We start from the raw sequence: 112483 nt of genomic DNA, 5'->3' as shown, positions 1-112483 counted from the left end.
TCATTAGAGTATTAGCAGACTAACACTTTATTTTTATGGTCTTCCAAAAGACATATTGACTATAAGTAACTTTTCAAGTGTCGTAATAGTCTACTAATACTCTAATGAGAGTTAGTTGACATGTAGTTGCAAAGATACTTACACTTAAGGTGTTTTTTCAGACATGTAGCTTGTTTGCTTTTTCTCCTTGGTTCATTTTTATCAAGGAAATATATCAAAATATCAAAAATACGATAATAAAACCTGACCATTCGTTTGAAAGTGAGACTATTTGGTTTAACTTGATCTCTCATGCATTTAGTTTCCTCCATAAAAATCGTAATGAACAGTGGAGAATTGTGAGAAACTCATCACAGGTGTGCAGGTTTTTCTGTCATTCTCACAGTGGCATTATTAAAACAGCAGACATGGGGAGCTAGTGTAAATGTCAGTGGCTATTTTAAAGTCTTTTCCACCAGCCAGGGCCCATTTCTCAGACCGGCAATGGACTCTGCGCGATCTTTACTGAGTACGCTTTAACGTTGATAGTCTCTCACCCCTCGCTTTCTCTTCTTTTCCTCTCTCCCTCTGAGAGGTAATAATTCATTTCCTGCGCGAGTGAGCCGCTCACTGATTTGAAAGGGCAAGCGGAGCCCAATGCAGAAAATGGAAGGGCGAAGACACCCGTCGTCCCGGCACAAACTCACACTGAGATATTTTTTCTCCTCCTTGCGCTCCTTCCATATGCAAGCAGAGCTGCTCTAAAATACATTCCAGTTTGTTTTATTGTAAATAAAATTGCAACAATGAGATAATTTTACAAAGTTACCACCAGTTAATGTTCCTCTGAACAGAAATTCAATTGTAGATTTACGTTCTCTACACTAGAGGCTGATGGATAATTTCAGTTTAACTGAAAGTAGCAGGTTCTGAAGTGTAAATATATCTCACACACACTTTTCACAAGGTTCCACAGGTTAAATATATATATATATATATATATATATATATATATATATATATATATATATATATATATTGAACACTGATTATCTCTTCATCACGGCACCTGTTAGTAGGTGGGATATATTAGGCAGCAAGTAAACATTTTGTCCTCAAAGTTGGAAAAATGGACAAGAGTAAGAATTTGAGAGATCTTGTCAAGGGCCAATTTGTGATGGCTATATGACTGGGTCAGAGCATCTCCAAAACATCAGCTCTTCTGGGGTGTTCCTGGTCTGCAGTGGTCAGTATCTATCAAAAGTGGTCCAAGGAAGGAACAGTGGTGAACCGGCGACAGGGTCATGGACGGCCAAGGCTCATTGATGCAAGTGGGGAGTGAAGGCTGAGTACAATTAAGGGACTCAAACACTACTAAAAGAGGTTCAAACATTCACTGATGCTCCAGAAGGAAACACGATGCATTAAGAGCTGGGGGTGAAAACCTTTGAATGGGATGAAGAGGTCAAATTTTTTTTTATTTTGTTTAAATATACTTTTTTATTTTATTTAGAACTGCCCTTCGGAAGCAACAGAAGATAATTGCATGTTTCCCAGAAGACAAATTAAGTACAATTTAGTTTACCTTGATCTTCAAATAAATTTTTGTTTTGAAGATTTCTTCAAAGTTTTTTTTGTTCTTTATGTAAAAATTTTTTATGTAAAATATCATATTCAGGACAGTACTAAATAAAAAAAGAACATGCATTGTGTATGATCTCTTTTATTTAGTTAAAATTATTCACATTTTCACAGATTCTGCAAGCGGTTCACATACTTTTTTGTTGCAACTAGTTTTGGAGGAGAAATATATACGGTGGCCGAGAGAGCTCAACGTGCTGCAAATGAAGAAAACACATGCAAATAGAAAAAACACCAGCAAATAAAGAAAACTTCTTCTTCAGTTTGACAACACATGCGCTGCAAAGTTCACAACACATGCAAATACAAAAACGCGCTGCAAACACTCACAACACATGCAAATAGAGAATCGCGCTGCAAAAAGTCCACAACGCATGCAAATACAAAAACGCGCTGCAAAAAGTCCACAACGCAGGCAAATACAAAAACGCGCTGCAAAAAGTCCACAACACATGCAAATAGAGAAACGCTGCAAATACTCACAAAACATGCAAATAGAGAAACGCTGCAAATACTCACAACACATGCAAATAGAGAAACGCTGCAAATACTCACAACACATGCAAATAGAGAAACGCTGCAAATACTCACAACACATGCAAATAGAGAAACGCGCAGCAAAAAGTCCACAACACATGCAAATAGAGAAACGCGCAGCAAAAAGTCCACAACACATGCAAATACGCGCTGCAAATAACACATTCCAGGCCCGGCGAACTGGCCCTTTCTGCGATGATCTGAATGATGATGATGATGATTAGGCTACTTTTAGAGTTATATTAATATTTTAATTTGCACTACAATAATTTATAGTGCATCACATAACTGACGCGCTGTAATAAGATTAGCTAACTCCTTATAAAAAATAATAATAATAATAATAAACATGAACACAACTTGTTTAACACCTATCTGTTCTCATTTATTTTAACTACGGGCCACAAGGGAAATATTAATAAAAATAAATACACTCTAAAAAAAAAAAGGTTCTATATGGCACCAAAAATAGTTCTTGGCTCGTAATCATAGGGGAACCTTTTTTAGTGCTATATAGCACCATTTTTGGTGCTTCAGTGGTTCTTCAGCGGTTCTTCAGAGGTTCTTCACCGGTTCTTCAGAGGTTCTTCACCGGTTCTTTGCCTAAGGTGCTATATAGCACCTCCGAAGAACCACTGAAGCACCAAAATTGGTGCTATATAGCACTAAAAAAGGTTCCCTTATGATTACGAGACTTTTTTTTTAGAGTGTATAATTTATTATTAATAATTTATTAATAATATTTTTTAGCACAAAATAATACCCCGAATCATTTGTCCTGGCAGACCACAATGAAAGTGTTATAAGGGAACACCAACAATTGACATACATTAGTCTTCAGTGGGGTGCACCTGAAAGGTGTTTGTTTGTTTATTTTAACATTCTGATCGTATGTGCATTATGAGCAGGCCTATTTGCAGCTGCGTTTTTGTATTTGCATGTTGTGAACTTTTGTAGAGCGTTTCTCTATTTGCATGTGTTGTGAGTATTTGCAGCATTTTTCTATTTGCATGTGTTGTGGACTTTTTGCAGCGCGTTTCTCTATTTGCATGTGTTGTGAGTGTTTGCAGCGTTTCTCTATTTGCATGTGTTGTGAGTGTTTGCAGCGTTTCTCTATTTGCATGTGTTGTGAGTGTTTGCAGCGTTTCTCTATTTGCATGTGTTGTGAGTGTTTGCAGCGTTTCTCTATTTGCATGTGTTGTGAGTGTGCAGCGTTTCTCTATTTGCATGTGTTGTGAGTGTTTGCAGCGTTTCTCTATTTGCATGTGTTGTGAGTGTTTGCAGCGTTTCTCTATTTGCATGTGTTGTGAGTGTTTGCAGCGTTTCTCTATTTGCATGTGTTGTGAGTGTTTGCAGCGTTTCTCTATTTGCATGTGTTGTGAGTGTTTGCAGCGCGTTTTTGTATTTGCATCTGTAGAAATAGCCTGCTAGAACCGTTATCACTTTATATGAAACAACACAAAACTCTGATCTATTTAACTAAAAGATTATGCTACGCAATTAACACAATTCAATTATGTCAATTAAGTCAAAGATCCAAGCATTTTACTAAAAAAATAAGCCTATGACTGAATGTGCCGGCAAATAATAACAAGTAATAAAACAATATCTAGGGTCAGATTTTCTAAACAGGGCAAATTAGCGTGAGATCGCAATTCCAAAAAAGGAATAAGAGTGGAAAGTTCTGCATGTGATCTACTGACGACACGCAAATTAAAGAACACAGCCGAATCTTACTTCCATAATGACCAATACAATCTTACAAGGAGCAGTCTGCGTCTGATTTAAGACATGCTTTTTTTGTGTGGTAAATAAGGTTGCAAATACCAGTAAATTGACAAGCGCAAACCTTAGTAAATCACCTTACATGATTCCTTTCTCCTCCCATAAATTTTGCGTCTGAAAGGGAAACTCCTACAAATGCATGCAATAAGGTCAGCCGTAAAAGTCCACGCCTTTTCAGTGCTAATTTACCACTGCGTGTCTTTAGTAAATCCTGACAGTAGCTTTTTAACGCCAAAAGAGGGTTTGTGCTGGCGCAAGCAAATCTGGCCCTTAGACTTGTATTCATCTAAATGATCTTAAAATGCATGGCAAACCTAGACTTATGCATATCAAATGCAAACCTAGACTTCTAGAGTTACAAAAATTGTCTCAGTATTTTAAGCAAAACAATGGAGGTGAATAATAAATATCTGGGTATTACCAAGCTAAGTTAATATTACTTAAAATTCCACGTGAAAAATGCTTAAAAATTATAGTGCATGATTTTTGCAATCCACTTATTAAGCAGTTTTCAGTGATTATTTTACTCTGAGTGTTTCTTCAGCTATGAGCACTTAACACCTGGTTCTCACACCATCAAGTTTGAATGAATCACCGAGAGATTCATGAAAGTCATGAAAATTCCCACCACAGTGTCATTTCCACTGCATCTCAAATTATATCATATTTAATATCATTCTTTGATGGATATGACATTTTCAATAATTTTTTAATAAAATGACTGAAAGCTAAGGCACAATTTGATTACGTACGATAGAAACATTCCATTCAATGATATTTAACTTGATTTTTCTATTTTCTTCACATATTTTATGAATATTATATTCTATCTCTAGAAGAAAAAAAGTATTAAAGGGAAATTGTTTGGTGTGGTGAAAATGATGCCATAATAATAATAATAATAATAAATATAGCTGCAAGCAGCAATACCGGGGCCAAGCGCAAAGAAGAAGACAAGACATGCCAAAAATGCTGGCAATGTCAGATCAACGGCAGCAATGAGCAATTAAAGACCTATTAAGGTGATTTTAGGCAAAATCACTGTAAAATGATAAATACAGTCAATAATAATGATTTAATGATTTATCACTTTCAACCAATAGGTGGCACATTTACGAAATTGATGTGGTGTGGTCAGAATAAGGGAACAATGACACATGCAAAGATTGGTGTCAATATATCAAAGCAGAGTGTCAATATAGTGTCAATATGTCATTGCAGAGATATAGCCTCAAGAGGCCTTTTCATTATAAGTATGGACCACATGGCGGTGCTGTTTTGAAACTGTTTAAGCAGCTTAAAGGCATGGTGCTGATGGCCAATTTCAAGTTTCGTAATGATACACCAATTCATTTGTGAAGCATAGCATTTTATATCATAAAACTGCATTGTAGTCAATGGGAATTTCATGTTTTGTTCTATTATAGCGCCACCAAGTGGCACAATCCTATCGTTTTTTTTATGTGTCCTTGGAATGAGCCCATACATGTCTGTGTCAATTTTGGTGAAAATATCTTGTTTAGTTTTGGAGTTATATACATTTATATGAAAAAATACATGAAAAATGACACCTGACTTTGATTGGATTTTACACCCCCTTACTATCAATATTTTGACATTTGGGCATTAACGTATAGCTATCGACCTATGTTTTCGAACTTCTGATGCTGGTTTCGTCTCGATCGGACTAGCGGTTTCGAAGATATCAGCTAATGTTTTTAAAGTGCTAAATTACAACGCTGCACAAATAATACGCCGAAACCTGGCAAGTCTGGTATCGTTGGACTCGGCGAGGATTCAGGAGACAAAAAAAGTTACTCTCATGAAAATAAGTCATCTCACCTAAAGTTATAAGCATTTGAAAAAAAAAAATTCTCCACTAGGTGGCGCTGTTTCGAAACTTCTTGGGCTCATTCAGGGCACCGTGTTGATGACCCAAACCGAGTTTCGTAACAATCCGTTCATGTGTTCATAAAATACAGCATTTTAGCACATAATTCAAAATGGCCGGCAGCCAAAATGGCCGATATGGTAAAATTGAATATCAGACGACTCGGCATGCCGTCCTGAATGTAACGAGACCACTTTTATGATTTTTGTACAAACAGTTCAGAAGTTATAAGCAAAAATAGCCATTTTTCGTATCTCCGGACCAGTACGTGGCGCTGTGCCGAAACACTGCATGTCGCCTCATGTCATGCTTGTGATTAGATGTACCAAGTTTGGTTTGAATACGATAAAGCGTTGCGGAGATATTGCCTTAAGTGTGTTTTTGCAACCGCTACGTAAAATTTGTTTGCGCGTTTATCGCAAATGATTTGACGAATCAACTTGATTTGCAAGATTTTTTGTCAGCATGGTCTGAAGATGATCTGGTTCAATTTTCGTGCAAATCGGACAAACCATCTAGGACGAGTTTGCAAAAGTAGGTTTTTTGGAAAATTAAAAATGGCGGGAAAATTTTTATGACGGAAAATGATATCATAGGGTGCAATTGAATCGGCATGAGCCAATGAATGTATTATGACCAGTTTCATTAAACTAAGCTAATTTAATCAAAAGTTATTAGCATTTTTGTAAATTTTGTTATAACCTTTGACCACAAGGTGGCACTGCCCCAAAACTTTTTGAGTACCTTCAAAGCATGGTGCGGAAGACACATACCAAGTTTCGTAACGATAGACTAATGAGTATGTAAAATATAGCATTTTAGCACATAATTCAAAATGGCCGACAGCCAAAATGGCCGATATGGTAAAATTGAATATCAGACGACTTGGCATGCCGTCCTGAATCTAACGGGACCAATTTTATGATTTTTGGACAAACGGTTCAAAAGTTATAAGCAAAAACAGCCATTTTTTGTATCTCCGGACCAGTAGGTGGCGCTGCGCCGAAACACTGCATGTTGCCTCATGTCATGCTTGTGATGACATGTACGAGTTCGCAAAAGTAAGTTTTTCGGTTAAATAAAAATGGTGGGAAAATAATTATGACGGGAAATAACGTCATAGAGTGTATTCGAATCGTCTTGAGCCAAGGATATAGAAGAAAAAAGAATTTTGTTTCTAGCCCTTATGGTTCAAAAGTTATTAGCATAAAATGAGTACAATTTTGGACTGATGGTGGCGCTAGAGGGATTGACTTAGAGACTCCAAATTTGCTATGGTGACATTTCAGACTGTTCTTTATTAGTGTGCCAAATTTCACAAGTTTTTACCATACGGTTCTATGGGCTGCCATAGACTTCGTGGCGGAAGAAGAATCGGAGGAATAATAATAATAGAGAAACGTTTTAAAGGCAGCTTTAATGTGATCATTATATAACAAAAAGAAAAAAGCTGAACTCTTTATCAGAAGCTGCGCAAAAGAGATATTCCACATGACACATAAGGAATATCTAGAACAATTGTGAATCCACCCAGAAATGATCATCCTTAAAAATGGCAGCAGAAGAAGAGGCCTTTCATTACTAAATGCCAAAGTTAGTCCTCCATGGCAAAGATACGGTGTCCAATGATACAAAAACAGCACAGACAAATATGATCGGCTCAACATGTGATAGGTTCAACAGTCTGGAGGAACACAAAACGGTCAGATGAAATGAACTTTTGGACCTCCACGTTGTTAGGCAAAACCCTGGTAGCACATCACACGGAGAACACAATCCTTAGAATGATTCATGGTGGTTGCAGCATCAAGTTTTGGGTAGGCTTCTCTGCGGCACGGATTAGAAAACTCATAAAGTTCGAAGTAAAAATGGATGGAGCTACGTACAGTAGAATCCCCGAGGACAACGTGCAGCAATCCACAAAAGCACTGAAATTTGGAAGACGATTCATCTTCCAACAGGGCAATGACCTAAAACATACCGCAACAGAGCTTGAGCAATATTGCTCTGAAAGAATGAGCAAAAATTCCATTATCAGGATGTGCAATACCGACTTGGAGGCTACGGAGGCTGACAACTGTAATCCTGCCAGAGGTGATCCAACCAGGTTCAATCTCTGGGGGAGTGAATACTTCTATATTCAAATGCAGTTATAGTTAAATAAACCATCCAAGATGCAGTTTATTTATAGTTGTAATTACCACAAGCATTGATGACCTCTTAGGACAATGTTGTTAATGCATAACCCTGTGTACTCTTCTGAAGTTTTTTAATAAAAATAAAGCTACAATGTTGCTGTTACAGCACTTACAGACTGTTCCTTAAACGTATATACACCTTGTCTAAGAGGTGTGTGATCTCATTTTCATACATCATATTAATGGTAAACATTCAAGGTATGCTCTTCCATGATTCAGGAAAACTCTTAAGTTTTATTAGACGCAATTTGTCTTTGAGCTCAAAGGCTGAGAACAGCAAAAACCTCCTCAAGCAGTTCAGCTGAGATGTTTAAAAACACTTATGCAAAAGAGAAGAGACCCGAGCCTGCATTCATTACTCAAAACCTTGTTCAAGTGTTGCGTTCTGAGATTTCAAAACAGCCTTCACTTGCGAGAGATCATCTTAAGTGGCGCTTCAGCTGGAGGGCTGCCAGCGATTAACATTCCTACTTAACCTGCGCTGTTTTTTTGCCTTTGTCGTAGAATGAAAAATCAAAGTTCAGATTTAAGTTCCATCAGATATACACAACCTTGCAAAAAAACTAAAAAAAAAAAAATTAACTCATCACTTTACAATACGGTTCATTAGTTAACATTAGTTAACTACATTAGTTAACATGAACTAATAATGAACTGCACTTATAAAGCATTTATTTATCTTTGTTAATGTTAATTTCACCATTTACTAATACATTATTCAAATCTTGTTAACATTAGTTAATGCACTGTGAACTAACAGCTGGAATTTTATTAACTAATGTTAACAAAGATTAACTAATGCTGAACAGAGGTGTTGTTCATGGTTAGTTCATGTTAACTAATACAACCTTATTGTAAAGTGTTACCGTATTAGTAAAGACTTTTACCTTGTTGCAAAGTCTATTTCAAATAAATGCTGTTCTTTTGAACTTTCTATTCATTAAGGAATCCTAAAAAAAATATATCATGGCTGGCTTCCACAAAAATATTAAGCAGCAAAACTGTTTTCAACATTGATAGGAAATTAGAAGAAGGCTGAAAATTCAGCTTCTATCACATAAATAAATTACTTTAAAAGGTGCTCTATGTAAGTTTTTGACTGTGCTAAAGCATAAAAATACCAAAATATGTTTGCAGATATTTAGGAAACATGCTGAGTTGACATACTCATTTCTCTGAAAAGCAATGCTACAGCCAGTTATTCTGCTTTGAAATGTGCGTTCCGTGTAGGAATGTCTATTCTTTTTTGGTCTGTGCGAAAACGCACATTGCCAGTTTACCCAATAGTATCTCGACACCCCGGGAAATACCGCGTATTGCTGCCATGGAAGCCAGTGAACAAACTGGGTCAGAGATAGCAGATTCTACCCGACCTAAAAAGCCTCGGCATCCATCTAAAAATCTCTATGAATTGAAACATGTTAAAACTCGGATAAATCAACTCATCAACTAACAGTATGCAAGTCTCCTCGCCTTCCATTGTCCTCAAAATGGCAACCTGTGTGAGCGTTGAGTCTGAGGAGGAGGGGGCGGGGCAAACAATATTTTGAAATTGGACTGCAGTACCCATTTCAACCACTAGCTGTCATTCTTACATACAGCACCTTTAAAGTATAATAAGAGAAAACTTAAAATTGTAATAACCTTTTACATTATTACTGTTTTTACTGTATAATGAAATGTGGAAAATAATAATACAATTCAACTATTACCCAACATTGTTTGTTTGTATGAGAAGAGAGGGTTAGGATAAACAGTCACGACGCAAACCTGGGAGCACCCCAGCTCTGATGCGTTAAAAGTACTACCGGTGCACCACGGCACTAAGCAAGTTTTTAATATATTCTCCGTAATCGAGAAACATACATAGGTCCCCAAGTTTTGCCCTTTTGCGGGATTACTAACTGTCCAACTGAAGGACGGAGGTGGGCAAAGTAGAAATGATCCGACAGAGAGTCGATTAACTGTTGCTCCAGGTCCAGAAGCTCCACTCCTTGATAAGACGCAAGGACCGCCTCCACAACTGATTGGTTCTCGGCTCGTGACATGGTGCAAGTGGAGTAGACAACCACTCCTCCAGGACGCACTGCTGCTAGTGCCGAACTGAGAAAAAATAAAAACCACAACCAACCCTTATTAACTTTAAAGAGAGATCATAAAGTAGGGCACAATGAGAAAAGAGGTGATGCTGCAATGTATATTTTGAGAAAATTAAAGTGTTTTTTGACATCGGATGCATGTAAACCTCCAAAACAAATTAAGAAACTTTGAAACGGCATAATAGGGACACTTTAAGTTCTTTAACCCCTTAACCGTCACTGTCCTGCTGGCGGGACACCTGGCGCTCTTTTTTTGATCACCTTTTTTTTCGTAATTATCATAAATTAGGTATCATTCGAAAGCTTACGAACTCAAAATTCAAACCGTTTTGAAATCAGACGTTGCATTACCATGGAAACGGTACTTTGAATTCTTCTACCGGGCTCCTCCCCCTAATGGGTGGTGTCATGTTTCATATCAAAATCTAAAAACTTTTCTAATCTTGACAAAACACATTGGTCCGAGTTCGAGGTCCGAGTCTCAAGGTTCCATATTTGATGACTATTTAAAATTTACAGGAAAATTCGAACGATCAGTGGATAAAATTAATGAAAATGAAAATATTGAATTAAAAGATCAATCAAAAGGTGAATAAATACTATAATATTATATAAATAATACTAAAATAACACTGAAGGTAGAATTATCTAAGCTGTTTTATTTTCCTTTTATGAGGTCTGCAATATTTGCAACGCTGTTACGATTTTGTCATTTTCTAGCAATAAACTAAAATATGAAAAATAGAAAAAAAAATTAACATTTTATTTATTATTTTTCATATTAATATTATCAATATTCATATTACAACATTTATTATTTGCAAAAATTGTGAACATGCAATGAGATTCTTTAACAACATTCTTCCTGCCATGGTGTGGGAAGGTTGCAAATGTTATCACTTCTTTAGTGTCACAGTTTTAAAGAATTGTCCATTTTTTGTACAAAGCAGGAAACCATGCAAGGGTCATGCATCACACTTCGTACACATCAAAACATTGTTTTCAGTCATTAAATTTAGTTTACAATAAAAAAAAAATGGCTTTTTAATCCGTTCATGTCAAAACTATGCCTTCATTGTTGTACGATTTCATTTTTTGTACGGCAGTCAAGTTAAGTTCATAGAACTGTGCTCAAATGAAATAGAAAAACAATGAAGCATCTTTGTTTAGCACTGTCTACTTGCCGACATGAGTGTGCCGTGTGTGGGAGTTCCCGTGATATTTACCAGAGCAGCTCCTTCTGTAAGACTGGTAGTCGAGTTCTCTCCTTCAGCCACATTTCCCCTTGGTGGGTATCAGGGGTATAAAGCCAACTCCGGTCATTAGAGCACGGGGCATCTACAAGCACCTGACACACAGGGACGGAGCAAGGCACACAGACAAACACACATCAGAGAACAGGTTTTAACTCCGCAGGGAGGAAAAAACAGTGTACGAGACTGAAGGGGAATATTTCATATTCACCTGGGGGATGGTGAAACATAACACAAAGAGGAAAGCAGAAGGACAGCAGGGACCTGCCGGTATCGGCCTCATTAGCTCTTTAAAAGAACCAACACACTCACACCGTCCTCTGTGAGACCAGCTGAGCAAATGAGAAAGTGGCTGAAGCAGAGAGTGAGGTATAGTGGAAACACCACACACACACCTGGGGCCAATAATCTCAAAACGCACCTGAGCTAGAATCTTCTACAGTGGTTAAACAAACAACTAACGCAAGCAGCACGAATCTCCCCAAAAGATTCAGATGAAGATAAGACAGGACTGAATGAAAAATCCCAGCCATCCGTTCTCCAAACCTCTCTCTTTTTCTCCCTCTCTCTTCGGAAATCCAGCAGCCCCATACCCACCAAACCCCTCGTTTCTTGCTCTAACTAAGCTCATCTTTCTCAGCTTCCTTTGAGACTACTCTCTCCTCATTAGAACTAGCTGAAACTGCCTTGTCAAGCTGACAGTTGAGCCCCACTGTTTTTCTCCCTGCCAGCTTTGTATTAGAGCCTCTTAATTCCCTCTCTTAGCTATGCTGCCTGTCTGGCTAAAAGAATGCCGGGGGGCACTCTGGAGGCCGACGTCACTAAAGGACATGATGGTGTAGAAAGACCCCCGTGGGCCTGAAAATGTGATCTAGGAACGGCGGCATGTTTAAGAGGAAGAGTCAAACCTGTTACCCTCATCGGAGTGCCAGCACTGATAGTGATTCGATCATGGGCGTCAGAGACATATTCATATGACATTTCGGGACAGGAGGTTTCATTATCACGGTTTGAATGTGTACCTGTCCCCTCCATCGAGGGTCCCGGGGACCTTGAGCATCTGTCCAATGTGAATGGAGGTCAGTGAGAGTAAAACAACAACACTGCCACCTTCTGGTTGAATCGCTGTATCACAGCATGTAATTATACATACAATTCCCAGCAGTTTCCAGCTGAAATGAAAACTAATGGCAGTAAAACACCAACAACTTTTATTCCTTTACCTCAAAACACTTTTAATATGTTGCATAATTCATACACTAATCCGTTTTGAAGTTTGCATCACATAATCAGCTCCATATGTATAGCTTTTCTAACATAAGCAAACTTGCTCAGTAGCTCTAGATGCAGACACGAGTCACAATAAAAGAGCTCAGAGACTTGTAGAAGCAAGCTTAAATGGCATGGGTTTGATGTAGGTGTTACGTTATTTTCAAACGCAATAGAGAGCCTTTTAGCGCAACTCACAGGACATTTAATTTCTGAACTGCGGTGACACGTACAACATCCAACATAATAAATCAATGCCAGATTCACGTTCATCTGTTTCAGATAAAGCTGAACTTTTAGCGCCAGCCACTGGACATTTCACTTCGAAAGTGACGTGAAACACGCAAGAAGTGGTGTAATATTTCGTATGAATGTCGCCACAGGGATGTTTTCTTTATCAGTGAGCCTCTGTTGAAAAAAAAATAACTTCTGCTAGCATCGCAGCCACCCTGAGCCGTTTTCATTTAAAACCATCACGACACCTCCTGTCGCATTGTGTATTCGTTTACCTTTCTGCTCAGTGGCCCGACTCTTCTCTCACCGCCAGAAGAGGATAATACTCAGTCAGCAGTATCTGGGAACCTTAAAAGCTCCATATTCACAGCTTGATTGGCATGTTTGGCCTGGAGGGCTGCTTGTGACCTGCCTAGTGTCTCGTCACCCCATGAAGAGTGGGAAAAAAATGCGCACATATGCAGCTTTGCCTTCAAATGACTGAGTGTGCAGAAAACCTCTATTCCACCTTGCAGCTTTCTGGTTGCTTTGAGATGGAAAGTAAGGGCTTGCACTAAGTGTTACGCCAACTGTAATAAATGAGGGAGTTTGGAGGCAGCATCGGTACTCATGTGAGAGTGTCACTCTGACATTCACAAATAGGCAGATTTTTTTTCCCCCAAACACTTGGATGGATGACATTCAGGGGAGGTTAATTCAGTGCATTTAGCTTCTGCAGTAAACCGAATCTGACAAATGTTAGGTAATGTTTTCTCCTATGAAGAAGTCATTTGATGATTCATTCTGGGTAAATATCAGTGCTTAAAATAGCTAAATGACGGCTTAAAGGTTGTAGTTTTAATTGCTGTGGCAGATGAGCAGAGGTGAGTGTGGTACCTTGTCGTAAGCCCCTGGCTGCAAGCTCCCAATGCTCCGGCCGTCCAGGTGAGTCACTGAAAGCAAATGTCGGAGTGTAGGAGGAAAATATGATTCGAGAGTCTTCAGCAGCCAATCATGTCTGTGCTTATCCAGCTCATTACAGTGCAAGAGACCTGGGAGTTAACAAAAAAAATCGAATTGTAGGGTACAACAAGAAGTCTTTTACATTTAAAGGGGTCATTTAAATAAACATTTTAAATTATAAGTTCTATGTACTACATAAATGTGCTGTAAGTTTCAGTACTGAACAACCAAGTCAAAGAAATGGAATACATACACTACTGTTCAAAAGTCTGCGGTTGGGTGAGATTTAAACGATTAAGATTTAAAGATTTAGAAAGAAGTCTTATTGCTCACCAAGGCTGCATTTATTTGATCAAAAATACAGTAAAAAGTAATATTGTAAAATACTATTTCAAGTTAAAATAACTTTTTTCTATTTTAATATTAATTTTTAAAATGTAATTTTAAGCAGCCATTAATCCAGTCTTCAGTGTCACACGATCCTTCATAATCAATCCTTCAGAATGCTGATTTGGTGCTCAAGAAACATTTATCATCATCACAGCTGAAAACTATGGAAGTTTGTTTCCGCAACAGAATAAAACATTTAAAAAGATAATTGCAACCTTTTTATCTCGCAATTGCGTGTTTTTATATCTTGCAATTCTGAGAAAAAAAGAGAATATGAAAAGAGAGATACAAACACGCAATCGTGAGTTATAAAGTCCGAATTGCGTGTTATAGCTCCGGTTTCACAGACAAGGCTTAAGCTAGTCCCAGATTAAAATGTTAAAATGAACATTAATTAAATGTTTAGATAAAATTCAAATAGATTTAGATTAAAAACAGATTTTTTTCTAAGGCACGTTTATAAAAGCTACTTAAATGTCCTATTTGAACTGAGGCCTAATCCTGGTTTAGTCTAAGCCCTGTCTGTGAAACCAGGCCATAAAGTCAGAATTGTGAGATATTAAGTCAGAATTGCATGTTATGAAGTCAGATTTGCGTGTTATAGTCAGAATTATGTTATAAAGTCAGAAATGTGAGATATAAAGCATAGACTGTAAAAAAAATATGGACGTAATGTCCATGAAGTCACCCGTAGGATTTTGAAGAGCAGTTTTGAAGCGTAAAGTAGGGTTGTGCTGGCCATTGCCATCTTGGCAGCGCGTCACTCCCGGTTAATAGAAAATGGGCAAAGAGGCGGGACGTGGGTGGAGCTGAGGTGACGCGATGACTAACTAATTCTGACGGGGCGGCAGTGGCTCAGTGGTTCATGTAGGTTGTCTACAAACCGGAAGTTTGGTGGTTCGATCCCCGGTTCCACCTGACCAAGTGTCGAGGTGTCCATGAGCAAGACACCTAACCCCAGCTGCTCCCGACGAGCTGGATGGCACCTTGCATGGCTGACACCGCCGTCGGTGTGTAAATGGGTGAATGTGAGGCAATGTGTAAAGCGCTTTGGATGGCCATTGGTCTGTTAAAAGCGCTATATAAATGCAGTCCATTTACCATTTACTAACAGACAGCAGATAAATGGCTATCCACCTGTCACTCAAAGTGGCCACGCCCTTAATTATGCAGAACTTTAAGGCTTTATATAATGTAAACTAATGAGTTATAAAAAAAAAAAAATCACCCCCCTCACAGTTGTCATGAAGGGCAAAATTAGCCGTATAGACCAAAACCACAATTTGTGGCTGTAAAGTTGGGCATTTTAACATGGGGCTCAATGAGATTCTGCTCCCTTCTGGAGCCTTTCTCTAGCAGCCAGTCGATGAAATGCAGTTTAAGTCACTTCCGTATTGGCATCAAGAGAAACTGCGGGAGTTTGCCGCTTGATATAAAGTCAGAATTGTGAGATATAAAGTAAGAATTGTGAGATATAAAGTCAGAATTGCGTGATATAAAGTCAGAATAGCGAGATATAAAGTCAGAATAGCGAGATATAAAGTCAGAATTGTGAGATATAAAGTCAGAATTGCGTGATATAAAGTCAGAATTGCGAGATATAAAGTCAGAATTGTGTGAGATATAAAGTCAGAATTGCGAGATATGAAGTCAGAAATGTGAGATATAAATTATAAATTAAAAAACAATTACCTTTTATATTTTTTTATTCTGTGGTGGAAACAAGTTTCCATAGAAAACAGTTGTGCTTTTCAATATTTTTGTGTAAACTGTGACACTGACTATTCTACTGACTGTAAGTAACTTTGCAAGTACATGCCAACTTATTCTACTAACCATAACCCTAATCGTCAACTAACACTCTAATTATGAGCGTTAGTTGCAAATTAAGGAAAATTTGCTTACATGTAGATGCAGTTACGTCTAGTTAGTAGAATGAATAAAGTGGAACCTAAAATTGTATAAATTATTCCACTAGACTACACTTCTCTCATTTCTCTGTTCAAATCCTCACTTATGTCTCTCTCTTTAAAACTTTCCCCCATTTGTTTTTCACTCCTAATTCCTGTTGACATCCTTTACTTCAAGAATGATTATAAATTAAGAAAGGCAAAAGACCAGACCCCCCCCCCCCCCCTTTTAGCATTTTGAATTATCTGTCAATGCTTTTAAAATGTCAAGAACATAAAAAAAAATCAGTTAATGCAATATAATTACTTATTACACAGCTCTGTGGAATACTTGATTCTGATTGGTCAATCGCGCATTCCAGAGGTATGTTATGCCGTGTTCCAGGCAACCTGTGACCCGTGTTTTTCCAACCTTCTACCCGTGAAAGTGCACTGGACCGTCAGTCAAACCTGTGACTTCCCACCCGTGTACTAGATCGATGTACTCCCAGTTACGAGCTCTGACGTCACATAGCCTGCAAAACAACAATGGCAGCCCCTACGAATGCAGTGTATATGAAAGTAGTACATTAAAAACCAAATGGTTTATTAAAATAAGGTATTGCTCTAAAGTTATTTATCCGCAAATGTTATGCATTATCAGCAGCTTTTCTAGCGTTAGCTAGTTTTCAGTCCATTGAGTGCAAAAATAAATTAATACCAAATACAAAAAATACACAAAAAACAAAGTATAACAGCTTCTCTTGCCTTATGCGCCATTTTTCTCCTCCGTTTCCCTCAAATAAGCAATGAGTAAGCACCTTTGGCGATAGAGATGATTGTAAATGAGCATAAACCCCGTACGGTTCACCTTCTTTGTTTACATCTAGCTACCACTCAGGCAGTTTGTCGTGACTTTGCCTGGAACGCAACAAAGTCGTGAGTCGTGGTTTGAAGTCGTAACTTACGGGCTCAAAAAACCTGGCTGGAGCGCAGCATTATTCCCAGATAACAACCACCAAAGTGAATAACACACCGCTCATCCGGTACTACGAGTTATCTTGACTGGTACTACTTATATGCTTAACGCTGTCAGGTGTTGACTGTCTGGCGCCATCTTGTGAATGAAAAACACTTGTAACCAGCACGGGTTACAAAGGAAGACTTCAAGGGTTTCACTTTACTTTATAAAATTTGAAATATGGATATTTTTCTTACACAAACGCATCGATTCGCTTCAGAAGGCCTTTATTAACCCTCCAAAGCCGTGTGGAGCACGTTATTTGACAGACAGCTGCATTTTTTATGGACTTCAAAAACAGAGCTACAACTACTGCTATTATAAAGCTTGGATTAGTCAGGACTTTTTTAATATAACTCCGATTGTATTCGTCTGAATGAAGAATGTCATATACACCTAGGATGACTTGAGGGTGAGTAAATCATGGGCTAATTTCTACTATCCCTTTCAGCATTAATTTCAACGTGTATGGTAAAAACACAACTTTTCAGCAATAAATAAAGGCTTAAAATAGTTTGGAACTGTTTACGCGGAATCTTTTCATAAGAGCTAATAAAATATTTAAACTCAAGACAATATTTCTTGTCTAATTTACTTGAGACAAGTAGCCGTGTAATAAGCGGGATAATGTACATCCAGCCGGTTGTTATCGCAGAATAAACCCCTTCAGAGTGACGCAAGACCCCAACACGAATCACTCTGTCGGGGTTTATTCTGCGATAACAACCGGTTAGATGTACATTATCCCTTACATAACACTACACTACTGATCAAATGTTTAATACACGTTGGTGTATTAAACGAAGTTTTTAAAAATAAGTGAATATACAGTACTTATATTCAACAGCACAACTGTTTTCAACATTGATAATAAAAATAAAGGTTTCTTGAGCAGCAAATCAGCATATTAGAATCATTTCTGAAGGATCGTTAGACACTGAAGAATGGAGTATTGTTGAAAACTCCTCACAGGAATAAATTACATTTTAATACATAAAAAAAAAAAAAAGAATTTACTTTTGAACAGTTGGATTCCGGAATCCACTGTCGTTTCAATATATACCCTTTTTGAGTGATTTATAATCAAGTTATTAATCAATGTTCATCCTTCTAAATATTAAATTATTAGAATGAATTCTTCAAGCTTATGTTAAAGCATTTACTTTATTTTTTTTATCTTCAATATATAGAATAATGATGAATATTGTATGAACATTTTTACTGAGATAAAGTATATTTTATCAGTATGCTGTGAGAAGGTTTCCGGATCAGAGCTAGAGATTGACCAACTTGGACCTTGAAGAAGCTGTGTGTGTGTTTTTCTGGTATTCTTTTATCACAGGACATGACGCAGGGGATGTGAAATTACCATCTGACGAGACAAACTGGACATCCTGATAATAAATGGAGGTTTTCTAAGTTTATCTATGACTTAACTAATCAGAATCATTCAACCTGACATGATGACATAGTTTAGTGACCTGTGTTAGAGTGTAATTGCTGCTGTATTAAGAGTGTACGCAGAACGGCTTCCAAACTCATTGCTGGGTGTTGATGCTGACTTATGCTGATGAAACTGAAAACTATTCTTCAGTAAAATTTTCTTCAATTGACTTCATCTCTGGCTTTGGTCCTCAGGTTTGAACAGTAAATTCCCCTATTCTTTAAATTGTAATAATATTTTACATTACTGCTTTTTACTGTATATTTGATCAACACAATGCAGCATTGGTGTGAACATAAGATATTTAAAAAAACCTTACAACCCCAAACTTTTGAAATGATACTACAACCCCAAATCAGAAAAAGTTGGGACAGTATGGAAACGCAAAAAAAAAAAAAAAAAAGGAAGTGATTTCTAAATTTACTTTGACTTGCATTTCATTGCAGACAATATGAACACAAAATATTTCATGTTTTGTCTGGTCAACTTCATGTCATTTGTAAATATGCATCCTTTCCTGTCATTCAGACCTGCAACACATTTAAAAAAAAGTTGGGACAGGAGCAATTTATGGCTAGTAATGAGGTAAAATGGTTAAATAATGATCTGATTTGAAACAGGGATGAAACAGGATGTCAACAGGTGATTGTAATTATGATTTGGTACAAAAGCAGCATCCAAGAAAGGTCTATTATTGAAATGTTTAAAAACAATGTTCCTCAAAGAAAGATAGGAAGAGATTTGGATATTTCACATTCAACAGTGCATAACATAATTAAAAGATTCAAGGAATCTGGAGGAATTTCAGTGCGTAAAGGACAAGGGCGCAAGCCTAAGCTGAACAACCGTGATCTCCGATCCCTCAGGTGGCACTACATCAAGAATCGTCATTCATCTATAAGCGATATCATCACATGAGCTCAGGACTACTTTGGCAAACCTTTGTCAAGTACCACAATACGTAGTTACATCCACAAATGCCAGTTAAAACTGTACTGTGCCAAAAGGAAGCCCTATGTTAACAGTGTCCAGAAGCGCCGTCAACTTCTCTGGGCTCGGAGGCATCTGGGATGGACCATCACACAGTGGAAACGTGTACTGTGGTCAGATGAATCAGTATTTCAGGTATTCTTTGGGAGGAATGGACGCCGTGTGCTCCGGACCAAAGAAGAAAAGGATCATCCAGACTGTTACCAGCAACAAGTCCAAAAGCCAGGGTCTGTCATGGTATGGGGTTGTGTCAGTGCCCTTGGCAAAGGTAACTTGCACTTCTGTGAAGGCACCATTAATGCTGAAAAGTACATAGAGATTTTGGAGCATAATATGCTGCCTTCAAGAAGACATCTTTTCCAGGGACGTCCATGCATATTTCAACAAGACAATGCAAAACCACATTCTGCACACATTACAAAGTCCTGGCTGCGGAGGAAGAGGGTACGGGTACTTGACTGGCCTGCCTGCAGTCCCGACCTGTCTCCAATAGAGAATGTGTGTTTTGAAGTGCAAAATGCGACAACGAAGACCCTGTACTGTTGCCCACCTTAAGACTTGTTTGCAGGAAGAATGGGACAAAATTACACCTCAAACACTTCATCACTTGGTGTCTTCAGTCCCTAAACGTCTTTTAAGTGTTGTGAAAAGGAATGGCAACATTACAAAGTGGTAAATGCTTTACTGTCCCAACTTTTTTTTAAACGTGTTGCAGGTCTGAATGACAGGAAAGGATGCATATTTACAAATTACATGAAGTTGACCAGACAAAACATGTATTTTGTATAATATTTTGTGTTCATATTGTCTGCAATGAAACACAAGTCAAAGTAAATTTAGAAATCACTTCTTTTTTTTTTTTTTTGCGTTTTCCATACTGTCCCAACTTTTTCTGATTTGGGGTTGTAGATGGTGTATCATTAGGTACACTCCAGATCATTTCACATTTACAGTGCATCCCGAAAATATCCAACCACCTTAACCATATTAACCATATTAACTGCGGGACCTTATATAGACAGGTGTGTGCCTTTCCAAATCATGTCCAATCAAATGAATTTAGCACAGGTGGACTCCAATCAAGTTGTAGAAACATCTCAAGGGTGATCAGTGGAAACAGGATGCACCTGAGCTCAATTTTGAGTGTCATGGCAAAGGCTGTAAATACTTAAGTATATGTTTATTTATTTATTTTATTTATAAATTTGCAAAGATTTCAAACAAACTTCTTTCGTGTTGTCATTATGGGGTATTGTTTGTAGAATTTAGAGGAAAATAATTAATTTAATCTATTTTTGGAATAAAGGCCTGTACACACCGGGACGAATATTGCGCGCTTATCGCCAGCGTTTTTCTTGACGTTTTTCGGCGCGTCTTGAGTGTTCACACCCAAGCGATTTCTACTGGCGATGCGCCGAGTGAACGTGCACATTCAGTCGATGGCGCTCCCGGAACACAAGGTGGTGCTGCGGCACTTTACGCTTCTCACACTCGCTTGTCACACAGAAAAAGAAGAGAGACAGTATTTACGTGCTTGCCAAAACCATAGACATATTATGTCTATGGCCAAAACCATTCACACACACTTTTTGCTAACTGGCAAGCAGCATTAACAGCTCATCTTCTTCTTTGTCTACTTACTACTTCTTCGTCGTATCAATGTGTGCTCGGCAAGACCGTTTTGTGCTTGAGCGCCACCAAGTCGTGTTTTACTGTCACTTCAGCAGCTCCAGGCACGTGAACAAAAGCTCATTGGTCAGCCAGTTTTTAACGCGCCGCGTCAAAAAAAAAACGAACCCAAGACGTTTTTTTTTAAAATGATGCTTTTACGCCTGGCGTTTTGCGCGTTGGTGTGCACACTCACATTGGCGCCCTTTGTTTGGTCACGAAGCGCTAAACGTCGGCGCTAAACGCGCGCCAAAATCATCCCGGTGTGAACAGGCCTTTAGGCTGTAACATAACAAAATGTGGAAAAAGTGAAGTGCTGTGAAAACTTTCCAGATGCACTGTACTAGTCATTGCCCTGGCCATGACTATAGACTAGGGTTGAAACTTACCAGGAGTAGCTGTCTGTAATATGGCCAGACTTTTCCCCCCAGGAGCTGCACAGAGATCAAGCACATGTTCTCCTTCCTTCACATTCAAAGTCAGTACTGGGAAAAGAGAGGCCGCATTTAGAAGGTAGTACTGTTTTAACCATCCTGGGTGGTGGCCTTGGGTGGGAATATGCACTGGATCCCGATTAATAAAACACTGCAGGGGGATTTGCGTCGTATGGGACTGGGATTCAGGATGTGTCTGTGGAAGGAGGTTTGTGTATCCAAGCGCTGTGAGACACTGCTTGAGGTTTGTAAGGTCACTGAAGCGATTAAGCAGGACACCGTATTGCCATGAGAGTGGATTTAGAAGCACATCCCTAAAGACATCAAACGTTTATGTGGGTTTAGTTCAGAGATTGTTTAATATAATACACTTCTGTAAATCAGGTAAAATCATTAAGCTAATATTTACACACAAAAGTACTGTGGAAATATTGTGGTTTGGTAACACTTTACAATAAAATGGTCATATGCATGTTAGTTCACAGTGCATTAACTAATGTTAACAATACAACTTTTGATTTTAATAACGTATTAGTAAATGTTGGGGATCATCAAAGGTTAATACATGCTTTAGAAGTATTGTTGTTTGTTAACAAATGAAAGCTTATTGTGAAGTGTCACCCATGGTTTTTGAATGCAAAACCATAATACCCTTTAGTTTGTGAAAGCATGATGATAAAAATGAAGGATGAAAACATTATGCTACAGAATTATTCTTTTGAAAACTCCTATTGCCCACCTTGCAGTAAGCCACTGCTCTCCAAGCTCTTCACTGTACTGTTCATCAAAATGATTCAGTACAGTCTTACAGACTTGCCTCTGAGGTTTAGATTTACACTGTGCTGCAAGCTGGTGAGGTGAAAACGTATTTAAATAAATTTTAATAATTACCAATATTTAAAAAAAAAAAAAAAAAATTGTAATATAAACCATAGACTTAATTTATTTACCCTCGTGTTTAGTCCGCTCACCGTATTAGTGCTGTGACCATGAGACGATGCGATCAGAATACACTTAAAATACTTTAGAACAAGAAGACGACTGCTTGAAAATCCCTTAATACAGCATAATTTCGGAGACAACATCGATATTGGCATACCGGTATTTTAAAGTATACATTGTCCGTCTTCTTACTTTGTTCCCCCAGAAACGTGGATTATGATATTAGTTCCGTGTTTCTGTGTTCTTTTCGTGTGTAGCCTGCATCTAACGTTAAGCATTGTAGCACTGCTAATACTCTTCTGAGGGAACAAAAGCCCCAACAAACCCAACAACAGTTGAAACTAAGTGTTGTGAAATAACGTCCTTACACTTTATTTGATTACACTGCATTCAGGGATCCCTTTTTGCATGTAATTATACAAATTAATTAACAACATTGGTACTTACTGTGGATTGGTTTAGGGTTATACATAATTTACTGTTATTATTTAGTAAGTACTAGACTACATGTAAGATGTGTAATGGACACTGTAAAATAAAGTGTTAAATTAGCCTACATGTTAAAGTGTAATTAAATCTACTGAGTAAAAGGCCTAATCAACATCTAGGCTTACTTTAGACTTAGGGTTTGATTTAGGGTTAGTTACTTGTAATTGTGTAAAATGTAATGTTAGCTAGGACACTGTATAAAATAAAGTGTTATCTATAAATAAAATTAAAAATTGTTAAAGGTTTGCAGTTTCACTCAAAACGAAGAAGCCTTTTTTGGTGTTCTTTGCTCATTTCAATTTTGCAATCAAAGATAAAAAGGAGAGAATTTAAAAGTAGGCCTACTAGAGAACAGTGCAAGTGCAAGCCTAGTAAAATTATGTGAAAACGATACGTATGCTGTAATTTTAACAATGTACTTCAATGCTATATGGATTTTGGAGTGTACTGGCCAAATAATGGAGGAAGACCTGAAAGATGTGTGATGGCGTTCAATGGAGATAGCATACAAGGTTTAAGCTAGTCCCAGACTAAAATGCATGTTTGAGCCATTTTAACTGAAATTTAAGCAACTTGCACTGATATATCTTAAGGCACATTTATAAAAGACACTTAAATGCCCTAATTGAACTAAAACCTAATCCTGGCTTAATCTCTGATGTCTGTGAGACCAGGCCATATGTTAACATTTTAAACCTAGTTTAACCACTTTAAAAAATCTGTATATGAACTATCAAAGGTGATTTCAAACCTTTTACATTGTTTCACATTCTGATCGCACTACAGCATTTTGCCAAATAATCTTCAAATTACTAAATATAGGCCTACTAATTTACAACTATAACAGAATTTCCCTTTGAATTTTAATATAATCCTTGCAAAATAAATTAAACTACAATAGGCATCTTTCTTTCTTTGTTGCCATGAATCACACAGTAAGCATCTCCACAGTTCAGCTCTTTTAATAGTTTTAATGAACAAAACCATGGTGTAGTTACGGCATACACCAGCAGAGGGTGCTGCTAACAGTTGTGCAAAAATGTGTATGTGCATTGTGAAACAGTTGTAATGACACAGAGATGTGTTAAGTGAGAGTGAACATAAAGGAACGCACTTACGCTCTCTCTCTCTCTCTTTTAAATTTGTCACCCATATTAAATGTAAACTGGTTACAAAAGGCGCAGGTACTTAAAGCAAAGCAAACTGGATGATGGACAGAATTTCTCATCAACCAAATATTAGTATGTGGGGTAAAATACAAAACAAAAACACATCCAACAAAAATGTCAATTATAAAATTCGCAATAGCATAAAATAAATATGAAAGCAGCGTATACAGTATATGACATACATTAAAATCTATATTTAATTTATATGGATTGTTACACCAAGTGCAACGCTTCATCGCCTTTTAGAAGACGACAAATGTTTTCCTCCCTGATAAAGCATGATGCACCATATGTGAGAAAAATGCTGTTTCAAACTCAATGAGCTTGTACAAAACCTTAAAATGTTTCAAATCACATGTAAAAAGTTCACTTTCTCAAGATCTCTTAATCTGTTGCTGGTGCTATTTGAGAGTATGAATGTCGTTCTCAAAATTAAGACAACGTAGTGTATAAACTTATAGATGATGCTGAAAAGAAAAAAAAAGATATTTTCTGATATTTTAAAGGCAAACTGTGTCAATTCATTGATATGCACAAGAGCTTAATATATGCACATGGACCATAAGAACATGTTTGTACAATTTCAGGTACACAAATTTAAACTCTTTTATATATTTACATATTTTTCAATTCTCTTAAAAAATAGGTCTGTAATGTGTTTTCCCACAAAAAATCTCGATCGAGTTGCAAATGTCTGTTAATACTGATTTTAAGTACTTTGATAAAACTAAACAAACGTCTCTACAGAAATCAAAATATTCAACCGTTCTAAATGTAAGAACATTCTAAGATTATGTCATACAGTGAATGTCCATGTCCCTTCATCTCATAAACACTGGCCAGGAAACAGCTTCTGATGGTCATCAGTCATTAGTTGCTCGAGTTCATGTGATCCATCTGGGTATGCCGATTGGGTATCAGTTCCTCTCTTATGGGCTACATTGCCCGTGCTTGAAGATAAGAACAAAACAATACTTTGATTGGTTGGGACTCTTAAGAATTGTGAACCACGAGGGGGGGGGGGGGAGCAGAGGTAGTGTTAGGAAATTACATCATGAGTATCGCTGTTCGGCCTCTGCCTAATTGCTACAGGTGGAAGAGGTTTGCCAAAGAAATCTGCCAATAAAAGAGAGTCATGGAAAAAGAAAATTAGGTCAGCAATGTCCATTTTTTACAATCAAGGATCAACTATTTACTACTGACTACAAGGTTAACGCTACATAAAGAAATTCCTAGATCAAAATGTCACTGCCTGCTCAAAAGAGGATATAGAACATGATATGCAGAATTCAAAATGTTTCCTGCAAGCGTCAGGAAAATAAATAACACACATTAATCACAGTGCAGGAAGCAAGTTGTTAAGGAGATTATGCTAGTAGCATTTATTAGGTACAATATCAAGGTGGATGGTTGTGGTATTTCTGTTGGCTGATGACAGATGACTGTACAGGAAGGATGTGGCTGAGGCTTGCTGTGTGGATGGAGAGAAAACAGCTTTAAAGAGAGAACTATGGGAGACGCTTACATGGTTAGGAAACAGAATGAGGAAAAAAAAGAATGTTAGTGATGTGCAGGCTGGTCGACATGCCGGAGATGGAACAGATGCAATGGACCAACAATTACCAGAATGCCTTGAATCTCCAAGAGGCTCAAGCTTGGGAAGCCTAGAAACTTTAGGAGTAGCCCATCCAACTAAAACCAAGAAAAAAGTCAAATGATTAGCTGTTAAAAGGGAAACAAAAGGGACAACTTAGGACAAATCGGTGGTTATTTGACCATGAAAATGAATGCTTAGCAAATGATAGAAGAAAGACTTTCTCTGACTTCACCACTGCAATGTTTTTTTTTTCTTAATCAAAATGTCATAACTCAATCTTCCAGTGACATGACAGACTTCTCTCTGGTAACATGCTGGACTTAAAGGGATAGAAATTCTGTAATTTACTCACCCTCGAGTTTCCAATTTATTTGTTCTGCTGAACACAAAGGAAGATATTTGGAAGAATGTTTGTAACCAAGCAGATCTCGGCAGCCACTGACTACCATAGTGGGGAGAAAAATACTATGGTAGTCAATGGCTGCCGATATCTGCTTGATTACAAACATTCTTCCAAATATCTTCCTTTGTGTTCAGCAGAACAAAGAAATTAATTAAATTCGGTAAATAATGACAGAATTTTCATTTTTAAAGGGTTACTTCAGCGATTTAGCATTAAGCTTTGTATCAGTAGAAACCCGGTAGTATATTTGAATTATCGTACTTTCCCCCCTCATGTCCCCCTGAGACAAGAGAATTGTGCGCTTTATTTCTGGAAAAAATCTTCAGATGACGCAAATATCGTCATTTTGCGTCATCTGAGGATTTTTTGGCCAGAGACTATAGACTACAGCCAGTATTAGGAGTTAGTTCCGCATGTTATCAACCCGCCGCTGCTGCTCGAATCAGGCATTCATAACGGAGCAGTGCGGAGCAAAGTGAGTGTTTCAACTTTTCAATGAATTCCTATGAAAGTTAAGCTTCCATAGCAGAGGTGGGCAAACTTTTTAGACCAGAGGGCCACATCAAGTTTTGCAAATCAAGTGAAGGGCCGTATACTAAATCCTTGATAAAATAACTTTTAATGGAAGTATGCATGGAAAATATATTTTCTGACAGAAACATTTGTCACATTAAACAACAACGTAACACTTGGTAATGGTAACAACTGGTGCACTAATATGCATTAATTCATGCTTAAACAATGCACAGATGATCATGAGGTTAAGCGCTCTTACCCGTATAAAGTTGACAAGCTTCACAACCACTTTGACAACATTTTCTAGCTTCAACACACTTTTACACAAGGCTTCCTGATGTATTATGCAGTGAAGAAAAATCAGTTCTTCTGAGTTTGGGCTTTCGTCTTTTACTTTGTCTTGTAACCTTTTTAGCAGTCCAAGATTTTTACCGGTTAGATTTGGCGATCCATCTGTTGTGACGCTTGTCAGCTTTCTCCACAGCAGGTTATTTTTTTCCAAGCAGGCGGGCACACTTTCATACAGATCTACGCCCCTGGTCGTTCCCATCATTGATTCCATCCCGAGGAGTTCCTCTGTTATTTCTAAATTTTCGTTTATTCCTCTGACAAAAATCAAAAGTTGGGCAGTGTCTGTGATGTCGGTACTTTCATCCAGTGCGATAGAAAAAAGACTGAATCGGTCACGCGCCTGGTAATTGTTCTCAGCGATAAACTCATTTTCTCGAACTGACTTTTAGAAGCAGGACAAAGTATGTCAGCAGTCTCCACCATACAGTCTTTCACAAATTCCCCATCCGAAAAAGGCTTGCTGTGCTTTGCAATTTTATGTGCCAGTACATAACTAGCTTTCGTTACAGATTCTTGAATAGAGCACTGTTTTGTAAATGTATTTTGCTGGGCTTTTAAGTTTGTAGAGAGTTGTAAAGCCTTGTTTGCCTTTTCTGCAGATGACAGGTTTGCAGCATAATTTGAATGTTTGCTTGAAAAATGCCGACTGAGGTTGTACTCTTTAAAAACGGCTATACTTTCTTGGCATATTAGACATACCGCCTTCTGTCCGACACTGGTGAAGAAGTATTTTGCAGTCCATTCTTCATTGAACACGCGACATTCTGAGTCCACTTTTCTTTTTTTCGCCACACTCATTATTTCGTCCGAGTTATTACCGACACCATTCATTCATACAGTAGAGTTAGTATGTAGTAGTTAGTACCTAACTGCGTGCTATACTGCCATCTAGTGGCGTTCGCCTGTATTGCATCAAATTAGTAATTCTGAACCAAAACCGTTACTCGTGTGTAATATTTTTAAACCCCCCCGCGGGCCGGATGAAAGTCTTCGGCGGGCCGTAGTTTGCCCCCCTCTGTTCCATAGGCATGATCTGAAAACGCACCAGACTGGACACGTGCCGAGAATGACTGCCGCGCTTACCTCAGCGCTGCTCAGCTCTTCGCTCTCATGATGAATGAAATCTGACTCCTGCTGCGTTTGCGCAGTGACTTTTGTTCGGCTCACTCACACTTTATTGAAAAAACACGTTCAGTTTTTAATTGTAGTGTTTATTCTCTAACTGAACAAAATTATTTTATTACTATGAATATCAAAACGACGGTGGGAGCGGTGCCGCGGTGGACAAGTGATATAACCAGCGAAGCAAGTGCATTCTGGGAGTTGTCTTTCATCCACATGAGACAAAAATACATTTTCTGTCTTTTCTCGGTCTAGAAGGCACCAAATTCAAAAATAATTTCACATTTCTACTACATAAATGACCCAGTTTAAATACACATTCATCTTCCCAGCGCTGAAGTACCCCTTTAAGTGAACTATCCCTTTAAACCTAGCCTCTTCTTACAATCAATCAAAAACCGACTCTACATTTTTACCCTTTTCAATAATCCATTTTTCTCTGATGTATGCCACAATACAGAAAAAAAGCTATGTTGTAAAGTGACTGCTCTTTATTTTCTAGTATGCCATTAAAACTATTATTTCTATAAAAAAACATTACTTGCGTTATGTATTGGATAAAAAAAAATATTTTTTAAATTAACCTAAAACATGCTGCAACTTATATAATGCAAGGATAAAAACAACGGTTCAAAAACAAAGATTTGTGCCGAATGCAAAACGTAGATTTGTGCGGAATGAGAGAGGTACATGACCTTGAGTTATAGTGCATACCGGTAGTTTCAGTTTTGCTTTAAATAAATCTCTTTAGGCTAGGCATTTATTTAAAAAAAAATTCCAGTGTAATTTTTGTAGTTTTTTTTTTTTTTATCCTTATATTTTTCATTCCTGTTCTGTTCTGAATACCATGAACATTGTGGAGTGAAGGGAACCAAAAATATGATTATAGCAATTTTAATGTTTGTAAACATTTGGTTTTATTTTATCAGTGTTTTACATTATTTCTCAATGCAATAAAAAAGTGACCAATGCAACTTATCTGTGTTTTTTTTCTCTCAACAATGCAATTTTGACCTGGTGCGACTTATAGCCGGGTGTGAATTATTCCACTCCCTTCCTCTGTTGCTAGTTTTCTGACATGCATGTGCACTATATGAATGAATGAATGAATGAATGAGGCATTTATATAGCGCTTTCATATGTACTACTGTACACCCAAAGCGCTATACAACTACGTCAGGGGTCTCTCCTCAACCACCACCAGTGTGCAGCATCCACTTGGATGATGCGACGGCAGCCACAGTACAATGGCGCCAGTGCGCTCACCACACACCAGCTCTTGGTGGAGAGGAGAGAGGGTGATTATTAGGAGGCCATGATTGGTAAGGGCCAATGGAGGGAATTTGGCCAGGACACCGGGGTTACACCCCTATTCTTTTACGGGAAGTGCCATGGGATTTTTAATGACCACAGAGAGTAAGGACCTCGGTTTAATGTCTATTCCGAAGGACGGATATGAAGTATTGTTTCAATAAACAGATTTGAAGAAGTTCTACTGTGAATGCTTGCGTCCAGGATCTCGGATTGTTGTTTAGCAAATGGAAATGCTTGAATTATAAGAATATAACAGTAAAATGTAAGGTATGTATGTACTGTATGTCTTGGTGAAAACCTCTCAACCGCAATGAACAGAACAAGCACTTTGCATGGCACTTTGCTTTGGTCAAAGTACTTGGCATGGCAACCTGGCCACGTGAAAATGTATTCTTGTGGCATTCTTTGAAATGTTTAATATAAAGTGCTCCTATGCTTGCGATGTACACTTTTTCCCCCCGCTGCAGCTCACCCCCTGGTCTCAGCCATTTGTTCAAATGTTTTTTTTTCCAATTGCAAAGAGACATCACTGACAAAGGTTCTTAGTGCAAAAACCATCGTAAACTGAATTTTTCGGTTATTCATATCCGAGAAACTAGTGTAAAAGAGGCCTTCTTACCTGGTAGAAGAGGAGGGGTGGGGCTTTTGGCTGCTGCTTCTTCCACTCTAAGAGGGTCAACTCTATGCTTGCGTTTCAATCGTAATTTCCTAGTTTTCTTTTTGGTCTGGTCCACTGCTCCTGATTAAAGGTGACAGAGACATTGAAAACACTTCATCCACTCCAAGAAACAGCAGACGCAAATACGTTCTTCATGTGTCATAATAGCAAAAGCTTCTATTTAAAATGAACTGACAATGCAAAAATAAACCTTTCTTCATTTATTACTCTCAGCATAATGGAGACTTTTGAGGAATTAGAGGTCCAACCTGATTCTGTACTCTCCGGGGTCTGTCTCTCGCTCTCTTCATCCTCATCCTCTTCCTCCTCCTCATCCTCTTGAAAGGCTGTTTGTTCTTGCACACTGCTCTGCTTGCCCTCTTCTCTGTGTCTTTGCATCTCGTGCTCTTTGTTTAGTTTGTCTTCAAACTGGGATTTTTGTATAAATCAGTATTTTGTATTTATTTTTGCATCTTAAGGATTTCATCCAACTTGTGTATTAAAAGAAACAATGTGACAACTAACCTCAGTAATAACATTGTTTATTGGCTGGAATGGGTTGGGCATGTTGACCTCATCTAGCTCATCCTCTTTCAGTGTCCTTCCTTCTCGCTCTGCCTCCTCTTTCTCCTGCCGGTCTCTGTTAGTGCAAAACATCATCAAACTATTGTTTGCATTTTGAACACTTTAGAGTCATAATGAAACACACGTAGGAGACATATTTTCTTCATTATTGTGAATTACATTGGAGTGTAACGTTTAAAAAAAAAAAAAATTGCGGTCAGAGGCTGCAAACATTATCAACAGCCATTTAAAAATGGGTGTTCCCCAGGGTTCTGTCCTAGGCACCCTTTTATTCTCCCTTTTACACACACAGTTCTGCAGCCTTACGCAGTTTGAACTCAATTTGTGCTGTAAATGCAGTTTTGATGGACCTAAAAGCAATGAGACGGCAGATGGTGGTGTTTAGTATGATGATCTCTTTTCAAATAAAAGCAAGAATGTAGGGTGAGGACATGGTTCTATCAATTGGCTGTCAATTGGATTTTGAGGTGTTGCACTCAAATGAATAGCCGCTTTTCCACTGTCAGGCTAATGCGAACCAGGGCTAACAGTAGCCTCGGACTTTAAGCTGTGAGGCCAAAATCAAGCTGCATTTCCACTGCCGGGCCAGTAGCCCTGCAGTACTACCCTAAAATCCACCCTTAACACACCTCCACAGAACAACGTCACACAACCCCACCATCACAGGGAAGCAGACTGAAAACTATTCCCGATAGTAGTCTAACTAGATCGGGAGTGATAAAACATGCTGAATTAAACTGCATATATCTTTTTTACATAAAAAAAGAACACATACTTATTCAGTACCACCTGCTTCCATTTATTTGCGATCACAGCAATGCACAAAACATATTTCTTTATAAAGAATGAGCATTTCTATACATTTTCCACGAAAGTATGCGATCTGGGGATGCTTGAGAAATGTCTCCCATCTCCCTATACTGTTATCCCTTCAGTCAGAGCAACAGAGGGAGCTCACAGACAGAAAACAGGAGTTATGAGTTATATGATTTAACTGGAGTATATGTAATTTATGACATCCGCAGATGCAGAAGTCTGGTATCAACAAAGGAACAGGGAAGAGACAGATGAAACATGAAACCAAAGAAACACAATTATAATCCTTTATGCTTTATCTTAGTTCTTCAAGCAGTCTCAGGTATTTTCTATAGTCATATATGCATTTATATTAAGGCAATGGTTAACATAAGTAGCTTTTAGCATCACATATAAATATATTTCTGCCTCATACTGTGATCAGAATCCCCATCAGATCGCAATCGGAAGTCATTTCACACACTCGCTGGTGTCTTAAAGTGAGTTTTGAGCTGAAATTTTTTATAAATGTCTAACATTTTTAGGTTAGCTGCTAGCCTGATATGAAAACATGGAAACTAGCAGTGGTGTTGACTCTCAAACTCTAACAACTACTCAAGACCCTATTGCCCTGCTTTAAACCAAGGAATACAGTGGGCCAAAAAACCCTGGCCGTTGGCAGCCCAGACGAGGCACAATCAAGCCGTGTAAGTTACAGTGGAAACGCAACTGGCCCTGGCACACACTAGCACGCTCGCTTTTGACCTGAAAAAGTCTGGCATGTCACCAGAGAGAAGTCTGTCAGTTGCATGGAAGATTGAGTTTAGATTAAACATTACGACAACAAAACTAAAAAAAACATATACATGGATGAATCATTCACAATTAAAATCTATAAAATGCATTTACTAAACAGGGAACATTTTCATTTCATGCAGTTACTCTGCAGTAAAACAAAGAAAAACACAGTCAGACTAACTAAGAGTACATATTTGAATATAAAAGCAAATAAAACCAGTTTAGTATGAACTCATTTCAGAACTCAACTATATTGTTTCAAACTATTCCTATTGACTATGCCGACTAGGCATATCTGGAAAAGAGAAATGACAATCTGTGTGAAAAGTCACTGACCTCTCCTCTCTGATCCGCCGGACTCTCTCTGCTCTTTCCTTCTTGTCTTGCTCTTCCTGAGCCTTTTGCTCTGCTGTATCTTTTTGCACACGCTCTGAAATTGCCTCGTAGTCCTTGGCAATGTTATTCAGGAGCCAGTTAAGGCCATTCTTGATGGATTTGTCAACCTTCTTGCCATAACCCAACACAGCAGAACAGGGCTCCTAAGATAAGAGGAAACCACATTTAGTTCAGTTTTATATGATTGTTTTGCAGCATTTCTTTCAAGTCATTTGATGAATTAAAAATTAATTTCAAGTCATTATTTCCACATTAGTTACAAACTCAAACTGGTCTCTGATTAATATAAACTCTTTAAATATTAACTCACAATCTGACAGAGGCATTTATTCTCGTTGACAAGCTTCTCTAATGACAAGGTCTCGATGATATCTGCTTCAGCCAATGCCCCATCTTGGTCCTGTTTATTAGCCAGTCTGAAAGTCAATCAAAAGAATATATGCTGGTCACTAGGTGTACATGTTACTAGGTAAGCTGTCACAAACAAATGGCTTGAGGTCTGCACTTGAGATGGACTGAATAATTAGCCTTGTGTTATAGAGCACTCTTGACTTATTAGCACACTTAACAGGCTATATTTAGTCAAGGACTTCATCTGCTGCTCCCTCAGTTACTGCAGCTTGTCCAACGCTCCAACAGATATACAGATGATGTATTGCACACCGCCATGTTCCACTTGGCAGGAATTATGTGAGAATGCTCTTCACTGATTACAGCTCGACATTCATCAAACCCTCCAGGCTCATCAGCAAACTCAAGGTCTTAGCCTTGAACACCTTCCTCTTTCTGACAGGCAGACATGGGAGGTGAAGGAGGGCCGGATGCATTTAAAAATGGGTGTTCACCAGGGTTCTGTTCTGAGCTATCTTCTATTCTCCAATTTACACACAAAGCTGGGTCTGATCAACAAAAGCTACGAGATAGTAAAGAATCGACATGGTGGTGTTGGTATAATTACCAAATACCAGCAAGAACAAGAAGCCATTCAAAGGATTCACTTGAACCACACATGCTGACAGCTTGTTTAAGATCACATCAATACCTATATTATCTCAGGCACTAAGGGAAATTGAGGATGGGCCCCCAGGTGCCGAGATCTTTCATTGAAATCATTCTGACAGGTAGTAGAACTGCCTGTTAGAGGAGCTGGGCCATGCAAAAGTGTAGAGGCGTGTACAGGGTGGTGTTGTAAGCTGAATGTATCAATGAGGATGTGCTTCCCAAAATGCAATCTTCATAAGGCAGATTAGTACTTAAGCAAAAAAAAAAAAGATTTAAGACCCCAGCCACCTGGACAAAGGCCTTTTTCATTTCCCCCCAGTATATCAAAACACTTAATGTGGTATGTGAATGTGGGATATTTTACTTTTCACCTTTCGCCCTAGGCAAAGTGGAATTTTGCACAATATCAGCATAAATTCCTATTATTTACTGGTGTAAATGCATTAAAGTAACTTGCATTTATCATTGAAAACCAGCAATAATTACTTTCTTTTTGAATACGTAATGCGATACATAAATGTCACATTCAGAGTCAGACACACCCTGACTCTTGGCAGCTGTGATGCCTGATAATTGGATTAAACTGGCCCAGGTTTCTTTATTATTATTTTTTTAGATTATTTGGGCAGCACACCTTTATAGCTTTATTGAGTGATTGCCAATAAAGGTTATTACACAACAAACCAATTAGAAGACATTTTATAGATGTTTATACACAGATCTTTGAAGGGCACTGTGTATTTTCTTTGATTTTCTGTATATTGTGCTGCTATACATGTGTTCTATATTAATTTTGTCTACTGCCAGTGACTTATGTTTTGATTCTATTGACAGCCATTTAATCTTCCATATTTGATGATCTCTACCTATACCGGTCATTAGGGTCACATTCAACCACAAACACAGTCTGAAAACTCACACTAATACAGGTTTGCCTGCAATACGAGGGTGCCGGAGAACCTCGGCCATTGTGTCCCTGGTTTCGTGGATCCTCTGGACATCACTGGAGTCCACAACAAACACCACTCCATAAGACTCAGAGTAGTAGTTTTTCCAAATGCCACGGATACGTTTACCGCCACCCAGGTCAAAGATTGTGACCTCAAACTTCCCCTGCTTCAGGTCCACCTTTGAGAAGCCCACTGTAGGTGCTACATCTAAAGGACTTTCTATGACAGAAATATACACATTATGAGAATGATTCTGGATCTTGAAAACAAAAAAACATAAAAAAATACTCAAGAAGATATTACGGTGAAGATTTACCTCCCTGGATTCCTCTGACTGTAGCAGTTTTTCCAGCATTGTCAAGTCCGACCATTACTAATGTCACCTTCCTGCAAAAACACAAATACAGCATCACTTCATTATGCGTCACCCACAAACCTCCCAAGTTCAAGACAGCCCTTCTAACAAGAAATATTTTTCTGTAAAATGCTTTAAAAAACCTGTGCCAAGTGCTTAGAAAATATTTGAAAAACTTGGTAACACTTTATTTTACAATAATTCTTAAATCTCAACGTTTTTGGGGAGTTGCACCACATGCCATTTTAGTTGAACTAACCTTGTCTAAAAGATTAACTAAAGCGCTACTGGGGTCTTTTCTATTATATAATTGTCCTGTAGTGCCATTGAAGCTAGATCTGTCTCTGTCAAAAAGAGAACACTAGTGTGCTATTTATGAAGGTTATATCTCTGACACAAAACATATCTGCAGACCCTGTTGATCTTCTCCTTGATTCCTTTAACTCAAAAGTCAAGAATGTTATTGATGACATTGCTCCTGTGAAAGTCGGGAAAAAGACAGCAGACCTAAAGCACCTTGGAGAAACACAACAGCAGCTCAAACTTCAAAGTATGAAAGGAAAATGCTTAAAAGCTGAGCGCATGTGGCGGAAGACAAAACTTGTAGTCCATTATAACATCTAAAGACAGCCTTCATGCTTTCAATGTGGAACTAGGCAGACTTCTTCTTATAAACATTATAAACATCAACTTAATCAACACCCGCACTCTTTTCGCTACTGTAGAGAGACTAACAAACCCCAAGTCACATTCCCAGTTAATTGCACTCCGAAAGCAAATGCATTGAGTTTGCTACCTTTTTTTCTGAGAAGATCAATAATATCAGAAAGGTGATCAGCATATCCTCGTGTGGTGCTGAGGTCAGACAGACTCGACCACAACTTCAGAAATTAGACACTATGTCCGATTTTGAGGCAATCGAAGGTAAAATCTTGGAAGAAACTGTACAGCATCTTAAAACATCGACCTGCACCCTTGACACATTCCCCAGTCCCCACTTCTTTTTTTCCAAAACTGTGTTTAACTGTTCAGAAGCTGATCTCCTAGAAGTGTAAATGCCTCATTTATTTCTGGGAGTCCCTTAAAACCGCAGTTGTTAATCTCCTCCTGAAAAATATAAGACCCTGTTAAGCAACTATCAGTGGTGTAAAGTAACGAATTACAAATACTCTCGTTACTGTAATTGAGTAGTTTTTCTCAGGAATTGTACTTTATTAAGTAGTTTAAAAACAGTGTACTTTTACTTGAGTACATTTTAAGTGCTGTATCGGTACTTTAACTGCGCTATTTTCCCAAAACCTGCAGTCACTACATTATGTTTATTTTTGTCCTGTCAATGTGATTGGCCAAGGCGAATAATAAGTCCTGTCTCCATGCGTCACGCGTGTGACTCCCGTAGTATCAACCATAGCGCAGGGAGTCGCGACCAGCCTAGAGTGAGAGGCACGCGCGCTTTATGAAAGGGGGTTGTTGCTTGTTACTGTATCATGACTTAAATCGTGAAATTGCTCTGTGAGCCAACATATATCTTCATCTCAGCGTAGTTTACAACTGAGCGAGGAGAGAACGCGTCCAAAGTTAAGTGTTTCTTAAAGGGGCGGTACACTTCATTACAAATCATATATAAAACTCCCAAAATATACATACCAGCATAATAAAATCAAAAGACAATCCAATGAAAATCAAAAAAATATATTTTTATATAATAAGAGAATCAGAGTTTTTACTAATAAAGAAAAGATTTTGAGTGAAAATTATAATGTTGATTTTACACTCATTACAAGTGCATATTTTAATGTAATGTGTTCTCACATGGCGATTCAAAATTGTAGTCCATGTATATAGCAAATAACTTTCATAAAACATCAGATTTATATTTAAATCAGGTTTATGTTTTAAATTACAAGCAAAAATAATCAGTGGTGAAAATTGTGAGTCAGTCGATTCTGATTTCTGAAGTGTAGCCTATTCTTTTAACAGAGAAAACATCCATTGAAATTAAAGCAGTACCATGAATGCGTCTTGAAAAGAAAGAACTGCTTTTTTAACATAAAATTGTTAATGTACAACGCTTTGCAACATTTTTAAATTAACCGCAAGAAAACCTCTACAGAATGGTTGTCATAAATGTTACCAGATTATTGGTTGCTTTCTCAAATATTGCATGGCTGTATTTTTAGTGCTAACAGTCAGAAATAAAACTTGGAGAAATATTGAAATACTGTTGATCTCATGTTTTTTTGTTCTTACTGAGAATCATCCATAAAAGAGTAAGCTACATTTTTAATTTGCAGGGTATAAAGAGGAATAACATTCATAGCATAATACTCACTACTCTTGAGTACTTTTACAAGGGCTACTTTTTACTCCTACTTTGAGTAGTATTTAGGACAGGTACTTTTACTCTACTTGCACAAAATGTTTTGACAAGTAACAGTACTTTTACTTGAGTATGCTTTTTCAGTACTCTTTCCACCACTGCCAACTATAGACCAATCTCAAATCTCCTTTCATGGCCAAGATAATTGAAAAAAGTTGTATTCAATTAGCTGAACAAATTCTTAACCTCGAATGGATACTTGGACAATTTTAAATCTGGTTTCTGACCGCATCATAGTACAGACACAACACTATCTTTACTACTACTATTATCAGTACTACTTGATCTCAGTGCTGAATTCGACACTGTCGATCACATAGGCCTACTTCTTGACAGGCTAGAAAACTGGGTCAGGCTTTCTGGGATAGTCTTCAAATGGTTCAGGTCATCCTTAGAAGGGAGGGGTTACTATGTGAACATATGTGACCATAAGTCTGAGTGGACATCCATGACATGCAGACTCCCACAAGGCTCAATTTTTGCTCTACCCCTTTTCAACGTGTAAGCCGGATCAGGGTTTACAGTCCCGAATCGTACTGTACTGTACTGTACTGAACTATACCACTCCGTAGAAACGAGCCATTAGAAATACCAAGGGTTCACTCAAAGCATGGCGAGTTTGCTTTTAGTTATAATGCCAGTTGCAGCTGGAACCAGCTTCCAGAAGAGATCAGATGTGTACCAACAGTAGCCACATTCAAATACAGAATCAAAACATCTGTTTAGCTGTGCTTTTACTGAAGGAGCACTGTGCCACTGTACATCCGACTGATTATCTGGTGATCATCTTTTTATTAATTTTTACTGTTTTAATTATCCTTGTATTTAACATTTTATTTATTTGGTTAGGGCTGTGTGGGTGGAAGATGTTGAGAGAGATAAGGGTTCGCACTAGGGATGAAACGGTATGGAAATTTCACATCATGATTATAGTGACCCAAATTATCACGGTTATCAATATTATCACGGTTTAGTTAAAATGTGATGAAAGTGTTCAAAAAGAACAGATGCACACACTTAAAACATCTCAACAAGTAAATCAAGCAGCTCTATGCACTTTTTTAAGCTAGATTCTGTGGTATTTCCTTCCTTATAATGGCCGTCGTCAATAGCAACGCATAAATAATAATAATTTGGTGTAAATATAATCTCTAATATTATCTCTGTAAATATATTCTCAAGCAATATTCTCATCAGTGTTCAGCAATGATGCATTTAAATCTAGCATATTTTGTGTAAGAGCCAAAACAGTATCCTAGTGAAATAATGCATATCCATATTTCCATATGATTTGACAGTTTATTTTATTAAATATCAAAATGTGTGCATCATACCGGACACCTAGATGAACACTTTACAGTCAGTTTTATGACTGTCATTCCCTTCAAATGCTATTGAAGTTTGAAACGTGTATAATGTTACCAATGTTGTATGTAACTTTAGAGACGGTCCCTAAATTCGCCAGCGTTATGCCAGTCATATCAGATGCGCTGTGGCTCTGCTGTGTTTGTTTGAAACTATTTTCGCTGCTGAAATAGAACAAAAACAGTCAACCACTGTATGATGAGTGAATATCCTGCGTACATCGCACATTTATCTCTGCTTTGAGTGCAGATTTCAGCGAGTGAGAGCGCTCTGAACAAAACTCCGGCTAATCTGAACGCCTCTGATTATTAGACATTGCATTCATAAACTTAATAGAAACACGTGTGAGTGGTTATAATGCGCAGAGTGATTATAACAGATGGCTTTTGAGAAGACTATGATAAGTTCAACCGCCAAAGTGGCTAATGTGCAGGCGAAACAACGTTACACCCACAAATGGCGGTTGTTAATGTCAAGCCCTGATTTTTATCCCTTAAATGTCACCCCAGTCTTGACTGAATTTGTTTGTTCGCTTCACGTTATTAATTGCCAGACGTAGTTTTGGTATTGAGGTCAAAGTCCACTTGCCTTGCGTTCGCAGATTTGAGGTGTTTCCCCTATTACATCGACTTTCTTCTGGCATGTTCTGCAGACAGGGTGACCTTCGATTAAGTTTTCCTCAGGACTTTTGTAAAAGCCAAAATATAACCACACCTCAGATTTGGTCCTTTTAGAAGTCTGAAAAATCTCCCGGCGCTGTCACTGCCTTCTGCCATTTCTTCTCATTCAAAAAACAGCGGTGCGCTGCGCCAGACTGACGCTGACTGGACAAGATTTACAGCGAGTTTTCACAAGCGTGATAATCACACGCAGTTTTAATGATAATTAAATTTTAAACGATATTACTAACCGTCACTAAATTTTATTGTGGTTTATCGTGAAACCGGTAATCGTTTCATCCCTAATTCGCACTCAGATGTGCGTGAAGAGACGCCAGGCCTGGGATCACAGTTTGGTGCAAATAAATATGTGTAGCAACGGGTGTATAAGTAGGCATCCCATTAAGGGTGAAAAAGTCCCTGGCAGTGCATTTTGGGGTTTTATGCAGTCATGGGGGCACTGAAGCTATTTCAGGCAAGTAGTGCATTGGTGTACACACACACCCCGCGGGAGTTAAGAGACACTAGAAGAGACTGGTCTATTGTAAAATCATGAACCTGACTCTTGATTTCTTCCAATCCAAAAAGGGGTACCCCCAAACTTTAATTAATAATACTAATTAATCATTTTAATCATGTTTATAAATAAACATGCTTTCATTGTTATATTTTTCTTACGCATATGTTGTGATTATTTTAATTTCTTGTAAAGCACTTTGAATTACCATTGTGAATGAAATGTGCTTTATAAATTAACTTGCATTGCCTGTCATTTGTCTGTTTCTTAAGGTTTTGTTCTGCATGGTCACAACACATTAGTTTTATTAGTATTTTATAAGTAAATATTATTAAGAAATTCTTTTTTTATTAATTTAAGATTAAGCTAACTCACTTAATAAAGTTTTCTTTTCAAGAATGTCATTGTTTTAATGAAGCTTTTTCATTTTTATATCAGGACTAACCCTTTTTTTATTATTTATGTCCCAAAAAAATATCAAGATAAATTGTATACAGAAAACAAAAGCATGCTAAACACAGAAGAGGTGCATTCAAGTCATTGGAAAATTCATAAAGGCAACTTTAAACTTTTTGACATTAAAAAACTAAACAAAAAAAACTTGACATTAAGTTATGAATTCACCCACAGCTGTGAGCTAAGACAAGCTAAGCCTGTACGTAAATGCATCATCCCATGACTGGCAAAAGCACACAAGGATAAATAGGATGATTCAGCATACCACAAACAAAAACACAAAGTAAATAATGTGGCCTTTTCCGACACTAATGACGTCAAAAATATAAATTCAATGATAAGCTGTCAGGGGCTGTAGAGTCACAGCTGTTTAAACTACAAGGCTTCCAGTGGAGGCTTAAGAGGCATAAAAAGACATCTGTGGAGTAACACAAATATCCTGAAGTGACATGGGATTTCTGCTCACCATCATCACCCAATGCTTAATTCTGAAGAAATGCCAGACGAACACATGGGCCACGCGGCATAAGCAAACCTTACAGCCAACACTGATGCACAGAGGAAAGCTAAAGTCCTTAGCTACCAAACACACACACAAACAGATACTTAACTGCGGCACTTGCGCCGCAGGGACATCAAGCGCACTATCCAGGTGACAGTTCTCTGCAACCAGGAGGCCTTCATCAGACTGGGAATAGATCAAGATGACAGCTACCTTTCCCTTGACTTCGGTTGTTTTTGTCGCTACACACTCTCTCTCTCTCTCTCTCTCTCTCTCTCTCTCTCTCTCTCTCTCTCTCTCTCTCTCTCTCTCTCTCTCTCTCTCTCTCTCTCTCTCTCTCTCTCTCTCTCTCTCTCTCTCTCTCTCGCTCTCTCTCTCTCTCTCTCTCTCTCTCGTCTCTCCTGGCCTCTGGTCAGCTCTGTATCTGAGGGATTAGCTGGGGATTTCTACTTAGCCCAACAAGATGAGTGGCAGGGTGCTGAAGGACACACTACATTCAGCCAATGAAATTAAGAAAATAACTTGGACAGTTAGTTGTCAGTGGAGAGTAAGAGTCTCTAAAACATCACTGGCAAGTTTGGGGCCAGACATCTCCACTTTAATCAGACTGATTCTTAGGTATGATCAACCATTTTACCCAGATTTAGGTTTATCAAGCATATTGTTTTAGGCACAGCAGGTAATGTGAGTAATCAGGTATTTATCATTTGGATTTAAGCCTATGCCTGATTGTGAGTCATGTTCAAACATGTATAGTGACTAGTGAGAGGTGCATGTAGGGACTCTCACCAACATACAGCATCTCTATGAAAGTGGACTAAAATACTTAGACAGAAAATGACACCAGGATGAAACAGGGTTTCAAGCATCAAAAAAATAAATGTGTAAATCCTGTACATTAGAATGTGTCCCATTTATTTATTTATTTTCTAAGCAAAAAATAATGACTATCATACATTTTTTCCCCATGATTTACAGAAGACACACACTAAAATGTCATTCAGTGTAACAGTATTTATGAATCAGAAAATCTTATTAGGAATATTTAAAACAGGAATCATTTGATGACATATTAAAAGGATCACGGTGCAGCCCTCAAATACTAATTCATTGTAATTTTTTTCATTATACCTTGCCACTATCCTTTTAACCACTAGGCTTTACCCATTTGTCAGCAAGAGGTTTTTGTAAGGAAGTGAAAATCATTTAAAATATAACAAAATTTTGTATGATCACATAGCCTATTCTTTTATATATTTTAATAATTACAGGTCAGAATAAGTATATTGTTTAATTTTTACACACACACACACTAATATATATATATATATATATATATATATATATATATATATATATATATATATATATATATATATATATATATATATATATATATATATATTACGCTGCATGACCATGGTTTGTTACTCTGAATGACATTTTGCCAAAAAGAGAGATAATATTGCCATTGTTTAGTATTAGTCTGGATCATTAAATTAGTTTTAATAATATTCCTGATTAAATGACGGCATCTTTTAATAAGCATTTTATTCTACTGTTCTGATGCTCCTGCCATGCTTAGCTTGTCACTTTGTTTCTGACTGCTCGGCTCCAAAAGTGACTCCTTGCAGGTATATTTATGAATACTTTTTGTTTGCCAACATAAACAATGTTATCAGGATGGGTTTTTTGGGTGGAGAATCCCCTCAATGTTCCCTTTTGAACTTGTGACATACCATAGATAGGGGAAACTCTCTGTTCAAAAATATTGGTAAGCTATTATTCTGACAATTGCAATCCTGAATACCTCTCACATTTCCTTGCTAAAGGCCTGTTGACACCAAGTATGATAACTATAATGATAATTATAAAGATATAGTTTTTAAAAAAACAATCATTCTAAGATATAGGTTAGTTTAAAAAAACAATCATTACAAATATAAAAGAACAGTAGAGTCCACACCACAACAATAACGATAACAGCAGAGAAATTATATCGTGGAATCACTTTCAGAGCAATTTTTTATTTCCAGTTAATGAACGATAAAAACACTGACAGCCCATCAGAATGCATTCCGCTTTAAAGAGCTCCAACATTTAATGCATCAGACAACAAAACCATGCTTAGAATGAACAGTGTTACAGTGTGAACAGTGTGGGTGCTGATATATTTACCATTATTATAATTATCATAATAGTTATTGTTCTTGGTGTGAATGGGTTTTAAGAGTGTCGCCCTAGCTACTGGGACAGCATTTACTTTTTGGCTTTTTGGTAATTTACAGTGTCTTTTAACTCTCTCTGTTTGTGGGCCTCTAAAATTAATTTCACTGAATGACATGTGTTTTTGTAACTCAGGCTACCACACGATGAAAAGGTGGAATTATCAAATATTCAAGAGCAATGAATTCACATTTCTGCAGCACCACACGGTCTTCAGGGTGCATTTTGATGATGTCACAGACTGTCAAATGACCATCTGTTTTTTTTAGGATTTCAGAATGGCTTATTGATGCCCTTACACTGAATGATCTCTTGCAAACTGCATTGTTGGGACAAAAGTCCCCATGTTATTTAAATACTTATAAAATAATAAAATAAGACCTAGGCCTAGTCATTTTAATACAACACAGCCAACACTTATTTGAATTGTTACATGTTTTAACTTGGTATTTTATATGTTTATTTAAAGATCAAAAGTCAGAACCATTACACTAATGACAATTTTACACTTTGGAACATTATTTCCCCCATATGTTGACATGTTATTTTGACAAGTTATTTGAAATATTAAAGTAGACACTGTACTTGCATTGAACATGCTTTTTTATATAAAATGACTTCTGTAAATTTAATTTGATGCAGACACGAAAATTGTGACGTCTCGTCAGATTGCGCTTTCCAATGCAATACAAAATAATAGTAACAATAGTACTTGGTGCATCTTCACTTTCGTCAGCCATGTTGAATTTGTGTTGCCATAAATAAAAACAGAATGACATACAGTATAAAGAAGACAGTCACATAGTTAAGAGGAGTTAAAAACCACCCACGGGAATTTTGAGTGTGGCTTACGTGTCCAAATACAAATTGGGAACACTGTACCAAAATAGATAACATACAGATTATAAGAATTGACAGATGTGCTCAGTAAAATAAAATTATCTCTCTGACTTAGGCAATGGATCAAAGTTGTAGACACTCACCTTGCAGGTTCTCTCCATCGTTTCAACCAGTTGCAGCAGTTCGCCATCAGATTGAACATTTCACCCCAAGTGCTCGAACTGGGATTTATTATTTCATGACAGCCGTTTTGGAAGATGACTAAAGTTCCTGGCTAATTTCTTTCCTTTGTTTTTTTAATCAAACCGTTATCTGCTAGCACCCTTGTATCTGACTATCTGGGACTCGTGATTTGAGTAAAGACATTTTGTTGTGTCATTCTAACAGTGAATAAGGGTCAAATAAACTTAAGATGTCAAATTAGGATACATTGTCTAAATATTAAACCGTCATTCACAAAACTGACCAGAGTTTAGTTTCATTTTGCTCACTGCCCGAATCAATGCACCCTCACTGAAGGCTAACCAGTTAGCTACTGCATACGATCCATGAAAACTATTGAATTACATTATTATGTCTTTAGAATGACAACCTAATTAGACAATAACTATACATACTGTTTTAAAGACGTCCCAGTGAATGCTTTACTATCCCCTTTTAGCCCTTTGTCGCTAACAAATGTAATGGGATAACGTAACTGTTAGCTTGCTAGCAGTCCGCTTTGTTGACCAAGCTGAATCTGGCTGCTATGGCTGCAGCCACGATCTCGTCGAGGGTCGGGGTTGCCAAGTGTTAAAACATTTTTGATATATTGTAAACTATGAAAGCAAATAAGTAAATATAAACTTTGTTAGCTTTCAACACGTGTTTGTACTCGTAAAGCTTATAATATTTACGGAGAAACCCTTATGATACCGAGTCGATCACAGTGGTCGAAAAATATCAGTCTGGAAAAAGTTGACTTGGCAACACTATACTTGCCTACGAGTAACGTTATCTAAAAAGTAAACAGCGCCTCCCGTGGACGGAATCGTAGCAAACTTTAGATAATTTTCACCACATAACATACACGGGTAAATATATCGTGGTGGCACAATTCTGTCTTCGAGTCGAGACAAAAGAATATCTGCCGTTTTCTCTGGGCACGTGTAATGAACCCTGACTATTTACAACAAACCAACAAACTTAAATCCCCTTAAAATGTGTTTATTAATTAGGAAAAAAGCTCTCAATATATAAACCCAGTCACCTAATCCAATCATATACAATTTAAACTCTTCACACATTTACAGAAGATACAAAACAAACAAAAGAATAAATAAGACTGTTACTGCTCAGAAATGGAACAGCTTTAAACATGCCTCTGTTTGAGACACAAATTAGTCCTCCCCTTACGATTTTCTTGAGTTTAAAGAAAAGTCATTTAGAATGTATCATGACAATGATCAGTGAGGCTTTGTGGCACATGTACACTCCTCCATTAGCAGGAGAATCTTAAGTCGAAAAAAGGGCCTTCCCAGCAGCACAGGCCTGCTGTTATAAGCCAACAGTTCTTCTAATCGCACAGAAGTCAGTCCTTCATTAAAAGACTTGGCGTCTTTAATTCTTCCCATGTGTTCACTGACTTAAACAGAAGCAACTTAATGACATTTGCAAAATATGCAATAAGTAACAATTTACAAAATGTTCACATATCAAGGTTTAAAAAAAAAAAAAAAAAATTGTGTTTATAGTGTGCTTGCAATACTTTGATTGGCCTATGAGTTTCCATCCTGTACTTCTGCTCATAAAGCACTATGTAACAGTGGTAGACCTACTGTCAAAAAACAGTAAAGTTAAACCTTCCATTACATGTCAGACTGAGCACAACATTTTGTGTTTTCTAGAGCAGGTATTACCTTGGCCAGAAACACTGACCAAATCCTCTTGTAGTGTTATGGCCCTTGGTGGCCTCTCTCTCTACCAGGAATTGAAAAGACAAGCAAAAATGAGACGAGGCTAAGCTCTTTGACAGAAAGTAATGACAAGTGTCAAAAAGCATCTGCTGTGCATTTTATAGAAAGACAAACATACTATTTTTTTGGAAAAAAACTGTTGATGATTAAGTAAAAAAAAAAAAAAAAAAAAAAATTCAGAACTTCTACCAAAAGATAGAGCTTTGCTCTGAAACAAAGCAGCAGATCGGTCATACACAACTAACCAGGAGGCATAACTCATTTCCCATGTGGATCTCAATATAGTTACGTTTTGAGACGCTGACAAAGATGTCAAGCACACATGTAAGAACGCTGATTGCCTACAGCAGCATTTAGCAGTTTTCTCAGTAGAAAGGTCTGCTTCTCCAAATTCAGGAGGCACCTATGAAGACAAAAACAAAACATTTAACCAACTGCCAAAATTAAAATAACCTTTAAATTAATAACAAAAAAGGACTTACTCTCATCATCCGAATCAAATCCAAAGAGGGATGTGCATTTGTCCTTGTGTGTTTGCAGCTCTTCCTCACTGTTGAAAGACTCAAAACATCGAGAGCAACGCTGCCTGGTAGGCAGTTTCACTGGCTTCGACACGGAGCCCAATGACTTTGAGCCCACCTGGGGTTCCTTCCAGCGTTTTGGCATGCTAATGTAAGACTCATCTAGATAAGCTGAGGGAAGGGGTCGAATGAATTGTTTATTTGTGGGTTTTCCTGAAACAAGTGGTTCCTGCTCTTTAATGACCGGATCTGAAGGTTTGGGTGGAGCTTCTTTGTCACTCTCGCCATGCCCATTAACAAGGCTATTGTTCTTGCTGCTGTAGTTTACAGAACCTTTATTGAGAACCAAAGGTTTTTCTTCATCATCTTGTTTTGCAGATGTTGGGCTTTTCCACTTGGCTGCACCCACAATTAGTTGACTGACTGAAGAATTTGCTGCTGCCTCCATACTACCTTCCGGAATTTGAGGGGCTCCATGCCCTGTTGGTTTGGAATCTTTGGGGGATGAATTTATTTCCACATTTGTATCAAGGCGATAATGTGTTCTTTCATGCTTATACAGGAGCAAAATAGTCTCCGTTTGCATAGAGCAACCAGGAAAGCAGCACATCGCTCTCAGTGGATGATGGCCTAACATGTGCTCACTCAGCTCCATACGTGTTTGGTACCTTTCCTTGCAGCCGTAATGGTAGCATGGGAACTTAAGCTCACCTCTGTGGCATATCACATGGTCAAAAAAATGTTGGGGGTTATATATCTTTCTGCAACAGAAAAGACATTTTTCCTTTCCGAAATTGAAAAAGAACAGAAGCGCCTTCTTGTCACCATGGTGGTGTGACAGCACATGTGAAAGGACGAGGATTGACTTTGCACTAAATGTACAAATCTCCACAGGGCATCTAACATGTGTGGATGCACCAGTTCTTTTCCCCTGGAATGGTGTGGAAGGCTGTTTGGACTTTGTCGGAGTACCATTTTTATACCCCACTGCATTTATTTCCTTAATTAATTCTGTATTATTGTCTATGGGTTCCTGATTCTCAGAACTGTGTTCTGAACTATTTGTTATCTTCCTCCTTTTTATAGCTTCTCCATCCTCTTTTTGGTCTCCAGGTGTAATCATCTTCTTCCCAGAGTTCACAATACCATCTTTTCTTTTCATTTTTGTTTTGCTCTTGTGTTTTGTTAGTACTACATTCTCAGATTCAGTCTTGACTTTGTCTTTCTGGCTTACAGCACATTCTATATTCTCAGATTCAGTCTTGACTTTGTCTTTCTGGCTTACAGCACATTCTATATTCTGAGATTCAGTCTTGACAATGTCGTTCTGGCTTACTGCACATTCTACATTCTCAATTTTCACGTTGTTGTCCTGTGGTAATGTCTGATTTTTTTCATTTGAGGTATTTGTCTCAGGCACACTCTTAACTTTCTTTTTCTTTCTGATCACTCCATTTACCTTTTGAGCAGAGTTGCCATTGGTATCTGACTGGTTGTCCTCTGGAGATAGTGCTTGCATAGTCTTTGCTCTCTTTCTTGCTAGTCTCATTCTGAAAAACTTTTTGTTCTCTTCCTTGGACTGAGATCTCTTTGCTAAAACCCTCCTTAGACATTTTCTCTTCATCTTGCAAACCTTCTTTTGTTCATCCGATGTACTTGGGGGATCTGAATTCTTGACCAACCTTGTCCGCAATCTGACCTTAGGTTCTGAACTTTGTTCTTCCTTGTGCAAATCTGTGATGTTCAAACTGCAGTTTAACCTCATTTTGATGTTTCTAAACTTATTCTGTATGGCAGGATTCACACGTTTAAACAGTCTCTTCTGGGCACACTGTGAGGCGGTCTCAATGGTATTCTCACAAACAGTTTCACTAAAAAGCCCATTAGACTTTTTCAGTTCTTGAATGTGCACTTTAAAATGGACTGATGGGCTGCGCCCATGAGTGTAGCGTTTGTGACAGAACATGCACTTTCTCTCAATCCGGTGATGCCACAGTGCATGCCGTAGAATGTGTGGGTATTTGGTTTCTTTTTTGCAAAGGCTGCAGTTAACTGAAAGCTGGCAACTTGCATCACTTGGGGGGCCAAGGTCAGAGACTAGACCATCAACAGCTGCATGCATTTCTGGTGATGTATCCTGAAGTCTTGATGGCACCACTGACACCTCCGTACTCTCAGGCACAATTTTAGTGTCAATCTCAGTTTCACTAAAAGTAGCCACGGTTTCATCAGGCAGCATCATCACTTGAGTAAGAACTGGAGGAGCATCCTCATGAAGAACTGTCATGTTTTCTGGTGTACTATGAGGTACAGCAATGGTGTCAGCTCTGGTGTCAGTTGTCACTTCTGGAAGATCAACTTCAACATTTTCTGGAGGACTAATAGGACTGTAAGGACCATAGTCTGGAAATCTGGTGTCTGCATCTTGGAGAATTGATAACTCGTTATTTACTTTTGGATCTACAATTAATTCTTTAACTGGCTCAAGAATGGCTTCAACAGGAGTGTACACTTCCACATTTATAGCTGGGATTGGTGTAGCCATGCTTTCCACAGTATTTTTATCCTGGGTGGCAGCTCCCGTGCTCTCTGCAGGTTCAAACTGTTGCTCAGCAGACTGTGGTTCTTGTTTGGATTCATTATGGTCCAGCTTAACTTCTTTATCTCGGTGTAAACTGTCAACTGATATTCCTTCTAATTCCGCCTGTCTTGAATATGTGTGGAATTTTCGAACCATAGAAAGGCCTTGTTCCCGGAAAACAATCTCCTCTCGCACCTTGAAGTCTTTTTTGCTACATGGAGTAGATTCAGCTGATAGTAACTCGATAAGAGATGTATTACTGTCAGGCCATTTCAAATTCTCTTGAAATTTGTTAGTACTGTTTTCAGTGATATGAGGGGTCTCTGTGGAAAACAGTGAGGCCTGAACATCAGAAGAGAGGTCAACTTCATTATCAGGATATGAAAATTTCATTGTGACTTCAGTAACTGCCGCCTCAACTAAAATGTCCGTCAAAATATTTGACTGCTTTGGTTTCCTTCCTGGTTTCTTGGCCTGTCGAGGTTCACCGTTTTCTGCTTGGGCAGCTAACTGGTCCAAAAGCCATTGTGGTTTCCTGCCCTTGCGTTTCAGAGGGTTCATCTCTGTCTGCCTGGAAAGTAGTCTCTGACGCCTGCTATTAAGTTGCCTGGCATGACTCTTTGCCAAGTCCAATTGCCTAAATGAACGTCGAACTGGACAGGCCTCTGAATCTTTAACAAGATGTGTCCCTGGCTTCCTCCCCCGCTTTTTGCCTGGAGGTTTGGAGGATGCTTCCCCTGAGGCAGAATTAACCCATGTTTTCAATGACTCTGCTTCCTGGTCATTTCGGTTTGTATGGTTCTCTGCTTTGTTAATAGTCCTGTCTGTGTTTTCTGCATGACACTGACAATATCCATTCATACAGTAGCTTGGCATCCACCTGTCTTTTTGCATGATTTCACATAAGGCTGCTTTACCGACCTTATCACTCATTAGCTTCAGACAGTTTGTCTCGATGTTGACAATGCTCCAGAACTCAGGGTCAAAGTACAGGTCTTTTTTCAGAATCTGGAGAACCTCAAAGCGTACACTGTTACCAACAAGACTGATGTCTGCATTGTACTCTTGATCAGGGTGAGTATATAGGAGGAACACGTTCTTGTAAGACTCAACAGTTCTCTCTAGGAAGAAAACTAGCAACACACAAGCCCTACAGACCTCAAGGTCATTAGGGAGTAGGTATGCAATGGTTTTGTAGATGAGGGACTTGATGACTGGATCATTCTTAAGGTCAGTCTGCAAGGCTTGTGCACAAAGCTCCACACAAAACCCAAGGCCATCTTTTCCAAGCTGAAAAATAAATATTTCATTGACAATATAAGAAGACCATTCCATAAACACTGTCATACCATAAATATTGATATATGGTGTTTGTTTAGATTGTTGTCTGTCTACAATTACATGTGTAATACAGTAAACTAATGATAAAATAATATCTTACCTCTGCCAAAATCACCTTCATAAATGGGAAAATCGCTTTTATGTTGGTGGCTGACAACATCATTACTTTGCATTCCTCCAGGAAGCCCTGTTTAGAGAGGTTCAGCCGCAAGTAGAGTCTGCTCCATATGAAGACCAAATCCCTTAAATGGACAAATTGCAAAAAATGAGAATGTAATTCTCTGCACCCTCAACACTATCTTCTTTTCAGGTTATTTCAATAACCAAGTAAAAATATAGAATGCTAAAAAGAGGGGCAATACACTGAAAACAATTCCCCTTGTAAATGTTTATCGAGCTTGTGAGACCCACCAAATGTAGTACATGTCTCCAATCTGGAGCTTCTGAGATAGGAAGCCTTTACTCAGCATCAAAACAGTCTCATCTTTCTCTTCATTCTCCATCATGCAGAGTATCTCTACAGCATCCTTCCCATTGATATCTGCCATCTTTAGAAAAGAAAACAAGAATGTCATTTTTGACATTTGCTCAACATGAAATAACAAAATGAAAAACTAAAAACATCACGCATATTTGGACATCTTTCATGTCACTATATTTATAGCTTCAGCTTTGTTTATATACAAACAACACACTACCTTCCTACACATGAACAGACCGCAAATAAACTTGGTGTCAATTATTTCCTGTGATATTGCATTGATTTACAGAAAAATACTTAATTAGCATGAAACAACTGCATGCCCTATACTTTATGTGGACACTCAAATAATAATAATAATAATAAAAAAGTTATACCAAAACTATAGAAACAAAAACAGTCCACTCCTATTATTAATGAATGGGAGATATAGGCATTTATAGCGGAATATGTCCCGCCTTCTAAATAAAAGAGCTGATTGATAAAGTGACTGCATTACTGCAGCTGCCGTTAGAAGCTCCATTTCCCATAGAGTCATAGACCATTTCAACAGCTATTCGTCATCTTAAGGAAGTGACATCTTTGGCCCTTGGACATTTCCACTTAGTTGTCGCATTCATGGACTTGATGAACAGTTGGATTGCGATAATTATTTAATCCTGCTATTGCAATTGTCAAAATTAAAATTAGGATCATGTTGCTCAGAGGTTGGATGTTCCCTCATGCCTGGAACTAAACTACTTTAGGAAATTAAAGCGTTTAGATTTTCGAAAAACAATGTCATGCCTGGATTGCAGCAGTGAAGCAAGGCTGGACACCAACTAGCAACTCTAGGTTATGCAGCACACATTCTGATTGTCAAGTAATGTTTTGATTGGTAAGTAAATTACATTTTATATTTGCATTTCTTTACATTAACTGTTTAAGTATGATGCAGCATAATTTAAGCTAGCATTGTGGACTCCATTGTTTACATATCTAGCGTTTTGATACGCGTGTAGTGAAAAAAATGGCCACGTTTTTTATTTCCGTTTTAATTGAAAATGTTCTGTGGGCTATAGTTAGGAAAGTAGCAGTTCACATTAGCCGTCTAGCTATCAGTGATGCGCGGGTTGATCCAAAATGAGCGGGTGCCCGCGGCCACCCGCGGTTACCCGCGGTTACGAGTCATCCAAAAATATTTTTAATGATATTCGGGTCACGGTCGGTCGGATCGTCAATAAATCCTTATTTACCTTTTGAATGTTGAGCGTTATTAACTTTTGAATAAATGCTGACGCGGGACAAAATGCCCGATTTCCCAAAACGTTGAACTGAGCAATGCCATTGTACCATTTTAATAGGCTACTTTTAAACGCATTTAAAGTCAGTTTTATGTATTTTCTGAGAGGGGGCGGGATTTTTGTTGGGAAAGTCGGGGGAGAGACGCACACTTCGATTAGACTGGATAAACACATGCAGCATCTTAATTGTTAAGAAAATTAAACGAAATAAATGAATAAATCAAGCCTGTATTACATAACACTAGGCTATATCATACAGCATTCAGAAAAATAACAGTTTGCGCTCCTAAGGGCTTTCACACTTTTCCAAATGTTTTCCAAATGTGGGCTGATGAATTCTTCAAGCCGGGTCGAAGCATAAACATCGCGTTCATCAATAATATGCATCTGGAGCTGAAATGGAAAATGATGGGCCGCCTCAAGAACTTCCTGCTCTCGCTGCTGCACCTCTGAGCACACCACGTCAGGGCCTGAAACATTTTCTCAATGGCCCAATGAGCTACGATGAGCATTTACTACTTTTAAAAAATGCGGGTCAGGAAGCGGGTCGGGTACAATATTTTCTTCTTTTTTTTTGCGGTCCGAGTTGCGGGCGGGTTAGTTGAAAACGTCGGTCGGGTGCGGGTTGTTTATACATTGACCCGCGCATCACTGCTAGCTATATAGTCAGCTGACACATGCAATGAGTAACATGTTACATTACTGTATTGTGTAACAATAGCTTACTGCATTAGTTTACAAAAGATAACAGAAAAAAGAAAATTAACCAGATTAAGTTAAATAATAATTGTTTTTCTTTTTTTGTCTTTAGGAAAGCCATCAGATGACCCTGTAAATCCAGACTACAAAAAGGGTTTAAAATTTTTTTTTTTTTTTTTGCTGAGTGTGTATAGTATATGTTGTCATTTATCAGGTTTCTTCAAATGTTTCCCTTCCCTTCAAGGACCTAAAAAGTATATTCTGAGCTGCGCCAGAGCGATCTCGCACCACAACAGTATTTAACAGTAATAATTTGAAATCTGAGACTTTGTTTCATATCAAAAGTAACAAAGCACAAAGATTATTGCAATTTATTGGATGGAAGGCACACTACAATGCTCCATTCATTCATCAACTGAAAACAGGATGACTAATCGATTCTAGGGATTTAAGAATCGATATTGTTTCATAAAAATGAGAATCGATGAAAATCGAGAAAGCGATATTTTTTTACCTTGCCTTAGTTTTTATAGAGATTTTTAATACAACTAAATGAAAATAATTTTATGTTTGTAGCAGCCCCTGGTTGAGAACCACTGAGCTACATGATCTTACATACAGTAGTCGTCAAAAGTGTCTGGAAGGGATATTTGGAGGGAATAATTTACTATGCAAAAAAACAAAAACAAATCTCACAGGGAAAGCACTCCTTGACTACAACATAATCAGTTATTATGTTGTTGGTTCTTTCTTGTTTTTTTATGTCTACATAATTTCTTTGCATGACAGCCTGGCCAAAAATGTCTGCACAATTTGGCATGTTTCATTGTGTTATCACAAATAAAACAATTGACTAAGCACAACTATGCAATATGCTTACTAGGGAGGGAAACTTTTGGAACGATTTGATTCAAACCTATTCTTGGGTGCACAATTCAATACAGGTCCAGATTTGATTCCATACATTTTAATTTTATTTAACTCAAAATAAAGCTAGGGTAGGCAATTTCGAAGAGGCTAACAATAGCAAGCTAGCTTTGAAAGCATAAGATCCCTCCCACCCTCCATTCAGAGCGCTCTCCAATGCCATGTCTTCTCCAAAAAAACATGAACACGCACGGTAGAGTCTACAAAGCATCACGAGAGACAGTGATAAATTAGCTCATGTCTCAAAGCACATAACATTACAATAATGAACTTCAGCAACTTAAAGGTCCCGTTCTTCGTGTTTTTTTGAAGCTTTGATTGTGTTTACAGTGTGCAATATAACATGTGTTCATGTTTCGCGTGTAAAAAAACACAGTATTTTTCACACAATGTACTTATCTGTGTACCGCTGTTTCCACTGTCCTAAAAACGGCTGGTGATTTCCTCTTTCTATGAAGTCCCTCCTTCAGAAATACGTAACGAGTTCTGATTGTGCCAGCGCTTACCGTGTTGTAATTCGACCGCAGCTTAGCGCACGTGCCAGCAGTTCCTGTGTTGTGATTCGACAGCAGCTTAGCGCATGTTGGAAAGGTCACGCCTCTTAACGGGGAGATGTATGCGTTCAATAATCTATACAGCGTCCCTGGGAAAGCCAAACAAAGGTGATTTGACTCCTGGATGAAAATAACAGCGTCTCGATGACATGGCGATAAACACACTCAACGCAACAGTTCCTTTTCTCCACGCGACCGTCCGCTTCTCCACGTGGGACAGCAACAAGACCGCGCCCCCTTTTTCGCGTTTCTTTGTGGGCGGAGGTTAGTCTGTTCTACTGCTCTACTGACGTAATTAAAGAAGGAAGTACCAGGATGTAGTCCAAGCCAGCCGTTCGCTGTAGGCTTTGAAAGGGAACTTCTGTTAAATAAAATATCTCGCTTGGCATTGAACTTTGAGCTTTATAATTTTACAGGTATTATTTATGCTCTAACAGCAACATTACACACTAACTAAAGTTTGAACAATGGGATCATGCGGAATGGGACCTTTAAAGAGTTCTGACTTGTACCAAAATTGCCAAATTGTGCAGACATGATGAATCATGAGCCCAAGAATCGATTTTGAATTGAATCGCGAGATTCCAAAAATGCAATTATTTTTTGTTCCTGAGACTTCCACAGAAGATATATGTACAATAATATTTAGACGACTTCTATTATTGAACACTATCAGGATGTGAAGACAGTTTCAACCAGTATAACAAAGAGTGTTTATGAAAAACATTGCCTATCCTACTTTCAACCTGTTAACCGACGGGACGGGGACAAACTATACATAATTAAAAAGGTCTAAGACTCAAGCTTTCATTTTTGACCTATGTATTACTCTAAAAATCTCATGGTGACTAATTTCATAATTTGTGTCAGGAGTACTGAAAATGAAAAAAACTGATACCTATAATATGAAATGGGAGCCTTATGCTGCGTTCACACCAAACGCGAATAGAGCGTCTGGCGCGAGTGATTTCAATGTTAAGTCAATGGAAAGGCGCGTTGACGCTCGTCTGGAGGTCCCGCGGCGCGGAAGGCGTGTTTCGCGCGGCGCGAATCTGCGTCATTCGCGAGTCCAGTTCGCGCGAATTGGACGCGAATTGAGCGTCTTGCGCGATACATGCGAATGGTGCTTTTGTGCATTCACGCGTTTGAAGCGAATTCGCGTCTGACGCCCAAGTTGAAAAATTTTAACTTTGGCGTCAATTCGTTAACCAATCAGGAGCCTGCTCGCTGCGGTCACGTGGTAAAGTGACGTGATGAGAAACCCTGCATAATTTAAAAATAGAACTATTGTGTCACAAAATGTAGTTTTAAGACACTTTCAGGTGAGAATGTAGTTGTTTAAAGCTCAAATCTGTGGTTTATTTATAAAGAGAGCGGCAATTTAAAAAAATAATCTTGTGTTTTTGGAGTTGTGAGATCCAGGCAATCACCGGGCAATCACCGCTCATAACCCCGCCGAGAACAGCCTTTCCTCGGCCAGTCCTTCTGACGTCTGCCGCTGGCTCTGATGTCTCTGTAGTGGTTCGTCTTGTGTAGATCTAACGGCCGATCTTTGCTCTCATGAATCTATAATTTGTTGTCTGCCAAATCGTTTTGACTGAGGGCAAAAAGAAGTTTCATAACTTTATATTGTAAGGATATTTAAATATACATGCAGTGAAGATAATGTAGGAGTTGCCTGGACCACATTTGTGTGGCTATTAATGTTTAATATTAGCCTGGATGCCAGCCGAACTTAGCCCCGCCCACAACATTTTTACTCGGGCAGTTCGGTCTGGACTTGATCGGTAGAGGAGTAATTATTCCCGAACAGAAACTGTTCGGACCAATGAAATTATCAGGGCGGGCTTTAGACGATGATGGACAGATGATAAATAGTAACGTAATCATCCACATCATCAAAGGCGCTTGGGTTGAATTTGTTCTAATCCTAAACGGCGAACTTGTTTGTATATGCATTCACCTTTACTATTTCTCTCATAAATGATCGTTTACACTCATCTTTTTCTTCTAACGTTAGGCTACTTATTCCAGCGTGCGTGCAGACAGGGTTGCCAAGTTTTTACAACAAAACCCGCCCAATTGCTAACGTTACTCAAAACTAGCCAAAAACAAGCCCAATATCTTTCCGGGGGGGTGGGGGGTGGTGGGTGGTCTGCCAAAAAAAAAGGCATTTGGGGGGTAAAATATGTGCTATTTTGGAAGGACTGCCTGCTAAAATTCGCATTCCTGGGTCTGTATATCACATAATTGGGGTCGCTTCAACCCGTGGACTTGGCAACACAGTGCAGTTGAGTTCTGTTGACATTTGACAACTAACGTTATGCGTCGCTCCGTTGCTCTGATTGGTTGTAGGTCTATCCAATTGAGGTCTTTCCTGGTTCGGTTGAAACACGCCCCATAATCACAGCCCAACGGAGCAGTATCAGACTCAAATTCTGACTAGAATTGAGTGTCAGGCTAGTTTAAAGGGGCTATATGCGTTTTTCTGAAATTTAAACTCGCGACTGACACCTGTGGCCAAAAAACAGAACTGCTCTTATTTTCTGCTCGCTCTCGCAGCGGTGGTGACGTCACATCCGCAGACAGCGCAGGAAAAAAACGACCCGCCAGAAAAAAGGAACAATAGGATACAGGCTTATAGGTGCACCCACTGTGAGCGGACAAGGTGTCAGTATGCTCATCAGGAGATGTTTGAGTCATAAATGGTAAAATAAAAAGGCTATCGTTACGTTTATTTTGGGGAAAAAGTTGCATATAGCCCCTTTAATATATATTTTTAATGAAAATGAAAAGAGGCAGAGTGGTGTTTTATGACATATTTCTCCTGGAGTGCCTTGAATGCGTGTCAATTTCGCTTCCAGCACTCGATTTCTTCGCGCGTCCTAATTCACTGCGGACGCGCGAATGCATTCAAAATGTTTGCACGTGAAACTAGACGCGGTAGACGCGATTTTGACGCTCTATTCGTGTTTGGTGTGAACGCAGCATTAGTCACATCCATTGAGAAAAAAACTCCACAACTCGACTAAACAACACCCCTCAGGGCTTTTAGTTCAAAGACATGCACATTTAATTTCTATAGAGAGGAGTAATATGTATTACACTTTTACCCAAAATGCACTAAACACTTGCGTATTGTCTGTTTCATTCAAACTGAAAGCAGGCGAGCGCCCTCGCACAGAAAGTCCACAAGTGAGACTCGTATGCCCGGTTACACAGACAAGGCTTAGGTCTAATCCCAAACTAAAATGCATATTTGAACTGAGAAACGTGAATTGACAAATATTAAAATATGTCGGTTCCATTGTTATTTTTTCTCAAGATGCAAACCAGTAATGTTTTTTTAAAGCACGTTTATAAAAGCTACTTAAATGTACTAATTTAACTAAGGCCTAATCCTGGTTTAATCTAAGCCCTGTCTGTGAAACCAGGACATAAAGTCATACAGTACGTTTACATCAACGATAATCCGATATTAACCTGATTAAGACAATACTCTGATTAAGAAACTACCATGTAAAAAGCGATTTCTAATTACCTTAATCTGGCTAAAGTCACACTCGAAGTAAACACAAATCGAATTAAAACGTGGAGTTTTCCTATTTTAGTCGCATTATCAAAGTGTATTAACGGTGTAGACGAAGTGTAGACATGTACACACCTTAAAGGATTAGTTCACTTTAAAATGAAAATGTTCTACTTTTTTTCTTCAGTTGAAAAGAAAAATGTTTTTTTGAGGAAAACATTCCACGATTTTTCTCCATATAATGGACTTCAATGGCAACCAACGGGTTGAAGGTCCAAATCAATGCAGTTTCAAAGGGCTTCCAATGGCTTTAGAGGGCTCTGCACAATCCCAGCTGACGAATAGGGTCTCATCTAGTGGAACAAGCTGTCATTTTCAAGGAAAAATAAAAACGTACATTTTTAACCACGAACACTCAACTTCAGTGTTGCGAATCTTCACGGCGCGTGACATCATTACTCTATATCAGCCCTCTGTAAAAACTCCCGATAAGGTCTTACAATATGCTACATAGAATGCATAATTTTATATCATCCTCAAATTCGAAATGAAGCATGACCACACTTGTGGCTTCACTTTAGTTGTGGTTATAAGTTGTTATACTACGTTCGCATAATATTTTTATACATTTCAAAATATATCCTTAATATTTTTTTATATATTTATATTTTATGTTTGAGCCTATATATTTCCATATTAATAACAGTCTTCAGCTGTAAACTCTAAAGTGTTGGCTAAATAAATGTTGGTTATCTGTTTATTCAGAATGATTTATGAGCAGCAGCCTTTTTATGTTGCCTGGGTATGTCATTCATGCCCCACTTGCCCAAATGATGGGGGGGGGGGGGGGGGTCTGGTAAGGGGTTAAAGCAGTGTGAATAGAAAGTCATCAGTAAATATGGCCCCACTTTATATTAGGTGGCCTTAACTACGATGTACTTACATCAATAAAATAAGTATTGCATATTGCATATTGTATTGCAAAACACTTTCGCTGATATTGAGGTGGGATACGGGTAAAGTTAGGGACTGGTGTGGTGGTATGGGTAAGTTTAAGGGTATGGTTAGGTGTAAGGGAAGTGTCAATAGTGTAATTTTAAATGTAACTACAGAAATGAATTACAGATATAATTACATGCAGGTATTTATTTAAATGCAAGTACAATGTAAAAGCATGCATGTACACAATAAGTGCATTGTATCAAATTATTAATTAAAATGTTAGTGCATAGTAGTTAAGGCCACCTAATATAAAGTGGGTCCAAAGAGAAAAGAAAAATAATTATAGGCATATAATGGTTGGAGAGGTGCGAATGTGTGCAAGGGAAACTGAAACTGAATAGGGCAGTTTGCACCACAAAACAATAGAGACAATAGACGGAATGCAAGGCTTAATGCTAAAAATTCAATAAACTATCTATGCATGTCCTCTCTAATGGATCCTTTATAGAAACAGGTGATCTAAAACAGTGGTTCACAACCTTTTGTCTTTTAAGCCCCCCTTTCTGTGTTTCAATTTCATAGGGTATTGGTAATACTAGTTTTATTGTTTATATTTGCCATGTCTGCTCTGCTTATTACATTGCATTTTTAGGTGATTGTTATGCTTTTTTTGTGATATCTGTCAACCCTCCGCTGGAGCTTTACTGAAGAGAGGGAAGATGAGACACTGCTCTGCCTTTCATATTAGTCTCTTACAGCGTGAGCACATGCACAATAATACGTGGGCAAACTTTGTTCAGAACCTGGCAAAAAATGTGACTGAGTATAATCCAGACCGTGTATAAGGTCAGTCTCACACCAATAGAATTTCTCACTCACCTCCTTGTACAAGCGCTCATGAAGAGAAGCTCTCCAAAGGCAGGCGAGGTAGGCTTGCTTGAAATAGAGATGCCTCCCTACAACAGAGTGCCGGATGCATCTCCTTGTTAGTGCCAAGGCCTCCGGAAACCTCTCACACGCCACCAGATAACGCAAACGCAGTTCAAAGAAAATGGATACTTCTGAGCTCAGATATTTGTCCACTGCAAAAAAAAACAGCAATTAAGAATTATAATAATCAAGTTTAGAAAACCCAAGGTAAAGATTACTTGATCAAGATACAGTGTTTAAACAAAAGATTGATTGACTGACCATCTTCTTGTGGTAGCTCTGAATCCTTGAGAAGGGCCTGAAGTACAGGGTTTGCCCAAGGCCCTCCATCTTTAACAATATGCCTAACCTGCAGAAGGTAAACATTCTGGTGCCTTACCAGGCTCGCATAGCAGTCCTAGAATAGACCATATGTAAAGATATGATTAATACAAGATATCCACTGAAATGTTAAAAAGCAGAATTCTACATGATGCTCCCCCAAGAATAATAGGACTGATGTCACTTGTTACCTGGAATGAGTCTAGAATATCTTTTAAAGGATGCTCGATGAATTCATCTTTTCCAAAGAACAGCAGCAGCTCAAAGATACTCCTACAAATAAAAATAATAAGCGATTCTGTAATTATTCACTTTCACGTTTACAACCTGTTGCACCAATAAACAATACTGTAGGCATTTTAGCCACTTTTAAAACTTCAGTCCTTTTCAGAGAGGATTGGTTTTATATTAGGAGGTGGAGAAATATAAATCACAGCCACAGCCTCTTTGTGATTTAAATTTTGTATGAATTGTTCATTTAAATGTTTTCTATTTGCCTGTAACAAAATATAAATTAAACAAATCTTTCAGGGAAAATAGATTTATTTAACATGTGGTTAGAATTAGTACAGAAATGTAATAATCAAATGTAAAAAAAAATTTATATTACATAGTCTTCACTGCAAGGTTATTTTTGTAAACGAAAACTGAAACGAAGACTAAAACTATTGGTCAAAAAACATTTTCATAAACTGAAATAAAAATTTAAAATCATCGATGAAAAACTAAACAAAACTAACAAGTTACTGAAAAACGAACTGAAATAAAATAATAATTAGCAAAAAGAAATAATTGTTTTAGTAATTAATAACCTCTTTGCTGTAGCGGAAAATCTGACCTGTGGCTGTTTAGGGAAATGTCTGTATATGGCGCTTCATGCTTGTGAAGTTAGCTGAGGAGATTAATGGTTGTCGGGTGTGACGCGCTTAGTGAAGAACCGAAACGTAGAACACATTCGCTAGTCCTAAGTTCTGTTCACAAAGAATGCGCTTGTGGCAATGAAATGGAAAATGACACAATGACACAAGGTAATGAGACGCAAGTTGAACTACTTTTAACTTTGGCTCACTGCTTTTAGAATGACGTTTCATGCACGACAAGAGATGCTGTGCAACAGCAACTACTAGTAGCAAGTAGCTACTACTACTGTATGTTGGAGATTTCATGTTTTCATAATATTGACAGGCTGAAAGGTTAAATGATTATTATCATTGTTTTTTACAAATCATTTACTACTTATAATATTATCCATGTAGAGACATTTCAGTGGTCACACTGCTAAGCCTACATTGTACTGCTAAAAAAAAAAAAAGTCATGTTTAACAAGATTTCATCTTTAATATGAATGAGTTTGTCTGGAATTTTCATAATTTTTACTTATATTATTAAGATGTCTGCACAAGAGTTAACTCTAATCTGTGCAAACATTAAACTTTGCTGAAATTAAAAATCTTGCTTTGGTCTTTGTTCTGGTAACTCTGCTAAACTATATTTACTAAAACTGAAACTAAATATATAAAAACTAAATAGAAATGTGTTCACAAAATAAAAACTAAACTAAAACTAGCAAAACAATTTATGAAACTTACTAAGACTAAACTGAAATTTATAGCAAAATTGAAAACGATATTAAAATAAAAATGAATTTAAAAACGCAAAACTATAATAACCTTGCTTCACACTTTAAATAAATCTAAATGTATTCTTACTAAAGCAGAAAAGGTATTTGGTCAAGAGCAGCAAGTTATTTTTTATTTTGTTTGATTCACATTAATGACGCAGAGCGGTCATTACAGAAGTTGTATATTAGGCTGCGGTCACTTTAAGACCAAACGCTTGGATCCATTATACTGATACATATCCAGTTTAGACCCAACTGTTTACTTTCACTTGAGACAACCGGCTGTGTTTACATGAATACTCCACATGATTTGAGCGGAGGTCTCTATAAAGACCGATCAGGAGACACGGTCCGACGATGCAAACTCGCGAGACTATTTTTCTATGCGCAGCTATAAATTGCTTCAGTACATTCACCATTCTGGCAGTTCTACCAGGTGTCTGAAAGGGACGATACATTTGCAATATCTTTGCAGAGACATTAAAACAACAGCAACCGGACAGCAAGAAACTAGGGCAGTGCAATTTAGTGCATTTCTTTTCTTCATATCGGTGCCCTTTTGTTCCTCCCTAAAAGTCCAAACTTAACATACAAATCAGCTAGATCAGTGATCGGAGTAAAATACTGTTGCTAAACTGCAGGATGTGCTTGATAATAAAAAGTTATTAAAAGTGCATTAAATCGATAGTTCACCTAAAAATAAAAAATCTGTCATCATGTACTCACCCTCATGTCGTTCCAAACCCGTAAGACTTTCGTTCATCTTCGGGGAAAAAAATGAAGATGGTTTTTGATTAAATCTGAGACCTCCGTTGACAGCTACACAACTACCACTTTGACGCTTCAATAAGTTCATAAAGCGATCGCAAAACAAATCCATATGAAACAAATGGTTTAGTCCAAATTTCAAGAAGAGACATGATTGCTTTATGTTAAACAGATTGAATTTAGGCTTTTATTCACATATAAAAATTCATCAGAAATTTTGGACTAAACCACTCAATTATTATGGATTAGTTTTACAATCTCTTAATACACTTTTTGCGTCAAAGTGGTAGTTGCGTAGCTGACAATGGAGGGGCTCACATTTTATTAAAAGTATCTGAAGATTCTTTACAGATCCGAAATTTTTACAGGTTTGGAACAACAAGGAAGATTTTTGGGTGAACTATCCCTTTCAAGATTACAAGGGCACATGAATTGAAAAAATAAATAATTTAGAATAGTGCAATATTCAAAAAAACAAGAACGGTCTATTCTGACTTCATGGCAAAAGCAGAAGTGCATACTCACAGGGCCAGACTACTCAATGTGTAGCGTACATGCTCACACTCTGGAGGAAATGATGCCACACCCTGGACAAAAGAGCACAGGGCACTCCGCAACACCTGGAGCTGAGGAAGAGGCACTTGCCATCGTCCGGTTTGCTCCACCACTATCTAAAAGGGGGAAAAAAAGATCAATTTAACAGAGAAACAGTAGAATGATTAAATATATTACCATCACTTAGTGTTTCTAAAACGGAAAGCATTACTGTCAATCGACATATAGTGTTTGTTTATAATCATGGGTGGCACTAGCATTCAAATGACAGGACATGAACTTAGTGATACAAATTAGGAAACATCAATCTAACTTTCGTAAAACGGGTTAAAAAGTTTGTTTTTAAAGAAAGGAGACTGGATTGATTCATTTGGCAAACATTTCATTCGAAATTAAAAGCTGCTTAATAACTCTTGGAAACAAACCAGCGGTTTAAAACCAACCTTTACAGCGACTGGTTAAAAGGACACCAACCACTGCTAACACTGACAGCATCGAGTTATTCTATCATTTAACACCCCACAGTCGTGCACAATGATTTCTCACACTTGGTTTGCCCGTTTTGGGTTTCATAAAATCGTTAGTAAATAAAATATTACGAAGAGGACAGACGCTTAAACCTTTCGCAGACTGCTTGTTTTGGAATGCAACTTAGGAATGCTAACCGTTAGCCACTTACCAGGCTAATGGAGCTAACTGAAACAAAGTGACAGTACGTCCTTTATAAATCGTGATCGGAAATGAACTATCGCTCTATTGAGCTCTACTCCCATTGTATTTTGAAAACACCCGTAGTTAGAGAGGTAAAATACTGTGTGAATGTTGGCTCACGGTGGCTGTACACTGGGGGAGGGGAATCTGCTGACATGATGCTAACACTGGTTAGCACATCTCTGTTTGCTTTTTTGAAAAAGCTTGCTAACGCTTTCGTTCATTTCAGTGTCATCTTACCTCGCAAAACCTTTCACAGTACGTCTTGCTCTGAAGTCCGCGTTCGTCGTTTGCACTAGTCTTTAACAAAGTCTCCAGTTCTTGCTTAAACCTGTCTAACTCCAATTCACTCTCTTCTTCCGCCATACTGCTTGTCTAAACCAGCGCGTACAACAGAGACCACAATGTTACCGTGAGTGTAAGGACAGCCCCTCGGAAACATTTGATTGGTGGAACACCCTGTCAGTTAGCAACTGAGCAATGAATGTCTGCTTTGTGATTGGACAATGAACCCTTCGATCAAACGGTAGTCGGGATGTACCCTCACTCTGCACATTTGATTGGTTAGGCAGAAACTTTAATATTTTGTCTTGTAATAAACACCCCAAAAGCAAATAAGTTGTCAAAATCACTTTAATCGTCTCACAAATTAACTAAGTTTCCCAAACACGCGCACTCCCATATTCTTGCCTTAATGCCTCCAACATTTATCTTAGTCCTTTTATAGTTTTATGAAATAAAAGATGTAAAAACATCGGACGAACTGTAAGTAACTAAGTAATTAAGTGTTTTTTTTTTTTTTATGGGTAACGTGATAATGAATAATCACTGTCAGCGTTTTCAGTACAGCGTTCTAAACTACGATCCAGTGATGTAACTGATTGATAATCAGCCAATCACTGATGGATAGTTATTAACAGCAGAAAACTGCATAAAGGAGCACACCGAAGTTGGTGTTGGCGTGACTCAAGGCTTTTAAAAGTATTGTTTGTTTTTTGCACATAAGCATAATTTGTGCTTGATTCAGGTCTTTGTTAAATCATTGTGATTTGATTGTTGTTGGTGTTCAAGCTCATCTACAGCATTAGAAGTTCTCAGGTAGGCCTAAAAGATGTTTATTGTGGGCATTTTGATTGTTACATACTAGTAAAACATGTTTCTGTCTTTAAAATGTTAAATTTAGCTTGACTTTACAATAAATCAGTGTAAGTTGTATTTCCATCAGTTTGGCAGTAGGGAGCAGTAAAGGTGCAGTCACATTAGCAATTTCAGTGAAATTTTCTCTATAGTCAATTTTGTAGCTATGTATGCCATTCTGTGCTCATATCACTTCCAATTGAGAGGATTCTTTTTTACAAAAAGGTGCATGGATAAATGAATTTTAATACTGCGGCATTCCCTAAAATAAGAATTGTCTGTTTTGATTTCATGGTGACTTTGTGTACCTCAAACTATTTTACGAAGAATTTGCTTGCTGGGTCAATTTACAAAAGAGCATTGCTTGCATTTATTGAATTCTCTCTTTTTGCAGACATGTCTACTGGATTACAGCTTCTTGGAACCACACTAGGCATTCTTGGCTGGCTGGGCATCATCATATCGTGTGCGATTCCTCTATGGCGTGTGACTGCTTTTATTGGAAACAACATTGTGACCGCGCAGATTATGTGGGAGGGACTATGGATGAGCTGCGTGGTTCAGAGCACTGGTCAAATGCAGTGTAAAGTGTACGACTCCATGCTGGCTCTTCCCCAAGACCTACAAGCCTCTCGGGCTATCCTTATCATTGCTGCCCTTGTTGGTCTAATAGGCATGTTTGCCAGTTTTGCAGGTGGTAAATGCACTAACTGCTTGGCAGATGGTTTTGCAAAGGCTCGGGTTGTCACAGTAGGAGGGGCCGCCTTCATCACTGCAGGAGTCTTGGGTTTGGTGCCATCTAGTTGGACTGCCCATAGGGTCATTGGAGACTTCTACAATCCTCTAGTGGCCCAGGCTCAGAAGAGGGAGTTGGGAGCAGCCATCTTTATCTGCTGGGGGGCAGCGGTTCTCATGCTGGTTGGTGGAGGCCTTCTCTGCAGTTCTTGCCCAAAAGGAAGGCAGTCCACTGGGGGTCGGTATATGCCGGCTTCTCAAAATGGAAGGGAACGCTTGGAGTATGTGTGACTGCAGGATGTCTGACTATTCTGAGAACTGATGTGTGAATATTTTACCTCCTTTTAAATGTCTGTTCGTGTGACCTTCTGTAAACTATAAATGTCTGTTCGTGTGACCTTCTGTAAACTAAAAATTAACATGTTGCTTAATTACTTTTCTATTGAGCTAATAAAATGTTTTTATCCAACAGAGGGCAGTATTGGTTTTAGTTTTTTCTAAATTATGGCGCTGGTAAATTTGGCACTGGTTTATATTGTACTGTGCCAATAATGACAAACAAATTAAAATGCCATGTGTACCATACAAATCTTATAATTAGAATTCCCTTTCATCTTGGCAGCTTCTTATTAAAAGATGGCGCTCTCCATCTGTTTTAAGAGAAGGTAATTTCTCAAGAAGGCTGTACTTCGATCATGAGTCATAATGTTTTCCATCATCGTTTACGGATACTGTAGTAGTGGCAAAGTATGAATACCTGTTCTGAAAATTCACCCATCTATAGTTATACTCTTAATTTTTATTTTAAGCAGAGGGCAAATGTAGCACATTCCCAAACGAATGGTGACACTTAGCAGTCAGTCAATTGTGACAAGCGGTTTTCAAACATAAGCTGTTTATTTGGCATACTGATTTCCATCTTCCATTTGAATAAAATGGCCTGCCTTTTCTACAGGGATCTTGCTGCGGTGCATTGAGCAACATTGAAGACTGCCCCTGGGAGAAGGGCTGTTGTCTGCCGCCTTTGCACAATGGTGCTCTGTTCCAGACCTTTATTTGTATATAGAATCAATATCTTAATTAGCTCTCTCTATATCTATGTGAATAAAAACTTGTAACACTGAGTCAGGTGTTTATTACGACACGTCACATCAACACTGGAAGTAACACTGAAGTAGACTAAACAAAATGATTGTATTGTGAACGGTAAACCAATTTTAATGAAGATCATTTCTATTATACTTTCATTTCTATTAAAATCACTTATACATGGTATAAAAACTATAAATGTTTGCATTACTCAATCTGTTATAGTTAAGTGATTAAATACGTCTTTCAGTTGTTCTGTATTTAAAATGATGAAAATACAGTACATTGTACAATCAAAAAAACTTGCAAAATCAAAACTCATTACAGACTTGCTCTATACTAGATCAGTGTTTCTGCAATTTTTAAAATAGGCATGACTCTTCCAATGCCGCAATTTGTGTCCTCTAAAATTTCTTTGGTCATGTGCTTGGAACTCATAAATCTGATATTTCGAACACTTGAAGGGTACATAATAATCAATAGTCATAATCATGTGGATAATCCCAACACACAAACATGTAATCCCAAACCCTCATTCACACACTTTAGAGAGCCCTCCAAAAAAACCAAAAAATCAGTCACTGTCAAACCATTCCATATAATATACATAATGTACTAAAAATATTAAATTTATATTTTCAAAAAAACATTCATCAGTATACACAGCAACTTTTGAATGGCTGTTAATGAAGAAAAAATATTTTGGGTTCAGATGGTGTAGTTATGGCATATCAGCAAGGGCTAACTGGTCCATGCTAACCAGCCAATCTTTTACCCCTTGGTGTAAACTTGACCAGTTGATTTACATAACATTGTGCATCAGACGCAATGTAATTTTATATGAAATTCTCCATTTCAAAATACTGAAATCTATGAGTGGAGCAAATGGTTTTTTTTTTGTTGTGTTTTTTGTTTACATGCATCCATGTACAAGTATACAGGCACTATAAACAATATACTGAAATGTCTCTGAAAGATGTGTAATTCTAGCAGAAGTCCATTTATTTACAGTATGAGAGGATTGTCATTGTAACTTGCAGCTTTCAACTCAAAAGGTTGTCAGATGAAACATGTTTTGTCTCTCCCTCCCAGTCAATTTCAAAGGACATTGCTGCAACAGTAGGGCAGAAGTTTTTTAAATGCTTTCTTAAAGTCCTCATTAAAGATGGTGTATATTAGCGGATTTATGAGGGAATTGAGATATCCGAGCCAGGTGAGAAAATCTGCAAGCACAGCAGAGGTGCTGCAGGTCAGACAAATATTCACTATCACCTCCTTCAGGAAAAACGGTAACCAACACACCACAAAGGCTCCCAGGATTAGTCCCAACGTGAATGCCGCCCGTCTCTCCCTAGCCCCAGGGTTCCTGCGGACCTTGATGAGATTACCTGACGAGGAAGTGGTGCGGCCCCTTTCTCCATCTGTTGATGGGTCGGAAAATGACTTCTCGATTGGGCAGAATGCGTCTGGACTGAGGGCGATGTCTTTATCAGAGCTCATTCCTGGAAGCATGACGCTTCTCACTGTCTGTTTGACTAATCGGCTGCTCCCTCTGCGGTTACGCAGTGTCTTCGCCGCCTTGTAGATCTTGTAGTAAAGAACCAAAATGAGGGCCAGTGGAATATAGAATGCTCCAAAAGTGGAGTAGACCGTAAAGGCCACGTGGTCGTGCTCAATCCAGCAGTCCATGACTTCCCTCTTCCCATCCTCGTGTTCCACACTGGAGGATTTCCTCCACACTAAAGGTGGTAGAGACACCAGCACAGATAGTGTCCACAGGGCAAGAATGGTTATGATTGCTCTTTTATACGTGCGCTTCTGGGAATACGCCACAGCATCGGTGATGGCGCGGTATCGATCAAGCGCAATGGCAGCCAGGTGTAAAATTGAACAGGTGCAGCATGTAACATCGACACCCAACCACAGGTGGCACACTATTGGACCGAGAACCCAAGTCTCTTCTGCGATGTACACAATGCTGACGGGCATCACTAGAACAGCTACCAGGAGGTCTGTCACAGCTAGAGAGCAGATGAGGTAGTTGGCGGGTTGGTGGAGTTTGCGGGTGATCAGGATAGCAGTGATGACCAGGGAGTTGATGGCGGTGGTCGCAACAGCCAGAAAGGAGAGAGTCAGGGAGAGGAGGATCTTACTGGGACTCATCCGTCTGGCCAGAACATCAGAGAGATCCACAGCTGAGCAATTGCTGGGGTCCATGGTGAAATTATTCGACATGCGATTGTGACCTGTAAGAGTTGGATAAAGCAAAGGTATGAGCAAGAGCATAACTCACAAGACAGAATTCACCCGTGATATTCATTGTTGGACATTGTTAGTGGATAAATTACATAATCTACTGAGAGTATGAAAATCTTATTTTAAGAGTGCTTACTTACTAAAATGTCACAGGTTTTGATCAAGTGCCCATTGCTGCATGAGGAAACACCTAAGTATGTTTTAAGACGTTTTTTCAGCTATGCAGATTGCTATGCTATGCTATTTTCAAGGTGGCAAATTTGTTTCCTCGTCCCCTTGTCCAAATTTACCACCTCACATAAACACACTATGGTTTTCAGGATTACACGGCACGTTTAAAAATATGCTGGGTACATTACTTAAAAGGTTATCACTTTTTAATTTTCTGTTTTGGGGCATAGGATTTATGCTTATACATGCCAAGCTAGATGAGAGCATCTTAAAATGTTTAGTATTTGTGTCACTCCTGGTGAAGCTATAATCTGGCCTTGCAGTAAAATGCTGATAACACTGAGAGACGTTGGCGCCGCCCTGTCAATCTAATACGCTCCACACAAGTTTGGCGATTAATTTTTCACAGTGCAGTGGAAACACACCAGTGAGCACATCGACTGCTTAAAAGGCAGGAAATAGATGGCCAACCCTGTCTTTATCAGTGACAAGCCATGCTAGTCAGTGTGATCATATTACTATCCTAGCTATTTTCTCCTGCTAACCACACGTCTCACTTCCAGCTGGTAGTTAGAGCAGGATCAGAATGTTCTAATCAGGCTGTTTAAACACTAATAGCACTCTGCTCTCTAATTATATTTTTAAGAATAAAAATTTGATTGGCACTATAAACACAGCGTTACTAGCATTTGGCTAAAAACACTGGCTTTGTACCAAAACATATAGTGAGCTGCCTTGCTGTTTTTTTTTTTTTTGAACCCTTAAACGCATACATCGGGTCTTTAGTGACGTCATTCACTACCCTCCTTCTCATTCATTTTTTTAAGTTTGACATCAACCTTCTTAGTTTTCTACAATCAATTCGTTATAAACACTATAACAAGAAAAAATAATACAATTGTTTAAAAGAATGCTCATTTTCAAATAATTTTTTTCAAAAAACAGTTTAGGGTCGCTACGACCCGAGGAGCGTAACATAATAAGTGCAATTCGCCTTAATTCCACAAAGTGGCAATGTCTGATACATAATGATGAAGTGACGTTTTAATCATAGAGACAGAGCGACAAGCGTCATAATCTGAAAACCACGCTCACTGGGGGGAGAACAATCCAACGCTCTCCATTGACTTTGTATTGCGTGAAGCGGCCTCCTTGTAATTTCTGACTTATAACAAAAACAGAACAATGTCCTAAAGCTTGTTTAGAACAATGTCTAAAAGCTTGATATGTGACAAAGTGTACAGCAAACAACCTAAACAAAACACAGAACCAAAAACCCAGAAGTTTTTTATAAGCTGTTGTTGACCCAAAAAAAGCATTTAGGGACAAAAAAGTGGATACAGGCAAACTGAGCGTGACACAGAACTACACCCACTAGAGGGGAACGTAATCAGCGACAGGAAATATAATATATAAAACTGACATTTGGATATTTTACTTAAAAGTGACAAAAAGTTTATTGCACACATAGGCACACTGAGTGTCAGGATCCCAAAATTTACACATTGTTCCTGCTGATGCTTCACTTCACTTCACTCCCCTTATCCATGTTAACTTAAACACTCGTTTCTTTGAGTCGACAGCTTATAAAAACTGATTTCTGTTTTTTAGCTTGTTTGCTGTACACTGTCACATAGCAGCTTTTAGACCTTGTTCTGTTTTTTTTTTGTTATAAGTCCGAAATGACAAGGAGGCAGCCTCACGCAATACAAAGTCAATGGTGAGCGTTGGATTGTCCCCGTGGGCGTGGCCTAAATGCTCGAAATGGCTCAGCGATTTACTGCAGAGCAAGTTCTGAACACAATCAAATATAAGTGTCACTGTCACATCATGGTGGATCTGGTGAAGAAGCTGTCAGTGATCAAAATTGATTTTGAAGATGTTGAAAATGATAGTTTTCCGAATAAGTTTGAGATGGCGAGCCAGATTCTGAATGTACTGAAATTAGGTCTGACGAGGACAATGATGATGGTATAAAACATATGATCAAACTGAACACTTCCAATCTCCAAAAAGTAACAAAATATGCTTTATTTTATTCTTCGGTTATCGTTACTTTAATATCACGAGAGTTTTATTTTATCGTGACAATTAGGGATCCACCCATGTTAGATATAGATCTGGGTCGCTAAAGATCCGAATTTGGAATAATGATTGGTGAAACGAACAACGTGACAAATTTAAAATGCTCTTAGGAATCAACTCTATGCATCATACAGCTAACGCTAACAAAATGTGCATAAGAGCCTTGATTCAAAACTGATTCCAATAGACTCTGGCATTAGCATGTCGCTAAGTTAGTGCTTTACGGTCAGGCTGTTTTCAAACTTGGTTTGTTTGTTTGGTCTGAACTCGAGTTCAACAGTGTTCACACTGTATTTTTTTGTGTGAACCTAAGTATAAAAGTGAGACTTAAGTTAAGTTCCCACTACTTAGCTTGTCTCACTTTTATACTTAGATTTTTATACCTTGAGATACAGTTACATTCTCTCTAATGTCAGTGCGTCAATCCCCGATCTCAGGAAACACACACAAATACACAGATTTACCGAAGCCATCAATAGCGGTTCACTTCAGCAATTTAGAATGCTTGTGTTCATATCAGCAGCAAACCATACCAGAGTTCACATGAACCATACCCCAGACCACCTTTTTAAAGCAGACTCAGGTACGGATTCCCGAGTTTGGAAAACTAGTGTTCAAATCATCCAAATGAACCAATTTATGACGTCAAACGAACATAAAGTATAAGTATTAAAAACAATCACAATACATAACACAAATATTCTGGAATAACCTTTGCATTATGAGCATGTTTGATTCTGTTCAGAAATGAATTCTGCATACATATGGATCCTAACAGAAATGGAACATCTGTGACTTAGTGACTTATCGGAAACGTTCTAAATAGATTGAGCCACACTTTGCACTCTTAATGTAAAGTGTGCAGAATGCTCAACTCATATTTGACTTTAATAGAATTTTGTGTTGGCATGTTGCAAAAGCTAATCTTAGAGGTACAAGATTTAAAATCTGCCATGTTAGCTAATGGCGATTTACGGTGCTAAGTTCTGCTGCCAGGTTTTCTGCCAATCACCTGAACCTATGCCATGTGACTAATCGCTGATTGACTGATGGCATCTCAACAACAGGCACATCAGACTAGCAGATAATTTGAGCTGTCATGTCAAAGGCTGCAGACAGGGAGATATAGGCTGAGCCCACCAAAAAGAACCAGTCACTGGTAAAACATCTACTTTAGTGAAATTAAACATTGGCAATATACATGTTGCTTGCAAATAATAATAATAATAATAATAATAATACAAAAAAAATGTAAAAATACTTTGGAATGGCCATAATGGAGAAAGATACTCTTTGACATCAAATGCAGTTCTACGAACAGGGGCTAATGGGTAGCCTACATTATGACCAGCAAAACCTAGTGCTAACCTGGGGTGCATTTACCATTCAATGATGTAACTCACAGCTTAACTACCATGTTGCAATACATCATTGAAAAAAATATATATAGCTAGTCATGACTGTTTCCTCAATTTGTAGTAAACATCCATTTGAACCACGCTGGTTCAACAATAGAAGTGTCGGTAATGAAGTCAAAAAGACGGTAAAATAATAAGTTCTACTAATTAATCAGTTCCAGATCGTATTAATGTCTGATTATTGCTGTAAATAATGAGCATGCACTGTAAACCCTAATGTTGTCTTTACTTAAACAATCAAGTAATCTTGACTAAATATTACTAGTTTAGTCAAGAAACTCATCAATATAAGTTAGTATAACTTGTTAACCTACAACATACATAAACTTAAGATTTCATGTTTAATGAACTCAAAATCATAATTAATAAAAATAGCTCGTGTGCAATCTTAAATTTGGTAAGTAAAAATATTTAGATATAAAGTTATTTTTGTTTGATTTTTAATGGCCAGAAGGAGTCAAGATTGTTTGGTTAAATCGTACATTACCATAATAAAACGCAACGCAGCCATGATTACACATTCTTCCTGGTGAAACTTTGCTAATGTAGCCCTAATTGACAATATTTTTATTGATGGGTTTGGGATGGTATAAATTAGATATCAAATTATTCTTTATTTGATTTGTATTATTGAAACATATTAGTTAATAACGTACACTTAACCATAGTTTAATTGTGCATTTCTGTGAGAAAGAACACCTTCAAAGCATGTGTCCCTTTTTGAGCCAGAGACCTTTATTTGTTGGTTTAGGTGTATTTTGAATAGCATTGTAGTATTATAATTTCAATTATAAATAATGTAATTTTCTTATATAATTTTGCATTGACTTAGTTAACTTTAATATTTTCAATTGTTTTTTCTGTTACTGGTGATATGAGACAAGAACGTGTGGAAATGTAAGTATATTTTCAGAAAAATACTGCAAACATACTGATAGTGAGTTGTTGTGGCATTAATGGAATTTCTGGTTTCCCACTAAAGTCAGCCAGGCCAACTGAGGTCCGAACCCTTGTCCTTCGAGGACTACCTGTCCTGCTTGGATACGATGACTCTGATTTCTTTGTCATGTTTTGTAAGTGAATCTGTTCTTAACCCGTTCACATTTGAAGAGCCACTTGTGCTCACAGTAGTTTAAGCATGTGCCAGAGAATCATTTTGATTTTAGAGCAATAGTCCACCCAAAAATGAAATTTGCTTAAAATGTAGACCTACTCACCCTCAGGTCATCCAAGATATAGATGAGTTTGTTTCTTTATGGGAACAGATTTGGAATGATTTTGAATTTAGCATTACATCACTAGAATGAGAGTTCAAATAGCTGATAAAAAATTATATATACGCGATGAGGACGTACAAAATGTAGATGTATGCCGTCATAACAGGACAATTCAAGATCAGCTCGTCTGAGCTGTCATTTTCTCAAAGGCAGAGAAAGACAGCCAGAACTCGGTTTACACCGATCAAAATTTCTAGCCACTTGGGGACAAAATTCAGGCTAGCGGAACTCATATTAATGTTGAAAAACCTCATAAAATGAAAATGTCATGCCATGGGAACTTTAAGTATAGTCAACATGAGCACCAAGTTGCTTGAACTTAAATATTTAAGTTTTGGGAGACTCCATTATTGAAATAAATTGAGGCAACGAGTTTACTCAAATCAATTAAGTTCAATCAACTTATTCGAGTTTTCAGTGTGGCATTCGAAAAGTAGGCTATTTTGCAATTTTTTTGTTCTTGTTTTGCTTAATTCCAACTAAACACACACACACACACACACACACACACAAAATAGAATGTAATATATAGGGGCCAGTTGTTCAAAGGTAAGCTGATTGGATTTTGGTTATCGGTGTCACAATTCACCAGTGTGAGTGCCCGTGGTTACCAACAGAGGGTACTCCACCCCGGACTGTCACTCCATCAAGGACTACATCTCCCATAATCCTTTGCCCGGACTCATCAGCACTCATTGATTACATCCACCTGCACCCCATTACCTTATTAGCTCACACTATAATAGCCTGGTCATGTCTATCATTCATTGCAAAGTCTTTTTTGTTGTATATACTGCATTTCTGAGCATTCTCCCTGGTTTCTTGTCTCTTGGTCTTGGATTACTTGCCTGTTCCACGGATTACCCTTTTGCCTGTCTCCCCTGTTTTGTTTGCCTTATTGGACTGATTACCTGTTATGACCTCTTGCCTGTTTTTGACTATGTTTGTGGATTATTCTAAAATAAAGCTGCGTTTGGATCCTCTACCTTCTGTCTAAGAGCAGTCCTTTACAGAAGACTTTGCCATGCACAGATCCAGCAGCCAAGTGAACGTCCGTCTACAAATTTGTCCAGCCGCACACATTAGCCCTATTGAGAACTATGTGCAAGACTTTATTGAACTGGCACATCTCTCCACACTGGACACGGTATGTCTTATGATATTTTTTCGAGGGGGATTATCTGAGCCGCTCAATTCACTCATGCCCTTGCTTGACCCTCATTGGACCCTAGAATATTATATAGACATTGCTCTACAACTGAGCGGTTCCCCATTTACTGTGGGTGTTGTGGAAGAGGAACACTGCACTCCCACAATATCCAGCAGTCCAGAGTCTAGTCCCGTCCTGGTCTCCGTCCAGACCCCAGTGACATTTCTTGTTTCGAGTCCGGCGGTCCCAGTTCCGATGGTCCCGAGGCTGGAGGTCCCGAGTCCTGACACGGCCAGGAGGGCTGTGCTGGGGTTTTTTTTGTGGTGGCAGTCCTACGTGCTTGGGAAGAGCACAGGGCTTCCTCCAGATATTCGGGACTGTTACTGAGCAGCCCGCGGTCGTCTCGGAGGAGTGTCCAGAGCCGCCCAAGTTTATTGCCTTGCTGTGGCCAGCCACTGACCAGCGTCCAGAGATGTCTCCAGCCACTGACCAGCATCCAGAGAGGGCTCCAGCCACTGACCAGTGTGGGATTACAAATTTAAGAAAGTACATTGCATTTAGCATTTAAGGTAAAAATTATGATATCAGATTAATTAGTCTGCTATGCAAATCTTCCAGACCTGTTTTATTGATTTCAGAGGCTCTAGCAAGAGTCTCCTTTCCTGCCAGACCTGTTTTCTCTATTTTGTTTTAAATGAGTCAGATCACTGAGATTCCACCTTTCGGAGCCCAGACGTTGCACCTTTTGTCTTTAATGGCTCTGGGATGGCTCTTGGAATTGGAGTTCCTGGCCAGTATCAGCATGCGAATAGTTATGCTGATTCAATGGGACTGGTAGGGCTTTCATAGTAGGGTGTGTCCTTTTACCTATACAACATTTGCATTGTTTTGTTCAGAGTGTCTCCTCCCCTGCTGTATAATCCCTCCCCCTGAAATATAGATAAATTACAATGTATAACTCCTTTAGTAAGACTTGGAACCTCAGCCGAAGAACAGCACGATTCTCAATAAACGAGTAACGTCTGCTTTAAAGATATCCCAACGTCTCCTGGTCTCTTCTTCAAACGAGGAAAAGGAAATTCACAACAGTTTTGGTGCTGTGACCCGGATAGAGTTCCAGCTTCCTCACCTGAAATCCAGATTGAAACTTCAAGCTCAAAGATAAAGATCTACCTAAGTTCCAGACTGGAATCCAGAGCGAAACTTCCAGCTGAACAAAGATTTCCAGACCGAATGTTTCTCTCAACCAAGTGTTGTGGTGAGTGCTGCTCTCTAATCCAAAAGAACCTTAAAGACCAGTACAAATTTGTTTTCCTCTGCGCTGCCAGAGAAGAGTTATCAGACAGCTGTAGGGTTTGGTTAACTAAAATACCCTCTAAAAAAGTTTGTTTTAGAGATGAGTTATCCTCTGTTTTCAAGAAGGGAAGATTAGCATACAGGCAAATTTTTGTGTTGTCCTCTGTTTTTCGCAAAGGAAAGTTAACAATAGTTGAGCTGTGTTAACAAGTTTGTTTATCAGAGAAATCAGTGTTTGTGTGTTTGGGTGCGGTAACAAAGAAATTCACAAATGTTAAGAAAGAATTCTAGACTGACCCCCACAACTGAAAAAGGTGGTCTCGCAGCTCCTTTATGGACAGACAGTGATTTCAAATCACAGTTAGGAGTGCAGGTGGATTTAATTGTCACAGAGAAAGTTAAGCAAGAACTAACGCAGAAAAATGAGATCCATCCAGACAAGACTTGGTCGATTGATGAATGTAAAAAAGTTTTAGGAGCATGTATTCGCAAGAACAATGTGAAAGGCATTATTTGTTGTCACAGAGAATTTGGTTTAGCGCTAGCTAGACAACAGTCTCAGAACATCTCAGAGCAAGAGAAACAGAACAAAGAACTCTGTGCTAGAGTAGCATCTTTGACTAAGAAATTGAACCGCAACAAAGCTGCAGAGAAAACTAATGTGAATGAAGCTATTCAGCCTGATAACGTTTATCCTGACTTGCAAGCTTTCTTTGAAACAGATGTAGCCATTCAATCAGTATCTGATGTGCCTGTTGATTCAGTCAAAGTATGTGGCGCTAGGAGAAGGTCAGGAATTGAGGTAATTGAAAGTATTCCTGCTAATTCTGTTGTCCAAGTTCAAACTGCCAAATTGCTAGGACCTAGAGATATCAAACGATTATCCCAGAGCTTGCCCTCAGCATGTACACATTTTTCTGAATTTAGAAGGACATTATTATGCCAAATGCATCTCTACGACATGTCGTTAACAGAAGTCACACAGCTAATGTCACAGATTCTAACTGAATCTGAATTCCAAAGTTTCGAGTCTGCTGTTACTTCTGAACTACAACATGCCAGTAAAGGCGATTTGAGAGAAGGTGTTTTGAAAATTCTAAAGAATATCATGGGACCCAAAATAGACTGGTCCAGAATCACTAACTGTGTGGAAAGGAAAGAAGAAACTGTGAGTGAATTCACTGAAAGATTTTGTCAGTCAGCTGTAACTTATAGTGGGATAGTTGATGATTCTGAATGTGTGCTAGATGACCAGGGCACTTTTGTTCGCGTCTGGTCAGATGGTCTTTTAGCCGAGTACAGAAAAGCATTGCCATTCCTTGATCTAACTTGGTCTAACAAAACCCTCAGAAATAACCTAGAAAGGTTAGCTACATGGGAAAGGGATGCTGATGTTAAGGCACAAGTGAGAGAAGCAGCAGCTACGTTTAGCACAAGAAATCCAGACAACAGATGGCCTAAGAGAGAAGGCAAATGTAACTACTGTGAAAAATCAGGGCACTGGGAGAAAGAGTGTAGGAAGAAGTTGCAAGATAGTAAAAGAAATACTATGCATAATTCTGTTCCTTCTCAGCCCGCCTACAACCCTGAAGTAGTTCAGACAGAGTACACTGAAACTTTAGGACAGCTTGCTCAGGCTCTTCTAAGAGCACAAAAAGAACAGGGATAGAATAAGACACGGACCAGTGAGGAGCCCAGGAAAGAAACGAATGCAACAGGCATTCGGGGGCCAACCCTGTGGTGAAGACTTCCTTATAGGCCTTTCCCCATCCACTAGTCCATCCTTTCGTCACTGTTCTTTAGGTGTCGCAGGAATTGAGAAATAGGGAAAGAAGAAACAACAATAGCAGACTCAGATTGAACAGATGAGACAACCCTGATGTTTGCTGTCTTTTAGAACAAATACTGCTCTGTTGTCTTTTGTTTTCATTCTTAATTTTTGCAGATACCACTTGATGGCTGTCCCCAGACCCATACACACAGACTTTCTCACCTGCGTATGAAGCCACAATCTCTGAAGGACAACTAGACCCACTACAGAGCCAACTGTCACGAAAAAAAATAAAAAATACACAACGCAAAGAATCACCTACGGGAACTTCAGTCTTCCATCAACATGATCAAGATTGCCTTGCTACTACTCATCATGGACATCGCACAAAGTGTAGACTCCAGAAACAACATATTCTTAGAGCTGATAAATATGTCAAGAAACACCTTGTTTGCTGTAAAGAACGTTTGCATGCCACACCTGCCTTCAGTAGGAGCAGGAATCCCATGGGTGGCACATGATGGGAGGAACGTCTGTATATAACATCCTGCTCAGCCAATTCAATGGCAGGTGCACCCTGGTTGCTACATAATTCAGCTCCTGCCACCAACAAAGAAGATGGCTGCATTCAAGGACTCACTTATGCACAAACATGGTGGTCAAGTACTCTTGAACAAAATCCAACAAGACATTCTTGATCTTTCAGCAAAATTACATCAGATGACTGAAGATAATTCTTCATGGTTCGGAAACCTGTAAGGTCAACAAAGGACTCACAAGGACTGTTACAACCACAAAAGAATATTACCCGTAATGAACTACACAGACCCTAGGGGCATGTTTGTTTCTGTGTCAACATATCATTCGTCACTACAGACAATCAGCACAGAAACAGTGATATGTGCCTGTAACGATCACAAGTTACAAGAATTAACTTTTAAGTGTCTTAATATGTATTTTGTGAGAGTTATTAGAACTCTCAAAGGGGGAATTATGGGATTCAAAATTTAAGAAAGTACATTGCATTTAGCATTTAAGGTAAAAATTATGATATCAGATGAATTAATCTGCTATGCAAATCTTCCAGACCTGTTTTACTGATTTCAGAGGCTCTAGCAAGAGTCTCCTTTCCTGCCAGACCTGTTTTCTCTATTGTGTTTTAAATGAGAGTCAGATCACTGAGATTCCACCTTTCGGAGCCCAGACGTTGCACCTTTTGTCTTTAATGGCTCTTGGAATTGGAGTTCCTGGCCAGTATCAGCATGCGAATAGTTATGCTGATTCAATGGGACTGGTAGGGCTTTCATAGTAGGGTGTGTCCTTTTACCTATACAACATTTGCATTGTATTGTTCAGAGTGTCTCCTCCCCTGCTGTATAATCCCTCCCCCTGAAATATAGATAAATTACAATGTATAACTTCTTTAGTAAGACTTGGAACCTCAGCCGAAGAACAGCACGATTCTCAATAAACGAGTAACGTCTGCTTTAAAGATATCCCAACGTCTCCTGGTCTCTTCTTCAAACGAGGAAAAGGAAATTCACAACACCACCGTCCAGAGAGGGCTCCAGCCACTGACCAGCGTCCAGCATCCAGAGATGTCTCCAGCCACTGACCAGCGTCCAGAGAGGGCTCCAGCCACTGACCAGCGTCCAGAGAGGGCTCCAGCCACTGTCTCGAGTCCAGAGAGGACTCCGACCGGGCCACCTGCTCAGTCTGCTCCGCCGTGGGGGTCTTCAAGACCGTCTGCACTGCTGTGGTGGTCGTCTGCTCCGCCGGGGGGGTCTTCAACCTTGTCTGCGCTGCTGTGGTGGTCGTCTGCTCCCCCCTGACTGTCTGCTCTGCCTACTGCTCTGGATTATTCTAAAATAAAGCTGCGTTTGGACCCTCTACCTTTTGTCTTAGAGCAGTCCATTACAATCAGATTGGATCAAATCTTGAAAATGGGTTGTTCAAAAGGGAAAGAAGGAATCTGAAATCAGATTAAATCACAGAATCCAATTCTAGTTTTAATCTGGATCAAACCTTCAGTTTGTTTTGTTCAAAACTTGTCAGTAGGTTTTGGATAACTTTGATCCCAAAAAAACAGTATTATCCTGATCCCAACATGGGGTAGGATTTCAAGGTGGATTCCAGGAAGAAAATTTAGTAAAACTTTAAAACTGGTAAAAAAAATACAACATTTGTATCATATAATACACAAACGCATATTTTATTTTGCTCTTGATTAGTTAGGCTAATTGTTAAAGTAATAAATTAGAAGTAGATATTAGGCTACCTACACTCTTAAAAAAAAAGGTTCTCTATGGCACCAAAAATGGTTCTTCATCGTAATCATAGAGGAACCACTTTTGGTGCTATATAGCACCATATCTTAACATGTTCTGTATATGGTAGCGGTGCTATATAGCACCATAGTTAGCGGTGCTATATAGCACCTTAGTCAAAGAACTGGTGAAGAACCGCTGAAGAACCACTGAATCACCAAAATTGGTGCTATATAGCACTTAAAGTTGAACTATGTAGGATTTTTGCAGTAAAAACCATTAGGCCAGTGTTATATATTTTGTTCAGTTGAGTACTTAGAATATCCCAAATGTTTCCAACTATTTGTAAATCATGAGAAATTGCTATTTTAACCAAGGAACCGGGACGTGTGAGATATGCGTGTGAGGGAGTCGCCTGTCGATTGCGTCATATCTGCGTCACCCTCGGTTTCCGGTTTTATTCAGTGAAACACTTTACTCTCACTGCAGTGTGAACAAGTGTCATATCAGCCACCGAGCGAACGTCATAACTTCCTTTTCAACACACTCAGATATATCTAATACGATAAACAGAGTTGCGTTACCTACTCATGACTGGAAAAGAGGAAGTGGCGCCGGCAACCGTGTCATAATAAAAGTCCCGCCGGCGACAATGCCATAATAACAGTCCCGCTATTCAATTGCTCCTGCGGCCTTGCTCAGCTCCACAACACTCAGTCCTGCTCTGCTTCAGACTACAGTAATGTTAATAATCGCATCCATGAACATGATTTCTGCCCGAGTCCTATCCTGACTGTTTTCCACCGGCTGTGAGGTGAAGTCCACATGTCCCAAGATTCTGCGCTCAAACGTGGCGTCATCAAACTACGCCTTTGTTTTGAACAGGCGACCTCTAGTGGACGGAAAAGTTACATAGTGTAGCTTTAAAAAGTTTCCCCTATGATTACGAGCCAAGAACCATTTTGGTGCCATATAGAACCTTTTTTTTTTAGAGTGATATTAAGCCTTTTGTTAGCCTACAGTGAAAGTAAAAAAAGATTTAGCCGCCATAAAATAATCCCCAAACAGCTGTAAATATCAAACAAAAATATGATATTAAATTTAAAGTGTTTTCACTTATAAGACTTTTTACTTCCTATCAATTATAAGAGATGAACCAGTCAAAAGTTCTTTGTGAGTGAACGCAAGGTTTCTCGGGTGAATGCTACGCAAAACTTTTCTGAGAGAATGCAAAAGCATTTTAATTTTTTTTTTTTTTTCAACTCAGATTTTTTCCATCACCATGTCCCTTTAGGGGCTCCGTAGAGCACTAGTAATCCAGATTTGGTAATCTGAAAAGGTGTGTATCTGGATCAGAGTGATCCAATCCAATTTTGCTTTGAAAAACCGGCACAAAAGTAAGATGGATGACCTGATCCTGGATAGCAAAACATGGGATTTCCAAATCCAGATTTGATCCAGATTAAATAATTTGAACAACTGGCCCCATAATACTATATGTAGCTTGCTTATTTTGCTCAAGAGCATGATCAAGTTCACATGTCATATGAACAACAAGAGCTGTAGTTCTAGTTTCTTTGTTTATAGATCTAACCACACAACTTTGCAATGCTGTTCACTGGAGCTATGGTTTCGGGAAACACCAAATTATTGAACTATAACAACAGAAATAATTATCATCATAGTTGGCTTGCGATGCTGTTTTGGGAAACACTCCATAAACATGATCACTTGTTTTTAACCGGCCTCACAATGCATTCTGGGATTGCATGTGAAGCTGCTTTAGAATCTGGCCAAAAAAAGGTATTTCAGGAGGATGTATAATTATGCTGCCTACCTTTTGGAATAATCTTTGTGCAACAGAAACAGCTCAATAGTTTTTTTTTTTTTTTTTAACAAAGCGTAGGTTAAGCTGAATATCATCAGCAGTAATATGTACAGCAGTGTTTTAAAGCATTTAAACATATAAACAGATTCACTTTAATTTTTATCTTTACCCAACTTTCATCACTTTCATGCATTTAAAGACCTTTCACTCACAGTATTATTAAACATGGATTTTTAGAGAATGCATCAGTGAGACATCAGATCTTATTTTAGAAAATTAGTCTTTCTCTAAAATGAATATGGTAGATAAGAGCCATATTCTACCAAATAAAACAAATAACAGGATCCATTTAATGTGTTTAGGCAATAGGGACTGTGTATCTCACACCAATAATTTCTTGATTTACACTCTATTATAAGTATTTGCATATGTGAAATGTCTTGAAGACTTTTAAATCCCTGCCTGGGTTGCCAACTAGATGGCAATTCCCCTCCTCAGGGAAGACCAAAGGTAATTGCGAGAAGTTTCAGTGAATATATAAGAGCCGTAAGGTCTCACAGTTCCCTCCCAAACGACCTACTCTTTTCATTCACGGTCACACTAATATGGTACGGCAGATTCGTCAGTTTTTGTTAGTGCCGTGGCATCTTCAGCTCTGACACGTTCCCAGAGGAAATTAGCAGATCAAAAACAATTAAACAAATATGGTGATTCAAAAAACACTAAACGATGTGTGAAAATTTGGGAAATCATTAGTTTTGACTGTTAGTGATGGTTGGATAGAGAACATGTGTGGAATTTGTTGGGGGTTTTTTGTATTCCAAAAGTGAAATAAAACATTTAAACCTGTGCCTTTTTTCCTAGTGAAATAGGACATTCAATGAGAAAAATGTATGGCAAGACTTCATTCTATCCATTTTTGATTGGATTGGATCATGAGAAATGATTGTTACAAACCAGAATGAGGCCAGGTGGTCGGAGGGGAGGGGTTGAAAAGTAAGAGAGATTAATAAACGCGGTCAAAAAGGAAAGTCATCTCAGAAGAGGAGAAAGCTATTTCATTTTGATAAAGATTACAAAGCTATTTTTTTCTAACAATAATGTGCACCGATCTATGAATCATGCACAATAACACCAGCAATATGTATTAAAAAAGTAAATAGGATCAATTATAATTGCATGATGGCACCCCACCACATCTGATCCCTTTTTGAAATCAGAATAATGCACATGGATGACACCTGACTACATGACTATTGGGGCTGGGAGAAACACTGTAACTAAAATTTACATAGAGAAAAATAAAAAAATAAGTCAATAAAATAATAATAATACATAAATGTTTTCAAATTATATTTGTATATATTGTTAATAAGGATTAAAATTAATAACAGAAATACCATTGTGTAGCCATGCACTAGATGCCTGTATATCCCTCTAATATATATATATATATATATATATATATATATATATATATATATATATATATATATATATATATATATATATATATATATATATATATATATATATATATATATAATGTGAACAAAAATAGACAAAGATAGACAAAATAGACAAAGACAAATTAGACAAAGACAAAACGTAGTCATTGATATTTAAACATGTACATGTACATGTATTGTAAACATTTTCATAACTACTAGGGAAAAAGGCGGGATGGCGGGATGTGGGCAGAGCTGAAGTGACGCAATGACTAACAGACAGCAGATAAATGGCTATCCACCTGTCACTCTAAGTTAATTATGCAGAACTTTAATGCTTTATATAATGTAAACGAATGAGTTATACAAAAATTCACCCCCCTCACAGTTGTCATGAAGGGCAAAATTAGCCATATAGACCAACACCAAAATTTGTACCATGCTGTAAACATGTTTTAATTTGCTGTAAAGTTGGGCATTTTAACATGGGGCTCAATTAGATTCTGCTCCCTTCTGGAGCCTGTCCCTAGCGGCCAGTCGATGAATTGCAGTATACGTCACTTCCGTATTGGCTTCAAGAGAAATTGCAGGAGGATGCCGCTTGGACAAAACACACTAACAATGCATCGGCGCAAGAACGCATGCAAGTTACTTACATGCAAGTAAGAGAAGAAAGCTTTATAGAGTCAAAATATAACTGCACACTCAGTTAATCATGAAATGCCTCTACAATACACACCGAGCAATAATCCGCTATCTGCCCATTTCACAATGGGATTTCTCGACTTCCACAAATTCTGCCCTAAAAAAATACAGATTTGTGTGCACTTTTTACTGTACCTGTTTTTTAATTGGCCTTTGAATTTAGCTTTATTTTGTGGTTAAAAAAGTATTACCTGACCGAGCGAGCTCTTTGATGTAATGGTGTTGAGCGCTCCAAGCGCAAACTTTACATGCAACAGTCATACAGTAATTCACAGTATCCAGTGGCATATAGGAAGCGTCCGATTGACAGTACTCTAGCCCAATAGTGTTGGAGGAACCAGTGGGGGCGGCAATCATATTTCAGGATGGCCATGACACACTTTACACACACCCCTGCTAAAATGTAGTGCCAGATATGTGCTCATTGGCACCCCCTCCAGCTGATGGCGGCTAGGCGACCTCCTAGTTTGCCTATGCCTAAACAATAATTCCCGAAATCGCACTGCACTTTTAAGGTGCGTTCACCTTAATTACCGTAACTGTTTTAACTTGTAAAAAGCATTCACGTGATTGTAGAACTTGTAATCACAACTTTAGACTTTTTTTTCACATGAACACTATACCACGTGAGCACTGCAGGTACATTTTGGAGTTATTCTGCGTTCACACCATCTTGTAATTACCATAAAAAGCTCTGTATACTTTTGAATTGTTCTCAATGTACTTTGATGTCATACATTGATCAGTCTGCACAGCGCAGGTTCTACAAGCACGAGAAGACTTTTTACAGTTCAGAATCGTTACGGTAATCATGACATGGTGTGAATGCTCCTTATATAGTGCAAAAGAAATGTATCAACTGCATCTGGCCGTTGCTTCGCGTTCCTTTGCTCCTGGAGCTCCTATACACACATCAGCCGCCATCGCAGCTTTCCTATGAGGGAAAAAGTGGTCAGCCAAAAGCATCCTAATCAATTGCGACAACCATAGGCGTAATTTGCGGGTGGGACGGGTGGGACATGTGCCAGGGTCTCTGGGCGTTCGTGCACAGTCTTCACACAGACGAGCGCTTCAATCTATCGCTTAACATCATTGCAGAGACTCTCTATTTGCTGTGCAAAATGCACACAAACAAGTCCCTGATCTTAACAGTCAAGTCAACTTTATTTATAGCGCTTTTTACAATGCAGATTGTTTCAAAGCAACTTCACAGTGTTAAACAGGAAAATAATGCACCATAATTTGATTCGGCTGTACAGCCGCTCTGGAGAAAACGGTGATGTCATCTAGCTCATTTCAATTATCATACAGTGACAATGTGGGCAGATCAGTAATTTAGTTGATGTATTTAATTTAGTTTGGTAATTAAATTTATTTGGATATTTACTTGAAAATTTTGTGTCCCCTACTGAGCAAGCCAAGACAAAGGCGACAGTGGCAAGGAAACAAAACTCCATCAGGTGGCATAATGGAGAAAAATAAACCTTGGGAGAAACCAGGCTCAGTCGGGGTGCCAGTTCTCCTCTGGCCAATTAACAAACAGTGTATGATTATTATTCTGGCAACATTACAAGTCAGAGGTCATATTAGATCGAAATCAGAAGTCATCAACACCCAAGGAAGTCAAAGATCGGAGTCATCACGCCGGAGAAGGGTTTATTGAGGATGACGTGTCAATTAAACAATTATTAAATAGGAATATTCAAAAGATCGGAGTCATCATGCCGGAGACAGGTTTATTGAGGATGCCATGTCGGTGAGGCGATTTGAGGGGGGGTCTAATTGACACGTCTCTGCAGACACTTCAGGGATGCGTTGGTCATGTATGGGCGCAGGTGCACCATCTGATCTGGATACAGCCTGGATCCAGCTGACTGCAGTAAACCTCGGGATAAAAAGAGAGACTAACATTAGAGTAGATGCCATTCTTTTTATGATGTAACGAGTACATCAGGTGTTATGGGAAGTGTTCCCGGTTCTGGCTGACCTAGCTAATGCAGCCTAACAATAGTTTAATTGAAAAAAAAAGGTTTATGTGTATGCCTTAGTAAAGAGATGTGTTTTTAGTCTAGATTTAAACTAAAATTGTGTCTGCTTTTCCGAACAATGCTAGGAAGACTGTTCCAGAGTTTAGGTGCTAAATAGGAAAAGGATCGACCGCCTGCAGTTGATTTTGATATTCTAGGTATTATCAACTGGACAGAATTTTGAGACCGCAATAGACGTGATGGAGTATAATGTGTTAAGAGCTCGCTCAAGAACTGGGGAGCTAAACCATTTAGTGCTTTCTAAATAATAAGCAAGATTTTAAAATGTATGCAATGTTTAATAGGGAGCCAGTGCAGTGTTGACAGAACCGGGCTAATATGGTCATACTTCCTGGTTCTAGTAAGAAATCGAGCTGCTGCGTTTTGGACCAGCTGGAGTTTGTTTATTAAGTGAGCACAGCAACCACCCAGTAGAGCATTACAATAATCTAGCCTTGAGGTCATGAACCCATGAACTAACTGTTCAGCATTTTGCATTGAAAGCATATGCCGTAATTTAGTTATATTTTTAAGGTGGTAGAATGCAGTTTTACAGATGCTAGAAACGTGGCTTTCAAATGAAAGATTGGTATCAAAGAGCACACCCAGATTCCTAACTGGCGACGAGGACTTGACAGAGCAGCCATCAAGTGTTAGACAGTATTCTAGGTTATTACTTGTGGAGTTTTTTCTGAATTAAGTTGCAGGAAATTACTAGTCATCCATTTATTTTTATATCAGCTATGCATTCCATTAATTTTTTGAATTGGTAAGATTCGCCAGAGCATGAAGAAATATAGAGCTGAGTATCGTCAGCATAACAATGAAAGCTAATGCCATTCTTCCTGATGATATCTCCCAGTGGTAGCATGTACAGGGTGAAAAACAATGGTCCTAGCACTGAGCCTTGCAGTACTCCATACTGAACTTGTGTTCGGTGTGACATCTCTTAATTTACTGCTACAAACTGATAACGGTCAGATAAGTATGATTTAAACCATGCCAATGCAATTCCACTAATGCCAACATAATTTTCGAGTCTATTCAAAAGAATGTCGTGGTCGATAGCGATCAAATGCAGCGCTAAGATCGAGTAACACTTATAGAGAGATACAACCATGATCGGATGATAAGAGTAAATCATTTGTAACTCTGATGAGAGCAGTCTCAGTGCTATGATACGGTCTAAATCCTGACTGGAAATCATCACAGATACCATTTTCTTTCTAAAAAGGAACATAATTGTGAAGACACTGCCTTTTCAAGTATTTTTGACAGAAAGGGTAGATTTGAGAATGGCCTGTAATTGACTAATTCTGTAGGATCAAATTGCGTTTTTTTAATAATCGGTTTAATAATAGCCAACTTAAAAGTTTCCGGTACATATCCGAATGACAAGGATGAATTAATGGTATTAAGAAGAGGATCTATGACCTCTGGAAGCATCTCTTTCAGTAGCTTAGTCGGTATAGGGTCGAGCATACATGTTATTGATTTTGATGATTTAACGAGTTAAGCCAATTCTTCTTCTCCTATAGCAGTGAATGAGTGTATTTTTTTCTCAGTGACACTACAATGCTCTGTCTGATGTGATACTGTCGTAGACGGCTGCATGGTTATATATTTTTTTCCTACTATCATCAATCTTATACGTAAAGAAGTTTACAAACATCAGAAGTTGAAGCTTTATTTTTGATTAAGTTAGCCACTGTATCGAATAAATACCTAGGGTTGTGTTTGTTTTCTTCTAAGAGAGTCGAGAAATAAGCAGATCTAGCAGTTTTTATGGCTTTTCTGTATGCGATCATGCTCTCTTTCCACGATTTTCTTCCAGCTGCGCTCCATTTTTAATATAGAATCTCTGATGAACACATTAAGTTTTAATAATAAAAAAAAAAAACTATACAAGGATGGATTAGAGCTCAGAAACTCTACCACTAGACCACAAGCATTCAATGCATTTATCACATCATTTATATTAGGCTATAGTAGATGTAAGGATGAAACTATCACATTAAACATGACTTCTGTGTCAATAAATTAAACTTGCGTACTATTGAAATTGATTTCTGGACATTGTAATGTAATTTCTGCAATTGTTATTGTATATATCATTGTATTAAAACCCCCACCCCCATTCCTGTCTCACGCACTTTTTAAAACAAAGTTACACCACTGGTGACAACGAAGCATATGTGCACTGCATTAACAAAGGCCTCTCAAATTCCGAGCCCTCCCCCGGACATCACACCAAATAAGCATAATTTACTATAGCCATGTATTTCACGTGTGTTCTTTGACTCAACCAGACAATAGTGGGCCAAGTTAGTGTAAATAACCAAATAACTAATTGCCAACAAGACAGGCTATTTTGCACTTAGTGTAAATAGACATATTTTTTCAACCTTTTACTAAATGAGCACAGAAAGTACAATATTTGAATTAATTAACATAAACCATTATAACTGTTTATTTAGCAATAAACAGCGATATTTACCTACATATGACAGATGAAAAATGGCAGCAACCCCCAAATGCAAAAAAAACAAGCCAGTGGGCTCATAGTTTGGGATAGGGAACAGGGTTTTGGGGCAGATACAACTAAAATGCAACTTCTCACTGGCATGTGATCCACTAGTTGTGGTGGTCACAGCTAGCAGTAAACAATTTTAAGTATCTGTACAGAATTCCATTTCTCCTTGGAGAAAGTTTTACACATTCAGTTTCATTCATCTCAAGGCATGATGTAACCTTCTGGATGTTGGAATTTCACTCAGGAAATGTGAGATTTTAACCCAATTTAAGAATTGTGCCTTGGAGTAGGCTACATGAATCTTATGCAACACGTCTGAAGAGGTTAAGCGATTTTTCGCAATCTCTGCTTCAGAGAGCAAACAACAACAGGCTGTCACAGAGAGATATCAGAACACATTGCCAGCTGCAGAATGACTGAAGATCCGTCCTACTCAAACTTTCAGCAGTGGCTGTGCCAAAAAGCCTTCTGGGTGTTGGACTGGTGACGGCACTTTAGGCTGGAGGCAGCCTGCTCATGACATTCCCTTTAATACTGCTCAAGGCTCTACTATTCCTATCCAAATTCATGTCTTGGGCATAAAGAACAAATATTACAGAACTAGAATCAGTCCAATGCAGTGGGACTGTCTCTAAATCATGGGTCTCGGGCCCGCGGGAAGATATTTTGTGGCACCCTACTTGACATGAAAGTTTAGTGTTAGTGCAGCCCACACTTTGTTCTGAAACGCACCTTTTTGCTGAGTCGTTGCGTGTGCTGCGCTTGCCACGCTTTTATATTATTTTGTTATAACTTATGGGCTACCATAGATGGTCTCGTGACAGCTTCCAGAGGCGTTTGTTGTCAATGGTTGTCAAGCTAGCCAACCGCAAAGTACCTGGGGAAGTATCAACGGCTGAATCTGAAATCCCTCCCCCCATACCCTCAAATAGGGCACTATTTCAGGGGACAGCCATTTGTAGTGGTGTCCGAAACCATAGTGGACGTTATTGAGTGCACTCATTCAAACCCACATTGCACCGCAATAACGAGTGTACACAAAACGGCTGTCCGACTTCACGCACTCGTTTTCATTCACTCCTTCAAGTGAACTGTATTAGTTGACGTAGGGAATGAGGTTGGGGAATGGGAAATGAGTGAATGAGTGAATGAGGGTTTAGGGGGCAATTTCGGATTCAGCCAACGTTAGTCACTTGGTTGAAACTAGTGATGGGCATTCCGGCTCTTTTTCGTGAGCCGGCTAGTTTGACTCAGCTCACTGAAAAGAGCCGGCTCTTTTTGCTCACAAACGGCTCTTTAAAAAATAAATGTTTTAACTATGACTTTGACTATGATAGGTGTGAAAACAATTCTAATTAAATTATTATTAAATTAAATTAAATCATACTCACAATGTCTCACAATTTCTTTAAAAATGCATTGATTTGTTATGAAAAAAGAACACTATTAAACATTTGCATTTAAATTACAACTTTTTAATGTATAGAAACAACATTCAAAACAAATAAAATCTGAATCTGAACAACATAATAGAACCCATATTGAAGAAAAAATACATTAAACTGGTCCCTCTTTTTCTCTCTTCTTTATTGCCATGTTATAACCAGCAGCATATTATGTATAACTAGCATGAACACACACACACACACACACACACACAAAGCTGCAAGCTGCCTTACTTTGTATGTGTGTGTGTGTGTGTGTGTGTGTGTGTGTGTGTGTGTGTGTGTGTGTGTGTGTGTGTATGTGTGGACTGGTAATCCCTACGTTATGGGGACATGTCCCCACAAAGATGGCAATATCCGAAATCCTCATCCTTGTGGGGACATTTTTAGGTCCCCATGAGGAAAACATCTTATAAATCAGAGTAAGTGATGTTTTTTGAAAATGTAAAAATGCAGAATGTCTCCTGTGATGGGTAGGTTCAGGGGCAGGGGCAGTGTAGGGGGATAGAATATACGGTATGTACGGTATAAAAACCATTACGCCTATGGAAAGTCCCCATAAAACATGAAAACCCAACATGTGTGTGTGTGTGTGTGTGTGTGTGTGTGTGTGTGTGTGTGTGTGTGTGTGTGTGTGTGTGTGTGTGTGGCGTGTGTGTGTGAGAGAGAGTTGGCTCGGCTCTCCCTCATGCAGTATAATCGGTTGACACCGCGTGATTGACAGGAACAGAATGTGAGGCTGATCAGACAGTCAAAACGAATGTGCGTGTGCCTTTAGGCCTATATAATTATTTGTTGTTGTTCTTTGAATTAGTCTATTAAAATAAGTAAATTAAAATCATTCATTATTTCATAATTATTTAATTTCTATAGGCTATATTTAAAAAAAAGAGTTGGCTCTTCAGATATGCGAGCCAGCTCCCGACATTCACCTACAAGAGCCAGCTCATTCACGAACGACCCATCACTAGTTGAAACGTGTTCTGGAGTGACACCAAGTAAACGGAAAATATATGCCATCAGTGATCACCCAGTTCCAGTCATGTCTCTCTCAAAACATGCCGTGAAGAGAAAGGTTGGTGACGAGCACAGGTAATTTCAGGAAAATATTTTTTTGTCAAGCACAGGGGCACCCCTACGTGTCTCATATGCACAGAGAAAGTTGTGGTGTACAAGGAATATAACATCAGACGTCCTTACTCAACTAGACATGCTGAGGAGTTTACAAAATACCAGGGAGATGAGAGAAAGAACCGGGTCGCCAATCTTAAAAAATGTCTATTGGGGCAACAAGATTTATTCAAGAAAGCAAACAAAGAGAATGAAGCAGCAGTCAAAGCTAGCTACGCGGTGAGTGAGATTATTGCTAAGGCCGGAAAGCTGTTCAGTGAAGGTGAGTTCGTCAAAAAGTGCATGTTACTAGCTTCAAGTAAAGTCTGTCCAGAAAAGAAGGGTCAGTTTAGCAAAATCAGCCTTTCAGCGAACACTGTGGCAGAGCGCATTTCTGACCTGTCAGAAAACATATATGATCAACTGCATGAGAAAGCCAAACATTTTCATGCATACTCAGTCGCTCTTGATGAGAGCACGGACAACACTGACACTGCGCAGTTTGCAGTGTATGTCCGTGGTGTTGACGACAATTTTGAAGTGATCGAGGAGTTGCTCGCTGTGATTCCAATGCATGGTCAGACCACCCCTCAGGAGATTTTCTGCCAGCTGTGTGGTGCTATTGAGGATGTCGGTTTGCCATAGAAGAGGTTTGCTAGAATAACAACCGACGGAGCGCCATCAATGACAGGAAGGAAAAATGGACTGGTGGCACTTGTTCAAAGAAAACTGGAAGAGGAGAATGTGGAGGAGGCCATTGCTATGTACTGGATTATCCATCAGCAGGCCCTTTGCGGCAAATGCCTGAGGTTTAACAATGTGATGTCTGTTGTTGTGAAATGCATCAACCGTATCAGATTTAGGGGCTTATTTTTAAGAGGAAATAGAGTCAGAATATGAGGATGTTCTATACTTCACAGAGGTACGTTGGCTCAGTAGGGGAAGCATCTTGAAGATGTTTTTTTGAGTTGAGAGCAGAAGTGAAAGCCTTCATGGAGAAGGATGGGATGGCTGTTCCAGTGTTAAGTGAATCCAAATGGCTCATGGACTTAGCTTTTCTTGTTGACATCACACAAGAACTGAATTTACTGAACAAGAAGTTACAAGGCCAGGGGCAGCTTGTCAGTGCTGCCTATGACAATGTGAGGGCATTCTCCACAAAACTTGTTATGGAAAGCTCAGTTCTCTCAGACAAACATCTGCCATTTCCCAGCATGCAAGGCACTCATGGATGTGGGCACACCATTCAGTGGTGAGAAGTATGTTGATGCCGTTATGAAGCTACAGGAGGAATTTGATTGCAGGTTTGCAGACTTCAAGACACACAGAGCAACTTTTCACATTTTTGCTGACCCCTTCTCCTTCAATACTCCTTCTGTACTTCAAATCGAGCTCATTGACCTGCAGTGCAATTCTGAACTCAAAGCCAGTTCAGGGAGGTGAGTGAAAACGCAGACAAGCTTTGACAATTTTTAAGAGAATTGCCACTCACCTTCCCTGAGCTCTCCAGGATGTTCAAGCGGACCATGTGCCTTTTTGGTAGCACATGTGAAAAGCTCTTCTCCACCATGAACTTCAATAAGTCAAACTACAGGTCCAGACTTACTGATGAGCATCTTCAAGCCATACTGAAGGTTTCAACTGTTTCCTCCCTCAGGCCAAATGTGTCTCAGTTGTGTGAGAGGAAGCAAGTACAAGGAGTAGACAAGAGAAGCCTATGTTCTGAAGAACCTATGAACAAGTCAGAACAAGTTCAGAAGGAAAGTTAATGTTCAGAAGGACAGGTCATGAAGGACCGTTCATGTTCAGAAAGGAATGTGCAAATTCAGAGGAACAGTTCATGTTCAGAAGAAACATCCATGTTGAAGAACTGTTAAAGATTGAGAGAATTGGATCAGTTGTGCTCCTTTTTTGGAATACTTGAAACACTTTTTTTGGGGAATACTTGATGCAGCCCAGTCTGACCCAGACTCTTCCTCCAGCGGCCCCCGGGTAAGTTGAGTTTGAGTCCCCTGCTCTAAATGAAGGCATGGTGTGGATGTTTGTACGTAGGGCCACCTGTGCCGTCTACAGGTGTCATCTGAACTTGATTCAGATGGAAGTCAACAGATGGAATGCTTCTGGGCACTAACATCTTTATGGGCACAATCACAAGATCATTACAGGCTGTCTGACCGCATGGCCTCAATCAATAACGACGCACTCTTCTGAAATGAGTTGGAAGTGTATCAAACACACTCTTGTCCTTCGCCTTTAAAAACAAAGCAGATAAAATTGCCTCAATTTGTGTAGCTGACAGTTCTCAGCAACGTCCAATTATCTGGAGAGTGCGAGGTGCTAAAAAAGATCTGTTGATGTTAAGTCCTGATTACATTAACTCATGATCAATGTATTTTTTCTGGATAAAAATCCACAGATAACCATTCATTAGTTATTCAGATGTTTATGATACATATAGCAGTTTTTTTGCCTAAATGCCCAAATGCCCAAGCTTATTTACATATCCTTGGTTCAAAGCACACTCAAAACAACCCAAGCCAACGATATTTAACAGATGAAAATAAAATGTAATTTTATTATTCAATTCATTAAGATGGAGAAAAGGAATAAAATAGATCCACCAATGCAATTAGATATTTAATTAAAAGTCTCCAAATGTTTAATGCAAAATTAGAAGATATACTCTCATAACAAATTAAATAAATAAAAAGAAACAAATCCCCATTATTCAAACTCGTTTATTTGCACACCAAAAAAACCCCATAGGAAATATGGGCAACTTTCATTTTGGAATTTCATTTTGATTTAATTTCACTGTTTACTTGGCTCACGGGATATTTCATACTCCACTACATTCACACAGTCACACTATCAAAACCCTATTCTTCATCCAGTAATTGAATCTCCATAGGGTGTGCATTATGAGAACTAATGAGAACTAAATGTCAATCATGTCGTGCCAATACAGTGTCTGGTGGCGATGGATATCTTCATGAAGCAAGCGAGAGGATTTGGTGTTTTATCAGTCTGAAATCAGAAATCAATACTCCTGTCCTGGTCAGAATGATACCTACCGTCTTGCCCCATTTTAGCAGCCCTGTGAATATCTGCATATTTTAAGATATGTCAGTGCAAGTTGCTTTACCTGACTGGCCCTGAATAAAATATGAGACAACATAGGGCATCTGGCTATAGACCAAAGGCAAAGGGGCAGGACTGGCATATAAGGATGGCACAATATGCACAGCATACTGTACATAAGGTTTTTCTTTTTTAACCCTTAGTCGTCCCTCAAGTAGGGTTTACGTTTGAATCCCTTGGGGTCAGATAGACCCCAAACTTTTACAGAGCGATTGCATAAGGAAATGTATTTTTTTTACATGGAAGACTATATATCATTTTTTTTATTTACTTCTCAACTATACATTTATGCTGTGTTTTTGTGGGTATTTGGTAGTTTTTTACCTATTTACTGCACAAATACTTAACTATGTCATAAATTGGCTCATTAAAAATCATTTTTTATGAAAAAAATCACTTGAATGATGATCTTAAATAAATATAAATAGTTTTTGGACATTGCTCTATGTGTTAGGGATAGAATACCACCATCCGTAGGTTTGTGGAAAAACTTTAGGAATTATAGTTAAAGAGAAAGAGAGTGCAATGACCACATTATCCAATAGAGGTCCATAGGGAAGTTATGTAAAAGTTAAGCTGCCTTTCATCTTTCTTTTATTTGCCCTTTTCCCTCTCTTTCTCATGATTGTTCCATGTTGCATTTGTGCTCTAGTATTTGTCCTTCATTTATGTATGGAATTTTTTCAGATTTATGCCAGTTTTGTTGATTTTATTTGCCAGTTTCTATAAAAATGCTCTCTGTTGCAGTCACACACATGTGTGTGTTGTGTGTGTGTGTGTGTGTGTGTGTGTGTGTGTGTGTGTGTGTGTGTGTGTGTGTGTGTGTGTGTGTGTGTGTGTGTGTGTGTGTGTGTGTGTGTGTGTGTGTGTGTGTGTGTGTGTGTGTGTGTGTGTGCGTGCGTGTGTGTATGAGACAGAAAGTTCGTTCCACTTTGTGTTTATGCTCTAGGACCAGATCTTGATATAAATGTAGACATTTTCAGATTTATACTGGATTTATTAGATTTTTTTTTACAAACAAAGTGAAAAAAAAGCATTTTTTACATTTTCCCATTCATTGCCAAAATCCAAAAAAATGCTCCAGACACCTGTGTTTGTGTTTGTGTGTGTGAGTGAACATGCTTGTTCCATATTGCATTTGTGCTCTAGTATTAGTACTTCATTTATGTATGAAAATCTTTCAGATTTATGCCAGTTTTGTTGCTTTTATTTGCCAATTTCAATAAAAATACTCTCTGTTGCAGTCACACACATGTGTGTGTTTGTTTGTGTGTGTGTGTGTGTACGTGTGTGTGTATGAGATAGAAAGTTCGTTCTACTTTGTGTTTATACTCTAGGACCAGACCTTGATATGAATGTGGAAATTTTCAGATTTATACTGGATTTAGTTAATTTTTTTTGACAAAAAAAGTGAAAAAAAAATATTTTTTACACTTTCCCATTCATTTTCAATGTGGGGTCAATCTGACCCAGAGGGACTTAAACGGTAATTTTTTTTTACACACCTTTAGAACAACCAAATAAAGCCCAGTTTTTTTGTGCATGTTTAGATAGATTGGCCCTGAGATGAAGGGAACACTTTTTAAAAATGGAGGAAAAGTCCAGTGGGGTCAGCTGGACCCCAAGGGACGATTAAGGGTTAAATCATCTTCAAAACCTAAAAACAAACATCTGAGACAGATTATGAAACATCATATGTATTCTCTTTGTAGAGATTATTTGTAACTCTTTGCAGTTGTTTTTTAAGAAGCTCAGATTGTAATTTATCATGCATTCTGCCCCATAGCTGTTTTTTGCATCACAGAGTCACAGTGCCGATCTGGAATAACTTCATGGGGACCACCAAAACAGTGTCAGCCCTGCTGTTTTTATTTTTAAAAAACATTTTGATGAATAGAGTCAGTCTCTTTACTACATTTATTGTTTTCTGGAGGAGTATTTTTCACTGCATTCCCTATAGGGTCAGTTGTTCAAAAGTAATCTGATCAGATCTCGGCTTTCAGTTTGGATCAAATCTTGAAAATGGGTTGTTCAAAAGAAAAACAAAAAAGGATTCTGATTCTGTTTGTGTTGTTCAACATTTTTTTAATAAGATCGGAATACCTTTGATCCAAAACAAATCAGGATTATACTGTTCCCAGCAGAAGGGTGGATTTCGGGAACAAAAATTAAATAAATCTTTAAAACTGGTCAAAATACATGTATCATGTAATATACACAAATTTTTTATTTTATTTTACTGATGAATTTAACTGTTAAAGTAATAAATTAGAAGTAGACATTAACAGTAAATTAGATAAATTAGAAGTAGACAAAATATTATATTTAATTTAAAGTGGGGTTTTTTATCACTGTTTGTAAACTACATTGGCACAATCCTAAGAGTTGAACCAGTCAAAAGTTATTTCCGAGCGAATGCAAAATCTCAGGTGAACTTTTCTGAGAGAACGCAAAAGCTTTGAAGTATTCCCCCCGTCCCCATCTCATATCTTTTTCCATCACCATATCCCTTTTGGGGCTCTGATAATCTGAAAAAATGTGAATCTGGATCAGGGTGATCCAATCCAATTTTGCTTTGAAAAACTGGCACAAAAGTACGACGGATTACCTGATCCTTGGAATTATTACATTTTAGTTTCTCTTCAGTTACCCGTTTCCTTTGTTCTAGTTTTCCCACCACTAATCTGTTGTCATGGAGATTTATTTAATGAGCAGAGCTATCTGCATTTTATTATCATTGTGTATTTGAGTCCCTCAGTTTGTTTCACTCATGGTTCGGTATTGTTTGTGTCTAATACAATGTTTTGTTTCTTTGTGCTTTATCTGAGTTTACTTTGTTTAATAAATCGAAGCTAAACCATTACAGAATCCCAGACCTATAACGAAATATAGAGATTGCAGCAATAAATATTGCTCCTCTAAGAGGCTGCTATGGACAAGAAGGGGTCGTTATTTTAATTTTTCAAGATGGCTGCGATCTCAGTGAATATGTGGAGGAATTTGTTAACATCTGCCACCGAGTGAGGTGTGACGACATCACTTTCATGAAGAGGCTTCAGGTGTGGGCTGGACGATGAAATATGCTTCCTGATGCCCCAGGGGAATACCTGCTGGACATTAGAGGAGTGCATCAACTGCACATTGTGTGTGGAAGGATCTTCTTTTGTCAAGGGCGAAGTGGAAGATAACATCACCATTGTCCAGCCCCACCTCGCACACATCACGCAGCTAAGCCCAGAGCCCACCGCAGATGGAGAGGTCACGCCTGCCACGATGTGCGAGCCAGAACCTGAGCTCAAATGTGAGTCTGACCAGGTGTGTGAGCCGGTAACATCCGTGTCAGAGGGCATTTTAGTGGAGCTGGACACTGAGGAGTGGTAACGACTGGGAAGCGGAGGTAGAGCTTCCCACCCTGCCCGCCCTGTATTTTCTGTGCCTTCATAGTAGCTGCTGGTCTTTCTTAAAGCCTGTTTTGGCGCCGCTACAGAGGCTGTGTCCAAAATCACCCCCTATACGGCACACGGCACTATGAATTCCCACGTCTTGCCAGGAGATGGCGCCCGCAGCTGAATCAATTCTCATCCATTTTCAAAACCACACAGGAATAAATTCCTTTTTAATTGATTATTAAATTGTTTAATTATGGTTTATACATGGTAGTTTCCATGGTAGAGTTCAAGATAAATATTTTCATTAAGGAGTTGCCAATTTGCTACATTTCAAATAATTATTAAACAGCAACTATGCAAAAGCGGCAGCCCTTCCAACACACTCAGTGTCTGAATTCACCCGCTCGTTTTCATTCATTCCTTCAAGTGGACTATATTAGTGGAGTAATGTAGGGAATAGTGAATGAAGGTTTAGGGGGTGATTTCGAACACAGCAAGAGTCTTTGTTGTTTTCGCTGATTCCGCTCTGCCTCCCTCTCCTACCTCCTCATCCTGATTCAGCCAGTCTGTCAGCCCCACCTACACTGGTTTCCTTCAGCCCTTTGAGTTCTCTAATGCTATGCTGTGTGGATAAGCCTTGGGTCTTATGGTCTCCAGCTTCGCCCAGTCAAAAGGATCCCATGGCACCGCCTCCAGCTTCTTTGCCCATCACTCCACTTTGGCCTGTCAACCTGTCGGCTTCACCTTGGCTCCTCCCTCCCTCGGCTCCATTTGCCCTGACAGCTCCACCAGGCTCCCTCGTCCCTCTGGCTTCACCTTGGCCAGACGTCATCCTTACAGGCCTTCAGCTAGACTTTGTCCCTCCACCCCTTCACCCCGGTCCTCAGTCACAGCAGCTTTGCCTTAGTCCTCTACCTTGGTCTCCAAAGCCATCAGTCTTGAGTGGTCCCATCAGCTCTCCGCTATCAGCTCTCAGCTCTCATCAGCTAAATGCATTACAATTTGATCTTTTGAACAAGATAATCCATCCACCTCACAGGTGTGGCATATCAAGATGCTGATTAGACAGCATGATTATTGCACAGGTGTGCCTTAAGGCCAATTTTTACTTCTGCGTCGAGTGTACGCCGTAGCTACGCCGTAGGCTGTGTGATGCGCACGTACCCTACGACGTACCCTGACGCGCACCTATCCAAAAATGTAACAACACGTCAATTCTACGCGGAGTGTAAGCGCTGCGATTAGTCAGCCAGAACCCCTCCCTCAGGTCAATAAATAAAAAATAAAAAATCTGCGACAGGAGTGTGTGTGTGTCCAGAAATGGGATGATAGTTTCATCCTTATATCTGCAATCTGACACAATATTTTGAAGTGCAGAGATGCTTTATGTTAGTGAATAAAAACATAGATCTGCTGTGTATAGTTTATATATTTTCTCATTAAACCCAAAGATGTTAATCAGTGATTGTATATAAAGAACAGGGACACATCACAATGGGTGCATTTCGTTTTGTGATTTCAACGGAATGAATAGTCTCCTCAACAGCCATCGATTGAAGCGCTCGTGTCCATGAGCCACCGATACTGAAAACAGCGCCGCGAGCACTCGGCATGATTTCGAAAACGCATTCCAGTGCCAGATCGCCTCTCATGTAACTCTACTAATCAACTAGAGATGCTTAATTTGTATTACATACAACAACTCAAGCCGCAAGAAAAGCAGCTATCTGCCGCCATGACGGCTGCTGATACTCCGACTGCTTCTTCTTCGGCTTTTGCCTTGATACTGTGGGTTACCATCAACATGCCCGTGGACACTGCCAACTAGGGGTCTGTGCAATTGCACATTGACGCAAACAACAACGCAGAAGTATAAATGAAAACCAACGTGTAACTTGCGCCGTAGAGGATACGGCGTAGGTCCGACGCAGAAGTATAAATCAGCCTTTAGGCTGGCCACAATAAAAGGCCACTCTAAAATTTGCAGTTTTACTGTATTGGGGGGGTCAGTAACCCGTCAGTATCTGGTGTGACCACCATTTTCCTCATGCAGAGCAACACATCTTCTTCGCATAGAGTTGATCAGGTTGTTGATTGTGGCCTGTGGAATGTTGGTCCACTCCTCTTCAATGGCTGAGTGAAGTTTCTGGATATTAGCAGGAACTGGAACATGCTGTCGTATACGCTGATCCAGACAGAGCATCCAAAACATGCTCAATGGGTGACATGTCCCTTGAGTATGCTGGCCATGCAAGAACTGGGATGTTTTCAGCTTCCAGGAATTGTGTACAGATCCTTGCAACATGGGGCCGTGCATTATCAGGTGATGGTCATGGATGAATGGCACAACAATGGGCCTCAGGATTTCGTTATTTCACGGTTAGCCTAGAAATCTAGACGCAGCCAGGGTAGTCTAGCAACTCTCCGTTGACGTGCGAGCTGGAAAAACCAAACTCTGGTCAGGCCAATCACATCATGAATAGAGTCGGTGGGCGGGCTTAACATAATGACGGCAGAGTTGATGCAGTTCCGCATGCTACTTGTAAACAAAGAAGCTGGCAAACAGCTGCCTTTCGAATCGGCTTCAGCCGCGACTCTGGAAGACTTGGAGTTAAGCTTTTCCTTGAGAAAAGAACAAAGAATGGCACTGAAGTCAGTCAGCATGCCAATTGCACGCTCCCTCAAAACTTGCGACATCTGTGGCATTGTGCTGTGTGATTAAACTGCACATTTTAGAGTGGCCTTTTATTGTGGCCAGCCAAAGGCACACCTGTGCAATAATCATCTCACCATCTTGATATGCCACACCTGTGAGGTGGATGGATTATCTCGGCAAAGGAGAAGTGCTCACTAACACAGATTTAGACAGATTTGTGAACAATATTTGAGAGAAATAGACCTTTTGTGTACATAGAAAAAGTCTTAGATCTTAGAGTTCAGCCCATGAAAAATGGGGGCAAAAACAAAAGTGTTGCGTTTATAATTTTGTTCAGTGTAATATAATTTATCATCACATTCAGCTGTGTCGTCATTTATCACCTCGTTTGCCTGTGTATTTTATGCTGCCTTCACATGCTCTCTGAATTATCATAAATACGAGTTTCCTAGGTAAAAATTGCACATGAACATTTCGATAATCACGACTTCAGAAGTGGGCATTAACTCATTTCATTTCTGCACGTGAAGGCAGCATACGTTCTTGTGATTTCAGTTACATTTGTCCAGTCTCGTCTGTTATGCTGAAACTTCCCTGTGTTTGAATAATCTGTGTGTTGAATCAAAGACTTTTGGAATCTCCATCTTTGTGCGTTTATATAAAGCGATTGTGGCAGATATAGTATACTAAATGTTGTGGTAATAAAAATGTTTTGCAACCAAATTAAAATTATTTGTTTTTGTTTAGCAAGCATTTAGCTAAAATTAAATAACCACCCTTTACACAAACGATGTTGCAGTAGCTAAAAGTCCAATGCCCATAAAGGTACTAAATGGTTAATAGTAAACATTTACAAACATTTAAGTATGATAAATAGTTTAAACTTTAGATTGGGTACTGCAAAAACATGAACAAATAATGAATAAATGATTTGTAAAGCTGTATAGTAGAAGTCTGCATACACACCACAACAAACAAAGACCAAATGTGTGACCTTTACTGTGGCTATGAGTTAATGAATAATGTGTAAACATAAAGTGCTTAAAATTACTACTCAAAACATTTGTACATGTAAAAACATGCATTAGGTAATATATGTATTGAAGTCTAAAGACGTGTTAGCATTCAAATACATTAACAAATAAGATTTTATTCATTGTATAACATCTGTTCAAATGTGTTCAAGAAGTGCATGATCATATAAACTGAAAGTTAAATAACATTTGCATATCAATTTACATTAAATAATGATCAATGAATCACCATGTAATGTTTAGTTCATTAGTAAAAATTAACAAGCACATTATCTCATATTTTAACTATGTGATGTGAATATTAACTGATGATCCATTAAGCATTATATAATGTTTATTAATGATTAATTAATGAAAATTATTATAAAGTGTTACGTTGGTTCCCTAAATACATATGTATTAATAAAAGTTAGCCTGAGCTGAAATTTTTCCAGAACATAGAAACATTTATTTAATTTATATTTAAAATAATATATTATTACAAAACAATAATATATTATACAATACATAAATATGTATTTTATAAATATATTTAATATATATTATTTTCGGGTAAGCATTCATCATACACACATTTAGCACATAATTCAAGTTAGTAAGTAAATAAAAAGTCTATAGATGACCAGACATTTTATGACAGTGTAGTCAAAATAGTTAAATATCTGAATGGATACAAATGAGAGCAGAACATTTGTAAAATAAGACCATTGGGGCATTTGTAATATGTTATACTCATTTAAATGGGACTAGAATGTATTCGATGTAAAACAGCAACAGGAACTAAACTGAATATATAGAAACTAGCCTACATAAAGAAGCTGAAGAAGAAGCTAAATAATTCCTTGTCATCGTTTTCTGGGTTCTCTTGAAACAAAACCATTATGGACCTTTATGCTCATACTGTGCTTTCTTTGTCTGATTTGGTTTGAGTATGTAATTCTCATGAATTCATTTACTTAATAAGATTTTCTAGGTATGTTTAAATGAAGAAGAAAAAATAGGTTAATTGAACTGTAAATCCTGTTAATCCTTTGAAATATTTGTCAATTTGGTTGTGCTCAGTCTAAAGCCTGAAAAAATCGCGTAGCTTAGGCTATATAAGAATATCCTATACACACGTATCATAGGCTACACGCACACGCATATAGAACCCCCAACACACACACACACACACACACACACACACACACACACACACACACACACACACACACACACACACACACACACACACATTTTCATACACTTCAAAACAATATATTTCCATTAGCCTACACATCATAAGACACAAACACACTTCGAAAAACAAATGGTCATCCTCATTTGGTAATTTAACTTAAGTACTTACGTTTAGTGATTCCAAGGAGGATGCCTTCGATTCAGCACGATTTCCTTGGATAAGAATTCCCTACAAGTGGCGGAACTGTGTGTGAGTGTGAGTGGCGGAATGTCGGAGCTGTGTGTGACTGTTTAGTGCTCCTGGTGAGAGCGCGTGCGATTCATATAGTGCGTGGGAGCCGCGCGCCGTGGTGCGCCTGACAGGTGCTTAATGAGAGGCAGGCACTGTTTTATGATCGAGTGAAGAATTACTCAGCAATTACATCGATTGAGTCCCGTTAAACGTCAATATTTTTAAGTATCATTTTCCTACTACTTTCTTCTCGACTATTAAATAAACACACAATATGGGGAAATTAGCCTACTTTATAAGAGTTTCCAGAAAACATTTTACAGTGTATTTGTGGTATAAGACAGGCCCTAAATGTGTTGTAGTGATCATTAGGTCCTGTGGAGGATGCTATCCAAGGTCCTCCAGGGTGGTTCAATAGGCTATGATTCATTTTCAGCCAGGAACCCTTCTGCAATCTGGCTGTTATGTAACCGGTGAAGCTCGGATAGTCAGACCTTCAACAAGCAGAACAGATCCCACCAAATATCAGCACACTCAATAAATGATAGGGTTCATGCTTCATGACAGCTAGCGGTGCATATTATAAAAATAAACTCTGGAAAGTCTAGAGCACATGGAGGTAATGCATTCTAATTTATGTGCATATTTACCCAAGAGTGAGATGGATGGAAGATTGTGTCTTAATAGAGGCAAACGAAACCGTTATTGGTCTGGATGTTTTGCTCACATCAAAAGTTTTGCAGCAAATGTTTAAAGGGGAAATGTAGAGGATGTGAGGTCAGAAAGGCAGGGAATTGGATTTCTAATAAGGCAGGGACAGAGATTGGGATCTGAACAGGAAGAGTGTCTGTAACAAGGCAAGGGCTTGCTTGAAAGAGCGAGACACAAAAATGAGAGAATGAAGGATATAAAGCAGCACGAACAGGTGGGCTACTGAGGGAGGAGGGATGGGAAGCCTTTGTGATGATGCTCTCGCATGGCTTGTCACTTTCCTCTCATTCTGTCAGTCTTTCCCTGGAGCAGAGATTCGTCATTATAGCTTATCTTGGAAACAAAAAAAAACCCCATTCATCTGATCCCCATAAAAGCCAAAGCTAAAATTCCTCCTGCGGAACACCAGTTTGTTTACAGCAGATGTCAAGTCATTTCATTTAACCTGTGGAGAAGCAACTGTTTACGTCAGGAATCTTTTTAGGTTCAGCTTTGCCTCCAGGTTGAATGCAAACATTCCCACATGGATAAATTATTTTTGTTTGCTAGAAAGAATGCCTTTTGAAAGTTGAAACTATATGTTCTTGACCCAAAAAAGAAAACCCTTGTGTCATTTGAATCCTGTAAGCTGTTTTTGTTTTGCAGAACAAAGTAGCTTAAACAATTTTGAAGACCGTTTCACACTGCACTTTTCCACACCGAGATGGTTTTCAAACTTCTTGATGCAGAAATATAATCTCCAAAAATATAAAGGAAGCTATAAATGTCAATGTAAAGACCCATTTATGGGGGAAAATGGGAAAATTATGTGTTTGCTAATATCGAAATAAATTTTTACCTACCCGCTATAGACCAAAAACCTTTTATTCATACAAAACTCTATATCTGCCTAAATGTGTCTATAATTCTTTTTATTTCTCTTTGTGCTGTATAGCACATGAGCCTGCAGCCTCATTATTTGCACACTGTTTGGTATTTTCTCAAGTGAAATGGATAAATTCCCTGAAGGTCAAAATGGTCTGCATTTTAGAATTACCTTGTAACTTTTTCATAAATTGTAGTTATTTATGCCCTTCACATGTTTGTGGAGTTGGGAGATTTCACTTAAGGATTGATCTTCACACGAAGACAAGTATTATTCAAGTGCTAAAAGCATCACCAAAAATGAAATCCACACTTTTGATAATCATCATTTTGGTACCTTTTATTTATATACTGTATGTCATTGTGGTTTTATTATTGCTGCCACTTTGTAATTGTGTATATAAATATTTACCCCACAAATGAGCCAAACTCATATGGCTTTCATTTAGTGTGAAATGAATCGATACTACTCGTATATTCTGAAATTACAAGACAAAGAGATCAAAACATAATCTCAAATCAAATCAAATGGTCAATCCACACATAAAATGACTACATCAAATATGGTGTCCCAAACCTTAAACGTCAACTAAGTCAAACCGTTCTTGCGTGTCACATGACTAAAATATCAAATTTCATTCATTGGAGAAAAACAGTTCTTCAGAATGTGTTCCACTGAAGAAACAAAGCCATAGAAGTTTAGAATGACATAATTAAACAAACTCGTCCTTTAAGTTTAGTCTCACAATACAGAGACTTTGGCGACTATTCAATTAAACAGATGGGAATGTGCCACCTGAGTGACCAACCACAGTTCCCTTTTTAATATTACGTTTTAGGTAATGTTATGTAATGTAAATCAATGAGATCTTTATAGCAGAATAAAATGCATATAAATATCAGTTGTCACTCTACAGTATATCTCCCAATAATGTCTTAAGAGACATTTTTAATTCAAGCTATGCAATTCAATGATTGAGAGATGTATTTTTTTTTTATTTGATAATCACATTTTAACATGATTTTTCTAAAACAATATTTATGGATGATCAAGTAAACCTAAGATTATTCAGTCCAGTAAATGTTCATCTTGAAATATTACTAACAATATAAAAGTTATTCTAATGTTTTGTTTATTAAAAATCAGTAAAGATTTCACTGCACAAAGACACATATACCACAACCTGAAGATGGACATTTTTACAGTTATACTAAAAGGCATTTTACGTGATAAAACACTATGAAACATCAATAAGACGACAGAAGGTATTGTAGATTGTTTTTTAAGGAAATCATTTTGATGCCTTTGAATTTTACATATCAAATATGATACAGGCTTTATAGGGTTAAGCCGACCAAAACACAACTTGGTACAAATACGTTCTACAACCCTGGTGCAATCTGGGTTTAAGTGTCTTTTTCAAGAGGCTTATTTCACAGGTCACTTTTATCTTGAACCAAACCTGTGATGTTTGCGTCACAGGCCCAAGAGGGCACTTCATACAACATTTATCATCTTGTCAGTATTGAGACGAAATGACAAATAACCCAGACATATCTTAACCATAAGGCAGTGTTGTCGGATAGCACAGCAATGCATCACACTTTTGTTACACCACATGAATCTGAAAATAAATGCTGCAGAAGTAAATGTCCCAATGGATATATATTTGTGTGTGTGTGTCGGGATGCCTCCCTTTTGGGTGACACCGCTTGATGTGTTGATCAGAGATAAAAGTCGGTTCTGACATCCATGTCTGCATTTTAACTTTTTCTTTTACTACTTTCACATATTGATGTAATGAGTTCACAAAATGTATTCTTCAGACAGACCACACTTTGCTCCAAACTTACTCTGCCAATGTCATCTGTCTCTTTTCATTATTCTTTCTTTCTCTCACTCTCAAGTAAACTAAATGTGAACAGTTACCTTGTAGTCCAAGTTCACACAACCCAGACAGAGATCCAGACACAACACCTCCATCTCTTCTCTGAACTTGCTTTCTCTTTCTCTCATACGCACACCAACACATACACAAGACTTCCTTGGGAAACGTTCCCTCTGAGCTGCAAGTGTGATGCTGCGCTTTGATGTTGCTCCTGCGCAGACAGAAAAAAAAACTGCAAAGAAAATGTGTGGGGAAAAAAGATATCTTGAGCTAATGAATGGGCATTATACACTACATTATATCTACTCTAAAAAAAGTTATTTATTGGTTCTTTACAAGTAGTAACAGTTCTATTTTTGAACTGTTATGTCCTGAAGAACCTTTGTGTTAGAGTTTGGGGTTCTTTATTCCCGCCTTTTTGTTTTTAAAATGTGTAACTGTCAAAGGCACCTCATTATTGATTTTCTGGAGCTCGCTATACAACCACACAGACTGTCAACACACTCTCAACAAGTAAATAATTTTTTTCCTAAAATGTCTATGCATTTTAACTTTAAAAATTCAATCCAATCATGTCATTTCTCTTTTTAGTTTAACAGAACATGTAAGTGTGAGCAGCTCTGTTCAGTTGAGGATACTCCACAAAGTAAGTAACAGAGATATTTAATTTATGATCCATCATTGTTAGATTTTTTTAATTAGTACGCTAAACCTAAACATACCCAGTCACAAAAAACATTAAAGATATCCCATGACTTTATATCACTTTTTCCTTTTAATACGGTAAAGGGCTCACATACTGTCAATTTTTGCTATTTTTGGTCTTCATAAACATAATTGTTTTTACATAATCAAATGGAAGAGACACACTGTAACTGTAATTGTGAGGTCCATAACCTCATCATCTGCAGAGAAACTACCACTCAGAAAACATTAATATCCACCATCCACATATTGGAGAACCTTGAAGGATCTTGGTCTTCATTACTTCTTTATCTTGTTCAATGTCAATTATTAATGTATTCAGCTAACAAATGTTGTTAGAGCACTCCAATTTTTGCTACAATTTGCCATGTCAATAAAAAATAAAAGTGCCTAATTGACACAACATGCTGTTTCATTTATTTGTACTTTTATGTAAAGCCCAAATAGAGGCAACAAGATATTATAAGAGGCAGATAGAGGTCTAAAACATACAACATTAATAAATACTTTATAAAAAATAATATCAGTAATACTACTAACATGAATAATATGAAGATACTAACATACTATTAATGAAAATAAACTATTATTAAAAAGGTTATTTATAACACCATTATACAATGCTTTCAAATCATGGTTATTTATGGTGGAACCTTATAAAAGGGCTATATTTAGCACCAAAAAGGGTTCTGCTATTGTCACAAGCCAAAGAACCCTAATTTGGTACTACTTAGAACCATTTTTCTTAAGAGTGCATATTATATAAATGTTCATAAGTTTAAAAAAATGGCTGGTACATGGGGTGTTTCTGTCTAAAGGATCTGCCTGATAGGTTTTGCTTATCAAGAACACAAATTAGAACGAACATTGACCATGAGTGTGTTAAATTAATTTAAATGCAATGAGTAACCAGCATCTGCAACCCCTCTTTGTGCAGGCAGAAGAACATAGATGCTCTGACCACAGATGTGTTACAATTATGACCATTGTGTGTTTCATAACAACACACAGAAATACTCATACTTGGCATTAGACCTACCTCAACCTTTACACTTAAGTGCTTGTTGAGTTTATGATTGGATACCCTTGTATGAACCCATAATCCATGAATCCATAATAAGATGGAACTGTCCATACCTCGTGAAATATAATGATAGGCCTATATGGAAATTTAAGCATTGTCACCATCGGGCAATGTTGATGCAAATGGAAACAGGCATGACAAACAGATATTTCATTATTGAATTGCTTGGTCAGTCCCTATTGCCCATTTCCTGTACTGCCACCCAGCAACGTTGCCTTTGAGATTGCGGTGTATTGTTACAAAATAGCTGTGATGATATACAGTCAAACCAAAAATTATTCAGACAATAGATTTATTTTTTTACCAGTGGGTGCAGGACACTATAGTTAATTTATGTATATGCGGATAGCAAAATAAAGTAAACTGTGACATTATTCCCCAAAATTCTTCATACAGTGATAAACAATTGGGACCAAAATTATTCAAACACTTTCAGGCACAGGTTCAGGCACAGGTTTTGCTTGCCAACAAAATGAAGCATTGCTTGGTAATTATTGTACTTAAATTGCATTACCATGTTCTAAACTATAGCGAATAAACTGTGATAATGTGAGAAAATGTTGAAGGTGTCTGAATACATTTTGGTTTGACTGTATCAACTCATTAATCTTGTTAATACCATATTCTAATTACAAGACCCTTAAAAGCTGGTTTAAAGCAAAAGTGATCGAACAAGGTGAATGAGAGCCTCATTAAAACAGTTTGTTTAATATGTTCTCCTAGATAATTTCTTGGGGTATCCAGGCCAGAACGATACAGCAAAACTGGCTTGAGTAACAGGGGGAGTTTGAGAAATGCATACTGTGTCTATGGATTGTCAGGTTTGACAGTGTTATAAAATATAGCCCAGACACAAAACATTGGCTGTGCTGTCTGCTGAGTTATTTATGAGATCAAACAAGGATTTCAAGCTCAAGTTGTTGCCAAAAAAGGTATTAGCAGTATATGTTGCTCATATTTCAACGTCTAATAGCTGTTTATTGTTTTAGGGTTTGAAATGTACCTACTTAGTCAACAGGAGTAACGTGCCAAGTTATTGATGTTTTCTTGTTTCTAAAGGGAAATGGCTATTAGCCTACAAAAATTATTTAAATTGCCACAATCTGTCTCGGGAAAGAAAAGATAATTAGAAATTCCTAGAAGTTGCATACAGAACAGCATAAATTGCTTCCTTTCAGAATGTAAATAAATTCAGAGGAACAAAAACACGGTTGCTGTTCTGCAGCAAAGTAATTTAACCATTATCCCTTCCCATGAATAAGCAGAGGTGACTGCAGTAAGTGAATTATTAGGAGTGTTTTGTTCCACAATAATTACTTTTTTTCCCAACAGGCTTTTTTTCTCTGTGACTTAGTGGCATCACACATGCGACCCCCTCACAGCCCTCATTGAAATGCTTGTGAGGACATTGCCTATTATAACACACTGTCCATGGGACGCCCATGACGCATAATTTAAAGGGATAGCCATGATTTACCAACCCTTAAAAGGGTCATGAACTGCGTTGTTTTATTGTTTTATGATGTTTCCTGGGGTGCACTTATGTTAGAATGCTTTTTACATCAAAAAATTTCATAATTTAGAAATAAAAGGCATTTTTCCTACCCTGATTTTAGTCCTCTGCTCTGAACGCTCTGCTGTGAGAGCAGTGTAAACGCCCACTGCTGTGATAGGATCTATGGCATTATATTTAGATTGTGGCATGAAAGGTTGCAGTGATGAGCATTGTAGCCGATCACAGACATGTTGACCGCATGAATGCAGTGATCTCGTCATTGCAACTCAGTTTCTGTACACTAATGAATGCTTTCATTGTAACTATAGCCCTGTTTCCACCAAAATTACCCCGAACAATTTGTACCAGTAACTTTTTTAACAGGAACTATTTTTCCCCCAGACCTGCTACTGTCTGCGTTTCCACTGTGGTCTAAAGTACCATTAAGATTAGGCAAATTAGTCCAGAGACGTGGGACTGTGAGCGACTGTTCCTCCCAGTCAGCGATGGACAATAATGCGCCGCTGCAGCCATGGTACGGCCGCGAAGATCTGCGACTATTACGCAGGAATGAGAAAGTAGTTCCTTGCCATATAGGTGTAGAAAATCGCAACTTTTCATTTTCAGTTGGTCTTAGCACACGATGTAACTGTAGAAGAGTCAAGTTTTAAATAGGAAACATATTGAAAGTGTCTTTGGTCATTTTTTGAATGAGATGCTAATGGACTGACAAGAATCAATGATGTATGCTAAGCTATGCTAAAAGTGCTACCGCCAGATCCAAAGATCAGCTGAATGGATTCAAAAACGGTAAAACTCAACTATTTAACTCTAGGGGACTTGTAAAATGAGCCTAATTAAAAAAAAATTGGAGTGTTCCTTTAAGAGATTCATTGAATAAAACGGGAGTTTTGGCGCGAGTCCAGAACTCTGTCACTGATAAACTCACGCGGTTTGATTGACAGCTCCAGCGATTGCAAAGGGAGAGTTCTTTGATCGCTTTTAATCAGTTTAAATAACAGATTATTTTCATCAACTAAGAGAAACAACGCAAGTTGATGTTTAGTCACTGGTTTGATTTACTGACACACAGACAAAGAACATCTGACTGTACATGAATCATTACATTTCAGAAATCACTGGTCTCAGATCAGGCATTAGTATGAACACAGTTACTTAAATGTTGCATAACTGTCGAGCTCAGGCACTGCACAATAATTTGTAATCCTCAACAGCATGTTTATTGCTTGGTAGCTCGATCTGGTTTAACACCATGTAGGCCTGTTACTTAGGTTACCTGTTCTATTGCATGTAATGTGCGAACCGGTGGGCGGGGCTAAACAGGCAGTGATGAAGTAGGCATTGATATTCTTCTGCAGAGGCGGTGCTTGCCTCCCTTTGACGTCATAGATTCCCCACTTTGAAAACCCTGTCGTTTGCTGGGCCTGGTGTAAATAAAAAAAACTTTTATTGGACTAACAAGGAAATTTTCAGTTCTGAAACTTACAGGATATTCTTATAGTATGAAGACCTCTTATATGTCAAAAGCTCAAGGAAAATTAGCTTTCTTAGTTCATGACCCCTTTAAAGGAAAATGCCAACTTTTTGGGACTTTGGCTTATTAACTGTATTCCCCAGAGTTAGATAAGTCCATACATACCATTCTCATCTCCGTGCGTGCCATAACTCTGTCTGATGCAACCACCGCTAGCCTAGCTTAGCACAAAGACTGGAGGTAAATGGCTCCAGCTAGCCTACTGCTCAATAAGTGACAAAATAACACCAACATTTTCCTATTTATATGTTGTGATGTGTATAGTCACAGCGTGTACAAATAACAAGGTTACATGTGACACAGCCATCTTATAAACGTATACATACTGGGGACTATATTCTCAGAAGGTGCAGCACTGCTCTACTTCTGGGGAGTGATTTGCTCGCAGCACATGAGAAGCAGCGTTGTTACTTCCGTCAACAAAACCAGCGTGACTAGATAGCTGTTTTTGCACAATGAACCCACAGACAAAAATTAAAACTGCCCACCCCCCCTCCAATTCATTAGCAAGGTAAATGCTACAGTCCAGAGAATTACCTCTAGCACCGCTCATTTGTTACTGTGACAGGACGCGTTCGTGACAACACAATACTAACATTACAGGGGATACATGGAGCACGGGAAAAACTGCAATACAGTAGTGACTTCCTTGTGTGTGAAAGCACACTTGGCAATAAAGTTCTTTCTGATTCTGATTCTGATTCTATTCATGTAACAGTGTCCCGAACGTTACATTAGATCTAGCTAATGGTACTGTTACAGTAGGCTAGTCATCTAAAAACATAACAGAACACTTACTGCAGCCGCAGGTGATCCACTTTGTCCCGTCTGTACTATCGATGGGATGGCCGTATCCTTCAGCACACATGGTCCGTGTGGCAAATTCCATTTTTTCAAAATAGTCGTCCTCTGTGAAATGTTCAGAGCAAATGCAATGGTGCTTGATGAGGGCTACATGTGTGTTTGGATCTATATCCAGAGCAAGTAGCCATCGATTCATCAGGTCAGTGTTTTGGATTGGAATTCTATGA

The 112483-nt window shown here is 38.4% G+C and overlaps 5 protein-coding genes across 15 annotated transcripts; 1 reads left to right on the top strand and 4 right to left on the bottom strand.

Moving 5' to 3' along the window:
* Positions 1-7109: 7109 nt before the first annotated feature.
* On the bottom strand, positions 7110-22809 carry nsun3 (NOP2/Sun RNA methyltransferase 3). Of its 2 annotated transcripts, none has more exons than XM_079813008.1 (6): positions 22615-22809; positions 22404-22513; positions 21620-21978; positions 13763-13917; positions 11357-11478; positions 7110-10134 (listed from the first exon to the last, which is right to left on the bottom strand). In XM_079813008.1, the coding sequence occupies exons 1-6, from the start codon at positions 22759-22761 to the stop codon at positions 9867-9869; spliced, it is 1161 nt and encodes a 386-aa protein (XP_079669134.1). In that variant the 5' UTR covers positions 22762-22809; the 3' UTR covers positions 7110-9866. The 2 variants fall into 2 exon arrangements, with proteins under 2 accessions (XP_079669134.1, XP_079669135.1); XM_079813009.1 differs by having other exon boundaries at positions 7232-10134; positions 22636-22795.
* Positions 22810-24041: 1232 nt separating this feature from the next.
* arl13b (ADP-ribosylation factor-like 13b) lies at positions 24042-44995 on the bottom strand. 10 transcript variants are annotated; one of them, XR_013816241.1, is made up of 11 exons: positions 44195-44995; positions 35068-35138; positions 34721-34970; positions 33110-33215; positions 32740-32942; positions 30751-30865; positions 30495-30654; positions 30187-30306; positions 25888-25956; positions 25316-25735; positions 24042-25214 (listed from the first exon to the last, which is right to left on the bottom strand). XR_013816241.1 is itself a non-coding variant. In XM_079813143.1 (11 exons), exons 1-11 carry the CDS (start codon positions 44251-44253, stop codon positions 25194-25196), a joined length of 1239 nt encoding a protein of 412 aa, XP_079669269.1. In that variant the 5' UTR covers positions 44254-44995; the 3' UTR covers positions 24042-25193. The 10 variants fall into 10 exon arrangements, 9 of the variants coding, with proteins under 9 accessions (XP_079669269.1, XP_079669273.1, XP_079669272.1 ...); XM_079813143.1 differs by having other exon boundaries at positions 25316-25380; XM_079813147.1 differs by lacking the exon at positions 44195-44995 and adding an exon at positions 41090-41291 and having other exon boundaries at positions 25316-25380.
* A 246-nt stretch (positions 44996-45241) lies between these two features.
* On the bottom strand, positions 45242-64173 carry znf654 (zinc finger protein 654). The gene is made up of 9 exons (XM_079813142.1): positions 64011-64173; positions 63030-63175; positions 60307-60388; positions 60056-60191; positions 59744-59946; positions 50861-50997; positions 50550-50691; positions 46489-50398; positions 45242-46409 (listed from the first exon to the last, which is right to left on the bottom strand). Exons 1-9 carry the CDS (start codon positions 64134-64136, stop codon positions 46399-46401), a joined length of 4893 nt encoding a protein of 1630 aa, XP_079669268.1. The 5' UTR covers positions 64137-64173; the 3' UTR covers positions 45242-46398.
* A 1130-nt stretch (positions 64174-65303) lies between these two features.
* Positions 65304-65933, top strand: cldng (claudin g; the record flags this gene model as incomplete). Its single annotated transcript, XM_079811734.1, has 1 exon — positions 65304-65933. The coding sequence occupies one exon, from the start codon at positions 65304-65306 to the stop codon at positions 65931-65933; it is 630 nt and encodes a 209-aa protein (XP_079667860.1).
* A 1215-nt stretch (positions 65934-67148) lies between these two features.
* htr1fb (5-hydroxytryptamine (serotonin) receptor 1Fb) lies at positions 67149-103215 on the bottom strand. The gene is made up of 2 exons (XM_079811875.1): positions 103087-103215; positions 67149-68977 (listed from the first exon to the last, which is right to left on the bottom strand). The coding sequence occupies exon 2, from the start codon at positions 68964-68966 to the stop codon at positions 67830-67832; it is 1137 nt and encodes a 378-aa protein (XP_079668001.1). The 5' UTR covers positions 68967-68977; positions 103087-103215; the 3' UTR covers positions 67149-67829.
* Between the last annotated feature and the right edge of the window lie 9268 nt (positions 103216-112483).

This window comes from Gobio gobio (assembly GCF_949357685.1).
Source record: "Gobio gobio genome assembly, chromosome: 3".
NCBI classification, from domain to species: Eukaryota; Metazoa; Chordata; class Actinopteri; order Cypriniformes; family Gobionidae; genus Gobio; species Gobio gobio.
The sequence above is the reverse complement of the archived record's forward strand: the minus strand, read 5'-3'. Positions and strand labels throughout refer to the sequence as shown.

Coding starts and splice junctions, on each gene's coding strand:
- arl13b (XM_079813143.1), bottom strand. CDS start 44,253: ATGTTCAATCTGATGGCGAACTGCTGCAACTGGTTGAAACGATGGAGA. Junction 35,139..44,194: donor CGATGGAGAGAACCTGCAAG/GTGAGTGTCTAC, acceptor GTGTTTTTGCAG/GAAGGTGACATTAGTAATGG. Junction 30,307..30,494: donor CCCGGAGAGTACAGAATCAG/GTTGGACCTCTA, acceptor ACCTTTAATCAG/GAGCAGTGGACCAGACCAAA.
- htr1fb (XM_079811875.1), bottom strand. CDS start 68,966: ATGTCGAATAATTTCACCATGGACCCCAGCAATTGCTCAGCTGTGGAT.
- nsun3 (XM_079813008.1), bottom strand. CDS start 22,761: ATGCCAATATCGATGTTGTCTCCGAAATTATGCTGTATTAAGGGATTT. Junction 11,479..13,762: donor AGCCAGGGGCTTACGACAAG/GTACCACACTCA, acceptor CCTGTGTGTCAG/GTGCTTGTAGATGCCCCGTG. Junction 10,135..11,356: donor TTACAGAAGGAGCTGCTCTG/GTAAATATCACG, acceptor ATTTTTTCTCAG/TTCGGCACTAGCAGCAGTGC.
- znf654 (XM_079813142.1), bottom strand. CDS start 64,136: ATGGCGGAAGAAGAGAGTGAATTGGAGTTAGACAGGTTTAAGCAAGAA. Junction 59,947..60,055: donor AGAGCTACCACAAGAAGATG/GTCAGTCAATCA, acceptor TTTTTTTTGCAG/TGGACAAATATCTGAGCTCA. Junction 50,692..50,860: donor GGAGACATGTACTACATTTG/GTGGGTCTCACA, acceptor TGTCCATTTAAG/GGATTTGGTCTTCATATGGA.